This window comes from Lemur catta, chromosome 10 (assembly GCF_020740605.2).
Source record: "Lemur catta isolate mLemCat1 chromosome 10, mLemCat1.pri, whole genome shotgun sequence".
Taxonomy (NCBI): domain Eukaryota; kingdom Metazoa; phylum Chordata; class Mammalia; order Primates; family Lemuridae; genus Lemur; species Lemur catta.
Genome location: NC_059137.1, coordinates 2,840,235 through 2,979,617, shown reverse-complemented (window position 1 = coordinate 2,979,617; position 139,383 = coordinate 2,840,235). Strand labels below are relative to the sequence as shown.

The 139,383-nt window shown below is 64.9% G+C and overlaps 2 protein-coding genes across 5 annotated transcripts; one reads left to right on the top strand and one right to left on the bottom strand.

Annotated features, from left to right (window-relative positions):
- Positions 1-32,249: 32,249 nt before the first annotated feature.
- On the bottom strand, positions 32,250-132,828 carry RXRA (retinoid X receptor alpha). 4 transcript variants are annotated; one of them, XM_045562288.1, is made up of 10 exons: positions 132,696-132,828; positions 63,920-64,182; positions 57,826-57,976; positions 57,139-57,318; positions 50,146-50,315; positions 46,240-46,369; positions 41,985-42,117; positions 39,986-40,077; positions 38,073-38,178; positions 32,250-36,177 (listed from the first exon to the last, which is right to left on the bottom strand). In XM_045562288.1, the coding sequence occupies exons 1-10, from the start codon at positions 132,739-132,741 to the stop codon at positions 36,030-36,032; spliced, it is 1,419 nt and encodes a 472-aa protein (XP_045418244.1). In that variant the 5' UTR covers positions 132,742-132,828; the 3' UTR covers positions 32,250-36,029. The 4 variants fall into 4 exon arrangements, with proteins under 4 accessions (XP_045418244.1, XP_045418240.1, XP_045418243.1 ...); XM_045562284.1 differs by having other exon boundaries at positions 42,005-42,117; positions 132,696-132,772; XM_045562287.1 differs by lacking the exon at positions 132,696-132,828 and adding an exon at positions 102,789-102,850 and having other exon boundaries at positions 42,005-42,117.
- On the top strand, positions 105,529-107,169 carry LOC123645801 (translation initiation factor IF-2-like). The gene is made up of 2 exons (XM_045562289.1): positions 105,529-105,618; positions 106,152-107,169. The coding sequence occupies exons 1-2, from the start codon at positions 105,530-105,532 to the stop codon at positions 106,543-106,545; spliced, it is 483 nt and encodes a 160-aa protein (XP_045418245.1). The 5' UTR covers position 105,529; the 3' UTR covers positions 106,546-107,169.
- Positions 132,829-139,383: the final 6,555 nt, after the last annotated feature.

The following is a 139,383-nucleotide window of genomic DNA, read 5'->3' as shown; positions in this document are numbered from 1 at the left end:
CAATGGGAACCCCTAAATGTCTCTCCCTAGCAGACTGGAAGGAGAGAGGGTTTGCTCTGTGGTGGCTGCAGAGTGTTCACGTGGTCTGGAAGGTGTTGCCCTCGAACACGGAGGAACTGCCTGCATTCAGCCCCCCAGCCCTCCTCACAGAGGAGGGTCCACATGCAGGGGCCAGGGAGGATCAGTGCGTAGCTGCTTCCCAGCTGGGCTTTGGTTTTATGCCGCCTAACGGAGAGCCCTGCAGTGCAGATCGGGGTCTGTGACGTGGGCCCAGCCAGGCCTGGGGGTGCTCCGCTCTCCAGCTCCCTGCGTGGCAGGAGCCCAGGGCACGGCCAACAGGCTCAGCCACTGGGCGGAGAGAGGGGAGCAGGACGGCCAGGCCCTAGATGACGCTGGGCTCAGATCACAGCTCTTCCTGCGTGGTGTGCTGGAGAGGGCGGGGGGCCAGGCTGTCAGCCCCTGCTGCCCCGGCCCAAATGCCAACCGGCACCCCAACCAGCCGGGAAAGGGGGGTGTAGGCGGACGGCACTGGGATCGCCCCAGCTCAGAGAGCTACAATGTCCTCACAGCAGACGTGGCCACCGGAACTGCAGACACAGTGATGGTGAGCTGTACGGGCCGTGCAGGGTGCCCCTGTCCCTCTATTTCTGGGCTCGGGGGTTTAGTGGGGCACTGTCCTACAGTGGGCTTTGGGGCCATTTCCCCCCACGTGAACCTGGCCCCATTGCCTGAATTATCCACGACGAGCACACATGCTCTGCAGAGGATCAAACTGTTCTCTGAGTTGGCAGAGAGGTGCTCGTCAAAGGAACCTCCTGGAAGGTGGCAAAGGCAATGTGGAATGGCCCCTGGAAGAAGGAGGTCCCCGACCCTGGACACAGCCTGGTCCTGGTCCAGGAGGGGAGCCCACTGAGGCAGGCAGGGCCACCACCCTGTTCTCCACAGGGTCCCGCGAACAAGCCCCCAGGCTGGGGTCCACCCTCTGCCCAGTCCCCGGCCAACCAAGCTTTTCCCAACCACCCTGCCCCGGAGCAGGGGCACCTGGCCCTGTGGCTGCTGGGGACAGTTTCCCAGTATGAAGAAGTCTCAGTCCCACACGAAGTAGCCGACAGACTCGGGCACGCCCTTCCCTCCCCCGGCCACTCTCCCGCTCTGGCCAACAAGGAGACGCAGTAGAGCTCTCGCTGCGGTCCCACCCAGCCCCAGGAATCCTGTGATTTCATGGGCCCGTGTTATTATCCCTGGACAAACTCTCCGGCCCACAGCACCAGGAGCCGCGGAGCTCTGTGGGGACGTGAGGCTCATGCCCACCGTGCCAGCCAGGCTTCGGTGCGGGGCGGAGATCACCCTGGCGGTACATGGAAAATCCACATCCGAGGGCCTGCCCTGGGCATCTGGGAAGCATTAGGCTCTGGGCCCTGGGTCTGGGTAGAGTTTAATAAAGTCTTAGGCCAGTGAGTTTATTCCTGAAGTGATGACATGGCTCCCAGGCCTTGGCGGGCGGAGGCGCCAGGCCACCTCCTAGTGTGGTGCCTGTTGCCGGGAGACGCAGACACACCTCGGAACCCGCCAGGCCCCGCTGGCCCGAGCCTGAGAACCACAGCAAGGTAGGGGAGCGGGGGCCGGGCACCCCGGGACAGCAGGCCAGACTCGGCTCCCACCTCCTCCTGCTCCTACAGCAGGACCTGCCCCTTAGCTTCCGCAAGCCTCAGTTTCCTCCTCTGTCAAGTGGAGGAGTCTCAGCGAAGGCAGCTGTAGCCGAGGCTGCCCCCACCCCCGGCCTGGAATTTCTCCATGGTGGGGGGAAGGAGTGCCAAGAAGAGCCCCTGCCTCCTCCCCCAGATGGGAGGCTCAGGAGGCCCTGAGGACCGAGCCCCAACTTCTCACAGCCATGGCCCGCTCGGTAACGTGCCCACTTCCCTATCAGAGCTTCCTGGGGTCACCCCAGATAAACTTCTCACACGCGAATCTTCCTCGCAGGGGCAGCTCCGAGGGAGCCCAGCCCTGGCCGCCATGCCATGCGCAGCTCTTTCGGACAGAGCCGGGTGGTAAACGCCTGAAGCTGCATGAGCCGGGGGAGAATCGAGACTGTCACCCAGGCATGTGTGGAACCAGTCAGAACACGCCCCTGGAACAGTGTGAGGAACAGTGTGCTGCCGTCCCCGTCCCTGGCAGGGTCCCCACCCCACAGGGCCTCAGACCGGCACCATCCCTCCCTCCCTCCTGATGCACATTGCAGCCCAGTGAGGTGCAGGGCGCAGGGTCATCGCTCCCATCCGGCAGGTGAGGAAGCTGGGCCACTCTGCCAGACCCTTGCTGGGACTCTTGCTGGCACCTCATTGACCGGGCCCAGCTCTAGAAGGAGGTGGACTCTCTCGGCCTTTATCCGATGAACCCACGGGCCACCCCTCAGGGGCCTCAGGCCGGCTCGGTCCTCACCAGGTGCTGCCTGGGCAGGTGCAGCCGCGTTGTCTTGGAGTCTGGGCACATGCAGTGCTGGCCCAGCACAACCTCGTGAGGTCCCTGGGGAGGGAGGCGGGCAGTTCCTAGGACTTCACACCCTCCTTGGTGTGTCAAATCCAGTGTTCGGGGTGCAAGTTCCAGCCCACCGCACACGGAGGGCAAAATTCCCTGCAGCAGCCAAGGCGACAGCCGGTGCCACGTGGGCACCTCCGGAGCTGCACCTGTCCCTCTCGGGCGGCCGGAAGCAGCAGCTGTCCCTCCGCAGTGAGGCTCACCTGCTCACAGTCACCCAACCGTGCCCCCCGCCCCCCTTCCTTGGGCATCTCTTCCCATTTGATGCGTGTCGCATGTGCGTGTCATGCTCCTCTGGCAGAAATGGCACGCCAGATGCCTGCAGGGCAGGTCCCAACCCCACCCCCAACTGCCTGTGCAGCCTTTGCCAGCTGTCTTCCTTCCTCTGAGCCTCAGTTTCCCTCTCATGCCAGCCTGAAGAGAGGTGGTCTGTGAGGGTCTGCTCAGCCCTGGAACCCACAGGGCGTAACCGGGAGCTCAGAGCACAGGTGAGTCCTCTGCATCCGGCCCGGGCAGGGCCTGACTCCAGGAGCTGAGTGTGACGTCACAGTGACATTTCCCACGACTGGTACTTTATTTACTCCCAACTGTGTGCCCAAGGGCAGAAGGACAAGCTTCTGTAACGAGGGAGGGGTTTGGCCGCGTTCTCTGTCACCTCCAGGGGCGAAGCTGCAGGAAAGGAGAGACTTCAGCACTGGGGGGGAACCGCGCTCCAGAAAGGCCGACCCGGAAGGAGACAGCTTGCTCAGGGCCTTGGCAGGACACAGACGGCAAAATCCCAGGGTCCAAAGGGAAAGAGTTCAGGAAGCGGCTGTGACAGGGGGTCACTTTCGCCATCCCCGCCCCGAGGAGCAGGCAGACGGGATGAGACCATAGCCCCGAGACGGGAGCTGGAGCCCCAGAAGGCAGCAGCCAGGGAGGCAGCGAGCACCCCTCTTCCCACCGCCTGCCCGACGGCCTATGCGGGAATGTGGTCCCCGGCCACAGAGCAGGACAGGGAAGGGAGGAGAATGCCGTAGACCTGGGGGCCAGGAGGAGAGGAACCAATTCGGAAGGTGCCCGCCTCATGAGTGCCTGAGATGGCCCCAAATTGCCCACCTCCTGGGGCCTTGGGCAAGCCCTCCCCTTGCGTACGACGGGACCTGTGAGCTGCTTTTAGCCCGCAAAATATGGCAAGGTGCAGGCACGTCCCTTCTGTGCTTACATGAGACACACGACTGTGCTGTCCGCCTTGCTGAAGACGCTCCTGGCCGGCCCTGCTGGAGCACAGAGCTGAGGACGGGCCCAGCTAGCACCAGCTGGGAGCTGAGAACGGCCTCCGGCCAATGGCCCGCAGGAGAAGGAGGCCGCGGACTTGGAAGGAGGGGAGGAAGACGTTATCGCAAACCCAGAGAAGGGATCTGCAGAGTGCTATGACGGATTTCAGGGAATCGTCCCCTGCAGTCACGCAGCAAGCAGGACGTGTCGAGGATGACTTGGCCGCTTAGCTAAAGACACTTCTAAGCCAAGTGTGGAGGGTGCTGTTCATCACAAGGGCAAGAGAAAAGAGGCACCCCGAGGGCAGGACTGTTAAACAAGGAGCCAGAACTTGATGATTTTAAAAATTCTCAGCATCTCTCAGGGACAAACGGAGTGAAAACTAAGTGCTGGATCCTGAGCACAGTCAGGAAAGGGGTCTAGAGAAACAGCCGAGCTTACTTTGAAAAGATCTTAGCACTTGGCTTTTTCTAACGGAGTGAGCCCAAGGGAAATTCACGGGGGACCACAAAGTTTCTGAAAAATCATTTCAGCAAAAGCACGGCTGGCGTGAGCTGAAAGGCGCATAATGGGGACAAAAGGAAAAGAGGCTGTCGGGTCCCCAAACTCTACTGGCGGAAGCAGGCTGGTAAAACTCGGCTGCGGAGCGACCCGTCCTAGGCGGGGAGGCGGACGCCGTGGACAGAACCGTGAGTCCGGAGGGCGGAGCCGCGAGCCGCGGAGAGCTGCCCCCACGGCAGCAACCTAGTCCAGGAATTCCCAACACCCGCCCAGATGGATTTCGGGGTTGCTGTGGGTCAGCGATGCCTTCGTACCTCCAGCGTCCTCTGTTTTTAATGGGAATGTCTACAGCTGTCGTCTGCGCCTGTCCCACCAATGGATGTCGGGTGTGGAGCACGCGGACGGGTCACTTGTCCCTTTGGTTTTACAGATTGGCAGATTGGGAGGGATCACACCAAGGTGCCTCGTCCCCGCCTGGACCTGACTTAGATGATGAGTTTCAGCACTCGAGCAGACGCTGCCGTGGGCTGAGACTCAGGAATCCTGAGAAGGAGAGAGTGTATTTTGCACACGAACCCCTGGGTCCAGAGAGCCACCGTGACAGCTGGATTGCAAGGTGGCCTCCCTGGCCCGGGCCCCCCGGAGGCCAGGCCCTTTGTAATCCACCCCCTGTGACATACTTTTAATCAACAGAGCACGGCAAAGGCTACAGAATGTCACCTTCATGATTGCACGGCATAAAATCATGACCCCGTCTTACTGGGACACTCCCTGGGCCGGCTGTAGGGAAGCAGCTGCCATGTTGGGGACGGCAGCGAGAAGCCGAACCCCCCGACAGCCACGTGAGAGTGGGATGGACCCCCCCAACTGAGCCTCCGACGAGCCTCCGACAACACTGCCCCTCGCTTGGTCTGAGTTTCCAGGTTGTCAGGAGATTCTTGAGCTCAGCTCTCTGCTGGCTGCCAGGCAGTGAGGGCGTCGTCTGCCTGACATGTCATTGGCCACGCTGCGGCAGCTGTGCTCCCGGCTCTCTGACACGTGGGGGCCAGGCCTGGTTCTGGGAAGCACCGGGGCGCGCAGCCGTCTCCGTCTGCTCTGGCTGCAACACACACACCACAGACCGGGGGCCTGAGCTGCAGGTCTGGAGGCTGCCAAGGCCAAGGGCAAGGTGCCAGCCAGCTGGTGTCCGGCGAGGACCCCTGCTGCCTTGGAGACAGCCCCTCTTCACTGTGTCCTCACGTGGCGGGGAGCGAGGGAAGGGCCAGCTCTCTTGTCTCCTCTGTTAAGGACACTGATCCTGTGGGATCGGGGCCACACCCTTATGACCTCATTGAATCACCCCCACAAAGGCCCTGTCTCCAAATACGATCACACTGCAGTCGGGGGCTTCAACATATGAATTTGGGGGAAACAGTTCAGTCCAGAACAGACACCCCCCCCGGCCCCGGCCATCTGCAGACAGGGGGGGATGTCTCTCCCTGGGCCGTGGACAAGGGCACGGATCCGGGGCGTTCCCTCGTTCCCATGACAATAGAGATGTGGCCAAAGCACCTCCCAGAATGTCTTCCATCAAACACGAAAGCCATCGGTGTCTGAGGGCAGGACTCCCCAGTGACACAGGCAGGGGTGACTGTCAAGCCAGCGGGACTCAGGCCTCCCGGGCTTTGCCCACGTGAGAATCGTGTCCTGGCATGGCCACCGGACAGCCGGACAGCCAGGACAGCTCTCCTGGATAGACGGGCGAGGATGGGACCTCCACCCAGACGCCCCGTGGCCCCGTGCCCTTCTGAGCCCGGCCACCATGTCTGGTCACGCCACGGCCAAGGTGAGTCAGCGCCCGCGAGGGCCCACCTACTCCAGCAGACAGATAAGGCCCCAGGGAGCCCGTCTGGGTCAGCGCCGCCGCCTCCCACCCATCAGCTCCTGCCTTGTTCACTTTTATTGCCGCTTTACGACATGACTAAAAGGTCACTTCTCCTGCCAACCCATGACCAAACTCAAAGAAGAAGCTTTTCCTTCCTTCAGATATTTGAAAGGGCATCCGGGGTCATGTCAGCTGCACCGAGCTCCGTGCTTGGTCTCTTCAGGCCGGGCCGACGGGCACGTGGGCAAACCCCAGGGCAGGACCGTGAACGCCACCCTGACCCCACCAGGGTCGGGCAGGACCCCTCCCAGGGGTGGCCCTGCTCAGCCATCTGCCTCTCACCAGCCGGTCCCGCAAGCCCCAGTCCCTGAGGGCACAGAGGAGGATGCAGCCCTGAGACCTCGGTGGGTGCGGAAGCCCCCAGACGGTGGTGATGGGGGCAGTGAGTCCCTACTGGGTGCAGGACCTGCCGCCTGGCCGCGGGCAGCGTGGAGCCCCCACCCTTCAGCCGTCGGCTCCTCCAGGGCCAGCCTGGGCCGAGGGGCTGCCGCGCCTCAGTGATGCCTGCCCACGGCCCACGGTGAGCCGCTGCACATGTGCAGGACACTCTCCACGGCCCCCACCACCACGCAGCCGCCTGTGCTGCCCAATCCCGCCCCCTCCTTCCCTCTGTCAGCTTGTCCTGCTGCTATCACCAGGCACCCCAGACCGGGTAGTCAGCAAGGACAGAGATGCATTTCTTGCCATCTGGAGGCCGGGAGTCCAAGGCCAGGGTGCTGGCGGTGGTGTCTGGAGAGGGCTGCTCTGTGCTTCCAAGAAGGCGCCTTGTGGCCGTGCCATCACCTGGCACAGGAGGAGGGCAGGAGGCGCCTGAGCGGGTCCCCTCCCCCATACCAGGCACTAACGCACTCACAGGTGCGGAGCCCTCACCGCGTAACCACCGCACGATAGGCCCCATCTCCTGAAACCACTGCAGTGGGGATGCAGTTTCAGCGTGAGTTTGGGCAGGGACACTCGCAAACTAGGGACATTCACGCACACCTGGCTCCCCAGCCCAGCTCAGCATCTGCTCCCAGAGCACCAGCCTTGGGCGGCTGTCCCGAACGGCCGAGAAGGCAGGGCACGCGGCCCGTCTCTGCCCACGGGCCAGGCACACGCAGCCCCTGCAGGAGCTGGCTGCCCGGGTGTCAGGACTTCGGCCTGGGAAGAACGGGAGAGCGTACCCCTGGAAGGGACAGGTGGCACCTGGGCGCAAAAAGGGGCGGAGTGGTCATGGCTACGTGTGTGCGTGCTCTAGAGGAAGACCCGGAACCCAAGGGCCAGCAGCGGGAGGGTGAAACCCAGGCATGGAGGCCGGGGAGCCCGTGGGGCTGCGGGAGCAGAACGCCTGTGACCAAGCCTAAGACGCGGTGGCCGGAGTGGCTGCTCTGCACGACAGTCGAGTGTCCAGCAAGGCAGGTCTGGTCAGGAAACCCCGCACACACGGGTTGGCCTTGGAGCCCTCAGAGCCTGGAAGAGGTGGGCCACCAGTGCTCCTGCTGTGGTGTCCTCTCTCCAACAGACACCATGTGCCACCCCCTCCCCACCCTTAACTGCGGTTAAGTCACATCACAGCCTGACCAGGGAATAGACAACCGTGTCCCACAGTGGACAGCCCTGGGCAGTGTGGACCAGGGGTACATGGCATCGGATTCCGACGGTGCTGGGGCCAGGGACCACGTCACAAATTGATTTGGGGACGAGTGTGACTTGGCATATTCTCTGGAGACGCAGGGTTTGTACCGTGGCCAGGAAAACATACGAGAACCAGGGGCAGAACCACAGTGAGGGCCGGGGGGTCCCAAACACAGACGTCTGCAGTCCAGAGTGGTGCGTCTTTTGCAGCGCACCCTGGCAGAGCCTGCGGGCCCGACCGAGGGGCCCCAGACCTCCAAGTCACAGGGTTCATGTCTCCCCGGCCCCGTGGGAGCAGGGCAGGGAGGCACGAGCCAGCTGCAGGAGCAGGTGCCCGGCCCTGGGCACCTCCCCACGACGGCACCTGCCCTCACCCGCTGTACAGAGTCCCACACCCGAGCTGGGTGCCCAGGGGGCTGCCCCGTTTGTGGGTGCAAGTTGAAGACAGCGTAGACAGACCCGCCCGTGCCCCCTCCGCACCCCGGGAGGAGGCAAAGCTCACGCACTGGCGCAGCTGCCTTCGCTGAGCCGTCAGGGCAGAAACAAGAGCTGGCTCAGAGCGACAGCCTCGGGGATCTGCCTTGGATTTTCCTCAAATACTGAATACAAAAAAATTTTTCCATTTCCCTTGAAAAGAGTATCAAAAACTGCATTTGAAGCATTTTTTAAATATGTATTGCAACTGTTATAAAACCTAAAATCTAATTTTGTCCACCTGGTTTCTGTACTTCCTAAATGAACCTTCACAAAGACCCTGAACTTTTTCCCATTCCGAAGTCTGCTGAGAGCACACTGACGGGGCAGAGCGAGCCGCCGGCCGGCGGGCAGGCGGGAAGGAGACGGAGAACATGAACATGCGTCTGAGTCCAGGAGAAGGAGACCAGCCCACAGCCCTAATCCGATTTCATCAGCTTGGCCTGCCCCAGATTCCCGCTGCAGGGCTCTGCCAGGAGCAGGCCCGTCGCTGCTCCAGCCTCCACCAGGGAAGTCCGCTAGCGGCCCGCAGCCTCCCCACAAGCTGAGTCAGTCGGTGGAGGGAAATGGTGGCGCCCAGGCCGTGGCTCAGCCCGACTGCTGACGGCAGGGCTGGGGCGCCCGGCCTGGCTCCAGGGAGGAGGCGGCGGGTGCAGGGGGAGGGCTTCCCTGCGCACACCCAGGGGCTCAGGGCCCCGGCCCCCTGAGCAGCTGCTCACCATGTGCCCAGCAGGGGCACCAAGGCTGCTGGGGCTTCCCCCCAGGGTCCCCGGCCAGCAGGCTCCAGAACATTCTAGGAAAGTCACCACTGGGGCTCTGGGTGGACAGGAGCAGCTGCAGCAACTCTACCCAGAGAGTGAGCATTTAGTACATGCAGACCTGAGGCGTTCTCACATCCATCCACTGTGCAGGCAGGGAAACTGAGGCCCAGGCAGACAGGGCCACGCTGGGACCCAGACCCTCCACTGTCCAACACCAAGGCCCGTATCTTAACGCAGCGTCTCATGTGACCCATCTCAGGCCACCTTGTTCCTCACACAGACGAGCAAACAGGCCTGGCGCCAGGGCACAGCCATCAGCCCAGGTACTGGGTGGGCGGGGCGGGGGCAGCCACTGACCGCTCGGGCTGAAGAAGCTCTGAGGGCTCTAGGGGTTTCCAGGGTCCCCTCCGGAATGTGTGGGGGCTGGAATGGCAGCCGTCCCTGGCTGCAGCCCCAATCCCCGGCTCACAGCAAACCCATACCCACTCTGGGCTTGGGGTGAGCAGTGGGGGCGGCTCGTGCAGGCTGGAGTCCCAGCCGCAGCAGGGAGGCCAGAGGGGGCCAGGGAGGAGGAGGCGGGGACCCCTCAGGAGCAGCCCCCGTCAGAGCCTGCCTTTCCTCTGACAGCCGCCCCGCCTCCCCGGGAAGTGGCCCAGAGGAGGAGGAGGAAAAGTTCATTTCCTGAACACGCTGGAGAAGGGGAAATGAGCAGGCCTGTCCACGTGGCGGAGCCTCCAGATGCTGCGGCCGCGGGCTCGGGTGGGGAGATCCCGGCCCCTCCTGCCTCCCTGGGGAATCTGCTCCCCGTGCTCTGTCTGCCGCAGGGAAGTGGGTCCCCAAGGAGCCCCTCAGGGTCGCAGGGATGCCCGTCCCATCTCTCCACAGGCAGGAGACCCCCAGCTCTGCCAGTCCCAGGCCAGGCTTTCTGGCAGCAGCCAAAATCCACGCCTCCCACCAGCGTCCTCCACGTGCCAGGCGGGCCCAGGCACGGGCGCAGCCGTGCAGCACGACGGATCTGCGTGGGAGTTCAGCAGAGACAGCAATGCTTCGCTCTGGTGCAGAGACGTCTGCCTGGCAGGGAAGGAGGACACAGGGGAGACCAGCGCAGCAGAGAGGGCGGTGGGGGGGGCGCTGCCAGGGGTGGGCACGACGCAGACACCAAAGACTCCGGACCTGGAAAGCCCCAGGCAGGGCGGCAGGACGGGGGTCCCCCAGGAGAGGCCAGTGGGAGGCAGTGAGTTGGGGGGGCCGGCGGGGCTGCAGATGGGGGCTGCCTCAGGGCCTCCCCTCGTCCCAGGCTCACCCTCAGGGACGTCTGATCCTGGGGAGGAGTGCGGGTGTGTCACCCGCTCAGTAAGCACACACTGAGCACCAGCTGTATGCCTCGACCTGGGGCATGGGGGGCTTGACTTCCGTAGGTCCAAGGTCACAGTGGAGGACAGATGCACCGGCCAGAAGCCACTCTCAGGGGAGGTCCCAGTGGGGCAAGGACCCAGGAGGTCACCAAACTCATTCTTGAAATGTCTCGAAGCCAGACTTCGGGTGTCCCTCCTGGTGGAGGCTGTTAGGACGGAGAAAGACGCCCGCGGTCCAACGCGGAGTTAAATGGCGGCACCTGCTCGGTCCAGACTCCGCTGCCCTGCTCGGGCCTTCCCTCGGCGCCCCAGCGTCACAGGCTCTCTGGGGAAGCCGCCACCACGGAGTACCCAGAGGCAGCCGAAGCCCCCACCCCACGGCATCCGCAGCGGCCTCCGTGCGAGGCCTGCGGTTTGGGCCTCTCCTGCCGAGGAGGCCGAGGACGTGGCGTTGGGGTCAGCAGGGTGGGCGGAGCAGCCGGACCTCGCCCCGAGGACAGCGGCGATGCTCAGCGCCACCTCAGAGGGAGGAGCAGTCCTCACTCGTCCCTTCCTGCTCCTCCCCACACGCCCCTCTGTTCTCCCAGCCCTCCCGGGGCGGCCAGCCTGGCCTCCCCCCGACTGGCCAGAATAAACAGCAACGCTGCCGACAGCCGTGCTGACCGGGGCTGGCCCGGGCGCCCACGCGCTGTGGAGCGTGACTCACACCGACCCAAAGCGGGGCAAGACCACCCGTGGCCCCCACCAGGCACCAGCCCCAGGGGCCCCATCCTGGCGCCCACCCAGCAGGTCGAGCCGCGAAGCTCCAGCACCTGATTTTCCGAGACGAAAGCCTGTCAGGCGAAGTCAGAGGGTCCCAGGGCTTCTTCCCCAAAGCCAGCCCAGGTCCCAGCACCCCACGGCCTCACGGGAGCACAGCGCGAGAGGCTGGGACTGGGGCGGGGTGGCCAGCAGGGCGGGCTTCCCGAGCAGGTGCGGGAAAGGCCCGAGGGAAAGGAAGGGACGAGTCGGGGAGGAGCCCTGTGTCACCAAGCAGCAGGACAGGAACACCTCCAGCCGGCCTGTCTCCTGCCAGCTCGCTCACGGCTGCCCAGCCAGTGGCTTCGGCAGTCGGGGCAGTAGCTAGCGTGGCCAGGGGACAGCGAGGGGAGGGAGCCCACAGCCTCGCGCCGGGGGCAGCTCCAAGAAGCCAAAGCCAGCACCCTTCCTGCAGCCCTCGGAGGCGCAGGGTGTACAGCGTTCCCAGAGAACAAAATCGTTCAATTCCAGGCTTAATTGGCATAAATTGGACATTCTAGGGGAGGAGGTTGAACTCCAAAGTGTCATTACACAAAACATCCACTGCCGCTGACACGACCGCGTGAGCCAATAGAAGCTCGTGTGGCTGGAAGCAAGCGAGGGAAGAACTCAGGCGGTGGCCACCGAGAGGCCATCGGTCCCCGCGGGGCAGGGAGGCGGGGACCGTGCGTAGCTCTGAGGCAGCCACAGCTCCTCCGTGGCACCTCTGAGCCACCGGGGTCTGCTTCCCTCCTGCCTGAGCTGGGGTTTGCCCGTCTGCTCGCCACACCTCTAGAGGGACAGAAGTCCCAGCCATCTCCCCGCCTGTGCCATGGGGTGTGGACTCAGCCTCGGCCCCACCTGGGAGAAGGCAGACCTGCCACCTGTCCCCAGCCAAAGGGAGAGCGGAACCGGAGCACAGGGGCAGACAGCAAAGCCCGGGCCCGTACGCACTCAGTAGGTGCTCAATTAATGTTGAATTGCCGCCTACACTGAGCCAGCCATGGCCATGATCAGACACCATTCGCACCTGCAGAGGGGGACGCCGGGGACCCAGACCACCTGGACTTTTCTAGAACCAAGCTGACAGGGGAGGGGGCAGGGGGCAGATCCCGGGGCCCCAACTCTAGCCAGGAATGCGGAGGTGCTGTGACCCCAAGGAGCCCAAGGCCTCTGCTGGCCCGAGTGACAGGCCCCAGTCCATCCAGACGTGGCCTCGCTGGCTCCGGGCCGCCCAGGTCCCTGTCTGCTGTGCGGGAGCTGCCAAGTGAAGGATCCTCAGAAGCCACCATGGCGTGGGCACTGTGACCGCCACACTGGCAGTGGGAACGGGCCTCAGGGGGCACCAAGGGACCTCCCTGGGTGTGTACCTTCAAAGGGATACGGCCAGCCCGGCCTCCCCTCATGACACTGCCGAGGCAGGGGTCTCCACCCCAGCCCAGGACACCCACCTCGGACCTCCTGCACTGTGGGGGTCAGGCCCGTGCTCGGCCTGCCTCTGTCCCCTAGTATCAGCAACTTCAGGGCTGGGGGCCAGCCACCCACCAGGCCCGGGGCCAGCCTGGCTCCCACCCCTCAGGGACAGCCAGGCAGAAGGAGGCCTGGGCTCCAGAGAGCTCCTGGCAACCTGGCCGGGGGCAGGCACAGCCGCAGGCCCCGTGCACCAGCCGGCCCTTAGCACTGGGGCCCCCACGAGAGTCAGGGCTGCAAATCCACAGGCCGGACACCCAACTGTCTGCAGGGTCCCCCCCTCAGGGGACCCTGGGCACAGGTGAACTCTGTGCTTGGGGTACCCCGTGCTCAGGGGACCCCAGTCAAGGGGATCCTGTTCATGGAGACCCCATTCTGAGGGGGACCCCATGCTCAGGGGGACCCCAGTCAGGAGGACCCCATGCTCAGGGGACCCCATGTTTAGGGGGATCCCATGCTCAGGGGACCCCATGATTGTGGGACCCCAGTCAGGAGGACCCCATGTTCAGGGGATCGCATGATCAAGGGGACCCCATCCTCAGGGGATCTTGTGTTTAGTGGGACCCCTGTTTAGGGGAAGCTTGTGCTCAGGGGACCCATGTTTAGGGGGAGCCCATGCTCAGGGGACCCCATGATCAGGGGGACCCCATGCTAGGGGACTCCATGTTTAGGGGAGCCCGTGCTTGTTTACACTCTGTGGTTGCCCACTTGAAACTCTTACGTTTTGTTTGCATGGCAGGCTGACCTTTTCATTTTGCTCCAGGCCCCGCAAATTCTGCGGCGGGTCCAGCTCCTGCACTGGTGAGTCAGACCCCGCCGTTCCCAGCCCCGCACCGCGGCCGCCCCTCTGGGAAATGGGTTAAGCGCCCACTTGCCAGGGAGCTCTAGGGTGGCAAGAGAAACAGGCCGAGCTCTGGCGTCCTGGGGTGGACGGTGGCGGGGGCGGCGGGCAGGAGAAAGAGGGGACAGGGTGGGAAGGTGGGGACAGGGTGGGAAGGTGGGCCCAGGCTCAGCGAAGTCTCCAGCTCCTGCTCGTGTGGGCGCTGTGCTCCCTCCCTCCTGGCCGGTCCCCTCACTCAGCAAGCCAGGAGGACTCGGCACAAGGCCCATGGAAAAGAAGAGGCTGCACATTTTCCAAGATGTTTGAAACATTGTTTTGGCAACGCTGCGCCGCGGCCCCAAGTCAGCCTGACATAAAACAAGCCCGACCTGCGCGTCTTGGTCCCGGGCCTGCGCCGGGCGCGGCCAGCTCCTGCTCCCCCGCCAGCCCGCGGGCTGCCATCCACTCAGGCCTTCCCAGCCTCCCTGCCCGCTGCGCACACACGGGCGGGAGACGCCGGCCTGCCCTCTGCAGATGGCCTCCTTTTAGGGCCAAGGTACACCAATCGATGAGGTTGTCCCTGCAGTCGCTAAGCGGCACATGGCATCGGTCTGGAACGCCGTGCCTCCCAGCTGCTGGTGTCATCCTCTGCACAGACTTGGTGGGCCACTAAGGGGCCCAGGTCAACCAGCGCAGACCCCTCATGGTGCAGGGGAGGAACCTGAGGCCCAGACATGGGGAGGGGCTTGCCAGGGTCTCTGAGCGAGTGGCCGAGCTGGGGGCAGGTCCCGGCCTTGCCTCCAGCCCGTGGGTTGTGCCAGCTGGGGAGGACAGCACGGCTGGTGGCCCCACGGGGAGTGTGCTCTGGGGTGGCCTGTGTCACCACTGCCTCCTCTCCCTTCCCTCTGCATCAACCCCGTGCTGGACGTGGGAATGTTGCCCCCACAGTACAAAGAAACTGAGTGTGGCAGCTCCCCCTTCCCTGTCCCCCAACGACGCGGTTGCAACACCTCACAGCAGCGTCCGCTCCCATGTCTGCTAGAGCCCTGGGAACAGGGAGGGGAGGTTGGGCCCTCAGGGCGGTCGCAGCCCAAGGAGGGAGTGGGCAGCGGCAGTGAGTCCCGAGGGGCACGGTGTGCGAGGAGGGGCCCACGCCCCAGCCAGGAGTCTCCAGGGGTCCCAGCTGCGCCTGGAGAGGAGGAGGAGGCAGGAACCTGGAGTCAGGCCCTGTGGAAGGGGTGCCCTACGGCAGGGGGAGAGGACGGCTCGGGATCCGGCCTCACTCTGGGCTTCACCCGCAGGCCTGTCGGCGGGGGGGGGACGACTCTGCATTGGCAGCCTGCGGGGGGCAGAGGGCGGAGGGTGGGGCCCAGAGGGAACCTGGCAGGAGGCTTCCAGGGCAGCAGTGCCCCCTGGGGAGGTGGCCAGGGTCCCACGGGAGTGGGCAGGACGGAGGCAGCTCCCCAGCCCTGCTTCCACTCCGGTGCTGCAGGCTCCTGGCAGGGACCTCGGAGCACCTGAGCCCCCAAAGCGGAGGGCAGGGCCGGGGCCAGGGGACCCTGAGTGGGGCCTTGAGAGCCTCCCGTCCTCCTCTTTAACCCTTGTTCTTTTCTAATGAAGAGAAGCCTCGGGTGACAGGGAATGACAGCCACTGCCATGGAGATGTTGGACTTGTGATCTACACAGTCATGGGAACTTCCGGACCGTGGGGCAGGGGCAGGTGGCACACCACGGACTGGGGCCACCCTGTCTCACCACATCAGCACCCCCAGTTTGTCCACCACTCAAACTCCTGCCGGGCTGCGGTTTTATTGTCAAGTTGCTTTAAAGGCTTATTTTTTCCCGTCCTCCAACAAAACTGGAGGCCGGGCTCTTCAGGCTCTCCTCCGTCTTCAGGAGAAAGACACGCCGGGACCTCTGCGACCGTCTGACATGACCCCACGGGGGAGGCAGCAGGAGCCCGGCCTCAACGAGGAGGCAGAAAACGCACCGGGAACCGAACCGCGTGCGTGGAGCTCCCTGCACCGTTCCCCACCAGCCTGGGGAGGAGGCCGGCACAGGAGGCCAGCAGGGCTGAGGCCCCACCTCCCCCGCCCCCAAATCGTGGCACCTGCTCTCCCCAAGGGTCAGGACATCGGGCCTGTCTCCCAGCCTTCCTGTCACAGCCGCCCCGGGCCATGCAGCCTGGCTGTCTGTGAGGTTAGGACACGCCCTTGGCCACGCTGTGCTGCCACCTTGACAGCTTCCAGGGGCCGCGGGAGGGGTTCTTCATCACCCTCACTGTGTAGATTAGGAAACCAAGGCCAGGGCCCTAGTGAGGAGCCTGTGGCCACGCAGTGGCGGCTGGAACTCATGTCCCTCTCACCCTGTCTCCTCCAAGCCACAAAATGGCCCACACCGGCCGCCAGGGTCCAACTAGCTCTGGGGCCCTGGGCGGAGGGCAAGCTGGACCCCGAACACTGACACACTCCTCCTGCGCCTCAGACGCAGGGGTCCCCTTGAGGGCAGGGGCCTGGCATGTGAGAAAATGGGCCATGGGACAGTGCCACGAGAAACATCACACAGAAGGGCCACCGTGGGACCTGGCCGGGCCAGAGTGGGCGATCAGAGCACCGTGGAAGGGACGCAGCACGACCCCCAGGGCTGGCTCCTGGGCAGCACGCCAGCTCTGCCTCGCTTTGTCACCCTGGGGGCCGCCACGCTGTGAGGACACCCCAGCAGCTCGCCAGCCTCAGGCTGAGCCATGCGGTCAAACCCTGGCCAACACCTGGCTGCATCCCCAGGGGAGACCTCAAGCCAGAACCACCCAACACCGGCTGAGCCACTTCCGAACTCCTGGCCTGTAGGGACTGAGAACGATGGCGAACAATTACTGCTGTCTTAAGCCACTGCGTTCTGGGGTGTTTTCTTACGTGGCAACGGAGAACTGGGACGTGGACCCTGTACAGCCCTCCTGGCCCTAAAGAAAGAAGGTGTAGATGATCCCCACCCAGGACCCAGCCTGGGGCACCCTTTCCCAGTCAGACCCCCCAGGGGCTCATGGCGGATCGCCCCCCAGTGAGGGGCTCAGGGAGCCAACCAGGAGCAAGTGTGGGGGTCTCGCTGAGCTCTGAGACGGCAGGGACCCCTTGACGGGGAATGATGTGAACAAGTGGAGACGGGGCACGTTAGCCCCCAAGCGCACATCAGAGCAGCCTGGTTGGGCAACAGCTCTGGCTGGGGGAGGAAGAGGAGGGCATGCCCTGACCACGGGCCTTCCTCGTGGCCCTGCCCAGCCCACAGCACCCTCATCCCCAGACACAGCAAGGGGCAGAGGCAAAGCAGCCTGTCACATAAAGGTCACGCTACCTACCTGCTGGCGGCCACACCTGTCCAGGACGGGGTGGGAGTCTCAGATCCAGGGGAGCTGCTCCACCCAACTGAGAGGTCCGGAGCTTCCCACCCAGCCACGGCATCAATCCCCACCGCCAGCTCCCGTGCCCTGGCAGCCTGTTCCCCAAGGAGAGCTGGTGGCAGTGATGCCACCATCATTTGGCACTGATGCTTCCAGAAGGAGGCAGACAGCCCAGCCCACCTCGCCAGGTAAATAATCCATGTGGGGCGAGGAGCGTTCGCCAGGCCCCTGGGTGCTCCTTACGCTCCTCCAGCAGACCCGAACCCGTCGAGGTGCTAGGGAATTTCAACATCTAAATACACCTGCTCCTTGGACCCAGCGACTCCACCTCTAAAGCTCCCTCTGGGAGAAACACTTGCAAAACGCTGGGCAGGGATGTCCATGCAGTAGGCGCCAGCGAGACCCCAAACGGGGAACGACCTAAACACCCACAATCGGGGCCCGGTGGGCCCAGTGTCACCGTGAACGAGGACAGCAGCTCCACATGCAGCGTCGAGAAGCAGGCCGGGCGCTGGCTGTGGAGAGTGAGCTGCAGAAGCACGTATGGGAGGGTCAGAGACTGAGTGTGCTGGGCTGGGACGTGCGCAGAACGTTCTGGAACAATAGGCGCCAAAGAACAGAAGGCCCAGCTGAACAAGGGCACTGTGACCTTTCACCGAACTCACCTCCAGAAGGTTCCTTCCGTGCACACATGCCACAGCAAATATCGAGGGCGAACTCTTCCTAGAGGAGAAGCAAGAGGTTGAACCAGCTGTGTAGCTTCAGCCGACGTCGTCCTTTCTCTGCACCTCAGTGTCCCCTTTGTCACCCAGGTCTCCCAGAGAGCCCCAGGAAGTTCAGCGAGGTCTCACTCCACCCTGGGTGCAGGTATTAAAGCTCCCAGAACAGAGCTCACGGGCAGGTGGAGGCCTGACGGGGGTGGGGGCGGGCAGAGGGGCCCGTGACCCCCCCTACCGTGTGGATGGTGTCCTGGGCCCGCAGCTGAGCCGGTGCTGGGCAGTGGGGGCTGACATTTGCAAGACCTTTTGGGGGTAATTCGCCAGGGTCTCTCCTCGCCTGCAGCCACGCCAGCAGGAGCCCCCGCCCCTTCCTCCTCTGCAGACTTCTCATCCGGTTTGACCACTGCAGACCCTACCCCCGCCCCGGGCCACCGTCTCGGGCTCCGTGGCTGCCAGGGTGGTCTGTGGGGAGGAGTGAGGCCTTCGAGGGGCTCCAGGGAGTGTGTCCAGTGACCAGCTTGTGGCCGGCGTCCACCCGCAGAGGACTGGCCAGGGGAACACAGGCCTCCCCACCAGGGCGAGGGGCCCCAGACCGGGGCTCCCTGGGGGATGTTCAGGGTGGCTGCTCCCACGTTCAGCAGCTCCAGCGAGCACCCAAAAGATCGGCCACTTTCCTGCCTCCTTTTTCCGCAGGCCCTAGGAGGATTACACATACCCCACCACCCTCGCCCCATTTCCCCTGGAAGAGCCGAGGAAGAAGACCCCGAGCCGGGTTTGTCCCGGCACTGCCAGACACTGCACATTTGCGTCCTGTCTCACCGGCCCCTGCCCACCCCCAGCAGAGGGCAAAACACAGGTTCTGAGGACGGGCACCGCTGGGGACAGCTGGGGCCAGTATCTGCTTGTCTGACCCTGCCTGGAGCTCTGACCCCACCCGGGCTGATGGAGAGTCCAGCAAAGAGGAGCAGCCTGGGAAGAGCACAGCCCCCGCCCAGGCGTGGGAGGGGGACAGGGCTCCGGCACGCAGGGAGCCAGCGGCTACTTTCCACGGAAAAAATGTCCTCAGGCACCCCCAGGGCCAGGAGGCCCTAACCATGACTCAAGGCTCTGCTGCTGCTGCTGCTGCTAATTCACTCCCAGGCCACACGGCCACCCGGCCCTGCCTGGGCCCTGGGCACAGCAGGGCCCCAGCACCGGCCACAGGGCCCCACCTGCACAGGCCCTGCTGCAAGTGGCCTGTCCGCGCGGACCTCGGCCGCCCACCTGGAGGATGGGAAAGAGACCCGCGGGGTGGTTTCCAGTAGGGCCCTAACGGCCACAGGAGGCTTGCCCAGGGGACAGCCCAGAGGGTGGGCGGCAGGCCCTTGGCCCCCTAGACTGAGCCCCCGAGGCAGGGCCTGGGTGTGGCACCACGAGACGACAGGGATTTGAGTCCCAGCCCCGCCAGCAGGTGCCTGCCCGTCTGTGCCGTGTCACTGGCTTCCCTCCTAGATCTCATCTGGAGACACGTTGCGGAGACTCCACGTGGAGATGACCAGAGGCCAGGCCACCTGACCAGACCCCGACTGTGACGTCCTCAGAGCACTTGTGTCCCATGTGGCCGGTGCCCTTCCTGCCCTGGGGTCCCCTGGCTCAAGAGGCAAGGGGTGTGTGGGGCGGGTCCACAGGAGAGGCTGTGGCCCTCACCCAGGCCTGGGCTCCGTGGGCGGCGGCCGTGTCCCTGGGAGGCCCTGGAACCTGGGGAGGGGCAGCTTCCTTGCCTGTAGGAGGAGCCGCACATGGGCTCCCGCAGCTTCAGAGCAGGCAGGACCCGACTCAGAATCACCCCAGGGCAGGAGGGACAGAGGACAGCTGTTGTCCCCATTCCTGCCCAGGGCCATGGTGGCCAGGAGCTGGGGACATAGGGAGGGACATAACGGCCCAGCCCCATGCTGTGGGACGCCATGAGGGACACAGACCCCAGCCCCACACTCCAGGAAAACTGTGGCCAGTGCCGGAGCCGGGCCAGCCGAAAGCAGGGAGCCCTGAGGGCCAGGCCCGGGCGCCGCCCCACGGCCCGGGCTGGAGGGGAAGCAGAGAGGCTCGGGAAAGGCCGGGCCATTTCTCTCCCTGGAGCTGGTGGGGTCAGGGTCCGGTGGGTAGGAGCTGAGCATGTCGGGAGGCGTCGGAGAAGCTCACTCCCTCCCTCCCTCGGAGACAGCCCAGCCAGGCCACAGCGAGGGACCCCCATCTTCCCCTCTCTTTCCCCCTCTGGAGAAGGCCCCCGGCCATCAGCTGTTGGTCTGAGCATGGCCGGCCGGCCTGGGCCATGTTTCGTGTGTGTGTCACACCATCCCAGAGCTCCATAGTTTCCCACTGACGTCACCGGCGTGGCTTGGATCTGAAGTGGCTGCAAAACCCTCAGAGGCATAATTGCAGTTGTCTGTGCAAAGTGAAATCAGATGGTTTTTCCAAACCTTCCCCAGCCCCTGTCTCCTCCCCCGCTCCTTCTCTCTCTTTTTTTTATTATGTTCCTTGGACCACGTCCAGATGTTTCCTGCAACAACAACCCTCCAAAAATTTACAAAAAGAGGAGAGCACGCAGCTTCCTGCCTGCTGGGGTGGAAGTGGCGACGTGGCAGGGTGGGGGTGGCCACGTCTACAGGCCGGGGCAGCGGCAGGCTCCAGGCAGGTCCAGGTCCCCTGCCTCCTCACCTCCGGCTCTGGACACCACGAGGGCCTCGCCGTGGGGCCACAGGGCGTTGGGGACAGCCTCTCCCTGCATGCCAAGGCCCCGGCCCCGCTGCGGGCCAAGTGGAGGCCGAGGCCAGGCAGGAAAGGGGCAGCATGGGACAGACCAGGCTTTGGGCTCGGACTGGCCGTGACTCCACTCCCAGCTGCTGTGCTCACACATGTGGCCAGGGGAGCCACCTCTCCACAGGGAGCCACGTTTGCACGGTGACCGGGCTGTTTGTTGGGAGCTTTAATTAAGATTAGCCTCCGCTGAGTGCAGGAGCACCTCATCTGGGCCGATACGCCTGGAGGCAGGTGTGGTCTCTGTGCCTGGAGCTGACCAAGGCGAGTACTCATGGGAGAAGGGCCACCTGAGGCTGGAAGGAGGGCCGGGCCGCCCGGCCACAGGCAGGAAGGGTGTCCAGGCAGAAGAGGCAGCTCAGCACAGGCCTGCAGGCTGGGCACCTGCAGGAGTGCTGTGCATGAGGGTCTCTGGAGGGGCTGCAAGGTGGGGCCAAAGCCTTGGTGAGGGAGCCATGTGGGTCTCTCCTGAGTACAGGACAGAGACTCGGCTGCTGTCTCCAAGCCCCACCCAGCCCCACCCAGCTCAGTGCAAAGCTACCCCTGGTACGTGGCAGAGGCTTCTGTCCAGGGTCCACCAGGCCGCACCCCTCCACCCTGTCCACCTCCTGTGCTCGGAGGGTTCAGAGCCGCGGTGCGGCCAGCGGCCAGCCACGCCCCAGCCTCCATCAGCAGGGCCCCCCGAGAGGCTCCCCTGACTGGACCACCCCTAGGTGCCAGGTAAAGTCCCGGGTGGGCAGAGCTGGGAAGTGGGCGGAGCTGGAAAGTGGACAGGTGGAGAGAGGCGTCCAAGGCCGGGTGACACCCCAGCTAAGTGTCAAGAAGGGTTGGGAGATGCAAGCAGGGACCCTGGGACCCAGGCCACCCGTGCGGGTTGTTTGGGAAACCGGACTGGGAATCTGCAGTTGGCCCTGGCCCTCACCTCCCCTCGCGCCTTCAGGACCCATCGACAGAACACCAAGGCTTCAGTTCAGGGCCCCCGAGACCACCGTCCAGCTCAGGGCTGTGCTGGAAGGACTCAGAGCTCCGCAAAGCAGGGACGCTGGGGGTTGGGGCTCAGCACAGGGAGAGGACGCGGCTCCGGCCAGTGGGGGCAGGTGCAGGGCAGAGTCCGGGGAGTCCAGGCTCAAGCTCCCAGCTGTGCCCTCCCGGCAGAGCCACGTGCAGAGTGCTCGAGTCCCCCAAAATCCATGTGCACCAACCAGGGGAGCCCATCTGAGCCTGGGGTCAGTCCCGTGGACATGCCTGACTGCTCCCAAGAGGTCGAGCTGATACAGCCTGGCCCAAGGCCCCTTTGTAAATCACATCGTTAGCGAGGACCACTGGCGTGGCCCAAGACCCCCAGACAAACACAGACACTCTTGCCAGGCAGGACCCTCCAAGTGGGGAGAGGTCAGAGGTCACCTCCCAGGAGATGGGCCAGGCCAGACTTTTCTTTCCAAGGTGCAGGGCGTGGACAGCCCAGCCCAACGGAGCTGACCCTTTCCAACGCCGCGACCACAACCCGCCGGCACCGTGTCGGGAGGCAGCCAGCCAAATGAGTCCCAACTCGGGCGGGCAGGGGAAGGAGATGGAGAAGCCACAGGCAAAATCACGGCACTCGGGAGCACGCAGGAGCTGCATTCCACAGGTGAGGGGATGGAGGCGGGAAGAGGGGTCGTGACGTGCCCTTGGTCACAGAGCTGGCCTGTGATGGAGCTCAAATCCGACCCGGCCTCCTGCACTCGCTCAGCCCATGCCTGATGGCATGAACAGTGGTTCCTTAAGGGGCACCTGGCGGGAGATCAGCGAAGGCCCTTGATCTCCTCAGACACACCTGCATCTCCATGGGCCCTACGTGGGCTTCCAGGAAATTGGGAGGTTTTCTTTTCCCTATTTTGCACCTGAAGAGCTCCTGTTCATCCTTCAGTGCCCAGCTCCAGCGCCACCGCCTCTGGGAAGCCTTCCAGCCTCCTCCCCCTTGGTTGCCCCTCCTCTGCGTTCCCCTCTCTGTCCTCCTGGCACAGATCAGCCCACATTTGCTGCCTGCAGGCAGCCCAGTGAGAACATTCTAGACCTGCATCACCCAAAATGCTAGCCACCTGCCACGTGTGCTTTGTGAGAGCTTGAAATTCGGCCTGTGCAAACTGGAAAGTAAAATACGCACCAAATCTCAAAGACCTGCTACCTAAACATAAACGTAAAATATCTCATTTATATTAACAGTTGTTATATTGATTGTACATGGAAATTATAAGATTATTTATTTGTTGGGTTAAACACAATATTAAATCTATTTCACCTGGTTTCAATGTGGCTACTAGAAAATGTTTAATTATGTAGATGGCTCACATCGGATTCCTGTTGAACAGATGCTCAGTCTGCTCTCCCAGAGCCAAGCACAGGGCCTGGCCACGCGGCTTCCAGGCAGTGCTTGCTATTTAGTAAATAAATGGGTGAACAGTGGATGGATGGATGGGTAGATGGGTGGATGGGTGGGAGGTTGAATGGATGGTGGAAGGGTGGGTGGATGGGTGGGAGGGTGGATGGATGGTGGATATGTGGATGGGTCGGTGGATGCGTGGGTGGGTGAATAGTAGATATGTGCATGGGTGGGTGGGTGGATGGGTGGGAGGGTGGACGGATGGTGGATATGTGGATGGATGGATGGCAGATATGTGGAAGGGTGGGTGGGTGGATGGATGGTGAATGAGTGGGTAGGTAGATGGATCCATGTCCAGGAGCCGACTAGCCGCCCCCCGCCCGTGCTGTCAGGACTGGTGTCTATCTCTCCACCCACTCCCTGCAGCTCAGGGTGGGTGGGTAGGTGGGTGGGTGGGTGAATGAGTGGGCACTCAGGGCCAAACACCATGACCATTGCCTCTGGTTTGCTGAAGTACCACTGTCTGCTGGTGAGATACAGGCAACTTGTGAAGTCTACTGAACCACAGCTCCCAGCACAGTCATGAGATCAGCCCCCAGCATGGGGCCTTGGGGACCCAGAGGAGAAGATGTAGCTCCAGCCAGTGAGGAGCCACAGAGGTTTGCAAACACACTCTCGACTGAGCCTAAAGGCCGGCCCAGCTGGTGCTCAGGGAGGCTGGGTGCCGGCTCTGCTCTGGGGCAAGAGTCTGCCACATGGTGGGGCGGGGGGAGGCAGAGACGGGACGGGGTGAGCTGACCCTCTGGGGCAGGAGGCTGACTTTGTGAAGGGCGCTAAGGGGCATTTGAAGGGGGATGAGAAGAGGCACTGGACTCGCTGGGCATCCAGGGATGCTGAGCAGGGGACCCTCCCCGCGCTGCCCAGGCCCTGGCTTAAGGTGGCTGGGGGTCCTCTGCCCACCCCACCCCTGCTGTGCACACCCCGCTTGCTCTGCCCGAGCCTTTGCCTGATGTCCCTCCCCAGATCTGTGTGGCTGAGCCCCGCTGACCACCCGTGTCCCACAGAACTCCCACGTGGCAATCCTCGCCCCAAGGTGTCAGGACATGGGCCTCTGGGAGGTGATCGGGTCACGAGGACAGAGCCCTTGTGGATGGGAGTAGTGTCCTTGTAAAAGGGGCCCCAGAGACCTCCCTGTTTGCTCCGGCCACGTGAGGACAGGTGCAAAGAGCCATCTGGGGACCAGGAAGGGGTCAGACGCCAAATCTGCCGGTGCCTTGATCTCGGACTTCCAGCCTCCAGGACAGTGAGAAGCGAGTTTCTGTTGTCCACGAGCCGTCCGGTCTGCGGGACTCTGTTACGGCAGCCCAAGCCGCTGCCCGAGCCGACTCGCCCCCCACTGCCCGTGCTGTCGGGGCTGGCGTCTGTCTCCCCACCGCTCCCCGCGCTCAGCACCTCCACACACCTTGATTCCGCAAGTGCTCGGCTGGGACCAGAGGCAGGACCCGGATGCAGCCACCACACCCACCAGGCCCCAGGCCCGTGTCCCCTCTGCTCCCCTTGTCCCCCGGGGGCTCCCTCCTGAGATTTCTGCAGACGCTGTGGACAACTGGGGAGTGTCACACGAGGGTTCAAGTGGTCAGAATTCATAGCCACTTTACACAGGTCAGGGTCTGCCACGGAGGGACTCCCACAGGACCTGCCCCAGACCAGCTGGGGCGGATGTCCCGGCCCCCCTCTTCCATGCCAGGAGGTGGGGAGCCGGGCGCTGGGGGAAAGGAGGACCCTTCAGCCCGGAGGAAAGCAGGGAAGCTTGCACGTGGCTCCCTCGCGCCCCCACCGTCCACCACAGTCCCTTCTGGGGCAGCACCTCAGCCCAGGTGTGGGGACAGAGCGCATCAAGCCAAGGGCTGGGCCAACGTGAGTGGGTGGGCGGGGAGGTGGTTGCCCGGGAGATGGCAGGGCTTAGCCTACCAGCAGGGCCCCCGGCTGGGCTGCTGGGAGCGCTGGGCGTGGCGATGCTGCCCTCTGGTGGCGGACGGGGTGCTGACGGGTGCGGGACAGGCCCTGGCGATGTGTCCCCTGCTCTGGGTACTTCACAGACGGCCACCTGGGCCTCTCTGGGGAAAGACCCCAAACATCTGAGTCCTGGTGAGTTTCGTAACCGCCCTGTGCTCCAGGGAAGTGGCTCTCGCTGTCCTCACCCAGCCTGGCCCCACACGTGGGGAAGCACAGCGTCTGCAGGGAGTAAAGGGTGTGTGAAATGCCTTGACTTACTTAGTGTGACGGTCCACAGGGGTTCGTGGGGAGGGGTCTGCAGCCCTCCCCGCAGGCTCCAGGCTGGCCCTGCTCGGCCTGGGGCACTCGATCCACGTGGCACCGTTCCTAACTCACTTGTTATACTTTTTTGTAAATGATTTGCTTTTTTCTAATTAAAGTATCTTGTTTGTAACTTAAATCTTATTTGTAGTTGAAGTGACTTGTCCATTGCCCTCAGAGTTCACTGGATTTGTGTGACACTTACCGGCGATCCCTGCCCTTCCCTGCCAATATGTCTGCACCCAGGAGCCCCCCACAACCTCACAGCCCCCAGTCCGTCTGCACAGTCTGCACTCTGCTGACACCGGACCCCGAGGCCCAGGCAACCCCTACCCCACCCCCCACCGTGCTTCCGGCCCTGGGGTCTTCTGCTCCACAAAGCGCACCCCGCTCCCCGCACCTCGGGTTCCCCCAGGCCCTGCACAGCAGTCCGGTCCCCGACACACCCATACATCGGTCACAGATGCCGTGCACACACCCGCCTTCCTCGGCCCCAGGAGCCCAGAGGAAGGACCTTGCTGGAAAAGGGAAGAGGCGGCAGAGCCGGCCGGGAAGGTCTCTCACTCTTAGCTGAGCACAGCCACGCCCGCCCAGCGCAGGGGCAGCGCCAGGCCGGCACGAGGGCGGCACTCGGAAGAGGGTGTCGGGGCCGCCCTGACAACCTGCACAGCCTGCGCAGGGGACGCCGCCTGGCTGAGGGGCTCGGCCTCGCCCACATGGACCCCTCTCCACTCAGCCCTGGCTCGTCCCATGGCCACCCACAGGTGACAGCCACCATGAAAGCAGCTCGTGTCTCTCTCCACGCCAGGGCAAGGGGCCTCAAGTCACTCAGAGCCCCAAGGGGAGGAGGGAGGAAGGGGCGAGGGGCGAGAGCCGGGGATCACCCTCGAAGGCCACCCCCACCCTAGACCCCAGCTCTCACCTCGTTCCCTGTCTCCCGCCATGGGCACCACAGACAGGCTGGTTTCCGTGAGTACCCAGGCGGCGGTTAGTGCCATATGTATACGTATACACACACACCTACATATACACACACGTACATATGTACACACACATATATACACACATACATGCCGCTTTAATTTTTTGAATAAGCTTCTTTAAAAATTTTAGGGTAGTTGTAGACGTCCTGAAAGGCTGCAAGACGGAAAGTCCCCATACACCACCCACCGCCGCCCCGAGGCGTTCTCTGGCGCCACGTCTCACGTGAGGACAGCACGTTTGCTCTGACTCGTGAACCAGCAGCGACGCGTCCTTATCCATGTCCACACGTGACTTTCAGTCGTCACGCCTCCTTAGGCTCCTCCTGGCTGTGACCGTTTCTCAGCCTGTCTTCGCTTTCGATGACTGTGGCAGTTTTCAGGAGTTTGGTGGGACACCCCCACTGGGGACACGTCTGAGGCCTTTGTCATGCTTGGAGGGACGATGGTCTCTGGGAGGAAGGCCGCAGAGGCTAGTGAAACTCCTCATCACGGCACGTCGCGGGTACACGCCACCACGTGGCCCACCCGAGGCTACGGCCTGTCCCCCGCTGGGGTGCTGGGGGTTTCTGTGCTGTAACCCTTTGTCCTCTCTCGTGCCTGCTGCTCACAGGAAGCCACTCTGCTCAGCGCACAGCCCAGGAGTGGGGACCAGCGCCCGCCTCCTGGAGGACAAGCGTCTGCATGGACCTCTTGGGACCTGCTGCAAGGGGGTGTCCGTTCTCCACCGTCTGTGTATTTATTCAGTCATTTATTCCTATGAGCACGGGTTCATGGGTATTTATTTTATACTTTGAGTTATAATCTGATACTGTGTTATTTATTTTGTTCCAGTTCATACTGTTCGTCACCGCGTTGTATGTTTTTGCCGGTTATTTTTCCTTTGCTCTTACTTCCCGGCCACGCGGGACGCCGCAGGCTCATCCCGGCTATTCCCTGCCCCGGCCCAAGGCTCAGCCGTTTCTCCTGGGAGCGCTGGTCCTTTTCCCGGGGAAAGGTGCAAGGAACCGGGACCTGGGCACTGGGCATGCGGCGCTACAGTGAGGTTTTTGGTATTTCTCATCTTCCTCAGCAGAGCGAGCAGGAAAATTGCATGTGCTCTGCCCTGTGTGTGCCCACACATCCACATATATTTCCACACGCACCCACCTGCATGAGCTAAGCACGTGTCCATGCCGGGGTCTCCTGCTCCGCAACTGTGGGGGCCATTCCAGCCTCCTCGCCTTGCGTGCCTGTCTGCAGCTCCCACCCCAGCAGGGACAAACCTGATTCCCACTGAGGGAGGGAACCGGCAGGCCCTGCCCGATAGGGAGTCGTGAGACCTGAACCACGGTCTCTGACAACACAGGCGACGGTGGCAAAGCCGGGAAGCACCAGTCAGAGCCAGGATGGCGACGAAGAACGACCTCAGGTCACCCTCACTGCTCACTGGTTGGAATCCAGCCTACGTGCAAGGTGGTGTCGGAGTGTCAGCCTGCACCCGGGAGCGGCCCGACCCACCGCAACGCGGTGCTCACGCTCGGTCCCTTTTGCCTTCATCTCACAGCCTCGCTCATTTCCGAAGCTCCCGGTGGCACCTTTCCACTCTCTGTGAGGTCATGCCACACGTTCATGGTGTCACACTCTGCACCCCCTCCTGGGAGTCCCTGAACTCCTGAGTAATTCCTGAGCGTGCACACATGCACACAGTAAGGGTCTCCCTCGTGCTGCCGCGTTCTGCGGGTTTGCTAAGCAGTGACAAGCACCCCGTTGCGCACGGCACAGGACAGTTGCACGGCCCTGCAGCGGTCCCCTCGGCTCACCTGTCCGGCCTCCCAGCTCTGCTCAGCAGATCCGCGGCTTTGCTTGTTCCAGAACGTCGTGTAAGTGGACCGGAGTGTGCGGCCTTTTTCTTTTTAAGCCTCTTTCACTTGGTGATGAGCACTTACGGGTCATCCCACCTTTTCCTGGCTGGACGGCTCGTTCCCTTGATTGCTGGAGGGCGCCCGACACGGATGCCCTGCTGAGGGCGTCCGGCCACTTCTGACTTGGGTGATGGTGGGTAAGTTGCTATACATGTTCACGTGCAGGTTTTTGGAGGGACATAAGTTTTCAAATCAGTGGGGTTCAAAGCTTGGAGCTCCAGTGCTGGTCGATACTTAGCTTTGAAAGCAAGTGCCACGCTGCCTCCCAGACGGCTGCGGCCCTCACCGTCACCGAGGGGAGAGGGAGGTGCTGGCGGAGGCCCCCGCTGGCCCCTGCTGCAGAGCCAGCTCCCCTTTCCGAGACCTCAAACGGCCCTGGGGGTCTAGAGAGGCTGTCTCGCCCGGCTGCCCCACCCTCAGCGCCTGTGACTCCCAATTGTACCCCTCAGGGCCCAGCTGGGCTCTGTCTCAGGTGTCACGGCTTGAGCAGGTGGCCGGGCAGACCCACGCTTCCCCTCCCCAGCCTCCACCACACCTCAGGCTGCGGTGACCTGCCTGCATGTCCCCTCCCGATGGCCATGAGGTCCTCCGAGGCAGGCACCGGGCCAGCTGCTGTCCAGAGTGCCTGCAGTCCCCTCCTCTCCAGCCACACATCGTACCCGGGCGACGGGCTGACCCTCCGCAGGGAAAGGGTTACCCCCTTCCCTTTGCTGAGAGCTCAGGCAGGTGCGACGTCCCCAAGCCTTCCCCACACAACGCTCACTGCAGTTCTCACCACCCACAGAGGGAGACTGAGGCCGGGGACCAGAGTGTTTCTGGCCGCAGTTCTCCAGCCGGGCTTGGGCCCCTGGCCTGGCTTCCTGAACAGCATGCCGGGCGGGTGCCACTGCCCCCTGGAGGGACTGGGCCACGTGTCCACAGCTCCCAGAGTGAGGACGGTAGAAGCACGAAGGCCTCGCTCCAGCCAGCGGCCCCAGAGGACAGAGCTCCCTCTTCCTCGAGCAGGGAGGGAGGTGAGGGAGGAAGGGAGGGAGGAAGAGTGGATGAGGGATGGGAGGGGGGATGGAGGGAGGAACCACTAACCTCTGAGCTTTCCAAACACCCCCACTTGACCCCAGGGCCAGCTCTGACCTGCCCCTGGACCTTGAGGGCCCCATTGTTCACCTTCAAGGGCATCATGGTGCCTGGTCTTCCCTGCCCCACTCCCCGTGGGCAAGAGCTAGGATGCCACCTCCTGGACTCCAGGTCCCGGAACCTGGGCCCACAGCCCTGGCCTTCTCCAGAGGCGGACCCCCGGGCCGAATCTCCAAGGTTGCGGCCCCCCAGCCCTTGCCCAGGGTGCAAATGTCTGAGTGTGGCCTCCCTTCTCCATCTGCACCCCTACCCTGGAGCCTCCGCACAGCAGAACAGGAGGGGCAGCTGGAGAGCACTTTCTAGATGACCAGGGCTTTTGTCCCAACAGCCCTGGGCAGTGGGATTCTGTCCTCATGGCAGAGATGGGGAAACTGAGGCCCAGAGAGGACAAGACACCCCGCACTCCCCTCAGCTCTCCCACCCCAGGCTGAGCCCACCCAGCACACAGTAGGGCTGCACACAGCACGACACACAGCAGACTCCTGGCGGCTCGGTAAAACCCCGGCAATGCCAGCTCCTGCCCAGCCCTCTGGTCCAATCGCACGGGGGCCCGGGCGGTGGGATTCAGCAACTGCAGGGATCAGCCCCCACCCCCCATCCCCCCCGCAGGAGCCCCTGGCAGACCCCCAGGGGCCTGAAGGAACCAGCTTCCTCCCAGTGTCTCCAGCAGGGGGCAGTGTTGCCTAGCACCTCGGACGGCGCCGTGGCGCTGGGGCGTCTGTCCCTGGGACCGGCACACCCTGACACCACGGCCTCTAAGCGGGTCCATCGCAGCCAAGGGGGTGGGCCAGTGTGCCCCCACGCAGAGCAGCTTCCTCGGGGCTCTCTGGGCACCTGTGTGGAAAATTATAGATTAAATGGTCCATCCACTCCAACACTGAGTCCGAGAAACCACCATCCTGGGGCCTTGGGCCTAAAATCTTCACACGGCTCATTCCCCGACGCCCCGCATGCTCCGGCCCTTCCTGCCTGAGGTCCCCAAGACTTCCCTGACCCCTCTCGTCATTCTGGGGTGCCGCTGTCCTCAGGCACAGCAATGGCCCCGTCCTCTGTCCCGAGTGTCCACTGCCTGCACCAGGGCCTCCCTGGGGGGCTCTCCCCACTCTCTCTGGGACGCCCCCTTCCCCACACGTGGCCTTTCTCCCACCACACTGGTGGCTGGTGGCAGGGACAGCCCTTCCCTGTCCGGCTCCCGGGGCCCAGCGCAGGGCCTGGTGTACAGGGGGTGCTCAGAGACACCCCACCCAAGTGCTGCAGCCCTCCCCCCACCACAGAGGCCTGCGGCCCCTGCCCCCACCCTCGCTTCTCAGGTTACATCCCCCAAGCCCACCCTGGCTCGGGCTGTCACCGCCTGATTGCGCTGGTGATAAACTTATCAAGCCCAGCATCTCTGGTCCAGAGGGACCGCCCAGGGCAGGGGTCACCATGGCAACCAGAGGCAGCAGGGAGGCCCAGGCCAGGTTGCCGGGCAATGCAGGCGGGCGGCTGGGGCTTCTGCTCTGTGGTGGGGGGTGGGAAGTGCTGGGTGGTGCTCACGTCCTTGGGGGCCGCCAGTCCCCTCAGCCCGTGCTCACCCAGGAAGTCCTGTAGAGCCCTGCCCCACTGCCCATGGGGTCATTAAAACCAGCACAAGTCTGTCCGACACCTACACATCCAGCATTCACCTCTGTCCCCACACCCTGTCTGTGGCCTCCCTGCGGGTCCCCTCACTCATCCCAAGGACAAAGGCGCACGGAGGCTGTGCCCAGTATGTGGGCCAGAAGACAACCAAAGACAAGACCAGCGTCCACCAGTGGCCTCACACAGTGGTGCCCAGGGATGCAGGGACATGCAACCAGGACTAAGGCCCCGCACGGGGAGGCAGCACCCCAGCTGCCCAGGCCCCGAGGGCTGACCCCCTTACAGACCAAGGAAGGGGCCTGGCAGGTGCACGATTTTATTACCGGACACCAGAGCGGGCGGGGCCCAACACGGTCGGGTCGGCAGGGGGGCTGCGCTGGTGCAGAGGGAACAGGTGGGCGCCTCCTTCCCAGAAAGGCCACCCTCACACCCAGGCCCCACGGGTGAAGCTGCGGCCCTGGCCAGGGGAGGGTGTGCAGCCCGACAAGGTCCTCGGCAGCCACGGCAAGGGCGGGCCACGTCCCCTAAGCAGACGGCAGGCTGTGTCTGTCTTCTGAGTCCCACTGGAACTCACCATTTAGCCACGGCTGGGGGCCCAGGGAGCGGCCCAGAGCCTCAGGGTGCAGCTGCCCCCTCGACACTCTCCAGCAAGTGGGAGAATGTCGGTGTGGGGTCCTGGCTGCACCTCGGGGGCTGGTTCGGCCTTGCCCCGCTGCTGTCAGTGCTTCTGGAGCTGTGTGCAGGTGTGTGTGAGTTCATGTTTCGTGCCTGTGTGAGCATGTGTGGATGTGTGTCTGAACACGTGTGAGTCTATGGTGCGGAAGTGGGTTTGTGCATGTGTGCAAATGTGTGAGCGTAAGTATGAGACTGTGCACATGAACACCCAAGTGCAATGTGTTAGGGTGCACGTGAGCATGTTTGTGCACGTGTGTGCGTGTGCGTGCATTCACGGGGAGGTGACATGAGGAGGCCCTGCCCTTCGGGTGGCTGGCCTAAGTTTCATCCCATGAGCTGCCATTGCATGGGCCCCAGCCACACTGCCCTCTGTCCCACACCTGTCTTCAGAGCGTCCGGTGCCTCCCCAGGAGGAGTGTAAGAGGGTCTGGGACACCCCCAGACTTCAGGCCAGGAACAGCTCGGCTCCACAGCGTGGAGACAGCAGGGATGACCACAGGACAGGGTGCAGATGGAGTCATCGATCTGTTAATTGGGCAGTTAGATGACATCACCGGTGTGCACCTCCTACCCACTCGGGCCAGCACGGGCACAGAGCCTGGGCGTGGGCAGCCTGGGGTGGAACAGGTGGCGACACACGGGAGGCCCTGTCTGGAGGCTTCCAGGTGGGTCCCAGCACCCAGGCCAGCTGGGGGAGCTGGGGGCTGAGCAGACAGGGGAAGGGAACTTTCGGAGCATGCTCCAGGATGGGCACTGGGGTCTCACTGCTTGGGGGCCGGCCAGGGGGCTTGGGGGGTGGCGACCTCGGGCCCTCCCGCTCCAACAGGAAACCCACACGGAACAAACGAGAACTGAACGGTGATGTATTTTTAAACGCTCATATTTTGTTTCTCCTCTCACGTTTTTCTCACTGTTTCTTCTCCACGACCATTGTTCATCAAACCTGGCACCTGTGGCCGCGATGTTTCGGAGAACAATTACGTAGGGAAGCGATTTCACAGTCAACAGTCGCAGGAAGGCCGGCGGCAACAGCGCAGAACAGAGCAAGGTTTCAAAGTTACTCGAAGGGGAAGAAAACCCTCGACAGCCTCGGCCGCCCTCCCGCCCCCGAGGAGAGGCTGCCGGGCCGGGCCCTCCCCGCGCCTCCACGCCTGTCTCGCTGAGGAAGCTTCACCTCACCCCTAGAAGCAGAAACAAAACACGTCCCCAGCCCTCCCCCCGCCACATCCAAGTATACATGAGGGATAAAATTACATTTGTACAAAAATAGATTTTTTTTTACCTTTCCCGATGCTTTAGACATTTTCTCTTATCTCTACTCTTTGTGGATCTGTCAACCTCTCTAAGTATTAGCTACGCGTCCCAGCTAAGGCATCGCTAAAGAGTGGGAACGGCTAAAGCTGTCTGCTCAAAGCATCTGAAAATAGATGCATCTCCTCGCCTTGAGATATTCGCTTGAACCCGGATTTCACCAAAGGAGGGTCCTTACGCACTTGCTTACACGAAGCAAATTTATAGGAAAACGAGGGAAAAGTCTTGACTAAAAATAAACACAAAACATTGGTAACCACTCTGCGTCGCCTGCATGTGGCCGGCGTGCGGCTCTCCCCACACGCGTCTCTCTGTACAGCACATACATGTTTACACAACACACCTGTGTGGACGGGGACCAGATCACGTGCCCCACTTCTGTGATGGGGACAACATCAGCCGATTACCCACCGGCTGCGCGCTCCGGCCGGGCCCCACGGGGGCCCACAGGGAGGGGGCCCAGGGCCATCTCCAGCACTCTGCCACCAGGCCGCCAGCCTGAATCCTCGGGGACCGCCGAGACTCGGAAAACCAAGGGTGTGGGGCCGTCTTCCCCCAGAGACCGCGTGCTTCCAGGATGACGGGGGCGGTGGCTGACACAGGCCCCCTGGGTGGAATGTCCCCGGCACGCCAGCTTCGCAGAGACGCCATCTGGGCCGAGCGGGACCTGGCTGTGTGGCATCTTCGCTCCTCGGCCACAGGAGCCCCGTCTGAACCTCAGAGAAGGGAGGTGACCGGCTGAGGAACTGCCCGGGGCAGCCGTGTCACCCAGCAGGCCGAGGCAGGGACGGGCACGGTGGCTAACAAGCTGATGTTAGTGCTATCTTTAGAAAATTAAAGATTGTCCCACCAAAATAATAATAATAATAATTACAAAAAATCACCTTAATTGAACCAGATTGGTAACACTAAATGAAGGTCTGGTTAAATAAAACTCTACTCTCTACTGGGTATGTGCCATTCCCCCGAGTGTCACCTCTGCAGATGGACAGCACTGCACGTGTGTGACAAGGACAAGACCCACGGCGGGGCGGGAAGCCCGAGGAGAGCCGGCCACACCGTGGGGTAGCGGGTAAGGCTGCGTGCGCCAGAGGGGCCAGGGACTCTGGTTGCGGGGGTGGCGGCCCGGGGGGCCTCAGTGCTTAACAGACAGCCAGGGCCGGAAATGGCAAAGTTCCCAAAAAGAAACCGCCCCTGCAACGGAGGGCCCTGTCCCCGGCTTTTCTCCTCTGGAGCCACCGACATTCCCCTGAGGGGCCCACGGATTTGGGGGCACTGCCCCGGCAGGGTGCTGACATGAACGAAGGTGCGTTGGCTGCAGAAGGCACCGGGTGTCGAGTGCGGAGGTCCCTGATGCTCCCACAATCAGAGGACCCCAGAGTGCCCATGTCCCTCTGTCACAGCACACCCCAAAGGCTGCTGAGACTTTCTGGATGAGTCTGGGGGGAGGGCCAGCCGGCCAGGGCCCTGGCACAGGTGTGAGGCTCACCTGGGCACCATCTCTGCCTTGGGCCAGCGGATGAGGCCCGGAACGCCTCCAGAGAGCCACCACATTGAATGGCAGGGGTAGGGATGGAAGGGAGATGTTTCTGGAATCTTTGACAGCCTCTGTCTCAAGCACAGACTCAGCTGCAGCCTCTGCCCAGGTGCCGGCGCGGCTCGGGCTGGGAATTCCAGGGGGCAGAGGGAGACTGTCCTCCCCACGGCCTCCCCTGGGAACCTGTCTCTCCCAGCTGCCGTCTCCCCACCCAACCCCCCAGGTGCCATCCCCTCCCCGCTGAGGAAGCCCCTGCCAGGGGCACCCCTACCTCTCTGCTCCAGATGGGGAAAGAGACTTCAGGAGACGGCGCCCCCTCCCTGTCCCAGGGCTGCTGCTGGGAAGACCCCCCCCTACCGCCACCACCCCTCCCGCTACGGACAAGGGCTGGGTCCACGGGCCGGGACGTGCGCACGGGAAGTACTCGGGCCGAAGGGAGGGCCTTCCAGTGCAAAAGAGGCTAGTTCAACCTGAGAGAGCCCTGCACCGTGACAGCCCCGAAGCAGAGCGAGCAGGGGGTGCTGGGCTGGACGGGGCTCAGCCAGGGAGGCCCCCGCCCGCCACCCCCAGCCAGCACAGGCATGAGACGGGCTCCCGAGTAAGGCTCTGGGTGAACACTGTCCACAGACAACACCGGCGGGGTGGTCCCGAGAGGGCCCCAGGCCTGAGGACACTGGGACCCAACGGTGCGAGGATTCCGAGTCTTCTAGATGCGACAGCCGGCCAGAGGGGGCCCGAGCAGGGTCCACACAGCACCCGCCCCACCTGCGAGGGCCATCTGTCCACTAGTGCCTCTGCTCCTGCCGCCTCCTGCCTCGCTGGGAGGGAAGCCAGCCAGCAACCTCCTCCCCGCCACCCCCGCGGGCCTTCCAGATGGCCTGCGGCTGCCGACGACAGGTCACAAAGCCGAGCGCTTCCAGCAAGGCCACCACACCTGACCCTGCCTCAGACGGGGCCACCCTCCAGGAACCAAGGACTAGCCTTGGCCCGGCTCGCAGACCCAGAGAGTGGACGGGGCGGGGAGAGGCCGCCGCACCCAGGTCTGGTCACCTGGGTTGAACGTGGAGGGAGAATCTGAAACCAGGACGAGGCAGAGAAAACCACGCAGGGCGAGCGAGTGATCCAGTCCCTGCAGCCGCAAAGTGGCCCCAAGCCCTGCACATGGGTCGGCTCACGTTCTCATTGGCTCGAGGGCGAAATCGAAAGTCATCTTTGGAAAAAGGGGCTGCTCCCCCTTCGCTCTGAGCAAAGGGAAGCCTGCTGGCCCCAAGAGTCCCCTCTCGTCTTCCCGGGGCGGGTGGGGTCTTGTGCCATGAAACAGCAGCCTGCCCCACCCATCCCCACCTCTTGATCCTGGGGACTGTCCCGGGCTGGCGGGCACCAGTATTCAGAGCAGACAAAGATGGGTCACTCCAGACAGCAGGGCTGCACGGGGAGAGTCTGAAAACCAGCAACAGCAACCGAAACAAAGCCCCCCGTCCCGGATCCTGCAGCTCCAGGGGCCAGGCCCGAAGAGCCCCCCCGGGGGGCGGGGTGGCAGGGCGGCCGAGGGCCTCACACTAGTTCTTGCCACTCTGGCTGCTGCCCCAGGAAGGCCACTGCCCTGGGCCAAAAACAAGTCGTAATAACTATGAGAGGGTGACAGCACCTCTCTCAGGCAGAGCAGTGACAGGCTGCACCCGAAGGTCCACACAGGCCAGGCAGAGAAGGGTGGGGACAGGGCTCAGGCTGAGAAGAGCAGCTGGCGTCCAGGCAGGGCGGCCAGACCCGGCGGGCGGAGGGACGGGCCGGCAGGCCTAGGTCATCTGGTGCGGGGCTTCTAGCATCTCCATGAGGAAGGTGTCGATGGGCGTGTCCCCGATGAGCTTGAAGAAGAAGAGATGTTCCAGGCACTTGAGCCCAATGGAGCGCAGAGCAGGCAGGCGGAGCAGGAGCTTGGCGAACCTGCGGGACGGGACGGCAGGCCAGGTGAGCACCAGGCCAGGTGAGGGGTGTGGGCGCTTCCCCCACGCTCTGCCCCGGCACACGGCAACCTCCCAGGGGATGAGCTGGGTCTGAGCCTTCGGGGGAAGGAGGGGCTCTAAGACAGAGGAGACGCAGGAGGCCACAGCCAAGGGTGGGAGCGCAGGAAGGAAGACCCCCGGGTCCAAGGACGGAGACTTGGGACCGGTGGGTAGACAGCGGCCAGCTGGCGAGGGCTGAACAGCACTTTGTGGGGAAGTTAAGAAACACAGGCTTGCTCCGACGGCACTCGGGAGCCACAGCAGGATTTTAAGCACGGGGGGAGGTACAGGAATGGGCCTGAGTATCAGTGGTGTGTCTGGCTGCAGCAGCTGTCCCTCTGCGAGACAGCAGGGCCACTACCAGGAAGGAGTGACGATGATGGAGAGGAGTCACAGGTGCGAGCAGGGTGCTTGGGGGGTGGATGAGAAGTCGGGGTGGGGGGTGGCCGTTCAGCCAGTCCCGGGCTGGGGGTTTACACGGAAGAGCAAGCCCCTCCCACGGCACCTCAGGAGGGCTGTGCACCCCAGACCAGGGCTGCCCCTCCCCAGAAACAGCTCTGCTAGAGCTGGGAACAGAGGTGCAGGATGGCCCAAGAGGGCCCCGGGCAGGAGGCAGGGAGGGAGGGAGGGAGGCTCTTCAGGGCCCTGCCTACTCCCGGGGACTCTGCTGCAGTGGGGACTCGTGGGCAAGGAAGGGAAAGAAGTCTGGGGGCCTGGGGGGTGCGTCAGGGTTAGCCATGCCGGGCTACATAGCCATAGCTGCCGCCAGGACAGTGTGGCACGCGGACTGGGCCAGGTGTCCCCCCTGGGATGTCCACGTATGCCCCAGACCTCCCCCATGCACTGCCCGGGTCTCTCCACATGGACCCCCCAGGGACTATGGAACCTTGTTAGTTATTAATGAAGTCGCTCATGTCGGGGGAAAGCCCCGCAGCCGGCTGCCTCGTGGTCCTTGCTTTAAAGGCGAAACACAGCTCAGAGGCTGGAGCCGGGCCAGAGAACGAGCTGTTTTCTGCTGAGCTGGCGAGATGGGCCAGGCAGGGAGCCAGGAAAAACAAGCCGCCTGCCACCCTCCTGTCCTGTCCTCCGGGAAGTTTCACTTTAAACCAAACCAGACGGAGCTGAGCAGGCAGTGTGGACACAGTTAACCATGTGCGTGCCAGGAGGCCGGTGGCGTAAGCATCCCTGGCTGCTCAGCCCCCACCTGCACCCCACCCCCTCACAGTCTGCAGCCTGGGAAGCCAGGGAACGCCCCTTCCCGGAGAAGGGGTAGGATGTGGAGAGCTGACTTCGAATCTCAGCATCCAGGGATGTTTCTCCTCCTGGACACCTACTATGCGCCCAGCACCGTGGACTTGGAAATGAGACAAGATCCCAGCCCCCGGGGGCCACAGTCGGGCAAGGAGAAAGACAAGCTCTGTGTTCAGGCCATGATGCCTGTAAAGCACCTACTATGTGCAAACAGCTGGCATTCTACCCTGCATGCACTTATAAAGCACCTATTGTGTGCAAGTGTCCAGCCATCTATTCTGTACATGCTTGCAACGCACCTCCTATGCGCCCCCCTGTCACCAGCCTCTGGTGGCTCTGTCTGGCACGGGGGTGCTGGGGCACGGCCTTCGCCTGTGCACTCAACAAACAAGAGCCCTACTGTGCGCCTGGCACTAGGCATTCTTTTCAGCAGGGCTAGAGGGTGCCACAACCTGCTGGCCTGGAGAGATTCCTGCCACCTGCTCAGGGCCCGCCTGGGAAGGGTGTCACCTTCTCACGCACACAAAGGGCCTCGGGGCAGGAGGCCCGGGGCTCTCACACCGAGAACACCCGGTGGGGACTCACCTCCCCGGCTGCTCGGGGTACTTGTGCTTGCAGTAGGCCTCCAGGGATGCGTACACCTTCTCCCTCAGGGCCTCCACCTCGGCCGGGTTCGAGAGTCCCTTGGAGTCTGCAAGGAGAAGAGGCCGCGGGTCAGAGCCCTCAGACTGGTGGGCTGTGCCAGGAATAGCCCCCAGGCGGGCCGGCCGCCTGCTCTCCCCCCGCCCCACCGCGACAGAGCAGATGGCCCAGCTGTGCCACCAGCAGCAGGGCTGAGCGCAGAACCCAGCCAGGCTGCTCCAGGTCCAAGCTCAGCTCCTCTATCTGCCAGCTGTGTGACCTCAGACCAGTCACTTGACCTCTACAGACTCAGTTTCCCCCTTGGTAAAATGTCAGGAATCTGCTTACCCGACCCCACTGCCATGCTGATTGGGCGAGACAACTGACGCTTTTGCTGCCCTCGGGGCACAGAAGCTACCGACACCTTCCCCACAACACCTGCCCCACACCGTGGCGGGCAGAGGCCCCGGAAGCCCATCCTCAGAGCCTGAGTCATCAAGTGCCAAGTTCAGGCCCTGGGAGTCGGGATCAGAGCCCAGTCTGGACAGAGCTGCCTGGGACTGCAGCCGCCAAAACCTCCAGGGCACCGGTGGCCCAGTGGGCATGTGTGGTGGCCGGGGTCCCGGGGCTCTTGGCAATGGCTCAGGCTTCTACCCTCTCTGCAAGCCCGAACCCAGGCCTCACAGGAGAACCGGCACCAGCGGCCAGGCCACGTGGGACCTGAATGGAGACTCCACCAGGCCAGGCCGAGCCATGACTCAGCCTCCAGAGGTGACAGGATTACAGCCTGGAAGCACAAGCCTGGGTGACAAAACATCTCTGGAAACAGGCTCTCCCCACAGGACAACACTCGTCTCCACCCCAGCCCAGCCCCGCAGGCAGGCCCAGGAACTGTGACGGGGCTCCCGCTCCTCACCTCTGCCCAGGTGAGCTCCCCACGGCAGCCCCAGACCTGTTCCCCCACCCGCAGGCAGGGAGGTGAGTTTCCACCGGCTCCGCCCCGGCCAGGACACCTCAGAGCTGGGCTCCCGCGGCCCAGACGCACGAGACTTTCACGGGCCTGCCTGGGCCACCCCCGCCAGCCCACCCTGCATTCCTTGGGCCCTTTCTCAATTTCACCTCCTGGGGGAAGTGGCCTGCACACCCTCAACCACACCGTGACTGTGTCCCTGCCATCACATGGGCGTGGCTGCCGGTGGGCACTTGCTCTAAACCCTGAGCTCCTCGAGGGCAGCCCCGCTCGGCTACTCGCAGACGCCCTCCCAGGCCGGGCACGGCGCCCAGCAAACGGGCACTGCGTCAGCACTTAGGGGAAGGACTCACGTCTCAGACACTTCTGAAGCAAGGAAACCAGGGGCCACGGAAATGCCTCATGGTGCCCACGAGGCCTGCCCCAGCGCTGCCCCAGCCCCCGCCCCACAGGGGCCCCAGCCCCAGAAACACCTAGGACCAAGGCTCAGTGGATGAGGCTGGTCACCCCAGCACACCCAGCAGGCCTGACCCAACACCAGCGCCAGCCTGCACGGCTCGGGCTGCAGAACTTCAGCACCAGGACCTTGGGGACACAGTCGGCCTCATGGAGCAAAAGGTTCTGGCACACAATGGCGAGCGCTCTGGACGGCACAGCCCAGAAGGCTCAGCGTCACCGAGCCCCTAAGGACACGTCCCTTCACTGGGCCCCACCGTGTAGAGGCTGCACCACCCCCACCGGCCCTCACGGTCAGCAGAAGGCACGTGGCCGGGCTCCCACCGTGCGGGGAGGACTCTGGGGCTCAGGGGGGGTGGGAGTCGGCCCCGCACAGCAGCCAGGGGGCAGCTGGGAGGGACCCAGGAGCCCGGAGCCCCACCAGAGGCCGGGTCCGGCCCCGAGGCCATACCGGGGTTGAAGAGGACGATGGCTCGCAGGCAGCCCAGCTCCGTCTTGTCCATCTGCATGTCCCGCATCTTGGACACGAGCTCCGTCAGCACCCTGTGCGGGAAGACGGAGACACCAAGCCCACGTCAGACCACGCTCCTCGCCAGGGACGCCCAAAGCACTCTGCGAAGCCCTGGGGGGCCCGGAGACAGCAGAGTGGGCAAGGCCAAGCCAGGGAGCTGCCCACACGGCCCCCGTGCCAGGCCTGTCCAGCTCCTCTCCCTCGAGGGTCCGCCTATGGGACTTTATTCTGGGAACCTGGACACCAAGGAGGGACCTCACGCCAGAGGAACAGAGCCCACTGCCTCAGCTGCCCGCTGCGTCCCACAGCCCCTGCTCAGCCCAGCCACGGTCTCAGCTGCTCCCTGCAGAGCCGGGAGACGGTTCTTCCCTGGGATGTGGTCTCCCCTAGGCGGGGAGCTGCCAGGGGCACGTCCCACTCCTGTCACCAGGCGCTGATTTCCACACGGGGGAGAACCCCCTGCACAGCCTCACCAGGAGCGGGACCCCACACAGAGCCCCTCGGGACAGCATCAGGCCCAACCTCCATCTGCCCCCGTGCCTGGGCTCCCCGGCCTCAGCAGCCTGCCCCAGCCCCCAAACCGCCCGCCCTGTCCGGGACGTAGAGGTGGTCAGTGAGGCGGGGGCCTGAGGGGAGGAAAGGGAGGTGGCCCAGGTGGGGCCCTGGCTGTCACCCCCAGGAGCCTGGGCCTTTCCCTGCGGACCAAGGGAGTCCCTGAGGTCTGCAGACCGGGCAGTGCCACGGTCGCTTCCTGGGGAAGGTCTGAAGAAGCTCGGAGGATGGAGGGAGGGGACCAGCTCAGGGGGACACCTCAGGAGGGGCAGACAGCTGCAGAGACGGGCAGAGACCCCAGATAGCGTGACTCTGTCCCCATCACCTCTCCACCTGCCGGACAGAGGAGCTCTCAGCTGGGCACGTGGCTGGGGCTGTTTCCCAAACCCACATCCCGAGAGGGTGGACCCCGCTAAGGAGGCTTCCGTGGGCCATGAGCCCTCACCCACGGGGCTGTCCTGTGTGGCAGCTTGTTGAAGGCCGGAGAAGTCCGGCAGCGAAGACCCTCACATCCACTGTTTGCCCACCACACGTGGCCACAAACCCTGTCACACTTGGTACATCCGGGGAGCTCAAGTTCCAGGGCCACCCTCGGGACCTCGGGCCTTTCATTTGCTCTACCCGGACCGTCCCATGGGGCCATGCAGCTGGTGCATTCACTCCCCAGTGGACGATGGCAGGTGGCCACTGCTCCCAACTTCAGGGCTCTCACCCTGTCACCTCCTCCCCTTGCCGGCTCCTCCCTCCCAGCCTCCCTGCTCCAACCGGCCAAAGCTGACATCCAGGTCCCCAGAATGCCCAGGTCTGGCTCAGGCCCTCTGGGCTCGCGGACAGGGCTGGCCAGAGGCAGGGACTGAGAAGCCACCGTGCACCTCGCCTGGCGGAGCGCGTTTCAGGAGAGCATCCCACGTGGAGACAGACCCACCAGCCCCGGGACGTGGGCCAGTCCTCCCCGCAGCACGGCCCCCCGAGTGTGTCCCCTGAGAAGTGGCCAAGGTGCAACCGGAGCTGCAGCAGGAGGTCCGACAACCTGCCTGCTCAGGGCACCTGCCGCGCTCGGGCTGGGACGACCTGCAATCCCGGCGCCCAGCGGCTGTGACGTGCCAGGCGCCATCAACACTTGATAAAACCGTATCCACGGGATAATCTGCTTCTAACAAAAACGCAGGTCTCCTCCCCCCGGATCAACACGCAGATTACGCAGAAAGAACAGGAGGGAGAAACCCGAACGCGGTGACAGATCATCCCCAGATGCTCGACCGCGAAGGTTCTTCATCTCCCTCGCACTTTCCCATTTCCCCGTCCGGGGCCCGCTCGCACCGCAGTGACGGCGGGCAGCGTGAGCAGACTGCGGCGTCCCACGCGCCCTCCCGGCGCCCACCCCCACCTGTCAAAGATGGCGCCCACCCCTGCGCTGTGGGCGCTGTTCCTGTGCACGTGCAGCCCGGTGGCGAGCAGGATCCCGTCCTTCACGGCTATGGACCGGTGCGAGAAGGAGGCGATGAGCAGCTCGTTCCAGCCTGGGGGAGGAGGCACACGGTCACTCGACGTCCCCAGCCCCACAGCCCGCCCTGCCCCAGACCCTTGTCGCACCCGAAGGCAGCAGGTCAGAGGCCCTGGGCTCCCTGGAACCCGACCCCAGGGCGCGCTCCGCTGAGAAGAGGCCGCTGAGCGCCTACGCGTGGGAAACACTTCTTCCGTCCCCAGTGCACGCTGGTGCAGTGAAGGCCCTGAGAAGTCCTGTACACACGCGTGTGCTGTGCCCACAGAAGCTTCTTCCTGCACACACAGGACACTCATGCCTGGAGCATGTGGGAGAACTGCCGAGCCTCCCTGAGGTGGCCACAGAACCACTGAGGCCAGCCTGGTCCCAGAGCAAACTCCTGGAGATCAGCGTGTGCCCCGGGGATGCCATGAAATAGCAAAGTACTAAACTGAAGCCAGGCACAGCAGGGCCACGCCCAGCCCGACACTGTCTCAATATGACGTTCTTGGAGAGACAGACCAGAGCAGGCATCAAAGGGGGAAAAACCGTCTAAAAAATTTATATGCATAGACATTGCAATGACTCCCAAACTGGAAAACATGAAATCACCTTCGATAATAACAATTTTTAACACCCCTGAGTGCCTGAATGGGGCCTGTGGCTGAAGCATCACACGGATCACTCCACTTCATTCCCACTGCGATCCTAGAAGTAGGTATCAGCTCTGGTTCAGAGGGGGAAACTGAGGCACAGGGCGGTAAGTGATCGGCAGGACAGTGGGTAGGGACCGCTGTGCTGGTGCCTGCTCCCTCCATCGGCTTCAACTCACCACGGCTCCCCCGCGGGCACCCAACCCTTCCCGAAGCACTTCTCAGAAACCTGGTTTCTTGTAGTCCTGGCAGAGACCCGTCCCCATTTCAGTTTGGAGATCGGAGGGCCCTGGAGGGAGGCCACACAGACCAGACCCCACCACGGTGAGGGCACGTGGACTGCACCACAGGTGGGTTTGGTGGCACCTCCCCACATCTCCGTGGGGCCCCGGTGTCCCCAACACGTCCTACTCCCAGCCAGGTGTCGGCAGGCAGCCCCTCTAACAGGGCAATGAGGCAGGTGGGGTTCCGCGGGTGGCCTTAGGGACCGCCAGCCATCGTCCTGCGTCAAAGCCACGGCCCGTTTTGACAGGTGAGGGCTCTGACAGGCTGTGCAGGGAAAACAGCCTCCTCCTTGCTCAGCCCGACTGTCCTTTCTGCCCATGACACATGCACAGCACCACACATGGGGACTCCGGTCTGACGGACACCCTCGGTCTGGCGCAGGGGTAACCTGCAGCCCAGAGAGGGGAAGGGCTGGACGAGAACCCAGGGCCCTGCCCCCGCGCCCCGCCCCCTCCTCCCTTCTGGGTGTCAGCTTTTCCCGATGGCCGTGTGACATTGGGTTTTACACCCCAACTGCAGTAAAAGCTCTTGGGGGGCTCTCCTCCATCACTCCCCCACCAGGCCCAGTGTGCACAGACATCCTGGGGCCGAGGGCAGCGGCCTGGAAACTGAGGACAAGGCTTTGCCAGGGCTGCCCCCTCGGGCACACTCCGGCTGGGAGGCCAGCCCTGCCCAGGAGCTCACAGACCCCTCACAACCCAGCCCAACGTCCAGGGCCTGTGACCAGCTGGAGCTCTCTGCTGGGCCCCCAGGCCCCCCCAGACCCCAGCCAAGGGCTCCCACAGGCCAGGCGGTGCTTCTGGAAGGAACCGCAGAGAGCTAGGGTCAGATGCCAAGCCCGGGCGTGGGTCCAGTCTGGCCTGGCCCCACAGACCCCTTCCCACCTCGGCGGCACCTGCCCTCACCTGAGCGAGCAGGACGAGAGCACTGGCTCCTGGTCGCCAGGAGCGTTAAGGGAGCCCCAGGGGCAGACGGGAGCCCCAGGGTCACAGCTGCTGCTACCTGTGGGGCGGGGGCTCCATCCCAGGACAGCCGAGGCCCCAGCCTGGCCTGGCTTCCCCTCTGTCCTGGGGTCAGGGGCAGGATGAACGAGGGGCAGTGGTGTGCCCTCCCCGGGGGACCTCAGGCCTGCTGCATCAGCCCAGCACCCGGCAGGGCCAGCTCCCACCCAGAGGACGTCCCTGCACAGCCCAGACCCTCAGGGGCCCCCACTGGAGCCGCCAGCAAGACCTCGGAACCCAACAGCCCAGGGAGACAGGACGGGCAGGTGGAAGGGGTCAGATGCAGCCCAAGCGCCGCCTGCCTGATTACGCACCGGACAGACTCCAGGGTCAGGCTGTGGCTCGGTGCTGAATGAGCCAGAACTGTTCATTTTTAGTGCTCCCAGATGGGGGCGGGAGCCTGCCCTGAGAAAGGGGCCCTGACCCCGCATGGCAGACATGCCAACCAGGGCAGCCTCCAGCCACAGCCCGGCCAGAACCCTCCACCTGTTCTCAGGCTGTAAAGGGGCTGCGGCCGCGGCGTCCCACTCAGCAACACAAAACCACAGGTGACGCTCCCTGTGAGTGGGGGCCCCGGGCCGTGAGGCTGGGCTGAACGGTGGCTCTCACACTCGGGGGGGAAACCCTGAGTCTGGGCACCACCAGTTCCTGCTGCTGGTGCCATGTGGCTGCAACGGCCCGCCCAGGTCTGGGGGCGCAGCAGGAGGTCCTGCACACGGGGCGTGGTCAGAGTGAGCACTCAGCCCACCCAGTGCTGCCCAGGGCCGGGCCTGAGCCCCTTCTCCGTCGCTGCCCCCAAACAGAAGAAGGCCCAGAGGTGCCCACATGCGGCCCACCAGCTGGAAGCTACCCCACGGACCCCAAGACCTCAGCCCATGGAGGAGGACACAGAGCCCCATCAGCCAACACCAGCCAGGGGGACCTTGTCCTCGGGCCGACCCAGGCTTCCTTCTGCTGCCTGGCTGGCGGGGGCTTCACACTCCAGCTCCCCACGGCTGAGCCAGACCTGGGCTGGGGCATTACAGGGACGTGGGGGGACCACCTGGTGGAGGGGTCAGAACCCTAAGATGGCGCCCACTCTGCTCTGTGTGCCCAAGAAACAATGTCGCCAGCCCCTGCAGGTGGGACACATGGGGAAACTGAGGCACAGAGTGAGTGACTTGGCCAGGGTCAAACGCTCACAGGCATGGGACTGGGACTCAGACCCAGGAAGCCCAGCTCCAGACCCAGGACCAGCCACCTCGAGCTGTTGCCTCCAAAGCCAGGACACGTCAGGGTGGGGACCAACCAGATCAGACTCCACCCAGCAGCGAGAGGCAGGTCAGTGGGGGCCAAGGCCCGGGCGGCCGCCCAGGGCAAGAAGCAGCAAAGCTCTCCTGGAGGGACCCTGAGGGGCGGGGACAGAGGCCACCCACCCCAGGGACATCGTGGGACTGCTTCCCAGTCACCCAAGAGCCCTGGAGGGAAGGGCCCAGGGGCCACCACCCACTGCTGCAGGGAGACCCCCAGCCAGCACCCACGTGAGAGGGAGGCCCTGGGCCAGCCCACCGCGTGCGGCCGTCAGAGGCCAGCGACCCACCGAACGCTGTGGGCTCGGCCGCCCGCCGACTCAGAGCTCCACTCTGGCCCCCGACGTCCTGGTCTATGTCCCCCTGCACCTGTGACCCCTGTGCCCAAGTCCCTCTGTGCCTGCCCGTGTCCCCCTGCCCATACCCCCCTGCACCCATGTCCCCCTGTGCCTGCCCGTGTCCCCCTGTACCTGCCTGTGCCCCCCGGCTTCCCGGCAGGACCTTGCACCAAGGACCCGGGGCTCACAGCCACCTGCCAGTCACTCAGCAGACACCGTCTCCCAATCCACGTGTTCCTGAAGCCCCTTTACAGCTGAGGAAAGGCTCGGGGGCAGCCTGCTTGTCTGGGCCTCCACGGCAGGCCCGACCCCAAAGCCTAAAGCCTGTGCTCCCATCCACCGTCCCGGCCACCCGTGGCCCCTGGAGTGTGCCGAGCGCAGAACAAGCATTTTCTGTGCAGCGGCTACGCGCACCGCGATCCCTGCCTAGAAACGGTGGGAAGGAAGACGCAGAGAGCGCGTGGCCCCCCCAGAGCCCCTCACGCCTGTACCTCTCTGCACCACACACGGTCCTACGAGGGAGGGAGGGACGCTGAGGCCGCGGCCCCACGTGCCCACCCGCACGGCTCCCTGCCCGGCCGGCCCGCACTCACCGGCCCGCAGAAGGATGACCTGGTCGTCCAGGGGCAGCTCCGAGAAGTGCGGGATGCGCTTGGCCCACTCCACGAGGGTGAAGAGCTGCTTGTCGGCCGCCTGGCAGATGTTGGTGACGGGGTCGTTGGGCTGCGGTGGGGGGACAGGGGCAGTGTGCTCAGTCCCTGTGCCAGGGCATTTCAGAGAACACAGCCCGCCTCGCGGTGGGCTGAACATGGCCCCAAAGAGGCCCACGTCCTGCTCCCTGGAACCCAGCAATGCGTGACCCCGCACTGCACAAGGGCCCCCACGGTGTGATTAGGGCACGGACCTCGAGAAAGGAGGTCACCCTGGATTATGGGGCAGCCCAGGAGCATCACGGGGTCCCTCTGAGAGGGAGGCAGGAGGAGATGACGGGGCAGGGTCAGAGGAGAGAAATGCTGCTGGCTTCGAAACGGGGGTTGGGGGGCAGGGGGACGAACCAGGGACCGCGGTGGCCTCTGGACACGAGAAGGCGCGGACAGACCCTCCCCAGCACCAGCAGAGGGAGCGCGGCGTGGACATGCCATCGTCAGCCCAGAGGGCCGGTCTTGGGTTCCCGACCTCGAGAACCATGAGAAGTAACGTGTGGGCTGTCTCAAGCCACTGGGCTTGCAGTGCCGGGTGATGACATGGGGAGGTGGGAGGAGCCATGGCGGTCACGATGGCCCTTCTGGGGACAGGGCTGGCCCCCTCCCGTTCTACCACACATGGAGGTGGGAGCCTGGGGGGGCACGCGGCTGGGCCGAGACCCCAGGCACAGAGACGGCAGTGTCTATCCTGGAAAGTCCCAGCCAGAAGGGGACTGTCCGGTCACTCCCACGGACACGGGGACCCAGGTGGGCAGCGCAGGAGGGGCACTCCCTCCTGGCTCATAGCCAGCGGGGCTTGGGTCACCGGGTCCCGGGCAAGGGGGAAGGGACAGCGGGACACAGGAATCCCGCGTCCCAGAAGGCACACGCCAGGTGCACACGCGGGAGGAATTAGCTTCCCGCGAGGCGCTTCTGCTGACAGAAACCACCTGCTCACCGGGGACGTGCCATCTGAACACAGCCCCGCGGGGAGGCCCGTGACACACTGGCACCTCGGGCTGCCGGGCGTCAGCACGGGATCCCCACCCGGAGTCCACGGCGGCCCCCGGGCCCTCCAATTGGAAGAGCTGCGTGGAGGGGTGGGGACCGCTCGGCCAGCAGGGCTAACCCACCGTCTACACTCGCCTTTCATTCACTCGCTCGTTCCCCAGCGAACCTCCCCGGAGCCGCGCCAGAGCCCCAGCTCTCACCGAGCTCCACACTCTGTGCCCAGGGCCCCACGGCCACCACAGCGGGCTCCACACTCAGCCTCAGTCTCCCCTCCTGTCCCTCGAAGGCTGGAAAGCACCCGCTCTCCTTGCCTGCCCACCTGCTGGGGACAGCCCCCAGAGGGGAGAGCACAGCCTGGCGCACAGGGGCCCTAGGGCAGCCGCGTCGGGGGAGGGAGACAGGCACGCTGGGAAAACCAGCCCTGAGCACCCGTCCCCCCGGGGGGCATGGGCACTCCGCAATGCCAGCCTCGGAGCTCAGCTGCAGGCGGCTCTGCCTGGGAGCCGCGTCCCCAGGGGGCTGCCTTCTCCCTGGCCGGGGGCCGGCCACACCCTTGGCAGCGTGCACAGAGCCCAGAGCAGGCCCAGGTGACACGCTGTGGCTACCGGAGGGAAGTGGAGCTCTGAGCCCCTCTGGGCTGGCCCGGGCCTCTTCAGGAGTAGGCACACAGGTCACCATGCACCGCCCACCTCGAGCAGGCACAGATGGGACGGGAAACAGACGTGGCTGGGGAGCCAGATGGCCAGGTGTGGCGTGGGGAGCGGGCTGCCTGTCCCCACGCACGGGGCTAGGCCTGGAGTGGTTCCCTGGGTGGGATCCCAGCTCTGCCCAGCTCCACCACCGCTGTGTGGCCTCGGGCAAGTGATTAACTTCTCTGAGCCTGTGATTCTCACCCGGAGACCAAATGGGCCTCCCCCAGTGCAGACGCCAGCACTCTCCCACCTCCCGGGGAGCCGTGTCCACAGGACCCGCCCACACAGAGGCAGGGCCCTGCCAGTGCTGGAGCCGCCATGCGAGTGGGTCGCCCTCGCTGGGCCAATGTGTCCTTCCCCAGAGGAGGACGCAGCCTGTCCCCAGAGGAAGAAGCAGCCCGACTGCAGGAGCGCTCGGCGGGAGCCAGACACAAGGGGCCTGGGAGCAGGCGGGGGTGGAACGCGCCCTTTACTGGGCGCAGGCCCTGCCACCTCTGTGGTTCTGGGCCACCCGGACCTTCACGGAGCGACGGGGGGAGCAGACCGTAGGTTTCTTCCCCCAAACAATGTCCTTACTTGACAAAATTAAAACACGGCAGCCCTTTGTCGACCTGCCAATCCTTCTTACGGAGTTTCTGCTCCATCAGGACACCTCACAGCTGCCCGCCCCTCCCTCCGCCCGGCACAGCAGGTGGGTTTGCACCGTCACTCACAGGGAGGGCTCGTCCCACAGCCAGGGGGGCTTTCCCTGAAAGGAAAGCGCCTGCCTTTGGGGCCCCGGGCACCCTCCCTCCTGCGGGCAGCCCCAGCCAACGGGGGGACGCACAGGGCTGAGGTCCTGGGGCACTGGGTGTCCTGTCACAGGGGCAGGAAGCAGGGGGTAGACGGTGGCCAGAACCTGGGCCAGTGGGGGACAAAGGTGGGGAGACCTCAGGGTTGGCCTGGACGAGGTCTTCAGGGGCGGCCACAGGGCTCTGGTCCCAGCCCTGGACCTGCAGGGATGGATGCCACACCGATGGCAGATCCGGGGCAGACACGGGACCCCCAAGCCAGCTGGGGCAGGGGCCGCGCACAGGGGCAGTGCGGAGCCTGCACTCTGACTCCAACCACCAGAAGATCCCCTACCCTGGCACGAAGGAACCTTTGGCCCCGACGGCGGGAAACTCCCTTCAGCGACAGCCCCTCTGGCTGTGGGCTGCCCCTCACTGCCAGCTCCCGTCCCACCTGGGGAGCCACGCAGCCCCCACCCCCACAGCTCTGCCAGCACAGGCTGTCCCCACGTCCCCCAGGCAAGGCAGGCGCCTGGCTGCACGCAAGAAGGGTTCCAAGGGCTCAGAAAGCTCCCACGTGCCTGCTCGGCAGAGCCAGAGCGGGGCAGGGCTGTTTCAAAGGCAAAGGTGCGGCGGGACAGGGGCTGGGACAGGTGACGGCCCAAGAAGAGAGAGGGTGGAGGCCAGGGGGTCCGAATCCAAAACGCCCGGGGCCGACCAGAGCCAGCCCAGGAAGAGAGCCTGGGGCGGGGGCCACAGCCCACCCAGCCCTCACCTCCAGGCTGCAGGGGCGAGAGGGGGCAGGTGGTCAGTGTGCGGGTGACCACCTGGGGGCCGAGGAGCTGCTTCCCGCTTCAGCGGCAACCATGGCAGTGGCTGGTCAGGAGCCTCCCCCCGCCAACTGAAGGGTCACGGAGCCCGGGGAAAGCCCTCAGCCCCGGGCCACACGGCTGCGGCAGAGCCAGCCTTGGAGTGAACTGGCTGCCCACGGAGGGCTCAGAGCAGGGACCCTTGGGCAGCGACAGCCTCTGCACCCGGACAGGCTGAACCCCACGGTGCACACGGGGGGCCGAGGCCCCAGCAGAGTCAGCCACGGTGCAGAGGGAGCAGGTGCAGGGCTGGAGCCCACTCCTGGGCCCCGACCCCGCGGAGGACCTGGACGTGGCTGGGCTGAGGAGGACCCCCCCGCGTGGCCCCCAGGAGGTGCGCCAGGCCGGCCGGGGCAGCCGAGGGCCCCAGCCCCACCCCAGGACCCGCCAGCTCACTGGCTGCTCGGGCGGCGAGAGCGTGAGGAGGGAGGGAGGCAGGCCGGGGGGGCTCCTGCCCGCGCGGCACCGACTCACCGAGCTGGGGTGCAGCCCCGTGTTCGCCTCCACGCAGGCCCCGGTCTTGGGCTCCACGGCCAGCTCCGCCTCCAGGATCTTCTCCACCGGCATGTCCTCGCTGGCGCTGCTCGTGGACTCCACCTCGCTCTCGCTCCGCTCCTTGCCGCGCTGCCGCTCCTCCTGCACGGCTGCCCACGGGGAGGTCCGGTCAGCCCCACGCCGCCGGGCCAGCAGCTCGGGAAGGGCTGCCATGGGCAGGGTCCCCCCCAGCGCCGCACGGGAGATGCCCCAACCAGACCCCAGCCCACCTCTGCCCCACGCCTGGCCCCTCTGGCCGTGTGTTCTGAGAACGGAGCTGACAGCTCGCCAGGGACCCCAACATGAAATGAGAAGGTTTCAATGGGCTATGGAGTCAGGAAGAGCCAGGAAGGCTTCCTGGAAGAAGTGGTGATGAGACTGGAAGAGGAGGTAATGACGGAACAAAGGCTCGGCATGTGCAAAGGCCCAGCGCCAGAGCACAGCCGGCTCCTGAGGAGGAACAGGGCACCCGTGCTGGTGAAGAGCCAGTGCAGGGGACACATCTGGGGGCCTTTGGAAGTTCAGAGTCACACCTGGGCAAGCACGAAGTCCAGCACCTCAGACCCCTATGTCCCCTGTGATGCTGAGCTCTGCCAAAGAGTGGGGACAGCAGCCCCACCCCAGCCACACCTGGACCAAGTGGGAGCTGCTTCCCCATCTCCCTGGTGCCTCAAGGCCTGGGGGCCGTCCACCCTGCTCCGCCGGCTATGCACCACACAGCGGCTAGTCCTGGCCCCAAGCAACGGCCCTGAGCTGGGGCTCTGGCCCCCGCCCCACTGCCTCCTTCCTCCGCTGCCCAGACCTCCGCCCAGAGCCTCGCGGGGTAAGCACTTCCATGACCCCACGTTACAGAGGAGGAAACCGAGGCTCAGACAGACAGAGCGACTTGTCCAAGCAAGGGAACGGCAGAGCCAGGAATGTGACGGTGCTGGGGGTCTCCAGCCCACACCCCACCTCCCCACTCGCCCCTAGAAATGCCTCCCTCCACAGCTCATCGGCCCAGGACACGGACACAGGCCCCGTCCTTCCCACAGCTCACGCCCCTCCGTTTCCTGGTCGGGGCCTGGGGTGGGGCCGAGGGCCAGGGGTGGGGCCTGTGCTGTGCGCCTGCTGGCCCCTCCAGGGGTCCAGCAGCCTCAGGTCCTCGAAGGTGCCAGTTTCAAGAGACCTCCCTGGTCCTGGCTTTGAGGCCTGAGCTGGGGGCTGCCCCCACCTCCCGGATGGGTGTGGCAGCTGCGAGGAACGGCAGGAGGCACGAGGGCGAGGGCGGAAGGGGCATCCACGCCTCTGGTGCACTCCCTTCCCTCACTCCCCCAGGCCCGGGGTGCAAGGGTTCCCCACTGTGCTGGCCCTGGGGTCCCCCAGCCCTGCCTGGTTCCCTTAAAGCCGCCCACAGCTCCGCAGCAGCCCTGCACAGATGCCCCTCAGCCACCTCGTGCTACCTGCACCCGCGGGCCCCACTGGCTGCAGCGAGGGACTTCCCACCTCACAGCGAGACTCAGGGACGGACTCAGGAGCCCCGTCTGTGCTCCAGGGAGCCAGGCGGGGGTCTCCGGTCGCCTTCCGCAGGCCTGCTCTTCCGGAAAGCCAGGCAGCAGGTGGGGGCCGGGCAGGGACCTGAGGGTTGGCAGGAAGACAGTGAGGGGCCCGCAAAGGCTCCAGCCCCCACAGCTGGGCACCCACAGCCCCTCCACCAGGCAGTGTTTTTCTGGGGCAGGGTCACTCCTCAAGTCACCCGCTGTACACGGTCGTGGGCCAGGACAGCCGACCCCGACGCTGAGCAGCCCACTGCACGGGAGGCACCGGCTCGGCTGGTCCCTCGGCCAGCACCAGGGCCACCAGGACCCACGTCTCTGAGACCCTGAGGGCTCTGCGCAACACTCTACAGCCCCAGTGCCAGGACACAGCTGAGAGGTACACTGTAGCTCAATTGCTTCATCTCACCTGGTGGGGAAACTGAGGTCAGAGAGCCACAGGGGCATGGCTGAGCTCTCAGGACAGTGAACAGCTTAAAGCTGCAGGCTCTAGACCGGACAGCCCCGGTCCCAAAGCCTGCTGCCCCCTGTGTGGCCCTGGGCAAGCCCCTAACCTCTCTGTGCCCCAGCCTCATCTGTCACAGGAGAGCAACAGCATCTGCCCGCAGGACGGAGCCGCAAGGAGACACCTGCACACTGGATGCCTCGAGACGCTCAGAGCTTTGTCACCGCAGCCACCTGGCCACATGCCCCTGCTCCTCTTACCCTGGCCGGGTTCCAGGGATTTTCTCACACTCAAAGACAGTCCCAGGGCACGGGGAGCCCCGGACGAGGGTGGCCCGAGGGAGGGGCTCCTGCCAGTTACCCCCGGGCACCTGCAGCTGGGGGCTGGGTGCTCAGCAGCACCTGCCTCCTCCGCCAGGGCGCCAAGAATTAATTAGCGAATGTTTTGTGAAGCACTTTGAAGCTGTGAAAGGCCCAGCAGCTCAGAGCAGCATCATTACAAACATTATCGTTTTATTTATAGACGGCGGAGGGGAGGAGGGAGCCGGCGATAGTTCTGCCAGCTCAGTCACCTTCCAGACACAGCCGTGTTTGACTTACGTTCCACTGGCGCCGGGAAGCCTCGGGCGGGAGGCGTCTGTAAATACCGGCCTGGTTATCCTCGCGGAGAGTGTGGCGGGCGGGGCGGGGACGGAGGGGGCACCCGGAGGGACGCAGGGGAGGGCAGGCCCAGGAGCAGGCCGCACTCCTGCACTGGCCCCAGCCCTCGGCCTCAGCCACCCCACCCCTGGCCGGCTACTCCCCTGGCATAACAGGGCCCTGACATCGCCCGCCACACGCTGGCACAAGCAGCCCCTCGGCCTGAGTGGGGCGTCTCCAGCCGCAGCCCCGGGGCCAGGCAGGAAGGAGGGGTCTGCAGGGAAGGCGGGCGGCTCAGGGGCCGGCACCTGGGCTCCTCTGCTCCGTCCGTGTGTGGCCCAGGGCTGGGCCCAGGACAGGCAGGACTGAATCCCCACACATCGCTCTGGCCCACCCTACTCTCCTTAAGGCCACAGCAATGGAGGCCCAGCTGGAGCCTCCGACCAGGGCGGTGGCCTTCCTTGCCTCAGGGGACTCAACCTAGGACGAGGCGTCCGAGCACGGAACTGTGCACGCACACACGCACACACGCACGCCGGGGCCACCGCTCTGCAACCCCACCCCCAGCCACGCACGGCGCTGCCCTCCGCCACTTCCTCCCACAAGCCCGTGGGGGGACCCTGCCGACGGCCCCGCGGCAGAGAGGCGGGAACGGGGGGCTCAGAGAGGCAAGTTGCTTGCCCAGGGTCATGGCCAGCACTGGGAGCCAGCCGGGCTTTCCGCCCCCAGCAGAGACCCGTGGTGTCACCTACGTCTGTGCACGTGCGTGCACACAGGCACACACACACGCACACGCATGCCAGACACTGCTGTTTCCGCACCCCAGGTCTTCAGAGACGGGGACGGGGCGCAGGCAGCAAAGGCAGGCAGGAAGGAAACGGGGAGTGGCCTTCCTGGGGGAGGAGGAAGGAAGCAGGGCCGGGGGGCAGTGGGTGGCTGCTCCAGTCTGGGCCAGTGCCCCCCAGGTGGGAGCCAGATCTCTCCCAGCACACCAGGAACCCCCAAGAGTGAGGCCTGTCTCCCCCATCAGACGGGGCGCGCCTGCTGGCCCCCGAGCCCTGCCACCGCCCACTTCAGCCAACAGGCCCAGGCTCGGCCTGGCAGAGGGCCAGGGCCCCACCGTGGCATTTCCCACCCACTGGCCTCTGCCCACCCCCCAGCCCCGGGAATGCTGCGGAACGAGTCCCTCCCGGCTGCTTGTGTGTGCAGGCCCTGCTGTTGCCCAACAGGAGATGCTATGGCTGTGGCATCCCTCATTAGCTGGGCAGGCAGGGGTGGGGACCCCATCTGCCCCGGAGCCACGGCAGGCCCCTCCCACAGGGAGACCTGTGCACCCGCGGGCAGCCAGCTCCAGCACCAGCCCAGCCTCAGTTTCCAGGGTGCAGCTGCCCACCAGGGGCCTGGCACCTAGAACAGCCCCCATCCTCCATGCTCTGGGCCAAGGGCACCCTGGGTGGGCAAACCTGGCCCCATGGGCACCCCCCCCTGCCGAGCTGCCCAACCCACACAGCCAGCAGCCCTGCCCACCTCTGCCAGGGAGCCCTCCTTGCACTGATTTGCCCGAGAGGGGAGAGGGGAAGAGCTCTGTGCTCCAGGACCGGTCTGGGGCCGAGGGCCACTGCCCAGCACTCAGGCGCAGGCAGGGCTGGGGACACACCTCCCAAGCCCACCCAGCCACTCATCCAGTGGTGGGCGTCTCTGCAGGGCGGGCACCTGGGCTGCACTGGGCCCCCGTCGCTTCCTTACCGTGCAGCCCACGCACCCGGGGGGCAGGAAGAGGCCCCCATGCGCACGAGCACAGGGCTGGGGCGGCAGCGCCCGTTTGGCACGGGGGCCTCGCCCCTCCTTGCCGCCCACGAAGAATCACCCTCGACAGTTGGTGGGGCCAAGCTTTGTGGTTGTGTGTTGGGGGCACGAGGGCTCGGTAGGAGCTTTTACTGCACATTCGTGACTCATAAATCCAGCTGGAGACACAGGGGAGGTGGGTCCCTTGGCGGGATCAGGTATTTATCTCCCGCCCGTAAATCAGGTCCCACGGGCCTCGTGCTGCCAAGCGGACGGGCCGCAGCACCAGGCTTCCCTCCCAGACAGACGGGCAGGGGTGAGGCTGAAGCGGGACCCAGGGACTCTGGGTCGGGCAGACTGCGGAGTGGCCCAGTCCCACCCTGCACTGGCCCTGAGACCACCCCAAGGTCTCCCTCTCTGCACCCCGTTTCTCCATGTGTGAGGCAGGGGGCGACCGAGAGTGTGTGCGTGGAACAGGCAGTGGGTGCCCAGTGTGGCCCAACACACAGCGAGCTCCTACCGAGACCCGGGCACAGTGAGCGTGAGGGAGGGCAAGGTCCCCCAGCTCTGGACTACAGTTCCGCTGGATGGGATGGGGGTGTCATCCCCCAGGCCTTGGGGCCCCACCACCCCTGCTGGCCAAACCTCGGGCCTCCACCCCAGGACAGGCCAGTCTCCACGCCTGGGCACACCCTGTTCTGCCCACCACACACTTGCCCATGCCAAGTCTCCATCTTTCAGGGGCAATGCCACCCTCACCCCCCAGCACGCCCCCTGCATACAACTACTCGGGGCACCCAGAAGAACTGTGCCGGGCCATGCCCCCTGGCTGGGCACACGCTCCTCTGCCCTCTCGCTGGCAAAAGGAATGAGGTCTGGGCAGAAGCCCGAGGCCGGGATTCCAGCCCAGCATGTGACCTTGAAAAACGCCTGAACCCCCTGGGCCTCAGTTTCCCGACCAGCATGGCAAGGGTGGGCATGAAGGAGCTCCACGCACTCCATGAAACAAACCTCCCAGTCAGAAGAGGCACAGTCCACACCAGCCCGGCGGGTGGCTCAGCTCTGCGGGGACAGGGACTCCACACTGACCCCGCAGCTCGAGGGAGGGAGTCTGCCGGAGCCCGGGCCCCGCTGAGGTTTTGGTTTCTCAACAAGGACCTGAGGCTGAGCAGGCACCACAAATGAGACAGAACAAAAACTGCAGCACCAGGCCACCACTCAGGATGCCCCCGATGGTGAGACACGGGCTCGGGTCCAGCTCAGGGACCCCATCGGGGCTGGCGGGAAGGGGGTGGGACACGCACCCCCACAAGGCACCACAGCAGCCCCAGCAGAGGAAGGAGGGAGGGTCCTGCAGTGCTTCGGGGACAGACCCGCAACCCCACCCCAGACAGCACCTCCAGCCCCACAGGCCCAGGGCCCGGCGCACCCCAAACGTGCGCAAAAACTGTGACCCAGGGACCCTCTCAGAGACCAGCAGGCGTCAAACTAAAGAATGACAAGGGACCACTCAGCAGGGGCAGCCGAGGTCTCCCGACAGCCAGGGCCGGAGGGCCACACCGCACGTCGGGTCGAGGGCTCAGACCAGGTCTGGCTGGACAGCTGGCTGGTTTCCACGCCTCCCGAGTGGCCTTCCCTGCCAACTATCCCACACACAAAATACTTTGTCAATAAAACGGAACAAAACTCCAAGAGCCTGAGGCTCAAGTCCTGCTGCCCAAGGGCCTGGATGTCACCAGGTGCCCGGCGAGGGGGACTGGAGGTGGCCGCAAGAGGAAGCAGAGGCAGGACGACCCCTAGCATCCAACAGGCTCAGGAAAATCCAACGGTGTCTGGAGGCCCCCAAACCCAAACAGCCACCCCCGAGGGCCTCCTTGGCCGTCCCCTTGCTGCATGGCTGCCCCACATGCACCCCCTTGTCCTGGGCTCCCACGGCCTGGCCTGCTTCCTTTCCTCACCCCCAAATCCCCTCCTGCCTCAGTCCCTGCTGCGCTTCCGTCTGGACCACTCGCTTCCTGGCGTCCGTCTCCCGCAGCCACGCGCCGGGCCAGCCCACGGCACCCTCACAGGGGCTCTGTCTGATCAGTGCCTGTCCCCACGGCCTGGCACGCTGCAGGAGCTCAGTGAAGATGTGACTGGGAGGCGAGGGGCTGGCACCGAGCCAGGCCTCAGTTGGCCCTGCGAGGCCCCTGCCTCAAAAGAGAAAAGCAAGGTGCCTCCCACCCAGGCCCCTGATGCTAACCGACCCCCACGCACACAGGCTCTGTGGGTCCCAGCCTTGAGAGCACAGGCCTGGGGGCCACCAGGCAGGTCAGCCATCACCTCCCATGGGGGGGCCACTGCCAACTCTGCAGAGAGTGAGCGCCCCGTCACCAGAGGTATGCAAAGCAGCCCACCAGCTGCAAAGCCCAGGGCTGGACTCTGAGGATGCCAGGGAAGCCGGGACACACGGAGGCCTCGTGGGTCCGACTGGGGGAGAGAGTCTGGACACCCCTCCACCCTCCGTCCCCACCCCGCGCTTGCAGCCTACCTTCCCGCTTCATGCCCATGGCCAGGCACTTCTGGTAGCGGCAGTACTGGCACCGGTTCCGCTGTCGCTTGTCAATCAAGCAGTCCTTGTTGTCGCGGCAGGTGTAGGTCAGGTCCTTGCGCACGGTCCGCTTGAAGAAGCCCTTGCAGCCCTCGCAGCTGTACACCCCGTAGTGCTTGCCTGCAGGGCGGTGGCAGGGCTGGTGAGTGGCCACCGCCCCACGTCCTGCTGAGCCAGGCTTCGGTGGCCCCGAGGAGGGCCCTCGAGGTCTCCAGGCACCGGCCTGGGCCCCTGCTCCTCCGAGCAGTGGCTCGGCCTCCGGCTCCACCCGAGGGGTCAGGAAGCCGAGGGCTGAATCCCGGCCCGGCAAGGCACAGGCTCTGTGGGTCCGAGCTGGCGCCCTGCGAGAGGCCGGGCGTCCTTCTTCCCTGTCAGGCTGCTGAGTGGCATCACGCGGGGGCCCCAGGCCCAGCACGACCCTGAGAAGAGCCCTGAGCACCTCTCTGTCGTCACTGCCAACAGCTGCCTCCTCTCGGCAGCCGCAGCCCTGCCCACCTGGCCTCCCACCACAGTCTCGGGGACACAAGACACCAGAGAGTACGGTGTGGGCTGGCGGCACCACAGGGTGGACAGAGGGACTGGCCCTGTCTCCCCGCACCCCAGCTCGTGTGCCCGCGGTGGCCCTACCTGAGGAGCGGTCCCCGCAGATGGCGCAGATGTGCTTGGTGAAGGACGCCATGTTTCCTGAGGGGTGGGCGGGGACCTTGAGGACGCCATTGAGGCCCAGGGGGGGCTTGACATCCTCACTGCTGCTGGCAGGGTTCATGGGCGAGCTGAGCTGCGGAGGGACAGGGGGGTCAGGGGGCAGCACGTCCTGCCACCCCCACAACTATGCATGGAAGGTGCATCTGGGCCGCTCTACCCCTTTACGGAGAGACGCCAAGGCCACAGCGGTCCGCGCCCCCGGCCACACAGCTGCAGAGCGGCAGGGCCACTGTCCCCAGGAGGGCAGGGCGGGGCTCTGCTGAGCGCCAGCTGCATGCCTGGGCCCAACTCCCGCAGGGGTCGCCCTCCCACAGCCGACCCCAGGCCTCCTCACAGGACCACCTGGCACAGCCCCCACCCCACACGGGAGCGCCCTGCTCATGCCTGCCCGTCGCCACCTAAGTAAGAGCCACCTCCCATGACTGAGCCCCTCGTCTGTGCCCAGCCCGTGTGGGGGCTCCCTGGACAGAGTGTGGCAGAAACTTGGGGGACCCAGCCCACAGATGAGGACAGCGAGGCCCAGCCCCAGCAAGGGTGGGCAGAGCTGGGTCCCCCAGAGCCACACGTGTCCCCTAGTACACTGCAGGCCAGGGTCAGGGTCTCTGGTCACGTGACAGGAGAGGGGAGGGACGCCCCCTCGGGCACCAGGTGGCAGGAACACCACTGGCCTCTGCACAGGCCCCTCCCCTGCAGCGGCAGGCGTGGGAAACTCACCCGGTCACCCTGGCAACAGCTGCAGCGTGCAATGACACAGCAGTTTTGGTTCCTCTGCCTCCACCCTGCTCTGCAGTCAGCGGAGGGCCCAGAGGCACTTCCCACTGCGCCCGCCAGCCAGCCTGTCCCGCCCCAGCTCCACTTCTGCAAACCCTGCCACCTCCTCTGCGCAGGAGTCGCCTCTCCTTCCTTCCTTCCCGGCCCCAGATCCCATCCCCCTTTCTCACGGGACAGGAAGCGCTTGGTACCAGAGCGAGCAAAGCAGAAACCACCCCAAACCTCCTTGCACAGAGCCCCAGTGCCAGAACGACTCTCCCAGCCCCAGCCAGGTGTGGGTTCCGGGCCCTTCCTCCGTCCGCCCGGTGGGCTGCGAGGCTCTGCAAGGGTGCTCAGCCCGGGGGCCCCAGGTGGGCTGCAGCGAAGCCACGGCCTGCCCTGACAGCTCAGTGCACCGGGCAGTGGGGGCGTCCCACCGCAGAGCAGGGTGGCAAATGCCCCCCGTGTTGTCATCTGCAGGCAGGAGATCGGGAACTAAGAAGGGCCAGGAGAAAGTACCGGATGTCTGCGCACACCCGCTTCTCCCTGCCTGGAAAACCCCGGGGCCCCAGATGCAGACACTGCAACCCAGGAAAGGGGGGGCCCAGGTCGCACAGCGCTGAGCGGCAGGGTGGGGCGGAGCTCAGTCCTCCCCGAGTTAGCAGGTGATGACTTAGTCTACAATCCCACATGCTGCAGAAGGGGAAACTGAGGCCTCAAGGGGGATGGGCTTGCCCAGAACCGCTCAGCAGGGGAGCAGCATGTGTTCCTCGGGCCCACCCGCTGCTGCACGCTGTTCACTAAGCGCCCAGCGCACCCTACCCGGGCACGGACACCGGGAGGCACCAGGGAACAGGCCCTGCCCAGCCCGCCAGGGCCCACTGGTGACCCTGAGGCCCGGGAAGACACAGAAGGGCCAGTCGCTATCTAACCAGACGATTCTGCCTCCTCCATTAGCTTGTGACATTGGAGAAATTATCTAATCATTCCAGGCCTGAGCTCCCTGTCTGCAGAACTGGCCCGTCCGTGTCTCCTGCTGGGGGCTGACGCGAGGACGCAGATGAACAGATCCAAGGGCAGGGCTCGGAGCATGCTCGCAGGCAACACGTGCTCCGTGACCACCGACTTACACGGCCAGGAAACCGCAGCTGCAACGAGCACTCGAGCCTCCAGGAGACGGCCTGGGGCCTGGGAGGGTGGCAGGGGCATCCCAGGCAGAGGGCTGCCCACACCAATGTCCAGAGGGGGAGAAACTAAACGACGGTTTGGAGAAAGAAAGGTCGGGGCAGCCAGATGGGTCAGATCAGAGACAGGGTGGCAGCAGCGGCCAATGGCAGGAAACACGGGACACCAGCACCGTGTGCCCTAACGGCGGGGAGGCACTGAGGACGTCTGAGCTGGAGGCCCTCGGGCTGGGCTGGGCACAAGAGCCCCCTCCCCGGCCACCAGCCGTCCCTGCACCGCGGAAGCCCAGGCCACAGCTCTGCAGGACCAGATCTCCTGGCAGCACCTCAGAGAGGAACTCACGCATTTCCTCTTTCTGTGGTCGCCCCAAGCCACAGAGGGTGGGTAGGGGGCACCTGCTCTCTCCCGGCCCCCCAGGTGCAGGCCTTTGGGCCTGGTACGTGTCCTAGGCAAACTGAGGTGGAGCCAGAGCCGCCCTGTTCAGGGAAGGGGGCTCCAGGCAGGAGGGGACAGAGCAGACAGTCACACTCCCCCAGAGCCTGTGCTGTGGCCAAGCCAGCTCCCAGGCTGAACACGGCGAGCCTAAAGGGTCTGGGGAGAGTGAAGCAGGGGCTGGGGTGCCCACTTTGCCCCCCTGGGCTGCACAAGCAGATGGCCTGGGGGTGGCTGCCACAGCAGGGCTGAGCAGAGCAGGGAGACGGGAAACCAGGCATCGCCTTGGACATTCCTCCTGCCCTTCCAGCCCCAGAAGTGAGCTCAGGGCAGCCCTGGGGCCTCGTTCTGCACCAGCGCACCCTCCCCAGCGGCCTCACCAGCATCTACCCGGCACTCCTCCCGCACGTCCTCCTCCCAGGAGACCCAGGACACTGACGGCTTTCGCTGGAGCCCCGAAGACTCCATGCGTGGCCAGGGTGGGGTCCATCCCATTTCCCCTTTCTTTTTTTTTTTTTTTTTGAGACAGAGTCTCACTTTGTTGCCCAGGCTAGAGTGAGTGCCGTGGCATCAGCCTAGCTCACAGCAACCTCAGACTCCTGGGCTTAAGCGATCCTACTGCCTCAGCCTCCCGAGTAGCTGGGACTACAGGCATGCGCCACCATGCCCGGCTAATTTTTTTGTATATATATTTTTAGTTGGCCAGATAATTTCTTTCTATTTTTGGTAGAGACGGGGTCTCACTCTTGCTCAGGCTGGTCTCGAACTCCTGACCTCGAGCGATCCACCCGCCTCGGCCTCCCAGAGCTAGGATTACAGGCGTGAGCCACCACGCCCGGCCTCCCATTTCCCCTTTCATATCCTTGGCACCTATTTCGGTTCCCACCTCCTGGATGCCCCACCCGGTCTCCTGCCCATCTACCCCCTCCTTCCCCACACGCCCACCACGCCCTTCCTTCCCGAGCCCCTGCAGACCCCTCCACTAGCCCCCGCGCTGGAAGGCCCACCACCTCCAAGCCCACTGTGGGCCTCCCCTGTCCACCCAGGCAGGAGCAGACCGCCCCCTCCACATTCCCTTCCGGCTCCGCTCCCGGGCCAGCAAGTGCCTGGCATCAGTGCCACCCATCATGCGCCCTGAGCCTCACGTGCACGCTTCCTCGAGCAGACAGCACGGGGGCCCTGCCGGGAGGCTTTGCTGGAGTTCAAAGGCCTTAACTCTGCGCCTAGCACCACACTGGGCACTCAGGAAGCCCTCCCCACATGGGAGCTGGCACCGTCCCCTCGGCCAGTACCCGGCCAGTACCCACTACACACCCCTGGTGAGCCAGATACAGGCAGGAGACCTCTGGGCCACTGTGGGACCCTCCCCTGAGCCCTGCCCTGCTGGAGCCCCCTCCCCCCAGACCCCGACCCCGATCAGAGGGTGAGGAGCCACGGGCTGAGAACTGGCCTGGCTCCACCCAGAAGCCCCCAGACTTCCATCCCCCTGCCGGGAGGGGTCCAGGGGCCCTCGCTCGGTGATGCCGACGGCCCTTCCTGGCTGCGGACTTGAGCAGACAGAGCGCGGCCGAGGGCCAGGCCCTCCCCGACAACAGCAGAAGTCAGAGGGCCTCGCTGGCTCCAGGAACTCTGACTTTGCGGTTGTGGTTTTGGGGCTGTGGGTGGGGGCACATCCGCCCCCCCAAACTCTACTCACACTCCCATGAATGAGGAACCCCAGGTTTCCAAGACAAACTGCTGAAGCCCACGATGGATTCGGCTCCCAGGGAAGCCGCCGTGGGTGGTGGGGAACCTAAGGCCAAGCGCGGGCCTCAGACCACGGCAGACTGGCCACCCCGCACGTGGGGGCAGGGCCGACGGCAGGACAGTGGGGAACGTCTGGGCCACACGGGGTCCCACCCCCCTCGCCCACCCCTGGGCCCCTTGCTACCCTCAAGGGGGCCGGGGACACTTGCTCACAGGGCACCCCAAGGCTGCTGGGAGCATCTCTTCACCCTCGGGTGGGCACCCTGGGGCACAGGCCCCTGCACAGCTGTGGCTCTGCCCCGCAACGGAGACCCAGACACCCAGGCTCCTGCTGTGCACGGACCGCTGGGTGTCCAGGGCAGGCAGCCGGCCTGGGGGCCCAGCAAGCAGCCGCATGGTGCTCTGAGAGCCAGCAGGTGCCAGCCAGCGGGCCAAGGGACAGGCAGGGGCCGGCCGACTCCGAGTCCTCGACTGCCCTCCCGCTGTGTGGCACCCTGCAGCCAGCGAGAGTGGGGGCAGGGCAGCTACGCCAAAAATAACACGGCCAGGCCCAGGAAGGCCGCTGGGGCCGCCCTCACGCCGGCACCACAGCATTCTGCTTGCTTCCGGGAGGCCAGGTGATGTGACAGGGACAGAGAGCAGCATGTTCCTGGGCAGGGGCCCAGCTCTTCTGCACATGTGCCAGGGAAGAGGGGCTGTGACGGGGTGGCCTAGAAAGACTGAGATTCCCAGGGGGGCTCGGGAGGCCCAAGGCCAGCTCTGAACAGGCCCAGGTGCGTGACGGTGGGCTGGCTCCGACCCCAGCCATCCCCAGTCCTGCACCAGGAGCAGCAGCTCAGCAGGCAGTGGGGCCTTGGGAGTCCGCAGGACAGGACAGGTGCTGCCAGCTGTGTGACTCCGGCGGGTGCTGCCACTGCGAGTCCCTCCCCGATGGGCCGTCCCGAGAGGGCACCGAAGCCCTTTGCCAAGGAGCCTTCACCTATCGGGGGACAAACGGCCAAACCCAGACCCAGAAACCCAAAGCAGGACAAGGGTGCCCCTGCCTATTTTGGGAAAAACAGAGTTCCCGAGAGAGGAAGGGCCTGGGGGAGACACAGGGGCTCCCGCCAGCCAGGTAGAAACCCACCAGCTCCGCCCTGCAGCCCTCCCAGGCCAGGGACGCAGAGGTACTCAACTCAGGGTGTCTTCCCTGAGGGAGAAGGGAGTGGGCCAGGCCCCAGGGTCCCCACAGCGAGACCTGGGCCGTGCCAGGCCCTGCCAGGCTCTAGCTGGTTCCTGACCCAGAAACAAACCGAACAGCCAGACCAAGCTAGAGAAGCCATAGAGCAGGTCCCCGAGCCCGACAGACAACCAGGCATCCACAGAGCTGAGGACACTGAGCACCCACTGCCACCCAGGCCTGAGGCCTGGCATCCAAGGAGGGTGGCACCTGCACTGAGCCTGGACACCCCTTCCTGGGGGCGTGGGGCACTGAGACCATTAGCACAGGTGTGAGCAGAGACCAGGAGGGAAGGAGCCAGGCCCACGTGGGCACAGGGCTCCCAGGGAGGGCAGCAGGCCCAAGGACAGCAGAGTCCCCACCCTGCAGAGCTCCCTGGTCGTGGAAGCGGGGAGCCCCCAGCCCTCCCGCACAGGAGGGGCCCTGCCAGGGCAGGGGACCAGCTGCAAGGAAGCTCAGCTGCCAACCCTGAGGGGTCTAGGCCCAGGAGCCCACCAGACCTGGGCCCAAACCTCCTCTGGGCACATGGCTTCCCAAGGTGCCGTCTCCCACGGGTCAAAGCAGAAAGGACGGGCACCTTCACCAAGGGTCCGCAAGATGCTGTGGCCATACTGCCTCGTAGCCCACAGCCCCACCCAGGGCCTTCCCCTGCCTGTCCCATTCCAGCCCCAGCCCCACACTCACCTGGGGGCTGCCCGTGCCGAAGCCCAGGGTGGGCGTGGTGGGCACTGACATGGAGTGGCCCATGGGGGAGCTGATGACCGAGAAGGGCGGGCCCATGCCGTTGATGGGCGAGCTCAGGGTGCTGATGGGCGAGTGCAGCTGCCCCGGGGAGCCCAGCGAGGAGCCGATGCCAGGTCCCAGGGCGGGGTGCAAGGAGGGGGCAGCCATGGAGCCTCTTCCCGGCGGGGAGTTGAGGGACGAGGAGTTCACCTGGGTGGAGAAGTCTGCAAGACAAGAATCCACAGGAGAGCAGGGTCAGAGCAGGCGGTCAGGGTGGACCCCTCCACAACCCACACCAACTGCCTGCTCCCCTCAGGCTGCAGACAGGCCCACAGGAAGACCCCGGCACCCCCAGAGTGACTCCACCGGTCCAGATGGCACCCCGACACCAGGCCAGGCCGGGGGTGCCCGGAGCTCCTCCCCAAGGTACCATCCCCCACCTGGCCCGGGTGTTAGGCTGGGCCCGAGGCAGGGGCTGCCATTGGTGTACCCCAAGATGCCCATCTGGGCCCGCCCACCTCCGCCGTGGCCAGGACTGGACAGCCCCTCTGCCATCCCCGCAGGGGGTGGACGTGAAGGCCGGGGAGTGATAACGAGAGTGACAAGGGCTGATGTTCTCAGAGCACCTACTACGCACCAGGAGCCGGCCTGGCCTCGGCAGGGGTGCAGGCACGGGGTCAGAGCACGTAAGCGCTGTTCTTATCCATTCTACGGGTGGGAGAAGCAAGGCCCTGCGTCCTCGGAGCTGCCGTGGCAGAGCCAGGCCTGGCTCCTAAGCCGACCCACTCCACAGTCGGCAGCCCTAACTGCCAGGCCGCACCACCAGGGCCTGCTCAGGTACCACGGCAGTGGCAGCCGAGATTCCGTGGTCTGGGGTCTGTTTGGTCTCATGGGGCCCCAGGGGCAGGAGGGGACCAGAAATGTGGGTGGGGGCACCTGACACTTCCCATGTGGGTGGGGAGCTTCTGGGTGGCCACGTGGAGAGGCCCAGGTGTGTGCCAGGCGCGGAGGGCAGCCCACAGAGGCCCGGAGAAGCTGGGCCTCCCAAAATCCAACCTTTCATCTCAGCGATTTCAAAGCCCCCAGCAAGCGCTTAATGAGGCCCCCACCCCACCCTGACGGAGGGAGGCCCCCCAGGGTGACTCCACTGCCCACAGCTGGTCAGACCACCGGGAAAACATCAGGAGCCCCACAGGTGGCCAGGGGCACAGCCCGCTCCGCCCCAGGCCTCCTCCCGCAGGCTGGGCGCTCTGGGCAGTCCCCTCCCTCGCTGGCCTCGCCTCCCACCTGCAGTGTGGCACCACGGCCCTTCCCGCCCCGAGATCACACGGCTTCTGAGGAGCAGGGCAGGACCACGGGCACATGGAGCAGCTATGACTGAACGCACATGCCCCGGTGGGGGACACACCCTGGTGCACCCCTCAACAGCCTCAGGAAGGCTTCACCTCCAGCCCCCGGGCAGCCATGTCCGGGCACTCGCTGAGCGCCAGGCTGGCGGGAAGGCACCCCGTGCAGGGCACCAGCATTTGCCGCCTGTGCAAAGGATCTCAGGATACCACTGCCAACACAGCTAGGACTGGCACGGGACCTGCCTCCGCCCCACAGCTCAGGTGAGCCCAGCACCTGTGCTAGCACCAGCCCAGAGGCCAACCCGCTGTCCGGGAGCGTCGCCATTCCCACGCTGCCTCCGTCGCAGCCCTTCCCAGCGGGGGCAGGAAGAAGCCCGGAAGCCACCTTCTGCCAGGCACCCTCCACGAACGGGTCCACAGCAGGTGGCCCAGCCTGGCCACACTCGCATCCCAAGTACGGACTCCACCAGCAAACGAGCCTCTGTGCCCACGGGCAACCTTGCCGGTTCACAAAACTGGGAATAAACCATTTCACTGAGGTTGAAAATGCAAACTTATGGGGTTCTAGAACCCGATGTTGGCGGCACCCACTGGTGACGATCGGGGCCACACATCAGCCCCATTAGCCGTCAGGCTCCCGGCGGAGGAGGACGCGGGACCCACACGTAAACGTGTCCACGTGGAGGCAGAATCCATAGGTGGAGAAGGCCGCGGAAGGAGCAGCGAGGGGCTGAGAGGAGGCGGCAGGAGAGTGTGTCACCTGAGTCTGTGAAACGCCTTCACAGCCCTGACGTCACTGCGTCCTTGGGACTGTCAGAACCACCCGACGGCACAATCCCAGAACACTGCAGCCACTCCCGGGCCACCAGGGCACTGCCAGGATGCTGGGAATGCCTCCCCCCACCTTCACCTGCCCCTGGATGGGGACACCTGAGCCCGTTTCCTCCCTTTCTAGGCCTCAGTTTCCTCATCGGGAAACGCAGGCGGCACACCCCTCTACAGAATCGGAGTCCGTGCGGCTACCCGGGGCTGGGCCCTCCCCTTCAGCCCAGTCCTGAGAAGCAGCCCGCTGACCTGGGGCAGAAGGGACAGGAACGCGAGGCTGACTCTGCACCAAGTGGCCGTGCAATTGTCCCCGCCAGAGAAGGGCAAGGGCAGCCCTGTGGGCACCCACCCAGGGGAGGCTGCGTCAGGCCGGGCCCCGAACTGCAGGGCCATGCAGAAGCCAGGCTGGGAGTGGCCTGACCCTGAGGCCCTGGCCGCCCCTGGTGCAGCCACCTTTCCTCCTGGCCTCTGAGGACAGGACGGGGATGTGAAGGCCGGGAGATAAGTCGCTGCTGGACTCTCCCGGCTTCCCCTCCCCCAGCCCCTGCTGGGGCACAACCACAGGAGGGCTGCAGGGGGCTGCAGGGTTGTCGCCTTAAGCCAGCTGTCCCCAGGACAGAAGCGCCAGCCCAGACCCGGGAGAGGGGATTCCGCTGCGGGCCAGCTGTGCCCACCCACAAGGGAGCACTCCTGCCGCAGGGGCGGGCCGGGGAGTGAAAGGCGTTTCCCAGCCATGAGCCGCCAGCTCACGTAGCTGCAGCCGCACAGGGCTGCACACAGCGCCGGCCGCGCAGCTGGGCTGGCTGGTGTCGCTCGCTTGCTCTCCCTGGCAGGAAGAGGAGGAGCGGCAGGAGAAAGCTCCAGCCAGAAGGATGGAGGGAGGGAAGGAGGGAAAGAGGCAAGAGAGGGAGGAAGGGAGGGAGGCCCCAACTCTTTCCCGGCCTCCAAGACACTGCCTGTACTGGCTCAAGTTTGAAACCCCTGAGCAAAGGGAGCCAGTTAGGTGGGGGAGGAAACTGGTCAGAGAGGGCCAGGAGGGGTCGGGGAGAAAACAGGGAGGGAGCCCCCAACCCGCCAGCCTGTGGGTGTGGCTCCCAGACGGGGGTGGAGCCCCGGCTCCTCAGGCACGCCCCCGCCCCCAGCCTAGTGGGGCAGGCCCAGTCCAGCAACCGCTCCGGGGGGCTCCCGGCTCCTGGCCACCCAGCAATGCCCCCTCGGCCACCCAGCAATGCCCCCTCGCATGGCCCGCTGCCCCCAGGCCCCCACTCCAGGGCTCTTCCTGTTTACACAGAACATCCACAGTGGACACCTTCCCAGAGCCCCGTGACAATGGGCTGGGCGTGTTTTCTGGAGTCTTCTGGAGAGAGACGCTTTCTGGCCAGGAAGGGAATGTTAAAAAGAAAAGGCAAAAAACGCCTAAACATCCTCTACTTGCAGCAAAAGGCCCTGTCCACATGCCGGCCCCGCCTTTTCCATCCATCCCCACCCCTGATAGGCCGCCACGATAAGGCCTTTCTCTTAAAAAGTCACACTCTGGAGTTCAGGGCTGTCACCTGCTGGTCTCCACTGGTGCATCTGATCCTCCCTGTTCCCTCCCGTGGGGTGTGGCGCGGCCCTGGGGGCTCCCTCGGGCCAGCCTCAGACACCCCTGACTCAACCTCGAGCTGGTAGCCACACGGCCATCCCAGCACAGAGGGGTGGCGAGCAACAGGCCCTGGGTGACAGAATCAAATCCCTGAGTCTGGGAACCTCAGCACCTGTGACACACGAGGCCCACGATCCCAGAACCTCACACCCCTTATACCCACCAGGCCCCTTCAGCACCAGCAGCAGCCAGTGTGACACGGGACTCTGGCCCCGGTCACAGGACCTCCAGTGACAGACAAAGAGAGAAGAGCAGGCCCCAATTCAGGCAGGGGAGATCCCCCAGCAGCCCCCACATGGGCAAAGGCACCTCCCTAGGCAGCTAGATTTCAGTCCAGGAAGGCTGCATGGAAAAGGTGGTGGAGCGATTTCACCCTTGGCACAAAGCCGACTCTAAAATGCAACACCTGCAGGCCAGCAGCAGAAACCACGAGGCAGAGATAGAATGCCCTGGAATACCTGGCACCCAGGGCAGGCGCAGAACAGCTCCCTGGGCCCCAGAGGGCAGATCTGGGGTGTTGGGAGCTGAAAATTACATTTAGTAAAGGCGAAATAAACAACGTTCTCATCACTACTGCTGCCCGACAAGGCACAGGCTGCTCCGTGAGGTGGGTGAGCTTCCCCTCATGACTGTATGCAAGCAGCAGCTACAACCACTGCCCAGCAATGACCCCAGGGACACTTGTGTCCCCAAAGCTCTTTCAGAAAGAGGGAAGAGACATCCCTATCAAACAAAGTCCCTGAGCTGCAGGGGTTTCCTCTGGAACGTGCACCAGGACCTCCTACTCCCCGGAACCCCTGGCAGGAAGCCTGGGAACCCCCACCAACTCTCCTCTGGCCTCTGCCTGGCAGGCGGGGGAGGCAGAGGAGGTGACAGGAAATGCCAGCCTGACTGCGGCTGGGGCGGGGACGAGCCTTCTTGGGCAGCCAGAGAAGGCACAGGTCTTGGAGAGGCGGCTCAAGGCTCCTCGACGGGCCTCTGGACTCGGCAGCAGCAAAAATGGCAGGGTCCAAGCAGGCTGACGGCCGGGGCGGGGGAGCAGGCCACATGTGCGGATGGGCAAAAGAGGACACTGAGGTCCGATCCCGGGCACAGTGAGCCCTGCAGGAAGCTGGGGGGGGGGGGATGGCAGAACCTTGGGGCTTCAAGGCGGGGCACACAAGATGGCATGGAGGTGGGGGCCCAGGAGCAGAGAAGTGCGGGCGGTCGGGGGAAGCCCAGAGCGAGGAAGCCTACGTGCTGAGCCAGCACCTCTGCACCCTGCCTGGGGACCCCCCCGGAACCGAAACCCTGTGGCAGGCGGCTCGAGGCCCCCAGAGCTTCCTGGACGCCCACCTCCAGCCCCCACCTTCCGGAAGTACTGCTTCCCTGCCCGCTGGGGGAGGGAGAAGTGGCAGCGCTGGCAGGGACTGACGGGGACGTGGCAGGACCACGGCGCGTCGGGGTTTGGGGGGAAGCTGAGGGTGGTTAGAATAGGGGGGAGGAGAAAGGAAGCGCCCACGGCCCCACCAGGTGAGGGGTCCTCAGGAACCGGGCAGGGTGGGCACACGGGCTGCAACTCGGGAGGGCTGGCCGTGGTAAGAATGGGCTCCCGCCCACCCTCGGGGCAGGCCCACCACTCCCTGGCTAAGGGACCCTGAACGAGTAACCCTCGGTTTCCCCTTCCAGAGGCTGCCGTGCCGCCCAGAGGAATGGGCCCCATAAGCACACAGCAGGGTGGGCTCTCAGCCCCCGCCTGTGCCTGCTTCCCACCTCCCTGCGGAGGGCAGGCGGAGACTCAGGACCTGTCACCCCCAGACCAGGAGCATGGCCCACCCGCTGCCTCCTGCCCACTGTGGGCTTACAGCTCAGGGGGCCTGGGCTGGAATTTCAGCTCTTCTGGGGTCACCCTGCCCTTACCCTAACCAACAGCACTGGACCCAAATCTCAGTCCCCGCTGAGAACACAGAGCCAGCCTGATCCTCCCGGGTGGTCAGGAGAAACTCGAGCCTCTCCCCAACAAGAGCCTGGAGGCCCAAAGCTGGGTCCAGTGGGCGAACGACGAACACAACACCAGGAGGCCGCCGGGAGGCCACTCCCCCAGCCGGGTCCACCAGCTGCAGGCACCAGGACTCAGGCTGCCACTCTGAGCCTGGGGTGGCCGGACCTGCCCAGGCACTGGAGAAGCAAGACGAAGGATGGGGCACCGTACCCTGAGGCGGGCATCACCCTCATTCCGGCTCCCACCAGCTCCCACCAGCAGTGGCTCTAAGGGCTGTCGGCCCGAGTGCCCAACAGGGGCTTCCTCCCCCACGGGCCCCACGGAGCCCACCGCTAACCTGCGCCAAAGCACGGCTCCCATGTGCAGCCCTGCCCCACACCTGACACAGACAGGGAGCCCCAGGGGCCCAGGTGGGAAGGGCCCTACCACAATCACCTGTCCCCGTGGCTGGCCAGTGGGCCAGGAGGGAAGGTGGGGTGGACACCAAGGGACAGGCAGAACTGTGCTGAGCAAGGGATAGAGATTAAGTCCTGTGCTAGACACAACACCACAATCCCACCAGCCCTGAGGACGTGGGGGAGTGAGGAGGGACCAGAGGCTGTGGACCCGGCACGGTCAGGCCCCTCCCAGGGCTCAGAAGGAGACCGATGCTTCCCCACGAGCCTGAGGCGTCCAGGCCTCGAGAGCAAGCCCAGGTGAGCCAGGGAGGGTCAGCACTCGGGACCCCTGTGTGGACAATGCTTCCATGAGCTCTAGCACAGGTTCCATTTGACCACGAGACCCTCAAGGATTCTGAATGCCAAAGCCACCTTTATGGGCACCAACCCCTGTACAAATCAGGAGAAAGCAGGGTCTTAACTCCCTGACACCTCACCCCAGGAGGAGCCACGCACTGGGCTCTCCGTCCTAGAAGTCAACACCCTCCCCTCTGCCCTTCCAGCCCAGGAGGGCTCCGTGGCGGGGACATGCCCAGTTCCCCTGATGTGGGAGCAGCGGCCGGCTCACAGCGGGGGCTTGGCAGACACAGGCAGTGAGGGGGCGTGAAGTGAGGACAAGGGGCCCAGGGTGCTACCTGAGAACTCTGGTCCTGCCATGGGAGGGCACGCAGCATGCAGGCAAGACTGGCCAGGCAGCCCGGTCCCCAGGGAAACAGATGCAAAGGCAAGGACAACCCAGACCTGCAGGACCCCCCCTGCAGAGACCCCACAACTTCCAGGACATGAGAACAAGGAAGGGTGACTCACACACCTTGGCCTTCTCCAAGTCGCAGCCAGGAGAAACCAAGGCCCTTCAGCCCTGACTGACCTCAAACTCCCAGCGCACAGGGCTCACCCCTTACTATGCCTCTCTTGGAGACAGGCCCCACCAAGGCCCAAAGGGCCCAGTGAAATTGCTCTTGATAAAAAGCTCAGGGTAGGGCAATGTCTGTGAAGGCATCCAGCAAGCACTCGATGACTAACACCTCTGTACCATCACCACCACCACCATCATCATCACCATCATCACCATCACCACCACCATCATCATCATCACCATCACCACCATCACCACCACCATCACCACCATCATCACCATCATCACCATCACCACCATCATCACCATCACCACCATCATCACCATCACCACCATCACCACCACCATCACCACCATCATCACCATCATCACCACCACCATCACCATCACCACCATCACCACCATCACCACCACCATCACCACCATCATCACCATCACCACCATCATCACCATCACCACCATCATCACCATCACCACCACCACCATCATCACCATCACCATCATCATCACCATCACCACCATCACCACCACCACCATCATCACCATCACCACCACCACCATCATCACCACCACCACCACCATCACCACCACCACCATCATCATCACCACCACCACCATCATCACCATCACCACCATCATCACCATCACCACCATCACCATCATCACCATCACCACCACCACCATCATCACCACCACCACCACCATCATCACCACCATCATCATCACCACCATCATCACCATCAGATTCACCATCACCATCACCATCATCACCATCACCACCATCATCACCACCATCACCACCATCATCATCACCACCATCATCATCATCACCACCATCACCACCATCACCACCATCACCACCATCAACACTACCATCATCACCATCACCACCACCACCATCACCACCACCATCATCATCATCACCATCACCACCATCATCACCATCACCACCATCACCATCAGATTCACCATCACCACCATCACCATCATCACCATCATCATCACCATCAGATTCACCCTCACCACCACCACCACCATCAACACCATCATCACCACCATCATCACCATCAGATTCACCCTCACCACCACCACCACCATCACCATCAACACCATCATCACCAACATCACCAATGCCACTACCACCACCACCACCACCATCACCACCATCATCACCATCACGAACACCATCACCACCATCATCACCATCACCACCATCATCACGATCACCACCACAACCATCAACATCACCATCACCACGAACACCACTACCATCAACACTATCACCACCACCATCATCATTACTACCATCACCATCATCACATTACCACCATCATCATATCACCACCATCAATATCACCACCACCACACCATCAACACCGCACATCACCATCATCACCTGAGCAACCCCTTGCCCTCCTCCACCGCGCAGAAGTGAGGCTGAAGCTCTGAGAGGTTAATGTGTTTTGCCGTAAGTGGCAAAGGGATAAAGAAATAATGTTCCAGGTTTTCTTGGCCATACTGAGCAAGTTGGGTGCTGGCCAGGGGCAGGAGGAACAGGAAATGGTGCCCAGGCTGACAGCAGCCCTTGCCAGCCCACGCATACATCCTGGAGGTACTGTGGTTGAACCCCGTGGTGGCCAGTGCAGCTGGAGCCCTACCACAGTGAGGGAAGTGGGAAGCATGGCCAGGAAGAAGAGGGTCTCCCCGTGACCAGCCCCCCCAGGAGCACTCAGAAAGCTGAGGAGCAAAGACACCCACACACTGGGGCACTGGGGCCAGGGTCTTTGCAGGAAGCCACCCCTTCGTGCCCACTCCCCTTAGAAGCCCATGGTCCATGGGGGCTGTGGCCACAGGCCTCACACCTTCCCCTGATGCTTGCAGCAGTTGCTGTCACCACTCACTGGGCCAGCGTGGCTCTGCCAGATGCCCACAGTGGCCACTGACCAGGGGCGCGGTAGGCGCTGCGGTGCCCGAACCACCATGGCACAGATGAGGAAACTGAGACCCAAAGCTACATCCACTCCCAAATTCTTCACAGCTCAGAGAAATGGGTTGGGGAAGGGAGCCACGGGGGGCACAGGACAGCTGGGAGGTGCAGGCTAGACCCCTGCCAGCCCCCGGCTGTGTCGTGACCCCCTCACCACCCTGTGTTGTGCAGGGGGAAGACCCCAGGACCACTCACAGCTGCTAACAGGTTGCAGAGCCTGCCGTGTACATGCTTCCCTGCTGGCTCTTGGTACAGATGCCCCAAACACTGGCTCAGGAAATGCCCATTCCCTACCGTCACACCCTCTTCCCCTTGATGCCAGGTCCCAGTGTAGGGCAGAGCCAGGTTTTTAGGAAGCCTGTCCCAAGGAGGTCGGGCAGGGTGGGAGGACTACAGTGACTGGCCAGTGGCTGTGGGACTCTGACGCCCACCTGATGCCAGGCCCAGGGCCAGCTCCCACTCCAAGTGCTGTCCTTCCATGCACCCAAACGAGGCTCATCCCCAGGTGCAAGCCACACGGCCATCATGTGCGGCGACTGCAGAATAGAGTCCTGACCCCAGGGAGCCTGGACCAGGGCCCCCAAATCTAGGACCATGGCCCCCAAATCTGACTCCAGCCCTTTTAGGAGCATGCCAAGGCATCTGATTTTACTGGCAAACACTCCACATCACCCCCAGAGATGGCTGGGGGACAAGGTCACTCACTCATCCCAGGGACCCAGAGGTGAAGAGGGCCTGGCCCAGCCAGCCAGCACCAAGGAGGGAGTCAGGAAAGTGCAGAGACAGGCAGCGCCCAGTGCTGGGGCCTCGGGGCCAGAACCACCCAGTCACGCTCCCTCAGCAGGTTCCCAGAAAAGAGCCCCTGCCAGGGGGTAGAGGGACGAGGCGGGCTCAGGGCCACCCACCCAGAAAGATGCCAGTCACCCCCACAGAGTCCCAACAGCTGCTTTCCAGCCCCAAGGCTTGTGCACGGAGTCCCCTTCCCTGGGCATGGCAGGCAGACCAACCCAACTGCCACCCGATGGCTGGGCCATGCCCCTGCCCGACAGACCAGAAAGGGCTGCCTGGGGCAGAGGCCAAGGTTAGGTGGGAGTCAAGTCCAGGGCCCAGTGGAAACCCTGTGGCAGGAAGCAGGGCCACAGATGGAGTGTGATGAAAGGGACAGGCCCCAGGAAGCTGGGAACTGTGACCAGCTGCTGTGTGACATCCTCCCAGCCTTCACCTCTGCAAACGGAGACTCTGACCCCAGGGCCCGGCCAGCACTGCTGTCCCAGGTGATGGTCAAGTTTCCCTAAAAACACAGTCTCTACAGTGATAAAAGATGCTCTAGGCAGTGGCTGCCGCGGCCCAGATACCCACTCCACGTGCACACCAGGCCAACATTTACTACACGAGCTCACGGAAGTGTCACAACCAGAGAGAGCTGTCCTCAACCTGGAGAGGGGAAACCAGGGCTCAGGGGCGGGTGCTTCCAAGCCCAGAGCCCCAGCTCCCTGCCCCTCATGCCCCCAATACATGTCACCCCTCAGCCACCAGGGTGGCCAGGCACACCAGACACCCTGGGCCCTGTGAGTTCCAGCAATGACGCTCACCTTGGGGGATGGACACCAGCCCAGGGACCTGGAGGGACGCTCACCTCTAGAAGGCCTGGCAGGGCTCCTGGGCGCCGTGGCCTCCCTTCCAGGCTGTCCCCCTGAAGTGTCCCCAGCACCTCCATGGTGCCCGCCCAGACCTCTGAGGAGGGTGGGCGGGAAGGCGGGGAATTCCTGGAAAAACCCCGCCTGCTCCACGACCGGCCTCCGGGGTGCTGTCGGGCACAGTTTCTCTTCAACAGGAAAACAAATGATTCTTGTTTCATTTTGAGCCATTTTGCTCTTGGTGGCGCAGAGGCCCCTGCCCACCACCGCTCTGTCGCGGAAGAGGCATGCTTTCCACTGCCCCTCAGGGCTGTCTCCTCTCTCATTTTACATGTGTTTCCGGTCGGCTTCAGGAACACACTGGCAGATGCTCAGGCCAGGTCCAGCCACAGCCCGCCCAGCTGTGGCAGAGCGTGGGGGACGCCATGCCGGGGGGCCAACAGGGCCGTTAAGTCGGGGACTCTAGAATAGTCAGGGCACACCTCCTGGGGCCCAGCGTGGGGCTGGCCTCTCCTGGGGACGTCCCCAAGTTCCCCCGCAGCCCACGGAGCACCACCATTTGCAGACATGGTCTCGGATGCTCAAGGCAGCAGGGCGTGGCTACCAGGGCCACACACTGGACACAGGTTGGCCTGACCACAGAGTCCCTGGAGGGCAGAGCGCCTGCTCAGCGGCCAGGGTTCCGAGTTTGGGCCCTTCCAGTCAGTCCCAGCTTTCTAAGAACCGCCCCCCCCCGCAACCCCGCTGCCATAGCGTAAGCCCCAGCCCACGCCAGCACGTGGGGCATCAGCCCCATAGTAGAGGCTCACCCACGCCTGCGCTGACTCAGCCAGCAGCACCCAAGCTGGGTGCCCGTCGTGTGCGGGGGCCCCAGAGACAGAGTTCCACCCACAAGACAGACCAAAAACAGGATGTCAGCCCACCGAGTGGGGCTTCCCCCATCCAGCCCCAGCATGGGCGCCTCCCTGTCCGCTCGTGGCAGGGCCCGCGTGGCCGCTCATGGTGACAGCAGAGGCCGACCCTCTCCGCTCACTGCCCGGCCCGTGCAGCACTCAGAGCAGCCTCTGCAGCTCAGCCTCGGCACGCCCCTCCCGCCCTGCTGGAGACCTGAGTCAGGAGTCCCCAGCAGCCTGCTGCCCTGCCCCTGCAGCGCCTGGCACACCTGGGCCCACAGCGCTGACGGCATTGATTCCCAAGCTGAGAATCTGATCCCCCAGGCAGCCAACACTTTCGAACCTGCTGTGCGCCAAACACTCCTCCCCTTCCTCCCCCACAGCCCAGGGAGAGCAGACTGGGCTCCATTCTGCACGGGGAATTGGGGGTCCAGGAGGCCAAGGGGACCCATGACCACGGAATCCAGGCAAGCGTGGGGCCAGGGCCACTGACTCCAGAAGTGCCATCCTCATCCTCAGCAGGGCTCTGACCTGGGGCCCTGTGTCCCCTCCTACCCCCACCAATCAGCACTGATGGGGACTGCTATGGCGGCAGGAGGGGACGTGAGGGTGGACAGGTGGCAGGCAGCATCTGTGCTCTTGGGCCCTGCCGCAAGAGCCCGAGGTGGGGCTGCAGTGAGCACCCCGGTGGCATCAGCCCGGCCAGCGAACCGCAGGGCCTCCAGGGGGAAGGGGAGGGACAGGCAGGCCGGCTGGCAGCCATGAGAGCCACCCTCTGGGATCTGATAACCACATCACATCCGCACAGCCACCCCGCCGGATGCCCACCGGCCCCCTCTGTACAGGTGAGAGCCAGAAGTGGCCAAGTTCAGATCTGGCCCAGGTCAGGCTACGGCCAGCTCGGCAAACCATCTCCACTGCTGTCTCCTTCCCTGGTCACTTGGGCAAGGGGGCCACTATCCACACTGTTGCCACGAGAACATCCCATGTCCCCCAATATGCCCCCAAAGCCCCCAGCCTGGAAGCCCCTGAGGCCTGGCCAGCAGGGGCGGCCTCTGCTGCCCCCGCCCCAGCGCCCTTCCTGGCCTGCTTGGCCTCACCCGCATCCACTCCTCTGGACCCCACGAGCAACCCCCAGGGGCTGTCCAAGGCCAAGGTCAACATGGGAGCAGGGATCCAGCAAAACTGCATGTCCACTGTTTACGGCTCTCCTGGCAAATACGTGACGATGGCTTCCATGAATGTGAACAGCATGTGTCTCTGAACACCCAGGGGCAGGGGGAGGGGAGCAGGCTGGGGGATACCCACAACAGGACCAGTCAGATGACCAAGGTGGCTCTGCATGCCGAGGGGCCCAAGGCATGGTGGGGATGTGAGGGGGCCCAGCTAAGGGGCAGGTGGAGCCAGACACAGAGGCCCCAAGGCCACAGCCCTGGAGGACAAGCCAGGCAGGCAGCAGCCACCGGGTCACACACCCTCTGGGGAGAGTGGGGTCCGCCCACCGCAGCACCTGGCAGGGAGGAGCGGGCAGCCCAGCAGCACGCCTCCCAAGGCTTCCAGCCACCCCAGTTCCCAAAGCCCACACACAATCCACGGGGTGGCAGCTCCTGGCAAGCAGGGAGGCTCAGTCCCTCCAGAGAACACCCAGCACACAGGACACCTGGGAAACTCTTAGCACCTGGTCCCAAGAGCACCCAGCTGTCACCTGGCTGGTCAGGAGAATGAGGCAGAGAAAGGACGACAAAGTGCAACCTCACGACCCCGTCTGCAACCCAGACTCAGGAAGACCACGGAAGTGAGCCAGAAGCCTGACACACTCAGAGCGGCTGCCGCCGACTCGAGGAGCTAAAAACTCACGCTTGACTTAACGTGAGTTGCCCTTGCTCGGGGCCTAACTCAACTTCACACCCAACGCTAACCCGCTGCTTTGGATGACTTCCCAGAGAACAGCCAATCGGAAAGAGGTAAACGCGGTAGCCAGAAATGGTAAATGAAGGCAACGGGGAGTGCCGAGCCCAGAGACACACAGAGCGGGCTCCTGGTCCCCAGTCGGTCACCAGGACACGCGTGCAGGGCAAGGCACACTGTGTGCCTGCCACTGACGGACATAGCAGAACACAGGAAAGGCGTGTGCATGGCACTTCACGGCAAGGTGCCCAGCTGCACACGGCGTTCCTCATTTCAGGTGTCTGCTCCAAAACCGAGTGCCTCCCGAGACGGCCCAGCCCAGCCTCCTCCAGCGTCCACCACTGAGTACACGTGCTGAGCGAAGTGGTCTAAACACCCACAAACCGCAAAAGCAAGATGGTCCAAGCTCACACCCGGGCCAGCCAGGTCTGGTTCGAGTCCCACCCCCAAACCTCCCTGAGGCCTTGGGAAAGTCACTTCACAGCTCTGAGCCTCAGTTTCCCCTGGGACGTGGGCACAGAGAGCGTGTGTCCTTGTAGGGATGGCTGTGAAGACACAGAGCCTTTGTGTGGGCCGTGGCACACAGCACGTGGCAGGTAACAGACACCAGGTCATTAAAAAGAGGAGGTGGGACGTGAGCCTGGGCCGGGCAGGGGCGAGGGGCCCGGGAGCCTGTTCTGGCCTCCCCCAGCATGACAACATGGGACCCTGTTCTCCAGACCAGGACCCACCGATTCCAGCGCCCCTCCCCACAGAGAGGGGCTGCCAGACGGCACCCGGCTGCCCGAGCAGCCTCCCCTCTCGCCCCACCCATGCCACAGCCACGGCCGCCAGGGCTAGCGCTGGGCCATCCACGCTGGGCCGGCTCCAGGCAGCCCAGCCTCCTGCCACTCCCTCCAGAGTGCCCCGACGCCAGGCCCAGGGGGACGGGGGCAGGTCCACCGCACCCTTCTAGCTGACGTCCCTGCCGCACACCCAGCCTCATCTATGAAAGTGCAGCAGAGCCAGCCCCTCGGGGTCCCCACAGAGCCTCCAGTGAGGAGAGGGAAGAAAACAGCCCCTCTCCCGCCCTAGCACAGAGCTGGCGCCCTGTCTTTCTCCTGAGCGGTCCGCGCCGCAAGGGGCCTCTGGCCCGGACTCCCAGCAGGGTCCAGAGAGCCCACGGCCCTGGCTCGGGGTCTGGCAGACCCGGGGCTGGTGAGCTGACAGAGGCAGCCTGGGAGGACCAGACACCCGTCCGACACCCTCAGCACGGCCATGCCCGGGGTGTGCGCGCGGCAGCGTGGCCAGGCGAAAAGCCGGCTCTGCGGAGCTGAGTCTCCTGGGCCCGGCCCCCCGGCTCCCGCCCCGACCCTCCTCTCCCGGGTTCTCTGCCCCTAGCCCCAGCAGACTCACCATGAGTCTCAAACACAGGCAAGACACGGGCACCCTCCCAGGCCACACCGTCCCCGTGCCCACCAAACCCGGCCCTCACCTGCCAGCCACCTGTGGTCCCCCACCCGCCAGGCCAGGCCACCTCCCGAAAGAGAGGCAAGGAGGTGCAGCCTCATGGCGAGAGCCGGAGAGAGGTCCCACCATGGGGGCGGCCCCATCAGCCCCCGGCCTGCCGGCTCGGGGTCCCACAGCCTCAGGCGATGCAGCGTGGTGGCTCAGAGTGCAGACAGGAGCCTGGGGAGGAAGCCAGGAGAGCCGGCGTCCCCTCGAGGCAGCCTGGAACTGGCTGGGAGCAAGTGGCACTCACACTGGCCCAGCGGCCCAGTTCCCCTTTCCCAGGGCCACCCGGCCCACCACCCTCGCCCAGACACCTGTGACCACAGGCCGCTCCCATTGGCCAAAGCCAAGAACTTCTTGGAAGAGGGCAAAGACCCTGGCCTCATTTCCTCATCCGAGGCACGACCATCACAGCCCACAGCTGGCACAGCAGATGGACTGTCACCCGCCAGGGGCCTGGGCAGAGGGGAAGGGCCAGGCCTGGCATCGGGTAGACCCGAGTTCACAGCTAGCTCCACCACCGGCCAGCTGCCCAGCTGCGGGCAAATCGGCTGACCTGACTAATGTGCTTCCCCGCTGCACGCTGGGGGCCGTGGGAACAGCAGGACGGACCTCACCTCTGGGGGCTTCAGGAACACGAGAGGGAAGGCGGCCCCCGTGGCCCCTCGCCTCCCTCCAGACACATGACAGGGTCATTCTTCCTAGGCACACAACACCTTTTGGGGCCCATAAGCCAATAGCCAAGCCCAGGGACAGCGTGGGGACAGAGAGATGCAGCCTCAGCCTCTCCAGCCCCAGCACACAAGTGGGGGTCCTCAGTTCCTGCCCCCGGGAGGCCCGAGGCCCAGCCAGCTCTGTCCACGTGGGGCTGCCCCGCTCAGGGTACAGGGGCTGCGGCCAGGGAGCCAGCCCTCAAGGGGGCACTCACAGCGTGCACCGGCCTGTGCCCATCCCAGGCCAGCGCTGGGGAGGGCCGCCTAAATGTCACCCAGGACTGGATGGGGAGCAGAATTCTCCTGCGGGAGCACCCGACACACTCGCACCCATCTGAAACCCTTCTGCAGGCGGCGCCCAGGGCAGGAGGCCAGGCTGGCCGGGACCACAGGCGGGCACTGCCCTCACTGGAGCTCTGGAAACCCCGACGGCCACAACAGCCCAGCGCACCAGCATCCGGGTGGCAGGCGGGACACGGGTGAGCGCCATTCTTCCGGAAGACTCTTCCAGAACAAGGCCAGAGAGCCCTCACGTCCAGGCTGACAGCCAAGTGGCAACTCTGCCTTGGTCTCCCCTCCAGCCCCTCCGGGCCCCAGGCCGCAGCACAGCCTCCACGGGTCCCCACAGTGGCTCCTGAGCACTCTCCACCCAAAGCCCAGCTTGCCATGGCCACAAACATCCACACTCGCCAGAAACCACGAAATGCCTGAGTCCCAGGCCTGCCACCCCCCACAGGCTGTCCCGAGCTTGCTGTGTCTCCGTTGCCTGTGACACCCTTGGACTCTATCCTTCGTCACTGGGGGCCCACGTCACGGCTTGCTGCCCCCTGCACCCCAGGCCCAGCCACATGAGCAGGTGCCCCACGAATGTCGGCCAGTCTGGGGCTCGAGGACGATAAGGGAAGTCCGGGGTCACACCGTGAAGCGGAAGGGGTCTCAGACTCCAGACTCTAGCGGGGGGACACAGGGCATTTGCCACACTTCCCTCAGCATGGGTTTTCGTGCCACAGATACATGTTATTTTCCTAATGACATGAGACCCTGGCCAGATGGTCCCTCAGCCTCCTCGGTGTTGGCCGGGACCCTCACTCCCTTCTCTCTGGACATGCGGCTCCCTGCTCGTCTGGCTCAGGATCCGGCACCACACCTGGACAAGCCCACCCAAGGGACAGGGCACAAGGTGGTCCCACCTGGAGAGAGTCACGGCCCAGCCTGCCTCGTCCTCATCCAGCCCAAGTCAGAGGCTTCCACCCCAAACGGCACACCATGCCAGCTCAGCTGCAGCTGGTGGTCAACCGTGACCCCGGGATCCTCCCCAGCCACCCGAGGGATCCCTTGGCCCTCACCTGATCAGTTCGTCGGTGCCCAACGAGCCTCATCACCTGAAAACTAACTCTGTCCTCGCAAGTGGCCAGGCAGGATGAGGTACTCGGTGCCGCCTTTCCGCCCATCCCCAAGGCTTAAACTCAGCCCCACCGGGCACAGGCGGGCCCAGGGCTGCCAGGCTACCTCTCTGGGCCAACCCCGACTCCTGCCTCAGCAGGGCAAGAGCCGGGCCCCGGCCTTGTCCTGACCCACAGCCAGGGTCCCAGCCTGCCACTCCCTCCACCTCCTGTGGACCTGCCGAGGCCCCCCAAAGCCACCCCACGTCCACGTCGCCCGCCCAGGCATGGCTCAGTGATGACAGAGAGACCCACCCTGGCCCCACCCACCAGCTGCAGGCCCCGCCCACCAGCTAGGTGGCCCCAGGTGTGGCACAGGGCACCCTGGGGTGACGTGGCCTGGGTGCTCATCCCACCACAGCACACCTGTGCCTGCTGACACCTGGGGAGGCCTCTGGTAGGACTCAACGCTCAGATGCGTCCACCCTGCCTGCCCCTACCCCGACCTCTGTGCACAGCCTGGTGGCTCCCGACCCGCTGAAGCCCCTTCAGCCGGGGTCTCGCCCACCAGGCCCTGAGCGGCCCAGACAAAGGTGCCAGCATTTCGCGAGCACTGAGAACACATCAGGCCCTGAGCCCAGCACTAGGGCAGAATCCAGAACAGTCACGAGTGGCCCCTCAGAGGCAGAGCAGCAGGGTGGGCAAGGCCTCGCCCAGCAGGGAGCCAGCCCTGCAGGACCAGCCCTCACACACGTCCCTGCCCAGCTCAGCAAAGCTACGTCAGGTCTGCTGCCGAGGTCGGCCGCCACGGGGGGTGGGGGGGGTCACACCACCGGCACTAGAAAACCAGACACATCGAGCCCCTCCCCACAGACAGCCAGCTGTTCCGCGTCACCAGCACACCACCACGCTGCCCCTCTAGACTCCAGCTTCCCGCCACGCGTAACTGCAGGGGCTGCCGTGTGCCCTGAAGGTGCCTTCCCTCACCCCAGCACCCCACGAATCCCACAGACCTGCTGTTCCATCCATGCTCAGGGGCCCGTCCTCCCAGCCCCTGCCTCTGGTCCACCCGGCCAGTCCAGCAAACCCCAGATGGCAGCCAGGGGCCTCCCCAGGGACAGGGATGGGGCAGGACGGCTGCCTGCCTCTCAGGCCTGCAGGCCTGGCCCCCTCTCCTGCCGGCTGTCCCAGACCTGCCAAGCCCAGCTCTCGCCTCCTCGCACGCACCCCTGGCCCCCAGGAGGCCCCACCTGCCCTGCCGCAGCCCCCTCTACCCTCCCCAGCCTCACCCCTCCCAATGAAGGTGCTGGAGGCCAGAGCCTGGGCCCTGGCCAGAGCCCTCCAAGCCCAGTCAAAAGCAAACACACACTACACCGCCCAAACCTCAGCTTCCTTCCTCCCCGCACGCGGCCGGCAGAGAGAGCTCGAGCAGACAGGGGTATGAGGGGGTGGGGAAGCAGGCGCCAGCCCCATGGCAGTTAAATTTAGACCCCAGTGGCTACCCTTGGTGGAGGCACGGCCACTCCCTCTGGCTCACATCCTGGCAGGGGTGTGCACGTGGTGGGAGGTCCTCACAGGGACCACAGGGCCACCGACAAGGCCCAGCTCACCTGCTGGCCTCTCCCAAACTGCTGGGTCTGGGGACAGAGACTGAGGCCACACCTGGGGCCAGGCACTGCAGCGCCCACACGCCCCGACGGTGCTCACCAGCACCCAGCAGCCCCCACCAGAGGCTGCACCCATTCCTCCCGCGGCCCCACACCCAGGCCCGGTGGCCACTTCATGGAATGAGTATCGTGCAGACAGGGGACTGCGGTGCTGTGCCCTGCTGAGGACGCCAGAGGTCAGGGGCTGATTCTCAGTGAAGCTGCCCCCACTACCCAGAGCCACTGAGGAAGACAGGCAGAGACAGGAGGCCCCCACTCGAACCCACCCACGGGTCTCTACCACTCACTCACCCAGGCCAGCCCCACCTCCCTCTACCAGAGGGGCCCTGGACACCATGGGGTGGGGCTGAGGACACCATGTCAGCCGTGGCATCCTGCCCAACCCCCGCCTCCTGCTGCTGTGGCCATCAGCCTCTCTTGGCCCCAGGCATGGCCCCCGGAGCATGCACAGTCACTCCCCGCAGGTCTTCCTGCCATGGCCACCTCCTCCAAGAAGCCTCCCTCTTCCTCTCAGACAGAGTCCCAGCCCCCAGAGAGCCCTCAGAGCACCCTGGCGCTGCCCGGTCAGTGCTGGCCCAGGTCCGAGACCACCGCCCCAGGCTGGGCTCCAAGGATGCTGACACCTGGGAGGCCTCTGGGAGGACCCGACACTCAGATGCGTCCACCCTGCCTGTCCCCACCCCCACCTGTGCACAGCCCGGGGCTGCAGCCGGGGCACAGCCAGGTGACTCCTGGCCCGCTGAAGCCCCTTCAGCCAGGGTCTCACCAACCAGGCCCTGGGCGGCCAGGCAGGGGCTGCTTCATCCCTGGACCCAGGCCCAGGCCCAGGCCAGACACTCTCTGGCCACCCACTCCCACCTCTGCCTCGTCTAGCCTCTGCAGCCCTGAGACCGCCCAGCCAGCTGTCTGCCTCCCCAGGGCCTGCCGCGGCCATCCCGGCCCATGTCTGTCCGTCCTCAAAGCGGTGCTCTCTGAGGCTCTGAAGCAGGAGCTGAGGCCCAGAAAAGGCAAACTCCTTGCCTGGGTCACAGAGCCAGCCAGAGGCCCCCGGGTCAGACTTGGAGTCTGACTCTGCCTCACACAGGCCCACACCTCCCACCTGGGGCTGCTGTCCCCAGGGGCTTCTCCTGGGCTCGGTTCTCAATGCGGCAAAAGGACAGGGTGGGGTGGGGGGATCCGGACCCCGGCAGGAGGTGGGACCAGCTGTGTGCCTGCAGCTCGCAGACCCTCGCCCGGCACTGGCAGCCCTAGAGCCCCGGGGGCCTCGCCAGACCTGGGTGACCGGGAACTGAGAAGGGGCTCAGGGAGGCTGGGGGGCCTGTTAGGGGCCCCACAACAAGCGGCCGAGGTCCTTCCACATCTGGTCCCTGGACGCCCCAGCTGTGACTGAGGGGCCCGTTTCCACCTGCCTCCAGCCTGCAGCCCTCCTCCCGGGATCTGCCCACCGTGAGGCTGGCTGTGAGTGGCACCTGCCCCTTCTGGACGCCACCTTGTGGGAGGCTGCCCTAACCCCGGCCCCACCCGGCCCTCTGGCAGAGACCCCAAGCCCTGCCCTGGCGCCCGGCCCACGTTCTGCAGACGCCCCGCCTCCCGCACGGCCCCGAGCAGTCCGGCCTCTGCATGTCGGCTCACGGCGGCCCTACCGCCCCCACTCCCAGGATGGCGTGACTCATGGGGCGGCAGGCCACCTCCGGCCTGTGCCACAGGCGGCTGCCCTGAACACACATACCTGCCCGGACTTGACATTGGCGGAGAGCGACAGCCGCCACGCATACCCATGGGCGGCAGGAGGACCCTGGGAACCTGGGTCCCGAACCCCGTGGGGCCGGCCAGGCCCTGCACCACCCAGGGGCTGCAGGGGAGAAGCCCAGGAAGGTCGTGCTCAACAGGGAGCATGGGAAAAGTACCCTGCCGGGCTGGAGTTCCTACTCCTGGAGGCTCAGGGCCCTGAGCAGCCCGCAGCCAGCCCGCCCCAAGGAGGAGAGTAGGCTCCGACAGAGCCAGAGACCAGCGTGCGTGTGGGGTCTGCCACACAGGGAGGCTGGGACCTCCAAATCCACGTCCAGGGCCCACGCCCACCACACGAGGTCTCCGGGTTTTGAGCTCAGGAAGGTCAAGCTTCGTTCTGGGACCAGGGTCCCTCTTGGGCCACAGGCACAGAGGAGCTCAGCGGAGGCTGGCACCTGCTCACACCAGGGCCTGAGATCATCTGTAAGCCGAGGGTGTCTTGCCCACCCCCAGGGACAAGGGGAGACTGGGGAGGGGCTCCGGACAGGACAGCGAGGCCCCGCCCACTGGCACACCCGGGCTCAAAGGCAGGGCTGAGCCCCTCACGCAGAACACCCTGGGCCCCCGGCAGCAACAGCCGGCCCACCTCCCTCACTGTCCTGGGGGGCTCTCCTCAGGCTTCCCCAACGTGGCCCCCCCAACCACAGGCCCTGGACGCAGACCCCAGGGACGGCCAGGAAGTGAAGGGAGGCCCCATCTCAGAACGCCTGAGCTCACAGTCCTGGGTGCTCACCTGTGGTCAGCCTCCCCGCACCTGTCACAGAACCCCCCGCCCTCCTGCGTCCCCCACCCGTGCACAGGCCACCGTCCCTCAGCAACAGCCGGTACTGTGAGGGCAGGTCCAGGCCCCGCCGTCGGGGCACACACGGGGCCAGAGAGGGACAGGTCCTCACCGGGAGCCTGTGAGTGGGGTGGGGTCCTCAGAAGACTTCACAGCAAAGGGATGAGGAGGGCAGAGGTAGGCAAGGACAAGCAGGGCCGACAGGGAACAGCATGGGGTCAGGTCCTGCCGTGCAGAGGAGGTGTGGTCGGGGGAGGGCGGGGCTGGAGGCGCGGGCAGCACAGACCGGCTCCCAGCAGCCAAGTGGACAGGAGAGTGACCGGTGGCAGCTGCACTTGCTGACCGACTGGACCACGGCAGAGGTCCAGCCCTCGCCCCTGCAGGAGGGAAGGCAGCGGCTCGTGTCCCACCCGAGGACAGAGCAGAACCTCTCTTCCAGGCAGAGGACGGAGCGAGACACTCTGACTTGGGACACAAGCCAGAGTCACAGCCAGAACCCCTGGCTCCCAGCCCGGAGGGGCTCCAGAAGTCTCTCCTCGGGGCAGGACCTCCCTGGAGCCCTGCGGGCGGTGGACATGGTGAGGGTGGGGCACTTGGGAGCCCTTGGTCTCCGGACCCTCCCTCGGCAAAGCCCAGGTCCAAACCTAGTGGGGGTCAGCACTCCCCACCCCTCCACAAAACTCTAACCCATCGACTGGGCCTGGTGGCCCACGGTCCTGAGGCTGGCTGGGGGCACCTTAGCACCTGCCCCTGAGCACTGCTCCTTGGGGACAGGGACCAGGGCCCACTCCCTGGGCACCCCAGAGCCTGGCCCTGAGCAAATAAACCAATGACACCCACATTCCCCCCAGGCCCCAGGACCCTCTCAGGGCCAGCCCCCTGCCCACTACTCCACCTTCAGGACGTGGGGTAGCCACAGCCCCTGGGGTGGCAAGAGTCACCTGCACAGGGGAAGGACCCTGCACACAGGCGTGAGACGAGGGTCCTGGTGTGGGACCTCCGTGCACAGCCACCACACAGCAACACTCCGGCCGGCGGGGCTCCCAACGCAGACCCCGCTGACAGAGAACTGACCACAGCAAGAACCTGCCCCTGCCTGACGCAGCCAGTGCAGCCTGGCGCCCCCAGCTCAGGGCCTTGCCTGCACTCTCGGCCCTCCCGTGCCTGGCCCGGAACCCACGGCGGCTGCCGGTTTCCTGCAGAGCTCACTCCCAGGCCGGGTCAGTGTGAAACCCGCTCACCACCCAGGGCACCGCCATCTGCCCGTGTGGCCACCGCTCCAGGGGAACAGCATGGCACAGGCCAGGGACAGGCCTGGGGTTGGCTGACACCAAGCTGCACATCCCCCGGGTTCCAGGGTGGCCGCCTGCCCCAGCTCTGCCCTGACACTGGTCCCTCCCTGGCACACTTGGTTTCCTCAGCCCCCAGAGGCCAGCACGGCGGGAGGGCCCCCACTCGGCACCCTGTCACCTCGGCTCTGCAGGACAGGGTGCAGCAGGTTCCTGGGGACAGAAGTCGGTCTAGCCAGGAGGGTGTGACCGATTAACACACACACACACACACACACACACACTCGCGCGCACACACACAGGGTAAAGGAGGGAGAAGTCAGATGTCGGCATAAAAATCTTCAATCTCTGGAAGAATCAATGAGTCCTCACTGCACCCCAAATCCAGCAGGGAGCAGACATGGCGCACGTGGACTCAGGTCACAGACACCTGGGGTTAAGACCCCAATGCCACACGGAGGCTCCCCACACCCATGGAGTGACAGGATGCCACTCGGCCTTCACAACAGGACACGCAGCAAAGGAAGCCCTGGGCTGTGGGGTGTCACCCAGATGCCCCCTGGAAACCCCGCCACTGCCGCACGTGCCCACAGAGGTGGCAACTGTAACCACGGCCAGCAAAGCTGGATGGATAAAGTCACTGGACACAGTCGCACCAGGAACTAAAAATGAACAAGTGCCACGAACCAGACTCATCGCCGGGCGCGGCTGATGGCAGGCCTGCTGCGGACAGCGTCGGGACACGGCTCACCTCCGGGTGCTGACGAGGGGCACAGCAGAGCCCCCGGGAGCCGGGGTGCTGGAGAGCTCACCCTGGGGCACACAGGGAAACGTCCCCAGGCTGCACAGGGCAGATGCGCGTGTTCCACGGAGCCACGAGTGATGCCTCCAAACACAGGCCCAGTCTGGGTGGGGCTGGCCCTGCGCTGTGTCACCATCGGGCCCAATGCCCTGCACCACCCCGGCCTCACCTGCTCCGTGGTCAGAGCTGCCGGGGAAACCTGGCTGAGGGGCCAGGGACAGCGCAGGGAGCACGGGGCCAGGACACACGGACGCCCAGAGGTCAGCCCATCTGCTCGGCCACCGCCGGGAGGGGACTGCGTCCTGTGCCCCCCAGAAACCCAGTGCCGTGGCTCCCTCCCTCCCTCCCTCCTGAGACCCGCAGGCCACGCAGGCCCACACCGGCTCCTCAGGCCCGGACCCTCACTAGTCTAGCTGCAAGGAGCCAGGAGGGTCCCTGCCCAGCCCTGCATCCACAGACAGGCCAGACACACATGCCCGACGCCCCTCTTCCACCTGAAAGTGGGGGCCAGAGAGGGGCGCTGCCAGCAGTCTCCGATTATCCAAGATGCATCAGACAACACGGACCCCATCTGGTTCTTCAGAAACTCTGTATCACCTTCTCTCTTCCAGGAAGAAGATGAGACTCAGACATGAAGTTCAACCTGCCCAAGGCCACACGGCGGGGCAGCCAGGGTCAGACTCAGCCCAAGGCTGCCTGGGAGCGGGGAGGGCAGGCAGGGATGGGCTGGGATGTGTGCAGAGCTGGTCCGGCCACCTCTGGCCCACAGGGCAGCAGCGGGCACTGGTGGCATCCCTGCCCCCACAGGGGGATGGAGCAGTGCAGGCTGAGGGACACTGGCACACGCACGGGTCAGAGCACAAGAGCACCACACACGCCCTGCCAAGGCTCAGAAGCTCCTAGAATCCCCCCGGCCTGGGGCAATGCCCTGGGGCTGGCCAGTGCTGCCAGGTGCCAGGCTGGCTGTGACCCCTGCAGGCCCCGGGGCTGAGGGACCCCAGAAGGCCTGCCCGCCCCACAGAAAGGGGTCCTTCCTCTGCCACCACCACAGCGGGGCTGGGGGGAACATTCCCTCCTTCCTGTGGAAGATCCCAACTCTGATAGAAACCAAAAACCTGAGTTCCATTTTTGTTTTAAAAAACAGAGACCTGTCACTACCCGTTCACGGAGAAGCGAGGCCAGGCTGCCGGACCTGGGGCTGGGGAGGCAGGGGCTGGCTCTTCTTCCCTCTGTCTGGTTCTGCGACCGGGGTGCCGGCGGCTGGGTTTTGCCGTCTGCCCCGTGGGGCCGGGGTGTTTTACAGCCGCCCACACAAACCCACGCCGGAGCGCTCAGGCCGGAGCGCCGCTCGAGCCAAACCCAACACTCCCGTTCCTCCACCACACGGGGGACGTTCCCAAAGCGCCACCCGCCCCCACAGCCCCCGCACCTCCCGAAAGAGCTGCGATGACACCCAGGAGCCCTGTGGAGGGCCCAGGCCCCAGGCCCGCCCGCCGGGCACCCCAGGCTGCCTGCTGGCCTGGCCCGTGTCCCCGGCTGTAAAATGAGCCCGCTGACCCCGCTCACTCCTAACTCCCGCCAGGCCCATCATGCAAACAGGCTCCGGGCTGACCCTGGGATGAACCAGGGTTTACTCTGGGCCAGGGCTCGCCTGGAATCCTCTGCCCGGGACCGACTTTCCACAGCAGCCAAGGCCCACCCGAGACCCCACAGCCGCCCTCTGTGACCCCAGAAGCCACCGCGGCTCTGCAGGCAGGAAGGTTTCCCGGGGGCCCAGCCAACCCCAGCCACTGGCACCAGGCCCCGCACCCTCTCCTCGCCCGCCCCCCACCCCTGCTCTCCGCCCTCAGCCTCGGGTCGTTCCAGGAACGTGCCAGGCTCTCTCGCCTCTAGCCTTGAACATGCCGTTCCTGGGCCTGCAACTTCCCCACCTGCTTCCTGGCTGCTCCAGCCTGCCTCTGGTTTACATAACACCTCCTCCAGGAAGCCTTCCCCGAGGCCCCCAGCCAGGGCAGGGGCCTTACCTCCTACACACCCCTCAAGCACTCACTACAATGCAGGGCACGGCCAGCCACCGCTGGGACGCTGCCAAGGTCCATGAGCTACACAAGGGAGGGCCTGGCCCACAGCAGGTGTCACACACAGACTTGCCGAATGGATGGATGGGGTGGGGGGTGGGAGAGGAGCAGGTTCCTAAGGACCAGCCAAGCAGGCACCAAGTGTCAGAGGCCCCCAGCAGTAACCCAAGACACTAACAAGCTGTGCAACCCTGAGCAGGTTAAACAACCTCTCTGAGCCCTTATTTCCTCTTCTGCAAAGAAGTGTCACCAAAGAAGGAAGTGGCTAGAAGGCAGAGGTCTGAATTTTACTGTCCCCTTGACTGTCCACTTGCTGTGCCTCCCGGGCAGCTGCTCCCAGTCTTGGGGCCCTGCTCCTGCCGTGCCGAGCCCCCGGTGCTGTGCTCTCTGGGTGCACGGAGGGAGCGCTTCCTTGGTGCTAAACACATGGAAGTGGGGGCCAGCAAGGAAGGCTGAAGGACACCCCCACGGCTTCCGTCCGGCCAGTGCCCACGGGAGGCCCACGGACCTGGGTGGAGGGCCGGGACCCTCCCGCCTGCCCAGCCCGTGTAGGCAGGACGGCCTGGGATTCTCTCCCTCTCAGGCCGGCAGACAGCCGGGCACCACCCACGCTGGGGAAGTGGCGAGCGGCCACGAGACTGGCCTTTCCTCCCCGTCCCACGGGCGGTGGGTGCCAACTGCTGGCCGAGCCCCACCCGCAGCACAGGTGCTGCCGTCAGCAGAGCGGAGTCGAGAGCTGGCCGCAGGCATCTGACTCAACCCTGCCTGGTCTAGGTGTCCTCATCCTGAGAAAGGGGACGGTGCCCTGGGCTTTAAGGACTACTGACACCACGGACGGGTGCCACTCACACACCACTCAAGAGTACTTGTTAACGGGATGTGAGCTTCCCTCACCGCCCCCGTGCGAGAAACAGGCAGCTACACACAAGACCACGCCCCGCAAGGAGCACCTGGTCTGGAGTCACACAGCCACACAACCGTTTCCAGGAGCCCACAGGGCTGTCAGTCAGTGATGCAGCAAGGAGGAGGAGACATCAAGGAGGACTTCCCGTAGGAGGCACCTCTCCTCTCCCTCCAGCTACCACACAGAAGGCTCCTACCTCCCACCCAAACCAGCCCCTGAGTCCCTGTGCACAGCTAGGGGACAGGACAGACACGTACACGTGCCCACCGTGAGGCCAGCCGCCCAGCACAGCCCCAGGGAGGGCGACAGACAGACAGATGCTGAGGATCCTGGCACCAGAAGACAGGGAGACTCAGGTCCAAGGCCAGTCCTACCACCCCCTTGCCGAGGACCACACCAGAAGACGCTGCGTCCCTGGGCTGCAGTGGTCCCGCCTGGAAACGAGCCAATGCAGCCTGGGACCACGCAAGGCGTCAGCCACACGTGAGCCCGTGCACAGCGGGCTTGCAACCGCCCAGGGCCACTGGCCTGGACTGCGAATCCTGGCACACAGCAGGTGCCCATAACTGAGCGCTCCAGTAGCCGCTGTTCTTCCCAGCACCGCACTCTGGCCAGAGTGAGGCCAAGCGCCACTGTCGGGCACCCACGTCCTCACCACCCCACCACGAACCTCCACCTCACCAGAAAGCCTGGCTCCTGATGCAGCCTTCTCAGCCCCAGCTCTGTGGCCGCCTTGCTGTGTGGTCCAGGCCCAGCCCTCACCCTCTCTGGGCACCTGCTTCCTCATCCAACTCGACTGGCCTCCAGGGCCCCTCCTCTGCTGACGAGCGCCGGGCAGATGCCACAGGCTGGGCCACAAGGCTCCTAGAATCTCAGGTCCCCCCAAAGGGCGTCTGGTGGGGTCTACAACAGCTCCTGGGCTGGGTGGTATGGAGCCCCTCTCCTGCCTCGGGTACCGCCCGTTCACCCAGACGGCCAGATTCCAGACCTCAACCCCTTCTGTGTTCAGGGTAGATCAGAGTGCCCGGGACACCTGCCTGAGGTCACACAGCCCACGGTGGCAGAGTCAGCACTCGCCTCACCGTACCTTCTGCTTCCACATCGGATTGTGACAGAAGCCTGGAAAGAGTGGGGCCTCCACAGCCCAGCAGCTGGACACCAGTTCTCCTGCCCTTTGGCTGTGTTCCCAAGTGGGTCACGGGCCCCTCTGAGCCTCTGTCTCCTCCTCTAAACACTGACTACAAGAACCCCGACCTGGTGCATTGACAGCGAGGACTCCACCAAGTGCCTGGAACACGGTGACAATCGATAGATTCTGCAACCACCCTGCCCACTGTCTGCCCCTCACAGAGTAGTCCAGGCGCCAGGTGTCGCCTCAGACTCCCCACTTCCCGCCATCTCCCACGCTCGAGTCCAGCCCCGGGCAGCAAAGCCCCCTCGCGGGGGGGGGGGGTGCCAGTCCTCTGGCCTGCGAGGCTCCCCCTTCCCCTCCCGTGCTGGCTCCTGCCTCTGTGAGCGGCAGAGTCGCAGGCTCGAAGGCCTGGGTTCACATCCCGTCCCTCACGCCTCGCCACACCTCAGTTTCCCCCTCCACAAAATGGATCAGGTGGGCCCAGGCTTATGCCACCCTGCCCGACGTCACGACCTCTGCTGCTGCCCAGGCTGGGCCCGGCCCCTCGTCCTGTGCCAGGCGGGCAGGATGTTGGGAAACACACAGGCACGTATTGCCACATCGCCAGCCGCGTCACAGACAGGTTTCAACACGCGGTGGCGCCCAGGAAGGACGGCCGCCATCTCGGCCCGGCCACCCGCCACATGGGGCAGAGACGGTCCCGACACCCTGCTCACTGCTGCCCTCAGTGCCCCTGACCTGGGTGACAGCCTCATCCTCTGGGACAGGCCGAGGCGAGCGTGGGCCACTTTAGAGGAGCAAAGGCCACCCCCAAAGCCTGTTCTGCACACACAGCCCTGCTCCAAGCCCCTGTGGCCACGGACCGGACCGGGGACAAGAGGTCTCTCCAACCTGCCTGGGTGGGGCTCAGCGGAGATCACATTCTGGAAGAGAAAGTGTCCCCAGAGGCCTGGGCCCCTCATCAGTATTTGGGGAGACGTTTGGGGCCAGCTGGCCCCCTCACGCCAAGGCTGAGCGGCCCCCTGTGCCCACGGCGGCCCCGTGGCGGCCTGCAGCCTCTGCTGAATTCCAAGCGAGACGAACAATGGGTCTGGGGTAGCTGCAACCACTCAAGGTCCCCTGAGCCCTCACAGAAACCCTGCCGGACAGCGACAAGCTGAGGCCCAGGGAGGTCAAGGGATTACTCCAGGGCCACGAGGACCCCACTCGGCCTCATGCCCCAGCGGCCCCACTGGGCCAGCGGAGGGAAGATTGTAACTGGTGTAGGAGTGTGTTCAGGGCAGCGAGGCCAACACGGATGTAACCCCTTGCTGCAGTGTCTCCGTGTGCGTCCCTGGGAGCAGGGGCCACCTGCCTGCCCCCCGGGGCCCCCACTCTGTCTGCAGCTTGGAGGCTGAGGTTCCCAAAACTCAGCCTGAGATCCAGGCCAGCGTGGCCTCTTCCCCAGGGTACCCTGGAATAGAGGAGGGGACACTGTCTCCCACTGACCAGCCAGCTCCCGCGATGACCGCAGTGGCCCCAGCAGCCACCCGCCGGGCCAGCCTCCCCCCCTCGACAGGACCCTCTCCTGGAGCGAGGGCGCCCGGGACCACAAAGCTGCCAACGGGCACCGCCCAAGGTCACGCCCCAGTGGGCAGTGGGGCCAAGGTTCAAACTCAGGTGTGAGGACATCAAGCCCTGTGTTCCCCCATGGCCCACTGTGAATGAATGTCACCCGACACGCCCCCCCAGGCCTCCCAAAGACACCCCCATGGGGACAGATGGTCCTCCTCCCAGCCCTGCATCAGAAGACCCAGTGCCAGACGCCAGCCGCGTCCCAGGGAGTCAGGCACAGGCCACCCCTTCCCACCTGCCCGGGGCCCCCAGCACCCCACTGCGACTTCGGACCCACACAGGTGTGTCTGAGCACACATGTGCGTACACATGTCACCATGTTGACTCACATTCACACGCTCACACATTCACATCCACACACATCCGCACTCACACACTCACATCCACACACTCACATCCACACAATCACACTCACACACATCCACACTCACACACATCCACACTCACACACTCACATCCACACACTCACATACACACACATCCACACTCACACGCATCCACACTCACACGCATCCACATGGCATCTCCACCACCCCACAGGGCAGGGAGGCCCCGTGACCAGGGCCGTCCGGCCCAGGAAGGGAAACCCCAAGCCTGAGCGAGTGGCTGATGAGGGCACAGCCTTGTCAGAGCCCAAAGACAGCCACCGCGGCCATTCTTCCCGGAAGAGGGACTTGAGCCCACCAGGGGCTTCCTCGTGGGGACCTGGTCACACCCGTCAAGGGGCACCAGGCACTGGAGGGCCAGAGCCAGGCTGCCGACCATCCTCAGGGAGCTGGCCGGGCAGGGACACGTACCCAGACCTGTCCTCCCTCGCCTGGCAGGGGCCTCCCCAGGGACGGGGACACGAAGACAGGGACCAGGAAGAGGTCTCCTTTCAACACCCCAGCTCTGCCGTTCATGCGGGAGACCCTGAGTGGGCACGAGGCCACGGCAGCCCCAGAGTGAGGACGAAGTGATCGCAGGAGCTGCGGCTTCCCGGCCCCTCAGAGGGCGGAAGCAGTCAGGGCAGTTGGGGAGGCCCCAGGCACCCAGGGGGACCCAGAAACCAGATACTTTCTGGGCAGGCCTGGCCCAGGGCCCCAGCCATGCGAGCTGGCACCTCCTCGGGGAGAGATGGCTTCACGGTGAGCCAAGCAGAGTCTGCTCAGTGACAAATGACACCAGCTGGTGGGAATGTCTTATCGGCCGAGTGTCCCCAGCAAGGCTGATACCATCAACTGCCATCGGGGAACTCCGGGCACCATTAGCCTCATGAGCAGTTCCCGCGGGGTCAGCGCCACACTGCTGACTGTGCCGGGGCCTGGGAACCAGCTTCGGCTGCCAGAGACAGGCTGGGCGGGTCCCGGGTGTGGGAGAGGAACCGGAGCACGAACAGGCGCTGCAGGACACAGGGCACCCCGCCGCCCTCCCCACCCGAGGGAGGGCCGAAGGTGCTGAGGATGCCCCCACCTCTCCGTGTGTGCCCGTGTCCCAGGCCCCCCTGCACAGGCGGGCAAGGCGAGGCCTGGGTCTGCACACCTCAGAGCCCCTCCACCCTGCAGCCAGGGCCACCGCAGGGCACGAACAGCTTGGCGAGGGGGCCGAGAGCCTGCCTGGGTTCACACCCTGTGTCCGGGCAGCTGCTTCCCTGACCGCCGTGGACCTCAGTTCTCCATCTATAAAATGGGATCACAGCAGTGCAGGGCACAGAGTGGCCCCTGGCACGTCGTAACTGTATGGGACACAGACACAGCACCCTTTCCTTCCCAGAAAGGGCAGAGGGTAGGGCTGCAAGAGGCCAGGGCTAGGTGTCCCGGACACGGCCCCCGCCCCCCGCAGAGACTCAGCCCACCGCCCCATGCAGCACCCAGGCTGCTCCGAGGCCCAAGTTAGACAGCAAATGTGAGACAGGCAGAGCCACAGGGATGCGAGAAGAGGAATGGCTGGCAGGGCCGGGCAGGGCCGGGCAGGGGCTCAGGGCTCGGGGCTCAGGGCTGACCACGGCAGGCATGTGGCTTCTTTCCAGGGCTGGTGGAACGTTCCACGGTGCTAAAGCTGGCTGTGCAAGTCTGCGAATGCGTTGAAAACCACTGAATGTATGCCTCAAAGGTGCACGTTACGGTAATGTGAACTGTATTTCAGCCAACCAACCAAGTAAGCAGCCTGGTGCCAGGCACGGGCTGGGTGACAACAGGGCTTTCCCTCGAGAGGCTCTGGCCCCGACGGGGAGCAGGTCACACCGACCCAGCCCCACCTCCCAGCAGCCCCTACAGGACGGAGGCCTGGGACTGAACCCGCCAGCACCTGTGCACGCGCTCCCGCGGGGAGACCACCCCTCCTGAGTCCCCGTCAGGCTGACTCCTGTCCCCGCGTCTGTAACCATACGGTGCCCTGCGCAGAGTCTGGGGGACCCGCTGGGCCAACACGCAGATGGGACGGAAGTGTCCCGTGGACAGTCTCTGTGGGCCCCTGACCCGACCCTGCCCCGCTACGTTCAGCGTCTGGAAGCACGAAGACCAGGCTGGCCGGGATGGTTTCTCCAGCCCCACCCAGCCCCCAGGAGGAGCGGAAGCCCACTGGCGGAGGGACACTTCCTCCCTGCCCTCCCCCACCGGGCCCTGCCAGGCTGGCCCCAAGCAGCCTAGTCCTGCTCAGGGGGACCTCGCAGCCCAGGGCAGGGGACAGCTGTGGGTGCTGGTGGGGAGGGGGCCTGCCGCCCCCGTGGAAGCCTGCCACAGCCAGGCCACTCTGCCACTGACACCCTGATGTCACGGGTTCCAGATGTGGCAGCGGGGAGACAGGGCAGCCCTGGGCTGCAGAGCAAGCTGGGCACGGCCTGAGGTCACACGCAGTTCCTGAGCCCCTGCCCAGGCCGCTGGACTTGGGGTCGGCTGGCAGGCAGCGGAGGGAGAGGCCGCACCCCTCCTCCCAGGGCATGTGTGGGAGACCACCCAGCGGGCACCCACGGGGACCCTGGCCCCACACACAGCGAGAACCGAGGCTCTGCTGCCTTCAGGCCCTGGCCTCTCTGAGCCTCAGTTTCTCACCTGCAACCGGGAGCCAGCACCTCCCGCAGGGCTGCTGCTGAGCCACAACGGGCTGGCCAGGAAGGTGTGAAAGAAAAGGGAGGGGTGCGGGAGGCCCCCAGCCTATGTCCTACAACCCCTGGGCTCCGGCAAACACACTGCTCCTAGAGGTCGCTTCCGCTGACCTGACCCACCCCGACACAGCCAGGGAGGCCGCGGCTCTGAGGTCAAGCCCCAGCGGTGCCGGGTATCCGTGTGCCTCCCCCCGACAGCCAGCCCCCGGCTCAGGGCCCTCCTCCCCAAGCAGACTGACATGGGGGGCAGCGGTGGGCGAGTGAACAGAGGGGTGTGGAGGGCTCTTTCTGGCTGGTCCTCCCTTCCATTCGGGAACCTGCCAACTGCCAGCCCTGCCCCACCTCGACTCTGCCTTTGGCCAGGGTTTTATGGACACAAGAACAGACCTAAAACTGGTCCCAACTGTCCCTGTCCCAGGCCCACTGAGGGACAGTCTGGGACCCAAGTGCACACACAGGAGCCACTAAGCAGGCAGACAGCCCCACTCCCCAGCCACCCAGGCCCCAGAGCAGCCCCAGCCTCGTCCCGAGACGGCCAAGCCTGGCGGGAAGCGTGGGGTCCTCCGCACGCACCCGGGGCCCTGGTCCACACCGAGGCTGGCGGGTGCAAACCCACAGACAAGCCAAGAACATGGGGGTCTCCCCCTGGGACGGCCGTGCAGCTGCCTTCCTCTCGAGCAGCAGCAGTTGCCGAACACCCGGCCCACCCAGGAGGGCCACGCCCCGCTCAGCCACCCAGGCACCCCCCGCTCCCCACGAGGAAACAGCAACAGGGGCAAGGGTTTCAGCTCAGGCACCTGCAGGCTGGGGCTGCGACCCCAGCCTCTACCTCCCCACCTGTAAGACGAGGGTCCTCAGGACGCGGCTCCCCACCCGTGTCTGTGTCCACATCTCCTGCAAGAAGGGTCCAGGGGTGTGTGGGGCATGGCAGGACTTGCCTGAACCCTGACCTGGCCTGTGTGGGCCTCAGTTTCCACAGCTGTGAACTGCCCGTGCTGTTGGGGGCACCTGAAGGGACGGAGCCCCGTCAGCAGGAGATGCAGGAAGGGGCTGTCATTGTTCCCAAAGGCACCAACCCAGGCCCTTCCTGGAGTCTGTCTCCGAGGGTCCGCGGGGCCATCTGCACCAGGGCAGGGGTCACACAGCTCACAGGGCACGGAGCTCCCTAAAGCTGCCAGCGCCCCACGCCCACCCAGTGGGCCCTGGGGACCTTCCCTGCCCCTCGGCTTCTGCCCCAGGCGCCCCACGCCTGGACTGTGCACCTCTAGCACTCAGCTAAATGGGAAGTGGTCTCAACGCAGCTTGAGATTTAGGGGGAAAACGATCAGTAACATTCCCGCTGTGGAAAAGTCTAGAAAAATGAGCTGGAAGACGGGAGGGGGAGAAGCCAAGCCGAGGTTTGGAGGAGGAGCCCCACCCTCCGGCACCCAGGCACAGCCGCTGTCCCCGGGACCTCAGGCTGGCTCTCCAGTGCTGAGGGCCGCACAGGGCCTCCCGCAAGGGCTATCCCGAGGACAGGGCATGCACGGGCCAGCTCAGGATGTCACCAGCACGGGCTACTCGGGTGGACAGCTGCCACTATCCCGCCAGCCACAGCATAAACGTGAGCTTAGTACTTGGCACAGGGCAGGATCAGTGTGTAGTGGCTGTCCTCAGCTGCCGTCATCGCCCGCCCCACCCACGTGCACCGTTTAGGGCACAGGCCCTCCTCGAGGACAGCACAGGCCGGTCGCAGACACAGGACAGAGGCAGCCCATGAGGGCTGGGCACGTAGACGGGAAATGAATGAAGTATGAAATGAGTCGATTCTCTAAATGGACATGCCCCAGGGGAACGGGGTGGGTGGACAGGGCCATGCCCCTGGGCACACCGCTGGGCTCCCTGGGGGGCACCTGCGAAGCCCCCAACAGCCCTGCCACACACCAGGCTGGGACGGCCAGAGTACAGGTCCCCCACCTACACGCCTCTGGTCACTACTTGGGCTACAGCCATCACTAGATGCAGTGACCCCCACGGGTGCCTGCCCCCCAGGGAGAACAATGCAGACACCAGCACCCAACACCCCCTGGGGAAGGTGAAGCTGGACTCACTTCCGAGCTCTGCCTGGGAGCAGGGTGGGAGGAGGAGTCCAGCTCTGCAACCGTCCACCCCCTCTGATGAGCACCGCGAGGGTGCACCTGCACCAGGGCTCGGAGCCCTGCATGGAGCCCAGGCGGCCACTGACAGTGGCCACTTCCAGCCGGGGGTAGCCACGTGGGAGCAAGGCCAGCACAGGCCCAGGCATGGTGGGGGCAGGCAGGGCCTCGTCCCAGAAGCCCCCTCCTCGTCTGAGCCCCAGCCCAGGTATTCACCAGCCAGGGCCACAGGAGGCCAGGGGAGCAGACAGGGTGGGCCCGAGCTTCTTTCCCTGGGGGACCTCCCTGAACCTCACCTGCTCAGAGACGGCAGCAGGTGTCCACGGACACGTGGGGAGTCCACGACTTAACCAGGCTCCAGGGGTCAGCTCCGTGTCCAGCCCTCACCCAGCTCAGCATAAACACTCAGGACACCTCAGGCCCACCACGCAGAGAGGAGGCGGCCCAGCTGCCCAGAGGAAGCTCTGCTACCCACAGGATACCATGGTTTGCTCGCCCCGCAAATCCCACGGAGGTCTGCACCACGACCACGGGGCCATGGCAGGGACCACGGGGCCACAGCAGGAACCACGGCCAACTCGGCTCCTGCCCTGCTGAAGCTCAGTCGAGGCACGGCTGGGAGAGACACGGCTCGGAAGAGTCAGAGTGGTGGCACGAAGGGAGAAACGTGGGGTGGGAGGGGACCCCATCCAGGCAGGGGGTGTGACAGAGGCCCTGCACCCCAGCGGGAAATGAGACATGTGGGTGAGCAAGAGCCCCTGGGGAGAGGGCCGTGCAGGTGGGGGCTGCCTGAGCAAGCCCTGGCAGGAGCCTGGCAGGACCTGAGCATGGCTACTGCCTGGGGCAGGAATTAGTCTGGGGCAAGGGGGAGCCACCGAAGGCTCTAGGCAGAAGAGTGCCATGAGCAGCAATCCTCTGAGCCCATCCCCTCCCAGCCCACAGAAGGCTGAGGGTAGCTGTCCCACGGGGCCCGGGAGGGCAATGCTGGCCAGAGGGCAAGGTCAGGGCTGGCAGGGTCAACGATATAGCCCCTCCTGCCCTGCGGGCACCCGGCCAAGCCAGGGGCGAGGGTGACAGGAGCCTTGCAGGGCTGTGTGCACATCCCGGCTACCAGGTGCTGCAGGGCACAGGCACACTGCTGTCCCCACTCCACAGACAGGGACACTGAGGAAGGGCAGCAAAACCCTGACCCAGTCAGACCAGAAAGAGGCCCACAGCACTCAGGCCCTGAGCTGCTGTTCTAGAACATTCTGCCTCCACGTGGTCACCTGGGCAGGTGGAGGGCAGCCCTGGAAGCCCCAGGCCTGCTCCCAAACAAGGACCCTCCGGAGTCCCTCCGATTTTAATCAGAGCCATTAGGCACTTGTTCGGCAATTAGGAGACACAAATTACAGTAGAAAAAGCTCATTACCAACACACGGCAGGCGACAACCACTGACAGCGCTGAAGTCCCTGATGAATCGTGGCGCGTTGGAGGCACTTAGTCTCCAGGAGACAACACCCCAGCGCCCACGGCCTCGTTTGTCACCCTCACCTTCCTGCCACCACCGTTCCCGTCCCAGCGGCCAGGCCACCTGCCAGGCTGGACCCACCCCTGCGCCAGTCCAGACTGCCGAGCTGGGGACAGCGGGCACGCATGGAGTCGGGGCACGGTGACAGCCAGGCCGGGCCCCTTAAACAGGCCCCTGCAGGTGATGCCCGGGAGGAGGTGGGGCCTGCACAGTGGGCGCCACAGTTCACCCGTCAGTGGAGTGAGGACATTGACAAGGATCTCCAAGTTCCCTTCTGGGTCTGAGACCCCGTGCTTGACCCAGAGAAAGTTCCAGAATCAGTTAGTTGATGAACGAATTAGCGTTAACCAGATGAGTCAGATGGCAGGGCACGTGGGAAAGCCTAGGCTGACCGCGAAAGGCGGGCTCCCTCCCATCGGATACAATCCCGAGCAGGCCGGGCAGAGGGGCGCTGGCCACAGCAGGGGCTCCCACGGGGACCAGGCGCAAGCCGGGCCCAGCACGGGGCTCTCCGCAGGCGGGAGCACCTCAAAGCTCTCCCCAGCCTCCTGGGTTCCAGAACCCCAGGTCAAGGGAAAGATGGGGTTCACCTGGAGTTCTGAGGGTCCCCGAGACCCACACACACACACCAGGAACACAGTCCCACCCTCCGCAGGCAGCCCTCAGCGGGCTCTGCCTGCCCGAGAGCTCAGCGTTAGCCCCAGGCCCACCCCAGCCTCGGCCGGCGCCCTCGCTCCTGCCCAGGTGGGGCCCCCAAGCCTCGGCCTGTCTGCAGCAGCCCCCACTGAAAGGGCCCCAGGGTTGGAAAGAGGCTACTTCCTCCCAGAGATTCCAGCCAGAACTCCTCTCTCAGCGGTCCCAGATCCCAGATTTATCCCCCACACAGAAGGCCCTGTGGCCAGGCAGAGCAGGCCAGAGGTCTGGACACCTCTGCTTCAAAAGAAACGAATGGTCCGGAGCACAGCAGCAACCTTGGCAGGGCTGTTCAAAACAGGGCACCAGACCGGGCGGCTGGCAGGCTGGTGCTAGCCACCCCACCATCTGCTAATCCCAGTCCTTCAGAGGGAAGGAACAGGCCTTGTCTGCAGCCACACGGCTAGCACGGCAGAGCCGGAATCCAAACCCGGACTCAGGCAAGCCTCTGGGGCCTGACACAGGTCGCTGGCTAAGTGGGACCTAATGGCAACATGACCCCATGTCCAGCAGGGTGGGAGGAACCCTGCCTCCTGCCCACGCTGCCTGCCAGCAGGCCACAAACAAGCCTGCAGCCTGTCACCGGCCCAGCCAGCGCGGCCCGAGGGCCACCAGCACCCCACGCCCAGCCCAGGCCACTGAAGGCAGCTGGCCGCTCCGAGGCCCTGCCCAGGAAGGCCTCCCGTGCCAGGCAGGATGCAGTGGCAGTGGGGGCCCCGAGGGGCTCTCTGAAGCGGTGACAGCACCCACCTCTGCCAGGTGTGACCTGAGACACAAGCTGCGATGACACCTCCACACGTGGATCACCACCCCCTCCCCGCCTGGTCCATGGGCCCCAGCCCCCCCAAGGCTTCCCAGCCCCCCGGGGCTCGGGCGGGGCTGGCTCTGCCCCCGGGGCCATATTTCCCTGCCCTCAACCGGGACTCAAGGCCCAAGTACTGCTGGGTTTTTAATGGTTTAGTCAGCAGAGTAAGTGACAGTCTTTCTTCATCTTTCCTCAGGAGAAATACAAACCAGGCCCGCTAATTTCGGGGGAGGTCAGCCGCCCCCCCGGGGCCTAGGGCTTCTCACCCTGCAGACAACACCACGTGGCCGGAGGATGCAGCGGGCGCGGGCCAGGTGAGGCCGGGTGGGCCCAGGTGCAGGAGCCAGGCAGGAGTGCCGGGGATGAGGAAGGACGGGGAGGAGGAAGGACGGGGAACCGCAGCAGCAAGGGCAAGAGGCAGGGAAGAAGCCCCCACGGGAAGGGCAGGGGGAGGGGCCACAGCCGCACACCTGCAGCCATTAATTATCTCACGACTGCCAGGTAATCACCACGGGGGCCCCAAACCTTCAGGGTAGGCCCATGTGACAGCTGGCACCTGGGGAGCCCAGCAGGCAGAAGCCCCTGCACGGCCTCAGTTTCCCTAGCTGTGTGGTGACATCATGGTTTTTAAGTCCTGCTCTAGGCAATCTCAGGTATGGACAGGGGGCCCCAGCCCCAGCAGGAACACCTCTACCTTCCTCAGTTCTGCACACAGGTGGTCTGGAAGGTTTCCCTGCTGCCACTGCCCACCCCACAGCCCCTCCAGCCCCACTCCCCGGCCGCAGCCTGCGCGGCCTCCCTGGCCTCACTCCAAACTTGTGTTCCCTCCCTCATGTGGCAGCCACCCAGTAGTTGCTCAATAAATGCTCCCTGAGCTCTTTGAGCCTCCCAAAACACGGGCAGGGGTGGGGGTAGGGGTGCGAGGCTTAATGAAAATCCCCCCGCGTGGGGCTGTGTGCCTCTCAGCCAACTCCAGCTCGCCCAAGGGCTCCTCCTGCCCCTCTGCCCCTCTCCACCTCTGCTGGGCTCTGCGGAAACGCTGGGGGGTCCCTGCCCCCAAGCCCACAGCTGCAAACCACAGGGGCTCCTGGCCCTCTGCCCGCAGCCCTCGCACTTTCACAGCACACACAGGCCAGCTGAGACCTGCCACCTCCTCCCCACAGAGTCCCCAGCCCTGGCCCAGGCCTGCCCTGGGGACTGCCTGTCTCTGGCAGGGCTCAGGGGCCCTGCCTGGTCCTGCTGACAGCCGCGGGGCAGGCAAGTGGGGAAGCCCAGGACAGCGCGGTTGTTGGAACAGCACCCAACAGAAGCCCGGAGAGCCGGATCCCAGATCTCTGGAGACATCTCCGGAGCCGGGCCTTGTCAGCCGCTGCGCACGACACCTCCACGCCTCCCCCACACCCACAGGGTCCAGTCCAGGCCAGCCGCCCGCCCCAGCTCCTGACCTCCCCACACAGCACCAGCACGTCTCTCTCCTCTGGGCCTCGGCACATGCTGCACCCTGTATGTGCCCCGGCCAGGGACCTGCAGGTCGCCACCTCCCCCAGGAAGCCTTCCCTCCAGCCCCACCCACCCGGCTAAGGGAGGCCCTCTGCTCCAGACTACCTGCCCACATCCTGCCCCTGACCCACCTACTGCCTGAAAGTGGCAGGGCCAGCCCAGCTGGCTGGAGCCCCGCTCACTGCCCTCAGCCTGGACACACTCCAGGGGAGGGTTTGGGGACCGGGCAGGGCAGACACGGCCGTCTCAGCCTGACCCGGCTCCTTCCTTGGCAGCAGCTGGGCCTGGGCTGGCACACCACGCAGGAGCCCTGGTAGGATCGGCCCGTGGCCTCCCACGGGACGGCCGTGAAGGGGCCAGCCCCTAGGTGGGCACAAGATTAAGGTGTGACATGAAAACACAGCTGCTGCCACACTTCATCCATGACAGCCCCAAGCCCCAAAAGGATGCCCAGCCTCCACCCAGAATCCGCTTCCCACCAGCCCCCAGGTTTTCAAGGGCACTGCAGGTGACTTGGGCGTCCCCAGGCGGGCACAGGGTGGCCCCCGGCCCCAGGCGGGATGTTCTGCCTCCCCACCCCCGCTCTGCTGATGCCCCTGGGTCAGCTGCAAGCTGCCCCCGTGGTCTCGCCCACCGGCGAGCCACCCTCGTGCTCACGGCCTGAGCCCTCCTTGAGGATGCACGGACTGCTTTCAACGTCACACACTCCCCACCCTGCACACGTGAGGAAACTGAGGCCCAGGAAGTGCCTGACCTCACAGAGACAGGAGGGAGCCAAGGCATGACCCCGCTCCCTGCCACCCATTCCCCAGGAACTGGCAAGGAGCCCATGCGAGAGACGCTGCTGCCGGCAGTGAACTCTGGCCAGGCTCCGTTCGGGCTCTGGAGAAGGCTCTCCACCGGGCAGGAGCCAAACCTGTCCGACCGCCCTGGAGCCGCAGTGCCCGGGCGACTATCTGCCCCATCGCATTTCTCAACCCGCACAGGACAGACGATTGCAACAGGCTGCGGAGACAGATAAGGAGGCTGGGGTGCGGGTTGGGTGAGCTTGGGGTGGATTTTTTGTCTTGTTTTTTTGCACCCCACCTGTGCTTCAAGCCTCCCCAGATCTGCTCAGGGCCTCTGAGCTTCCTGGGGGTGCCCTGCACGGGGCCTGGGCACGGGGCTCTGGGCCCTTCGGGGCTGAGGCCAGGAGGGAGGCTGGGTGAGAAGGCCACCAAGAAACGCCCTCTGTCACAGCCATCGAGGGTGGTGACTGAGCAGGCCCCGGGCAGGGTGAGGCTGGGCGGAGCCACCACCTGAGAAAACCACCTTTCCAGTGCTGCAAGGGTGCCACCAGCCAAACCTGTCACCTTTCTTGGCAGGACACTAATGAGAAAGCCCGTCCTTCCCTAAGGACGGCCAAGGACGTCCATCCAAGAGCCACCGACGCTCACCGCAGTGCCCAGCATACAGCAGGCGCCTGCTGAACGTGGCCACAGGTGGGGGACACACCAGGACAAGGCACCGACCCTCCCCGCCCGCAGTGGGCGGCTAAGCCCCACCCTGCAACTCTGCAGCCTCTACACACCCTGCGGCCCCGGAGCCCTTTGCGGGCACTGTGGAAGCACACATGGTGCGGCTCCCTGCTCCCAGCCCAGCTGGCACTCAGACCCCAGCCCAAGGCCACGGCCATGTGGTACGAGTGCCTGGTGTGAGCCAGACAGTGACTCTCCGCCTTACACAAACCCAAGGCAGGGACTCTTCTCCCCATTTTACTAAAGAGAAGACCAAGGCTCTAGTTGGTTAAGGGCTGGTCCAAGGCCCCAGAGCTCTCCCAGTGAGGGCCACCCACGAGAGCCTGACAGTCCCCTCCCCACGGGGCTGGGAAGCCAGGCGAGGGAAGGGCACCTTCCCCAGAAGGCCCCCACCAGGCCTGCTCTGCCCCGCCCAGCAGGGGCAGGAGGGAAAGAAACTTGCCCTTAGCATTCATGCTTTTCCAGGTCGCCAGGGAAAGGAGGCTCGGCCTCAGACAGGCTCCACGGCAGGGCTCCCACGCGGCCACTCTGCAGGAGAGTTGGGGCCTGGTGGTCAGAGTGCAAGCAGCTGTCCCCGCCCCCGAGGCTGCCCTCCCCGGGGCTTGCCTGACACCAGGGAGCAGACCCTGCACCTCAGGCCTCTGCTCCCCTGGGACAGGGCAGCCTCCAGGGCAGAGGCCCAGGAGGAGGAATTCCCCAGCAGGCTGCAGGATGGGCGGGCGGGCCCCTACCTGCCTCCCATGCAGCAGGGACTCGCCATTCCAGTCTCCAGCGCTGGAGGAGGGGTGTGGGGGTGCAGGCAACACCCCAGCCCCTGGGTCCTCAGCCTGGCCACAGAGGGCAGCTTTGTAAACCTCTCGTCTGTGGCCAGCCGCCCCCCGCCCTTCGGGCCCTGCTGCCCTTGTGATTCTGGGCCTGGGCCTCTCCCTCCCACCCAAGGAGTGAAGCCCCAGCAAGAAAAGACCAAAACGACACGGGGCAGTTCCCAGCGCAGGCTGAGTGCCAGGTGAGCACTCTCTGGCTTCATCCCTTTGCACCCTCCCAGCCTGTCAGAGAGAGAGGCAGATCGGGAAACTGAGGCAGGGAGGAGTGACTGGAGCTCAGGCTGGTTTTTATTGTCCACCAATCAGTTGACAGCGCCCCTGGCCTGCAGGGGGCCCAGGGCAGAGATGCCCCCCGACCCTCGCCCACCAGGTTCTGCTCAGAGACCTGGGGCCACAGCACAGACCCGGGACACCTGGGCCTGCATTTCCTACAGGTGAGGAGGGACCTTGGGGGAGGAAGATGGAGACAGAGAAGTCTCAACAACCAACAACCCCCCCCACAGCGTGCCCCCTGCCCTCATGACCTGGGTTGGTGCCCACGACGGAGGGGCAGGGGGAGCCGGGCACACAGGACGACTCGGGGTTGCCAGGCTCCTGCCTGCAGGGATGGGGTGGCCCAGCCTGAGCCCCGCCCTGAACCCCAACAGCCAAGTGGGTGGAGAGACGGGTAACTGGAATCACAGTCACACGGTCTCCCGGGAGCCCCTCTGGCCCAGACACCCCAGAACTCCAGGGCAGGCTCCCTGACTCCCAATAGAGACGCTCCATGGCCTCTGAGTCCCCACGCCAAGCCCACTCAAGCCCAGAAGGCCTGTGGGCACTTGTTCCCGGGACGTCGGTGTGCACGGGTAGGTGGGACTCGCACGGTCATGCCCTGAGGAGTGCAGAGGCCTGAGATGGGGGGAGGTCTGACCCAGACCCGGGACTCTGAGCAACCAAAGAACTTCTCAGGATTTAAATCTCACAGGCAAGGCCAACCCACTACAGCCAACAGTGGAGCTGCAGGGAGAACAGCTTTGGCGGCCCGGCCTGGGAGACCTGAGCCCGCAGGGATCACCCTGGTGGCAAGTGAGAATCGCCCCGAGAGCCGTCAGAAACCCAGTGGCCAGGCACCGCCGACGCTGCAGGCCAGCCCACGGCCGGGCTGGGCCGCGCCTGGTCCCGGGGTGATGCTGACAGGCACGCAGGGCCACTCGAGGCCATCTCCAGCTGCCGGTTCACCCACACTGCCACAAAGCCACACTCGGGCCTGCTCATGCCAAGGCTGTCCAAGGAGGAGCATCCAGGAGAGCCTGCGGCTGGCCCCAAATTCTGTGCAAGTTATGACGAAAACAGGCACAGCCTTGCTCCTTAAGTCTTAGTACATGAGCAGCATTAGATTCACCGCGGGTGGCTGCAGAGCCAGGATGGGGACTCCACGGCAGGCACAGCACGACTGCCCCGCAGCGCTCCCCGCAGACATCACCAATCCACCGCCCACCCTTCCTCGCCAGGCGGTCAGGATGGGCGTGCTCTCAGCCTTCCCACCTGGGGGCTGGTGGACGAGGGCCCCGTCGTGTGTCCACGCCCTCCCAGGAGCCCTGGGCCCCAACAGTCCCCAGTGGACAGACACAGGTGCCCCCAGCTCACGCGCTCCCAGCACCCCAGGAATACCTTCCCCAAATGCAGATAGTTTTTGCGCTCAACACGCACCACCAAGGAGAGGGCAGGAACACACGTCACAGTGGCATCCAAGACGGCCCCCCAGACCTGCTCTCCCGAGGCCCGGCATCCCCGCGCTGAGGGCGCCTCAGCCCTCCTGCCGACAGCCCGGGGGAGGGCCTGGGGTCCGGCTGGACACGCGGGGACGCGCAGGCTGCAGGCTGCACACACGGCCTGGCCACCGCATCCTCCCTCCAGCAGCGATTCCGCCTCCAGGGGCGTTCACGAGCAGGACGCCTGCAGCCCTCCACATCCACTTAAGAAAATAAACAGCCTCCTCCCCAGCTGGGCCCATTCAGTCTGTGTTTGCTCTTGTTTCAAAAGTAAAACTTCGGCCTTTTCCTCATGTGCCAGGACCCCCAGCTACAGGCCTGGCCAGCCCAGCCACGCCAGCGGCTCGAGCCCCTCCTCCCACTGCCAGAGGGGGACCCTGCACCCCAACTCTGCAGGTGCTGAGAGGGCACCGGGGCTGCGCACGCCCACTGCCCGCACCTCCAGAGGCCGCCCAGACGCAGGAGGCGCGAGGGCGTCAACAGGGCTGCAGCCCAGCCAGGCCTGGGCGCCCCTGGGCACCTGGGAGGGAGAAGCCAAGAAAAGACCCGGACGGAGGAGGGTGGGAAAAAGAGCCGATGCCACCAAAGTGCTCCTGCCACTCAGCTCCCATGCGCACCCCAGAGGCAGGGAGCAGGGGCCTCACTGGCCCTGCACTCACTCCACTCATCAGCCCTGGGCGAGCCTGACTCTGTTTCCCTGACTCTGTTTCCCTGCTGCCCCGAGCCCTGCCAGCACTCCAGGAAAGGAAAACAAGGGCCAGTGCCCAAGCAGGACTGCAGCTGGACACCGGGTGGTCCAGACACTTATCTCTGCACGGTTTGCCGCGTTGGCAGGCAGCCACTGCTGCCCGCAGCTGGGCAGGGGCACGACAGGGAGGACAGGCCAGCCCTGCCAGGCCCCACGCCGCCCATGTGAGGGCTAGAGCGGGGCCCCTGCCCCCCAGCAGGGAAGGCGTGGGCCCCTCCTCCGGGTCCCTGGGGCAGCCCATTCCTGCCCTTCAGACCTGGCCAGACACCACCATGTCCCTGGTCCCCGCCCCACCCCATGCACCCTCCCTGGGGTTTTCCACGCATCATCCAAGTCCAGGCTGCCGGGAGTCCGGGGGCAGCATCAGCTTGCCCCTCCCCTGTCTTGCCAGGCACACAGCACAGCCTGGCAGCCCACGGTCCACAGCAGCTCCTGGCCACTGTCCCGCCCTTGCCCTGCGTCCAGAACACCCTCCCCTCACCGCACCCAAGCCCTGCACATCCTTCGGGACCTGCCTCCAGCGGCCTGTGCAACCGGCTCCTCCCATGGGGCCGCCCGGAAGCCGGACCTTAGAGACCCAGGCTCCCCCAACCACCCCCCCCCCGCAACGTCCCAACACGGCACGCACACACGCACACATGCACACACACAGAACAGAGCCTCCCACCCAACCCAACACCCCCCACGCCCAGGCAGGGCTGCAGCCGCCGCGCAGCCTCGAACTCCCCCGAGGCCCCCACACGCCCGCCCCGACAAGCCCCCTTCTCGTCATTCCGCTCTCACTGTGATGGTTAAAAACTCGTTCGTGGCAGCAGATTGGTTATTACATCTCGGCCTTAATTAAAGAGGGCCGCAGAACGGCATTTTAACCAGCAATATCATTTTGTAATTGACACGGCTCCATTATCAAGAAAAATACTCAAACCGGCCTGAAATGGAGCTGGCACCCCTCCTCCACCGCCCAGAGGGGAAGGACAGTTCAGCTTCAATTTTTAATCTGCTGATGAAATATTCAAGGCCAGGGAGGGGATTACGTTTCCCGAGGTGTCGGATCCCTGCCCTCTTGGGGCTCCCTGAGCCGGGCAGACACCGAGCGTGGGTGCCAGGACCAGGCAGTCTGGAGGAACCGAGCCTGTGTGGGCCGGGCTGCGGTGGGCTGCCCACAGCCAGCCCTGCAGGGCCCAGGGTCACTGCTCTTCCCGCCCCTCTGCGGCTGTCCACCCCCGTGGGTGGCCCCAACTGCACCTTCCCTGAGGAGGATGCTTTGGCCCACAGGGCCAGGGCTGGCCCAAGGCCCCCATGCCTTCCCGCCGGCCTCCTGGGCCCAGTCCTACCATGTGTCCACACCCCAGCCCCAAGTCCGACCCAGACAGGAGAACAGGCCTCGCGTGCTGTAATTTCCTGAGCAATGGAGGGCCCAGCCCCCGATGCCAGCGTTTCCTCATGACCAGGTACTCACTCTTCCAGGCCACACCCTGCACGTGGGGTCTGAGCAGGGTGTCCCTATGCACAGGAGGGGACACTGAGGCAGGCAAAGAGGCAGCTCTGCCCACCCTCACCAAAGCACAGGGGCAGGCCCTCGAGGGTGGGTGACACTCAGCCTCGGTGACAGATGCAGCCAGCACTGCCAGGCACCAGCTCACTGCGCCCCCACGCAGCCGAGGCACTGGCGCTGAGGACACAGCAGGAGGGAGGCGCTGGCCCAGGCCAATGCCAGGACCCAGCTCAGGCCCCAGGGCACACACGCCCCCACGCGCCCCGGGACAGCAGCAACAGGAGGGCAGAGCGGAGCCCCGGCCCACCCGCCGCTGCCTCTAAAGAAAGAAATGTCCCACGTGAAACAGCTCCCTGGTGCGGGCGGGTCTCTCGCGCAGCGGGATGGGGGCTGGGCCAGGCGGCCCCACACACAGGTGCCCGATGCCCCACGCACGCCTAGGTGAGCAGGGCACAGGCACACAGCACACGGGGCTGGAATGACCCTTCACGTGGCTTCCGCCGGGTGCCCACTGTGCCCAGGAGAAAGACACTGGCCAGAAACCAGAGCACAGCCTCCCTGGACAGATGAGGAAACTGAGGCTCGGAAGGGCAACGGGCCTCCCAGAGCCGCAGCTGGCAAGGGGTCAGGGAGCAACGCCAATGATGTGTTCAACAGGCCACCCTGCAGTGCCACCCCAAGAGCAGCGCCTGTCCCCTTCCTCCCCTGGTGGCTTCCACGCATCCTGCCCTGGGAGCCTGACACTGACCAGCTGCCCAGCTGGGCCTGGACAGACGGTTTAATCACAGTCACCGCTGGCAGAGCGGCTCCCGGTATCGAGGGGCAGACGCAGCCGCCCGGCCATCTGCAGGGTCCGCTCTTCCTGGGCCTGGGCCGGCAAGTGCCCAAGACAGAGGCGTGAGTCGGGTCCAGGGCTCAGGGAAAGGGACCCAGCGGTGCCTGGGGACCTCCAGGCATGAGCTGCGGCCCCGAGCTGGCCCAGCCAGGAGAAGAGAAAGGTGGGAATGGCAGGACGAGACGGTGCATGCCGTCCACGTGGCTCCCACCGTGGGCAGCCTCCTGGGTGGGGGACGCTGCCCAGGGGCAGCCATGGCGCCGGCGCTCATGTACACAGAGCTGCGCTTCCAGGGGCGCAGGCAGCCAGGTGGGAGTCAAGTCCCCAAATCTCATGAGACAAGCGGGCAGGCCCACAGGTCCCCAACGTCATGTGCACGTGTGGCCACCTGGGGAGGCTCCCTGCCTGGCCCCAGCTCTGAGACACCCCACGCTCTGGCACGCCACGAGCTTCTGGGGCCCAGCGGTTCCCCTCTCCCCTCACTCACTCCACAGCCAGGCTTGTCGGTGCCAGGATGCCAGCCCGTCCCTGTCCCCTCCCCCCTGCTCCTTGAGGACGCCTCTCTGCCACCAAACCCCGCCAAGCCACCCACCCCAGCCAAGGTGCCTGCTGCCCAAGCTGCCCCCAGCAGGGCCACCAACGATGCGGGCACCCAGCGCAAACAGGGCTCCCCACAACCGACATGTGTGAGGCGGGGGCTCTGCGCCTGGCTGGGGCAGGGAGCTGGGGTCTGCAGGCCCAGCCAGACCCCTCTCCTGGGAGAGCCTCCACGCGGGCCCTCGTGGGGCGGGCGGCACTCGAAAGCCCCCTCAGCTCGCAATGAGTCCAGGGCACAGGCCCCTTCCTGGGGCGGCAGCAGCCCCCATGGCAAGGGCCCGCCCTGTGCTGCAGGTGACAGAGCTGGGTCTCCCCGGTGCCTATCCCCCACACTGGCACGACACCACACCTTCCACTCAGGTGGTGCAGAGCTGGAGCCCAAAGAGACCCTGCCACGGTCTGGAGGCCAGTGTGGACCAGTCCCCAAGGCTGCGGAGGCCGGGTGTTTGGGAAGGCATGCCGAGTCTTCCGACCACCGAATCCTGCACCACACGAGGCTGGCCGGCACCCAGTGGGCATCCGATGCCTCTGACAGCAGATGGATGGGCAGGTGCCACCGAGCCCTGGACCCTGAGGACAGGGCATAGGCCAGGATGCACCGGGCAGGAACCAGCCCCCCACCTCAGCCGGACAATGGGTGGCTGTTTGGGCCTGGCTGAACTCGGCCAAGACTGAACCCACGTGTCGGCCACCTGCGTCCCCCGAGATCAGGTCAGCGTCTGCCCACCACCAGCCTCGAATCTGCCACAGACACAAGTGGCCTACCCAGGCCTTCAGGAAGTTCTAGGGCAGCAACGGGCTGCAGGGACCCTCCCAGACACCCGAGCTCGAGTCTCCGCACCTGGCACTTGCTGCCCTGCACTCTGAAGCCCATCACAACAGGACGCTGATGCCCGCCACGCCAGCAAACACTGTTCTGTCCTCACTCGCAAACCCCTACTCCTGCTGCCAAAACGCTGCATCTAGGATGCACCCAGGAGTTCCGCCGCCTGGGAGGCTCCGGGTCTCCCCCAGACCCTGGCATCCACAGCCCTGCTCTGCCAGCCTCCAAGTGGCCTGCACAGCACCACAGCCTAACTGCCCAGCCCAGCACCCTCCACACCCTCCGCGCCTGTGACCCCACCAATGGCCCCACCATGCCGGCCCAAGCACCATGGTCACCCCGAGCCCCCAACCCAGGCCTGGCGGCTGTGGCTTCAACCACCGCCAGACCCACCAGCTCTCCCACCCGCACAGCCACTGCCCCTCCCCACAGGCTCAGACTCCACCCCCGCCCCAGACCTGCCACACTGCACAGCCAGAACCCTCGCTCCCCGCTGCAGCCTCCAAAGGCTGCCCTCGCTGTTAGGACAGGCAGGCCCAGCACCCCAGCAGTGCCCCATCTTGCTCTGCTGCCCAGCAGTCCAACCTCTGTCCCTACCTTGCTGCCAGACTCCAACACCAGCGCTGCAATGCCCCCACAGAGAGAATCTCTGCCACAGGCCCTTTGCACGTGCCACCCCTCAGCCTGGGAGGCCCTGCCTCCACACCAGTGCCCGGCTACGCCTTCTCACCTATGACCTTACCTTCACTGCTGCCCAGGAAGGCTTTCCCTGGCCGCTTGCCAAGGACTCCCCCACGTACCTGCAACCTGACCCTCAGTGCAGGCCCCTGGCCAGCCCAGCCCGGTCCCCATGCTCCCCAGGCGCAGGAGGTGCGGCGGTCAGGGGAGGGCCCCCTGCTCCTCGGCAGATGCCCAGATGCTGCGGCCCCCCCATCCGGCGCGACGTCCGCCCCTTGGTGTCCGGCCTCTGGGGCAGGCGGGCCGCGCTCCGCTGGGGGCACGGAGACAAAGGCAGGCTGACCACGAGCGCCCGCAATTAATCTCGGCCAGCACCACGGCGGGGCAAGTTGGCCACCCAGCGATTTACATTTTTATTAAATCACACAGGAAAATTAGAAACATTATTACTTCCCTCAGCTCTTTAACCCTTTCTCTGCCGGCTCTCCACACGCTGCCCCGGGCCGTCCGAGGCTGAGCGCGGAGGCTCCCACCCCACCGCAGCCACGCCAGGCTCCGGCCAGGACGGGTGGCCGGGGGGCAGCGCCTCCCCAACCCGCCCCCTGCGCGGCCTTGAGTCAGGCGAGGCTGTCCCCGGGCCCTGGCTCTCCCCTCCGTAACGCAGGACCGGTCAGGCGCTGGCGGGTTGCGGCCAGGCCCAGCTGTCACCTCCTTCGCCCCACGCTGTCCCGACTCGGCCTCCCCAGTACCTGGGGCCTCCGGGAGGCCCCTCCCCAAGGGCAGCACCTTCCCCGCCCTGGACTTCAGATGCCACAAGGTTACAAGCAGGAGAAGGCGGTGAGGGCGCAGACCCCCAAAATGAGGGCTCGGCCCCTGGGTGCGTCCACCCATGACGCCCAGACACACGCTTCTTTTGCCCACTTACGCCCAAGCCTGGGCGACGCCAGGATCCGGGGCAGGTCCCACGGCCCCTGGGCACCCACAGTCCCCGAGGCCAGGCCCCAGTCGGGGACGGGCAAGAGCCCACAAGCCGTGGCCTGGAGCAGGACGGGCTGAGTCCTCAGAAGGAACGAGCAGGCTGAGCTGCCCACCCCGCCCGGAGGGGACGAGGCCACCGCAGCCGGGCGGCCCTGGAGCTGACGTCCAAGCAAGGCCTGGGGGCTGCAGCCACGGAAGATCCACGGAAGCGCATTCGGGGGAGGGAGCAGCATGTGCAAAGCCGCGACAGGGAGGCACTGGGAATGTTCTAGCAACGGGAAGCAGATTGACCAGCACAGCTGGTCCCAGTGAGTGGGGGAGGGGCGGGGGCAGGGACAAGTGCCAGGGCCCGGCTGGACTCCTCCCCAGAGACCACGCAGAACCGGAGGGACTGGAGAGGCCTGACCAGGTCGGGGGCTCGAGGACGAGCCAGCACTGTGTGGTCCCGGACATCACATCACTCTGGGCTGTCACCCACACCCTAGAAGCCACTGACGCTGCTGTCCTGACTCCCATGCGGTCCCTACGTGGGTGCTGTGAGACGCACACACACCAGGAAGCTCGGCCATGGGACGGGCCGTCCACTTGGGGAGTCGGGGCGAGCTCCCCGCAGCGGGGGCATCCACACGCAGCACGCAACTGTCCCACCTGGAGCACGCTCCGGGCTCACCTGTGCCGGGAGCTGACCCATGTGGTCACAAGCCAGCAGGGTCAGAGTCAAAACATTACTGCTCACTTGCTCGCCATGCATGACGAACTGACAGTGGGGGCAGTGGCACCGTGGACCCCAGCCCCACCATCCCCTCCTGCCCTGCGCTGCCTGGCACAGCCCAGCTGCTCAGGCCCATGCGGCATAAACGCCCGAGGAGGACCCCGGCAGGCCGCAGGTGGTGGCGGGAGAGGCTGGCCGGACCCACACTGCCAGAGCGACTGGCACTCCCGGCAGACCCCCATCCTGTCCCCGGGCCTGGGGGGGCCACCAAGGCCAGGGACCGAGGCTCCTCCAACCCCAAAGCCCAAACCCCCTCCAGCCGCCTCACGCCAGCCCCAGGGTGGGGCCCGAGCACAGTGAGCCAAGCCGGCAGCCCCCCACCGACTGCCCAAGGGACACCAAGACCCATCACGGCTTTGGCCACAGGTTCGCCCCCTTTCCAGCAGTCCCACTTCACGAGCACCTAGCACCGCGCCCTCCGCAGCGCTGGGCGTGGCCTCGGGCCGCGCCAACATCAGCTCCCACGCCAGGGGGCAGCCCTCATCCCCACGTGCGTGGGGAGGGGACACCGAGGCCCAGCACTGCTGCGCGGCCGGCACCGGCCTCTGGAGCACGCCCACGTCCGCTTCCTCAACCGCCAGGTCCGGCAGAAGAGCCGTCCTGCTCACCGGCCTGGAAATGCGAAACAGCTGGAGCCTTGGGGGGCAGAGGACCCCCCAGCCCACACTGCAGCTCAGGCGCCTCGTGATTCTGACCCCTCAAGGCCCACAGGCCCAAGAGGCAGAGCCTCCCAGGTGGGTGACCTGCCCCTCTCCCCAGCTCGGCATCCACCGCCTAATTGTGCTGGGGCCACACCAGGTACCAAGGCTGTGTCTGTCACTACCACCAGCATGACAGGACAGAAGGCAATGCCCATGGAGGGCGGAGGGGACCTAACCACTGAGAGCTTCCTGGAGGAGGCGGCATACAGGCAGCTATCTGTCGGAGTGGGCAGTTGGCTGGTAAAGGAGCATCGTGGGGACCTGGAATCAGAGCAGGCCTGGCTCAATGACTGAGGGGCACCCAGGGCCAGTGGCAGTGAGGAGCCTGCGGGCACTGGGGAGCCACAGAGGGTTGTGTGCAGGGGAGAAGCACAGTCCCCAGGGGGTGGGGAGGGCCCAGGAGCCCACAGCCTGGGATCCAGCCTGTCCTCGACCTCCTGCTGGGAGCCCCAAGAGGCAGGAACCAAGAGCTCTGCTTCCACCTTCATAAGAGGAATCTGGGCCTTGGGCGGGTGCCCAGCGTTGGGGTTTTTGTGGAGAAACCTCCGGTTTCCCCCACTCTGCGGCTGCTGAGTCAGGAGCACAAGGGCGGGACCCCAATCTCAGCCCCTTCCGCCAGCGAGCAGGAAGCTGAGCCCCGAAAGTCTCTACTGAATGCCAGGCCAGACCCCAAGCTGCTTACTTCGTCCCTGGGTGGGAGCGGGGCTGGCTCACAGCCTGCGGTCTGGCTGGCGCTCACATGTCAGTGCTAGCAGGGGCTGGGGAAACTGAGGCCCAGGACAGCTGGGGGGCCTTGTCCAGCAGGCCAGATCCCTGGGGCCATCTTCAAGGGGAGGAGAAGGGCGGGGGCGGCAAGCACACCAGGCAGAGGGAACAGCGTGCGCAACGGCTCAGAGGTGTGGCTATACCGGGCTGGACACAGCGCCAGGGACCTCAGCACAGCCAGCTTCCCCACGAGGGGGTCGCTACCGCCTGTGGGGGAGGGGGCCGTGCCCACCCCCACCTCAGTGGGGCCATGCTGGCCGGCGACGGGCCCAAGGGGGAGAGGACGCCAGGGGACACCCCATCTGCTGACCAGGCCCCTGCCCCGCCCCACGCGGGGAGGAAGCGCCCTTTCCCACAGTTACGAAAGATCCTCCTTGCCAAAGGACGGCAACGCGGAGTCGCAGCCTCACTTGGCCCAGTGCCACGCTTGGCTGGGGACGCGCAGCTGGTCCCCTGAGGCTGGGGCCCATGACGGAGCCCACCAAGCTGGACACACGTCCCTCCTCTGGCCACTGAGCAAGGTGGTGACACGACAGGGGACTTGACCCCCAAAGTCCACGTCAAGACTGCACCCGGTGACCGGCCTCGCTTCCGGCACTGAGATTTCTGGCCCCCAAGATGGCTCTGGACCTAGCTGCCCCCAAAACCACCCTTCCCAAGGAATCATTCTTCCCAGGAGGCAGAACCCTCCTTGTGTGCCCTGCGGCCCCCACTCCAGACGCCACAGGATGCTGACAGCAACCCTTCACGAGCCCCCCAGGGACCCAGAGGAAGAAACTCAACTCCCCACCCCTCTGACAAAGACACTAAGGTTCAGAGGGGCCCCCAGCCACTGCTCTTCCCTGCTCCTGGGCAAGAGCTGAAGGGCAGGCCCTACTTCAGTGAACGCTCAGGACCGCTTCTGAGCCAGTGCCATCGGCTCACTTCATAGATGAGAAAGTCAGGCTCAGAGAGGGCGACATTCTGCCCCAGGTCACACAGCTTGGAAGGGCTGGGAGGGGACCTGAACTGTGGCCCACAGATGGCTCCCCAGGCTCCAAGGCAGGAACCCCGTCCTGACCTCCCACAGGCCAAATGCCTTCTGCCCAAGACACCTCCCAGAGGCAGGGCTGGTGGAAATCCCATAATCTGCTGGGGCCTCCCTAAGGAGGAGGTGCCCCCCTCCGGCAGCAGGATTCGGTTTCCTGGCCTCTAATCAAAGGATTACCCGACAATCCCGGGCACCTCCACGGCCCCACCGCCCACAGCCCCCGTGCCGGGAGGGAAGGGCCACCGCTGCGCTCGGCAGGCTGAGCCAGCCAGGGCAGGGCCGGCCGCGGGGAGGCTGGGCAGGTTCCTCCACTGTGGGGTCCACTCTGCTGAGCGGCCAGGGCCTTCCCGGCCCACCAGCTGGGCCTGGGCACCGCCGGGCTGCCCACGCCAGCCTCCTCAGCCCTGGGGGCCACACCAGGCGCCCCGCAGCAACCGTAGGGGCCTTCTCCTCCAACCCTGCAGCCCCCCCTGCTCAGGCCCACAGCCCCGCTTCAGGGTCACAGTGCCGGAGCCGAAAGGCGCAGCACTGCAACGTCCCGGGTGTGGGCTCCTGGCCCGGCCACCTGCGGGGCCCCAGCTCTCTACACCTCGGTCTCCTTGCCGGCAAAGCACAGGAGACAGGCACGGGACTGGTCCCCACACTGCCACAGCTGTGCGATCCGCTCAGCCTCTCTGAGCCCGGGCCTTACTCGTGAACGGGGCAACCCCTCCCCAGCACTTGCGGAGGGTAGTGGGCTTGTCACAGGCTGGCACAGGGCCCTCCCTGAACTGTGGCTTGCCACTCCTCGACCCAAACCCTGTCCTGACCCCTGCTCAGGTCTGGGAGCCACGGTGGGCCTGGGGCTTTCTCCAGCCTGGTCTCCTGGGTCAGGACCCCCTACCCACCAGTGGCCCAGCAGAGAGCCCTAAGGGAGACGCCCCCCAGTCTGGGGTCTCCATGTCGCCTGCTGCCAGCAGTGCCCACCCAGGCAGGCCCCAGCTGGCCATGTACTCTGATAACCCCCACCCTGGGGTGGGCTTCACAGACCCCACAGCACAGCGGACCCCTCAGCAGGCAGGACCAGGGCCAGCGGAGGAGGATGTGGCCTGAAAGAGCCCAGCCCCGCCCTCCCTGCACTCTGCCAGCGTCCACGGCCCACCCCACCCAAGGCGTATACCACCCGAACCTCGACCTCCAGCGAGAACCAGAGGAGGGTGTAAGGAGACTGAGGCACACACCAAGGCATGCCTCTGCCACCACCCGCTCCCCATGCTGGTCCCCAAGGATGGGAAGAGGCCCCCCTGCACGATTACGTGACAGGGAGTGAGCTCCCCGTCACCAGGTATATGCCAGCCAAGCTACTGAGCCCCTCAGGTCATGCATGCGCTCGACCCTCCGAGGCCCTAGGCCCCTGCCAGGAAGCCACGTGGAGACTGAAGGGCGGGCCCATCTAACCCAGAGCTGCTAAAAAGAGCCAACGGGGAAGTAAAAATAGGGAATAAAAATAAAATGGCTCCAGCCAGCCTTGGTTGTTTGTGTAGGAAACAAGGCACCTCCCCAGCCAGAAGGCGGGCTCGGCTCCAGGTCCCTCCCACACAGGGAGCGTCCCCACCACCCACAGCTGCCGCCAGGACTTGAACCTCGCACCGGGACCTGGGCTGGAGGAGTTTCAACGAGGAGTCCTGAGAACCTGGGTTCGAATCCCGGCTCTTCCGCTAATGAGCCATGTGACCTCGGGCAAGGAGCAGAGCCCCCACCCGTGCCTCGGCCTCCCCTTCAGCAACAGGGGTGCAGAGCCCACTTCCCCGGGTGTGGAGGGGGGAGGGGGGAGCGTGCAGCACCGTGCCAGCTCGTGGCTCCAGCCACCACCTTTCCTGCCCCCCAGGGCCCTCAGGGTGGGCTGTCGGGGGGTACTAGAGTCAGAGAGAGCCCGGCTCCCGGCGCCCAGCCGTGCGGCGCTGAGACCTCGACTTCCTCCCCTAACAATCAGAGGAAGCCTTCCTTCCTGTCCTTCCTGTCAGTCCTCTCCGGGTCACACCAGCTCGTTCACACTCAAGTGTACATGACTGGCCCTGGCTTTAGGATCGGAGGGGCCATCCTCCCAGAGCACAGAATTCCACTGAAGGCAGGCTCCCGGGGCCGAGACGGCCCAGCCAGAGGGCAAGGGAGGGCCGTGCGGGCCACAGCCCACGCATCCAAGTCGCCTCCCATCCTGGCAGCGTGGGGTCTGTCCACCTGGGTGAGCCATGACTGGCAGAGGCCGCCCGGGGCGCCTGCTGACCAGGAGGCTGAGCACGGCGGGTGGGGAGTCAGTGCCGCCAGCCAGGCCTGGGACGGCAGGACCATCCCAAGTGTGAGCCTCACTGGCCCCCGGTCCCTGTAACCCACCCTACGTGCATGGCCCCCATGCCACCCCAGGGAAGAGAGGCATCACCGGGGTGCCCCAAACCACCCTCCCCACGACAGCCCAGTCTGCTGTCAGCCCTCTATGGCAGCCCGTTCCCGTGTCCTCAGGAGAAAACCCCAGCTCTGCGCACACCTCACAGTCTGGGGACCCTGCCCACTCCGGCCCCCGCTGCTTCCCTAGCGCCATCCGCCCCGACTGCGTGACCTTCCCTCGAACCAGGCATGCCCGCACCCCATGATGTCGCTCGGCCTGGACCCCACCCCTCAGCTAGCCAAGGCCGCCGGGCTGCAGGGCCAGCGGCCAATGTCAAACCTGGGCTTGCGAGTGCTGGTGGCAGCAGATGCGGGACACAGGAGTGCACACAGGAACACACAGGCATGGGGAGACACGCGCTCACACTAGGACACAAGCACACAGGCTCACACGTGCACAGAGAGACACATGCGAATGCGGATGCGCCCAGACACAGGCTCACATGTGGACACAGGGACGTGGACACAGGTTCACACAGGGCATGGATGCTCCCACACACATGCACACACAGGCTCACACAGGCACACACACGCACACACAGGTGCACACATGTAGGCTCACATGCCCGCAGGCACACACATGTGCACACACATGCACACACGGGCTCATGCATGCACATACATGTACATGCATGTGCACACAGGCACACACACATGCACACATGGCTCATACATGCGCACACAGGTGCACATGCTGACACCCACAGGCTCTCAAACACAGGCACACAGATGCACAGGCGCGAACACACGCACAGTCTGGCTGGGAACCTGCCCCAGGGAGGGTCTGGGAAGGACGGTGAGGCCCTGAGGGCCGGGCAGGAGAAAGAAGACAGCCCAGGGCAACACGCCCCCACCCCGGTCCCAGCCTTTCTGCCAAGCGCACTCCTGCCTGCAGGGCCTCTGAGCCGGCCCAAGAGCACCAGGGGGTCCCCACACACCGCAGGGACAAGGCACACACCGCGGGACTCTGAGCCCCGTGGGCCTCCAGGTCCCTGGGCAGGCCCCAGGTGGGAGACTCCGCCAGCCCCATCCAGACACCAGGCATGCAGGCCAGCAGCCCAGGTCCTGCTCTGAGTCCCCAGGTCCCCGCTGGCATGGGCTGCCACACGCCAAGCAAGGAGCCCAGACAGGAGACCAACAACAGCGGTGACAACAATTACTCCCTTGTTCTCAGAAAGGCAGCCAGGGAAACCTGGGGGCAGGGGGAGGGCCAGCCGGGAGGCATGGGGGTGTCAGCAGGGAGGGGGCACTGGGCAGCCGTCTCCAGAGCCCTGGAAGGACCTCTGAGCTCTGCGAGTCCCTGGAGACCCCCAGGCCCTCCCCTCACCCACAGGGCCGGCGGAGCGCGGGGTCTGGCCTCAGCTCGGGCTGGAGGGATGCTGTGGGGGTGGAGGCGCTGGCCGCCCCTCCGATAACAGCTTCACAGCTTATCAGCCACGTCCAGGCCTCGTGGGTGCCAGGGGCCGTCCCCTCCCCACCCCGTCAGCCGAGCACGAGCGGCCCTGCTGTCCAGCGCGGACACACACTAACTGTCCACACGCAGATAAGTCCTGGAAATTCGCTGCGGGCAGAGAAGACGCAACACCCAGACTGCCCGCCGTGGCTGTAGCCGGACACACTCGGGGACACGCCTCTCCCGAGCACTCAGCCAGCAGGGGTGGTGGCGACGGCACCTGTGACCCCTCGTCCTGGGGGATGCCAGCCCAGGCTGGAGGGGCCAGGGTGCCACCTGGGCTGGAAGCCCACCAACGTGGAGCCAGAAGCGGCCACGTCTCCCGCTAGGACGACTCCATCGCGCCTGACACCAGGGGGCCCTTTAAACACTATGGCATCTTTTCTGTATAAACCACACCCGTCCCACGCCAGCCCCGGGAGCCAGGAATAAATCAGCGGGGCTCAAACACCTGGTGGTGGCTGTCCCCCAGGCACTGCCCCCCGTCCAGCCTGAGGGAGGCCGGCGGAGGGGGAAGCTGCGCTGCAGGGACCGTCCTGCAACCCAGGCAGCTGACGGGGGCACTCAGTGCCCTGCTCCCTGGTCCAGTGAGGCGCCCCAAGGGCCCTGACTCCAGGCCAGGGGGCTGCTAGCCGGGGATCTCGGGCACCCACGGCCCTCCCGGTGCCCCCAGCTTCACAAGGCTGCCGCATGCACTCCTCCAACAGGTCCTGAAAGAGCAGAGGCCCTGGGCCTCGGGCCACACCCGCAGCAGAGCCAGAGCCACCTCCCGCCTCCTCGTGGGAGGCCGAGTCTCCGGGCCTGCTGCTGGCTGCTTCGTGGTCCCAGAGCTGTGGCTCTGTGGCCTGGAACCCTCAGGGCGGGGCAAGGACAAGGCAGGGTGGGGAGGGCCACCTCCAAATGCAGCCCTGAGCACTGGGGGCGGGGGGGGGGGGGCTGGCCACCCAGAACCTCCTCTGCCACCTCCTCCAGCCTCGGGGCCAGGCCCCCTCCCAGCCCCAGCGCCACCTGACCTTTCCCCACGGCCTCTCCCACGGGACCTGACACCACTCAGACCCCACACGGCCCACAGCAAAACCCAACTGGCCCCGAAACCCACTCCCTCCATAGGTTCTCCCTTTTAGGTTCCACCTCCCGGGTGCTTAGGCCAAAGCCCCGGGGCCTCAAGGTGACCCTAGATGCCCCTCGCTGCCACCCTGACTTCCAATCCACCAGCCAAGCCCAGGCCACTGCCCCCAGCAGCCCCTCCTCCAGGCAGCAGCAGGGCCTCCACAGGGCGGGCACAGGACCCTGGCACGGCTCTGTGCCCCCGGGGCAGATCCAGAGCCTTCTCCTGCCCTCTGACCCACGCCCGCCCTCCCCCTCGCCCACTGGCTGACACCTACGACACCTTGGGTAGGCGACCGCTGTGGCCGTCGGCGGAGCTCTGGGGGAGCTGCTCCCGGCGCACCTGCACCCCTGCTCTGTGCCACCCCTGGTCCTGCCCGACACCGCCGCCCCCTCTGCAGCCCCAGCCCGCGTTTCCCTCACGCCCTTCCTGAGCCCCAGACATCCTCGGCCACCTGAAGAGCCCCGTGTCCCCACGAGCCTGGCAGCCCCGGGAGGCGAGACCTGCCTGCTGTGCCCTCAGCGCAGCTCTAGACGGGGTGGGGCGCTCCTCACGCGCTGGTGGCACGGTGGCCCCGCGTGTCTCCCTGGCACCTGCAGGGCGGGCACGTGGTGGCGGAGCCAAACAAAACTCGCCCACCTCGTTTCTCTTCTCAGCAAGAGGTCTGCGTTCCACAGCCATGTGAGCTGTGGCCAGGGACAGCTGCCGGGGGCACCGAGCTACAAGGACACCCAGGGCCTCGGAGCCCAGCCCCACGGGGGAAGGCACACTACTGCCCGAGATGGGGAAACTGACTTCCCCGGGCAAACTCCTACACATCCTTCATGACCCAGTTCAGAAGGCCCAACCCGCTGCACACCAGGTCGAGCTAATAATGCTTCATCTGTGTCCCCTCTGCCTCCAGTACACCCTCCCACCACCAAATTCACACGCTCTCCACCCCAGACTGCAGTCAGGGATATCTTACAGATAGGAAAACTAAGGCCCAAAGAGGTTTAAAAACATCTGGTCCAAAGTTACACCCTGTCAAGTGGCAGCACTGGGGTCCATCCCAGGCCGCTTGGCCCCAGGCACCACTCTTACCCCCTCCCCAGTGGCCAGCAGGAGCCAGATGAGTGCGGACAGACAGGTGGACAGCAGGCAGGTCGGGGGTTTGCTCTTACCCTACGGCCGGCCTCAACTCCCCCAGCTAACAAGTCTCAGTGAGGAACTCGGCAGCAGACGAGGGGGCCGGGTCCCCACGCATGCATGCCTCTGGGGCTGGGGGTGCACCCCTGCGTCCAGGAGTCTGTGTCCACCGGAAGCCAGGCCCGGCCAGCAGGGGCAGCTGCACCTCATGCGGGCTGGGCAAGGCTGGGGCACACAGGGGACAACACCCCTGCAGCCTCGGCCTCGGGCTCCCTCCCAGGGCCCCCCGGGGATTCCAGCTGGCCCAAGGATGCCTCACGGACAGGGTCCCGGCCTCCAGTCCCAGACCTGCCATCTTCTCCCAGCACCAGGCTAGACACACAGCAGGACTTCCCCTTCCTGCAGGTGGGACAGGCTCCCAGGAAGAGAACGATTCAAGCAAACGCAATGATTTCAAAAACCAACTTTGCAAGGAACAGGCCCCCCTCCCATGTTTCTGAGCCCAGGGTCCGGGGAGAAGCTGCCGGGAGCACGAATTCATCCAACAAACATGCACGAGGCTGGTGCTGTGCCTGCTGCTGTGGATTCGGGGCAAACAAGACCTGTGAGCCGACTCCCCTCGATGACAGGGGTGCCTAGAGAAGACGCTGAGGGCTCAGGGCCCCATGGGAAGGAGGCTGCGCCCATCAGCGCGGTCTGCCAAGGGTCCCGGGGACAGCAGCGGCACAGCGGCTGTGTCCTTCCCGCCCCAGCTCAGCCAGACCGCCTTCCTTCCATTTACAAACAAGGAAACCGAGAGAAAGAGGAAGGAAGTAACGCGCTCCAAGTCACAAAGTTCATGTGGCAGAAAGGGAATGGAACAGCCGGTGCCCAGAGCGTGCCACCGCCCTCAGTCCAGAGGTCTGGAGGGGTCTGGGGACCATCTCCACGTGGCCTCTCGGGGACCTCTCCCTGGGTCCCAGCCCCAAGGCAAGGGGGGCCACACCAGGATGGGGGGCTGGTGCCCTGACCTCGTGCCCGGGGGATGGAGAAGAGGGAAGCGGAAGCCACAGGCGGTGCTGCCCGCCCAGGCCCACCCGCCACTGCCCGGGCCTGGAGTGGCCAGGCACCCAGTGACAAAGGCCCCGCCTCTCAGCCCTCCTCCTCGACCTTGATCCCGGCAGAAAGTCCATGAGCGGAGCAGGGTGGGGGCGGCCCCACCACCTCCCGAGGTGGACTCTGGTCCTGGTCAGAGCTGTTTTCCTCCCTCCAGGCGGGAGACAGCAAGGCCAGCGGACAGCCCAGCACTCATGCCAGGGCACCGAGGCAGAGCTGCCCACCGGGAGAGGCAGGGACGGACCACTCGGTGTGGGGCAGACAGGCAGGTGGGGACAGGACTCCCATTGCTCCACTCAGAAAGGACTCAGCCACGGCCACTCACCCCGGGAGCCAGAGCCCCGAGCTGGGGTCACCACGCATGTGTGGTGGGCCAGGATGGGTCACACTCCAGACCAGGGCCCAGGAAGGAGAGAGGCAGCAGGCTAGCCAGGGGCTGCCAGGCACAGCGAGGCCCATCCCAGCCCTAGCTTCTCACTGGGTTAATTATTCCCAGACCAGCTGACCACACCCCCCATGCCCACAGCCTGTAACCCAGCCAGCAAGGGGCAGGCTACGAGAGCCTGGCCACACAGCCGGCTCCTCCAGAGACCCCCAGGGAGGACACCCACCCATGCATGGGCATCTCCTCCCCATACCCCTGGCTCAGGCCAGATCTCCCTGGAGAGGCTCCACCCATTCTTTCTTCTCTGATTCCCTTCCCACAACTCACCAAATAAACTCCTACTCATCCCTCAAAACCCAACTACAGTATCACCTCCTCTGTGAAGCTTCGCTGACTCCCCCAAGCAGTTTACAAGTGAGGCAACTGAGGCACAGAGAGGTGAATGTGCCAGCCCAGGGCCACACACCCCATGACTCAGAGGGAGCACTCACTCATCCCATGGGGCAGCCAACCTCACCAACATGTTCAGACATGAGAAAGCTGGGGGCAGAGTGAGAGACGCTTGATGAAGCAGGAGAGGCTACAGGGCTGCTAGGGGCAAGCCAGGCCTCCATGCTGAGGCAATGGGGAGCCATGGAAGGTTCCAAGCAGGGGAGGTCAGAGCCCAGGCAGAGCCCAGGCTGGCCTGTCCTTCAGTGGTAGCTGGCATGGGGACTGACCACACTCATCTATGGCCCCCCCGGCCTCTGCTCTGCTACCCCACCCCCTTTCTTAAAAGCCACTATTTCCCCATTACTCGGTGCCCACCCCAAAAGTGTTTCGCCATAGCACACCCAGCCCAAATCCCAGAGCTAGGCCCCACTAGGGTGACCATACACCCTGCCCCGGCTGACTCAGAGCCCACAGCTTCCTGGCCCCAGGGACCCTGGCCCTACCCCAGCCCAGTGCCTGTCCCTCAGCCACGGGGGCACAGAGCCCTTTCCTGAGGAGCTGGTCTCCAGCTGTGCCCCACAACCAGACAGCCAGCAGCACGTCAGAGCAAAGTCCAGGTGCCAGGAGGGACATGCAGAGGCCTCCAACTGCCATAAGGCCCAAGGGAAACTGAGGCCCAGAGAGGGGAAGGGCCCTGCCCAGGCCAGGCAGCAAGTGGGTCAGAGAGCACCCCCCACCACGTGGAGAGGTGACCCCAGGGACAGCTCAGCACACACGGACACCGCTGCGGCCCACGCCCCCCCCTCCCCCCCACAGCCACTGACAGAGCAGCCCAAAGCCAGCCCTGCTCCCGACAGCACGCGGCCGGCGGCGTGTGGTCCCCGGACGCCAGGCCAGGCTTGCTGAGACCAGGCTGGACGCCGGCCTGTCAGCCCCTCTCCAGGCACGGGGCGTCCCCTGCCCCAGCACAGGTGTTGGCTGGGGCCGCCACGCACGGTCAGACGAGAGGCCTTTCCCATCCCGCTCCTTAAGCAAGGAGCACATCCTGCGGGGGCTGCGGGGGCTGCGGGGCTGCGGGGGCACCGTTTCGGGCCCTGCCCTCAGGAAGCCTCAGAAACAGGAGCAGGCAGAAGGGATGTCCTACCTACTGGCGGATCTTCGCAGCCCAGCCCAGGCATGCGATCGTCCCCTGGCCCTCGAGCATGGGGACACTGAGCAACACAAGGCCAGGAACCAGCCGACCTCACGGCGGGATGTGAATCCAGGCAACCGAACGCCAAGTCCAAAGCTGTGGCCGCGCCCCACACGCCACACGGTGCGCGAGGACGGCCAGGTGGGCTGGCTGGCAGGCAGCTGAGCCCGAGGCGTGGGGACTCCAGGTTGGAGGCAAGGGCAGCCCGGCCCAGGGCCCTGCTGAATGGGGGTTTGTACAGGCAGCCGCGGGAGCCTGTGCACAAAGCGGCTCTGGCCACCTGGGCTGTCACCGCCTGACCTCTGCCCGGGGCCAGTGCGGACACTTAAGCTAAATTAGTCAATTACGGGATACTTAGAGCCCTCCCTGGGCTTCCCAGCCCCACTTGTTCCGGGCGGCAGCACCAGGAAGACTGTTGAATCAGTAACCTCATTACAGCCCCGCGGCCGCACCCGGGGCTGGCTTTGAACTCCATGGTTTCCCCACGGCGGCTGGAGGATTTACACACGGCCTGGCCCGGGCCCAACCCGCTCCCCCCTCCCCTCAGCGCTGGAGGCTCCAGACTTAGGCTGGCGCAGTCACCGCCAGCCCCGTGCCCTGGGCACAGCCAGGGAAACTGAGGCCTGGCTGGAAACTACTGCTGTTAAGATAGTCCAACAGCGGTGCCGGAGGCCAGGGGCAGGCGCTGGGTCACTGCAGAAGCAGAGTCGCGGGCTAAGGGCTCCTCTTGGCTTCCCCAGCCCCAGCAGGCAGAGCCCTGCTGCGGGTGGGAGCTCGGAGCCAACGGCCAATCAGGAACAGCACACAGACTCGGCAGGGAGGCCCCCACAGCAACTCCTCACACTGAGACTCGCAGAGGCTCTGCCGCCCCCCCAATTGGGGATAGAGATCCCCAATGTCCTACTCCCCAGCCCTGAAGTCCAGCCTCCTCTATGGCCCTCGCGGTCCCTGCCCTGACCCCAGAAGGTCTGGCTGCCCTGCCCCCGACAGACAGCCTGTGGCCAACGTCAGGCCTGGGGGGAGCGTGCAAGCTGGTGGGGGCGGGGAGCAGCTCCTCCCTGTCCCCACGCTCAGGGGGCCTCTGGCCAGGAAAGGCAGACCCGCAGGCCAGCCCAGCCTGCCAAACTGTGGGGTCCAGCCAGGGCAAGGGTGGATGGCCACTCATAGGGGCCCCCGGCCCACCTGGGACCATAGCTGGCCAGAGGGAGCCAGACAGGAGGGCCTCCCCTTCCAGCCTCGCCTCACGGCCTCCAACCCACCCCTGCACTGCACTGGACCCAGTTCCGACTATAAAGACCACCACGCCGGGGGACCCACGCAGTCTCCAGGCCCCTGAGCCTTGAACCCAGGCCTGGCCAGCCACCCCGCCCACGTTACCACCTCTCCCTGCCCCAACCACACCACCCCACCCTCCCCCAGCTCACCCCCTCTGGCCGGGCCTTTGAGTCTTTGCTCAGCTGTCCCTGCCTCCGGGCACTCCCCCACCTGTCCAAACCCTCCCTCTCCTTCAAAGCCCACCCTAGGAGGGCTCCCACAGGAACCACCCCTCCTCCGTGGGCCACAGGACCAGGCCGGCACCCGGCAGGTGCTCCCTAAGCCGCACATGGCCCAAGCCCACTGACAAGCCAGAATCCTCCCCAAGAAGGGCTCAGGATTCTGTCAGGTCACGCTGGGCAGGCCGGGGCCACTGCATGCACTGGTGGAGTGGGGCTGTGTGCATGTATGTGTGCGTGCACACGTGTGATGTGCATGTGTTGGGGGCGGGACCACAGAGATAACCAGAGCCCTGCCCTGGGGACCCAGTGTGGCCGTCCTCGCCTGTCCCCTACCCCAGGCTGCCAGACAGCACCGCCCTGGCAGGGTGAGGAGGTGGATGCCAGGCCACAGGGTCCCAGGCTGTGCCTCTGGCTGCTCTCCCAACCTACAGCTTCCCAGTCAGGTGGGGACTTCTCCCAGCCCACCCACCCCAAGGATGACCCTAGGGCAAAGATCAAAGGATCTCTACTTCCCAGGGGACCAGGACATCCCCAGACCCAGAAGACAGGGCTGACACGGTGAGCCCTCACCCTCCACCAGACTAGAAGTAGGGCTCCCAGGGATGCAGGACAGAGTTCAGGCCCAGCCCGGCAGGTGGGCTGCTTCTCAGGATGCTAACTACGGGGAGAGGGACCTGGGGGAGCAGAGCCCCCACCCTGAGGACAGGTTCTGGCCGGGTGGAGCTCAGCGCTGCCCCCCCCAAATCAATCTGCTGAGAAAATGCAGGAAGAACCACACTGAGGTGCGACAGCAGAGTGCAAAGGCCCAGAGCTCAGTTTCCCCATCCACACAGTGCACTTGTCTCTGTGAAGCCCCCCAAGCTCCTGCCAACAAGGCCCTGGTACACAGCAGGCGCCCTCTGTGCAGGGTTGGGTCCTGGACAAGTTGGGAGAGATTCAGAACAGAATGGTGGACCAAACCAGCAGGGACCACCGAGACCCACTCGCAGCCTGAGAGGTCACTCCCAGCACAGCGGGGCACGGGCCAGCTCCCAGCGGAGCGGATGGCAGGGCGGGCAGAGTGCGTGCCTCCGCGAGCGGGCGTGCGAGACAGTGAGCAGACACACACCCGGCCTTGCACGCGAGCGCGGGCCCCTCTCCCCAGCGACAGCCCGGCCAATCTTACTTAGCTGCTTTCTGCCCCATTTCACGCTCGTTCAGCTGCTGAGCAGACAATTGCTTTGTAACTCTAGGGTGCGATTTCCCTGTCTGTGAGGCACTGGGGCACAACTGCTCAGAACATCTCGCACCAGGCTCGGGTGGGTGTGCAAACGCACAGTCCCCAGCCCCACCCGCCTCCTCAGGCCTCCGGGAAGGAAGGGTCCCTGCAGTGGGGCTGGTCCTGGGGGCGGGAGGAAGTGAGGGCTCTGGGGGCAGGCCTACGCCCGGAGGAGGGGCCACTTCAGCGTTCACCCCACCCTCTCTCCCAGAGGCTGCTCCCCACACCTGACAGCACCTGCAATCGTGGCCTGGTTTTGGTCCAACACTGGCCCCACCCTGATCCAAGCAGGAGGCACAGGCAGGACCTGGCCACAGGCCTCGCCTCCGGAAAGGGGGAGATACACCCCACGAATGGAGCTCCTCCAACTCCCCGCCAGCCTGCAACAAACCAGGCTGCCTTTCCCAGTACCTGGAAGAGCCAACAAGTGCATCCATTTGACAGATGGACAACTGAGGCCAGAGAGCAGGCCACACAGGCAGCAAGGCCAGAGGACTTGACCCCAGCCTGACCACCGGCCAGGCAACAGGACACAGCCAGCCGGAGCCTCTTCTGGGAAGGTGCCGATCCTGGGATCCCTCCACCACCACCCCCATCCAGGGACAGCTGGGTCAGCTGGCGGTGGGGGAGCAGTGAGGATGGAACTGCCCCTTGTAAAATGCAAACGCCGCAGGCAGGTGGGCAGGGGGAGGGGGAGGGAGGGGAAGGACAGGCTCTCTGCCCCCTCCACGCTACGGCATTCGGCATTCGGGAAACCCACCTGCCTAATGAGCATCGGGATGGAGGTCGGGAAGGTGACCCCCAAATGGATGCCAGCTCCATCCCTGGCCCAACCAGTGGCCAATTCCCATAGAAATGGACCAGTGAGTGGGATACCTCAAGGCCTTGGCCACCAAAGCCAACTGAAGGCAAACTTCGAGCCCAGTGGAGAAGGGCAGGAGGGCAGGTCTTGGCTTGCGAAGCCCCAGCCCTGAGCCAGCTGGGAGGCCTCTGCCCTGTCTGCTGGGACAGCAGCGCTGGGCCCAGGAGCCGTCTCCTCCAGAGGACCAGGCCTTGCCCTCCACTCACGGCCCCGGCCCTGAAACATTCGAGCCATGGCAAGACTGGACAACACCCAAGAAATGAAACTCCCCGGGCAGCCTCAGCTGGCTCTAGGTGGACATTTAAGACTTCCACCCCACCCCCACACCACCTTCCACGCAGCTGACGTCTGTGCCACCCTCTCCTAATGCCAGAGTCCCCCAGCATGCACAGCCAGCAACCAGGGACAGATGTCCCTGGGTGCACCCCATCTTTGCCTGCACAGTAATTGCCCAGCAAACTCTCCAGATACCCTTTGCCAGGAGAGAAAATGCAAACCACCAACGACAACCTCCCCCAGAGCCAAAGAGGAGACAGGGCAGAGGCCACGGTAGAGCAGTCAGAGGGGCTCCCGGAGGAGGTGAGACCCCACAGGCTCTGAAGGACAGGCACAGCTGGAAGAGCCACCAGGCACTGCTGGAGCTGGGAGTCAGCCCACAGCAGCCACCCCTGTGTGATCAGGGCTACTGGCTCAACTTGGCACCCCCACATGCCCCAGGGCGCTCAGAGCAGCCACCTCTCCTGGGGGCCCAGCTCGTCCCGCCCACAACTGGGCAGAGGAGTCGGAGCTGCATGCTCCGGCCCAGGCACCGCAGCCAGCCCCAAGCAAGGATGCCGGCCAGCAAGGCCACGGCCACGGTCTGACCAGGCCGTTTTTCTCACCCTGACACTTCCCCAGTCAACAAACAGAGCCCCCTCCGGAGTTTACCAAAACAAACACCCCAAAGTCGGCAGTGCCCGGGCTGAGACGTGAACTGCCTCGTCAGGCCCAAGCCGGACTCCAAGCCCAGCCTCCTGGGAGTCACGTGACCCTGTTATTTCGGGAGGCCCCGGAATGTGCTCTATTTTGGGTCTCCAGGGCTCTGATGTTACCAGAAGCCCCTCGCCCAGGCTCCAGGCTCACCCAGGTCCCCGAGGATGGTCAGTGTGCCTACAGCTTTGCTGCTGGCCACCTGGTCCCCTCAGGCAAATGGGCCACCAGCAGCAGAGAGGGTCTCGTATGGTCTGAGACCCTTGGACTTTGCAGGCTCAGCCTCACAGTCCCCCCATTCAGGAGGAGGCCAGCTGGGCAGGGGGCACAGCCACCCCTCAGCACCCTGCCCTCACTGAGTGGCTCGGGGGGCAGTGACCGGGAGCCTCCCTAGGCCCACCAAGCCCAGCAGCAGCGAATGCAGGGAGGAGGAAGCCCTCTCTGCCCCAGACCCCGAAAGTGGCCGGGCAGCTCAAAGGGGCAGCTGCCTTCCCAGCAGCTCCAGGTCTGACCCGGGCAGCCAGCCGCCAGGCTCTCCGACACTCACCCCCCAGGAGGGATTAGGCTGTGTTGACAAAAGGGCTTAGGCAAGTAGCCGCTTAAATGGACCTTCAACTGCACTGGACTTCACAGCAGGTCACAAGCTTAGAAAAAAATAAAATGTAATCAGAGCCCAGGACTCTCCGCTCAGCCCTGGGGCGTGGGCTGCCTGGGAGGCCATCGGTCAGTCCAGAGAGCTGCTGCTCTGAGAACAGAAGACTCCCAGCTTCCTTGTGGTGGGGGAGCACCCATCGGGGTCCCTGGGGCAGTGGGGGGAAGACACAACCTCTCCTCTGCATGGCGACTCCAAGACAGCCACCCTGTGGCCTGGGCACCCTTGTTCCCCAGCCCTACATGTGCTAACTCCTAGGACCAGCCCCGTCCGTCCTTCCAGGGCCATTAGGGACAAAGACTTGTTGCATTCCCAGCACCCAGCCCAAGTGCGGCCAGCCAGGCCCCTGCCACGTCCAGGGACCAGAGACGGTGCTGGGCATTCTTGTTCTAGAAGGGATCGCCGGGAGAGCCCAGCTGTGTGTCCGCAGGCATGTGTGGCAAAGCTCTAGCGGGGAAAAGAGACGCCACCCTCCCACACAGGCGCCTCAGCCAGCCCCACGGCAGGCCTTGCCGTAGTAAGTCACAGACAACCCAGCTTCCTTCTCTGCTCCACTCACACAGCACCCACAGCTGCAGGTCCAAATTCCAAATCCACCCCTTGGCAGCCTGGGAGCTCAGCCTCTCCCAGCCAGTTTTCTCATCTGCAAAATGGGGACACATGCCCTCCCTCATCCAAAGAGAGCACTCCACTCCAGCCCGCAAGGCCTCCAGCACAAGAGTCAGGGACTGAGTCTTCTTAGGTTGAACAAACTTGGAGCCCCCACACCCACCCCAGTCACCCTCACATGGGGGGGGCGCTAACTCTGTGTGGACCTCCTGCTCTCACCAAACGCCCTGCACCCACACTGGGCTCTGAGCACCTCCCAGCGTGGCTGAACTGCACCCCAGGCTGCAGGGGCGTGGGCAGGCAGGAGGGGCTGTGGACACGGCTTCATTCACAATCAGCTGTTTTAACTTCCATTCGGCACAAATCCTTCTCTGGCCTGACAGCCTGGCTGCCGTCCCGCCACCAAATTAATATCCTTCCTGGAGCCCATTTATAAAGTCTCCCCCTCCCTGCCTGCCTCTCACTGGCTTCCACACCCTGGGGAGGGCAATGGGTGGGTGCCCCCGGCCGTGCCCACTCCTCCTCCCAGGGAGTCCGGGCCTGGAGTTGTTGGGCAGCTGGGGCTAGGACGCTGCTGGGCGGGATGGCAGCGGGAGGAGAGGAAACTGACCCTCGTGCCTCTGGGCTGTCCTCCCCGCAGACGCAGGGCCAGCCCTGAGAACAGCAAAGCTGCTAAAGTGAGGGGCCCAATTCTGGGATGGCACCTTCCGAGGTTTGAGGGTCCCGTTCATGCGGCCCCTGGCGACCTGCCCACCGGGCTCGGCCGCCTGGGGGAAGAGAGGTCCAGCCTGCTGCCTGGGCAGACACACGCCAGGAGCCAGCGGCCTGCTGAAGGCGGCAGCGCAGAGGCCACTCGGGCCCAGCGCGCTGTCCGTCCCGGGGCCAGGGAGGCCGGACCCTTAGAGCGAGCGCAGAAGTTGCTCCTCCCGCTCCAGCCCGGTTCCTGCGCGGCCCGGCTGGAGCTGGGCGCCAGGGCGGCCCGGGGCGCACGGGGCCGGCGGGGGACCCCTCGTCCCGGGCGAACCCACCGCCCCAGCCCGCCGCCCCCTCTCGCGCCCCGGCCAGTGGGCCCGCGCCCGCGCCCCTCCCCGCCAGCCCGGCCCAGGGAAAAGTTACCCCGCGCCGACCCCTCCGGGCGCGGCGCCCGGACCCGCGCGAAGGCGGCGGGGGCGCGAGGTCCGAGGGGGCCGGGCCGAGGGCCCCAGCGCGCGCCGCGAACGCGCCCCCCGGCCCGGCCCGGCTCCCCGGTCCCCGGCCCGGCCCGCGAGCACTCACCGAGCGGCAGGAAGTGCTTGGTGTCCATGGCCGCCGACCCACTCATGCCCCGCGCGGCGGCGAGCGCGGCCCCCGGCGGCCGGCCCGGGCCCGGGCGGCGGGGAGCCGGCGGCGGCGGCGGCGGCGGCGGCGGCGGCGGCGCGCGGAGGCCGCGGCGCGGCGAGTTGTTGCAAAAGTCGCCCAACAATGTAAACTACTTGTGCCTGCGCGCCGCCGCCGCGCGCGCCCGGCCCGCGCCCCCGCCGCCGCGCGCCCGCGCCCCGCTCCGACCGCGGCTCTGCGGCGCCGGCGGGGGGGCGGCGGGGGGCCCGCGACGGGCGCGGACTCTGCGCAGCGCCGCCGCCCCGCCCGCCCGCGCCCGCGCCCCGCCCGCCGCGAGTTGGGAGCGCCGCGCAAACTTGCAAGTTTGCCTCCGCCAGGGGTTCCCGGGAGCCGCGCGGGGGCGGCGCGGGAGGCGGCCGCGGCGGGCGCGGGGCGGGGGCGGGCGCAGAACTCCCTCCCCGGCCTGCCAAAAAGACACGCGCGCACACGCGCGCGCGCGGCCGGCGGGGGAGGAGGAGAGCGGGCCGGGAGCCCGGCGGCCGGGCCATTGTCTGTGGCGGCCACACAAAGCGGCCGGGCGGTGGCCGCGCGGGGACCCCGGCCCGGTTGGGCCGGCGTGGAGCGCGGCAGGACGGCCCCAGCACCCACACCTCGCCCATTCCCGCGACGTGTGGGGAAACTGAGGCCCGGGAGTGGCGGCGAGCCCCAACGCCTCAGAGCAGGGGCCCCTCTGTTGGGGGAACGTCTACTCTTTCGGACGCCCCCCAGTCCGCCTCCCCAGCTCACGCCGGAGACCCCCAGCCCTCCCCCCACAGCCGGCCCCCCACGGACAGACCCACGGGCCAGCGCGAGGGGGAGGGGCTCACGCTTGCACACAGCGCGGACTTCTCAGACCCCTCCTCCCAGGCACCGGGCTGCAAGAGTGGGGCAGGACTTTGTGGCTGGTGGCTATTTTTATATCTTGGGTAGTTCTCTGCCCTGACTTCCAAATTCATGATTTGTTTGTTTAAAAACGAAAGGAAGCACTCCTGCCCCGGGACAGCTTGGGCCTCTTCCGCCATCCTGGGCGGCTGGAATTCGGGTTTGGGTGTGAGCTACCTGCACGGAGCCAGGCCGACCTTCCCTGGCAGGCACAGCCCTGGCCGCCCCCTGCGCCGGGCTGGCCAGGCACCCGGCCTCCCTCCTCGCCACACCCCTCGCGCACCTCCAGGTTAGACCCAGGGTCCCGGGGTGCAGGCTCGGGCTCTGCCAGGCAGAGAGGCTTGCCAGAGTCTCACAGGCTGCACGCGGTTCCCGGGTCAGGGGCTGTGCACAGAGAGGGCAGTGATGACCAGGTGCAGAAGGCCACCACACTGCCCAGAGACAGCCACAGCCCATGACTGGAGAGGGTGTCCTGCTGCCTGGGTGTACCACTGTCACCGATGTGACCACCCTCTGGGCTTCACTTTCCTCCTCTGTGAAATGGGGCAGAAGCAGGACCCTCCTAAAGCCAACCACCAACGGCCAGATCCCAGGAGGCCCTCACTCCACCTGGGGCAGGGGCACCCCTGGGGGACTGTGAGGGTGAGCCCTGGTTGGGCAGCCCACCCCCAGCACAGCCACAGGCCTATGTGGGCAGCTCTCTCCACCCTTCCCCTATCAGCTGGCTCCTGGGCCCCCAGCAGAGGTCCCCCCACCCATATACACCCCCCTGACCAGCAGGCAGCCTGCACCCCCTCCCAGCAGCAGCCGGTTTACCTGGGCCTCTCACCCACTTGCATCACAACCACAACAAACCTACTGCCCCACCCCCGTGCACACCAGCCCCACCTGATGACCTCCTGCCAGGGCAGGGGGTTTGGAGGGGTGGGGGGACACAGGACAAGCCCTAAGAAGGAGGCCCCATGAGCACCAACATATACTGGGCATATGCTGAGTGCCAGGCCCAGCTCCTGGGCCTGCCTCTAGTGCCCCAGACTGTGGCACACAATCCATGGCCCTTTTGGGCCCCGTCTTCCTGGCCTGCATCCACCCTCACAGGCCATGCAGCACAAGTGGCCAGGAAGAGAAGCCCACGGGACGTGGTGCCCACTCCCTCCTTTGACACAGAGTCACTATGAGATGCTCCAGCAGCCATGGGCAGTGGGCACTACTAACCCACCTGACCTGTGGGGACAGATAACAGGATGGAGCACTTCTCACAGCAGGGTAAAGCCGGCATTTGAACCCAGGGCCTGTCCTTGGGACCGCTGGGCCACCAAGGGTGTCAGCCTGTGCTGGCTTCCTGCCAGGGCTGTCAGCTCTGTGAGCTGTGGACAGCCTGTCCAGGCCGGTCTCAGGACAGAAAGGACGGGAATACGGGGAGGGCAATGGAAGGAAAATGTGAATGACCCGTTTACCAACATTGTGGACCATTTGGTCAGTCACCAAACGCCTGCGGAGCCCTCGCCGAGGGCCAGACCGCCGGCACTCTGGTGGAGGTGTGGGCCCAGATGGACAAGGCACGAGCCAGGTCCCAGTGCTGCCTCTCACCAGCCATGTGGCCTGGCCAGGTTACTTCCCTACTTGTTCCTCAGTTTCCTCATTTGTGAATGGAAACAGCCACACCCTCCTCCCTGAGTCACTGCGATGACTAAATGAGATAATGCGGGGAGAGGCTGGCTCCGAGGAACGGCTCAGTAAGTGATAGTTATTGTTACTATTATGAAATAAGTTAGGCAGGTCACCTGCCCTCCTGGAGCCACAGCCCAGAGGGGAGATAAGACACACCTGCAAGTTTGAGGATGGTCCTGAGTGCAGTGTTGAAGGTTTTCCACAGGGCGCGGTGGCTCACACCTATAATCCAGCACTCTGGGAGGCTGAGGCAGAAGGATCGCTTGAGCTCAGGAGTTCGAGACCAGCCTGAGCAAGAGCAGGACCCCGTCTCTACTAAAAGTAGGAAAAATTAGCCAGGCATGGGGGCGAGTGCAGAAGGATCACTTGAGTCCTGGAGTTGAAGGTCGCTGTGAGCTGTGATGATGCTATGGCAGAGTGCCAGGGCAACAGACAGAGAGACTGTCTCAAAAAAAAAAAAAAAAATGATGGAGGTTTTCGTCAGGCAAAGGGCTGGCGTGAGCTGTGGTCAAAACACACCGAGCAGTGGTGTGACAGCTGGTCCTGGGGGCCTCAAAGGCCAAGCTGAAGCTCCTGAGGTCACCTCCTTGGTGGGCGGCCTGGCTCCCCACTGCGCCCTCCCCTCCAGCCTCAGCCTTTGCACACCTGGAGGCAGAGAGGTGCACACATGGCAAATTTCAACACGGTCCCTCTGGCCCCCGGGAAGGCCAAGGCCTCTTCCAAAGAAACACCAAAAGGCGTCACCCAGCCGTGCCTCTCCCCAGCACTCCTAGGGATGCTGGGGACAGTGGAGAGCATCGGGGGTCCAGACCCCGCAGATGAGCCCCGGTGCCCGCAGGTGGGGAGTGGCTCTCAGCCTGGCCTTCCCTGAGCAGGGGGTCAGGGCTGGTGCCGGGGAGCCGGAGGCGCGGCCAAGGAGGGAGGCCCCTCCAGAAACACTCCCCTCCCTGATGGAAAGTGACGGTGCCGCTTGTTATTTCTGCGGCCACTGTTTTTCAGTCTCCCTCAATTTGGGGCTCTTTGGTGCAAACGATCCCACACGAAACCGCCCGGAACGGTGGTGGCCCCATTCGGAGTGCCAGGCCCGAGCAAACCATGGAAAAAACCACCCCAGCCTTCCTGCCAGGTGCTTCTCCAGCCAAAAGTATTTTTATAGTAATATCCATCTATTTACAACCTGGGATCTGAGAGCCTTTTGTTTTTTGTTTTTTGTTTGGAGCTTTTTTTAAAAATTTCCCTGAAGGATGCTTTTTAAGGTACTTTGGCCTATTTCATGCGCCCGACTCAGCTCAGTCTCGTAAACAGTCTCGGAATCGCTGGGTGAATAACATTCTTAAAGCCGGTGTCTGTGCTGGCTGGGCCGGCGGGCGTCTGGGTGGACGGCTCCAGGCAGCTCCCGGGGCGCTAAGGGGGTGCTGGGCTGCCTCCTGTCCTGTCCCCCACAGGAGAGAGGGCTCACGTGACTCTGAGCTAAAGGAACCTCACAGAGGCTTGGGGCGCTCAGCCCCCAGCAAGGCAGGCCAGGGGCGTAGGCACTGCAAGCCTGTTCTCCTGGACAAGGTGGCCTGTCCAGCATGCTTCTGTCCCCAAGCACTCCAGCGCAAAGGGGCCCTTTCTCACCTCCACTGTGGCTCCTTGGGGCTAAGACTTTCTGTCTGTGGTGACAGGTGACTCAGGCTGGGAGGGGGGTAACACTTAGGGAGGCAGGGGCTCCCCAGAAATCACCCAGCAGGGCCAGATGGAGCTGGAACTAGGACCCAGGGGTCCCCTCCCTCCACCCCGTCATATCTCCTCTCTTCATCCGTCTAGGGGGAAACAGCGCCAGTCTGCTCTGCGTAGTGGGGAGGAGGGGAAGGGAAGGGGAGAGGGGAGAAGAGAAGAGGATGCCTCTGCTGGCTCTGCTCGGCTGGGCAAACGTTTGCCATCCGTGGGACGACACTCTGCCCTCTCTGCACACCCAAAGCAGTGCAGGGCTGGGGGTGGGGGGCTGGAGGGTCTTTGGAAGGCAGACAGCCTACCTCCGTCACTGTCACTGTGTGGGCTCCTATGTCCCGAACCCCAGGGAGCTGCACTGGGGCTCGAGCCAACCAGTTCAGGTGAGCGAGGCTCAAGGAGATGGGGCTGGCTCCTGGGGAAGGACCAGGATTTCCGGGCCGCTCCCACAGAGCTGGTGGGTCCACCCCAGGGGCCTCCCAACAGCCAAATACATGCTCCTGCCAAAACCCAAGGCCAGCTGCAAGGAGTCACAGATCCCCTGGGGGGTGGACCTGTTCAGAGAGTCGGGAGAGGAGGACAGGGAAGTTTCCGGCACCGTCTCCTCTAACCCCACCCCACAGTCCAAGGCTCCTGTTTCCCCATTTCGCAGGCGGAAACGCTGAGGCTGAGAGCAGCAGTGACTGACTCCAGATCATGCAGTGGCTCCAGCACCCTGGTCACCAGACCCAGGGCTGAGGTCAGTGGTCAGAACCCCCGGGAGGGCCTCTCTGGTGAGCCGCTCCCCCTTCCTGCTGTCACGGTGAGGGGCCGGCCAGCCAGAGCACAGGTACCAGGTACAACTAGAGTCCGGATGGAAGGGCCAGGTTCTAGACTTGGAAAACAGGGTGCTGGGGCAGGTACCAGGAGTAAGAGGCTGTAGCCTGGCTCTACCACTGACTCTCACGTGGCCTTTGAACAAGGGCCCCTCTGAGCCTCAGTCTCTTCTTTTATAAAATGGGAGAAAAGAACCAGCTAATCGCGGAGGTCTTTTAACAAGGAGAGAGAGTATGACCACAGGGAAACGGATGTTAACATGTCACAGGAGTTGAGAAGGGCAAAGGCCGAGACTCCCAGCCTGGGTGCCCGTCCCAACCCCGTCTGGCTCTGAACATGGCACACGCCCCTCCCCCGCACCCCTCTCCAGACGCCGCCCCTCAAGCGGGGAGGTAATGTGTTTGATCTGGGCACGTACTATCAACAATTGCCACATAAATCTCCCTGCGTCCGCGCGCATATCCATACGCGCTGGAGAGACGCGGGGAGGTCTGTGCCCAATCCCCCGCCTCGGCCGTCTTGCCCCCATAAAGATAACGGGAAATGATTCATAATATTTATTTGACAGACGTGATATGAACCATAATAGTCTGTTGGGATTAAAAATATCCCTCCGTCTCTGCCATCCACCAGTGTGGTTTAAATGTTATATATGTGGCCTCCGCGCGGCGGGGAGATGGGAGTGGTTATGAATGGGGCCGTGAAGAGAAGTCCTTTGCGCTGAAGACTGGGACAGTGACCCAGGAGTGTGCCCAGCGCCCCTTGGTGCTTGCGTGGAAAGAACGGTACTGAAAATTGCTGCTCGCTGCCCCCCACCCCACCCCCGCCAACACATGGGGGTGCCGGCTAGGGGAGGGCCCGGCTCAGCCTAGGCTGCCTTTCGGGCACTGGCACGAAGCTGCCACCTCAGAGGCGGCCCAGGCCAGCCCCAGGCCTCAGGACGGAGGCCACGACATGTGGAAGGTCTCTGAAGCCCAGGCCGCACCCTCCCCGGGCCAGGCCTGCGCCAGCCTCTCCCAGCACAGAGCAGGCAGCACCCCTGCCCCCACCCTGGCACTCCCAGCTTAAACACCCTTTCTTGCTCCTCCTTGCCCCAGGGATAAAGTCCAAACTCCTGAGCAAAGCTCCCCAGGCGCTCCCCCTGCTCCCTCCGTGAGTCATCCCCTCCTGCCCGCCCAGCCCCGCCCACTAGCCACCCCCTCCCCAGCTGGCCAGGGCTGGGCTGCCGTTCCCACCCAGCCACAGCCCACACAGCCTTCTCTGCACCCCGCAGGCCACAGACACCTGCACGTCCCTCTGTCCCTCAGCTGGTCATGTCTATTGCCTCTGGCCTGTGAAGACACTCAGGGCAGGTGCCCCACTCTCCCCATGGGGCACTGTCACCGGAGCTCAGTGTTCACTGAGGGGGGCGGGAGGCTGTTCTTAAGGGGTCTGGCTCCTGCCTCCAAGCCCTCAGGGTGGGCACTCAGGACTCCGGGTCACATCTCAGTCCTTCTATACTTAGAAAAAACTCCTTTGATTCCCA

What these genes read in the sequence shown, in the direction of transcription:
- RXRA (XM_045562284.1), bottom strand. Translation starts at nt 132,741, where the DNA reads ATGAGTGGGTCGGCGGCCATGGACACCAAGCACTTCCTGCCGCTCG. An exon ending in ACAGCGCCCACAGCGCAGGG is followed by an intron (nt 40,078 to 42,004) that starts GTGGGCGCCATC and finishes CTTCCCGCACAG; the next exon opens with GGTGCTGACGGAGCTCGTGT. An exon ending in CATCGTCCTCTTCAACCCCG is followed by an intron (nt 38,179 to 39,985) that starts GTATGGCCTCGG and finishes TTCTCCTTGCAG; the next exon opens with ACTCCAAGGGACTCTCGAAC.
- LOC123645801 (XM_045562289.1), top strand. Translation starts at nt 105,530, where the DNA reads ATGCCCCCCGACCCTCGCCCACCAGGTTCTGCTCAGAGACCTGGGGCC. An exon ending in TGGGCCTGCATTTCCTACAG is followed by an intron (nt 105,619 to 106,151) that starts GTGAGGAGGGAC and finishes TAAATCTCACAG; the next exon opens with GCAAGGCCAACCCACTACAG.